Source organism: Pseudophryne corroboree, chromosome 1 (assembly GCF_028390025.1).
Source record: "Pseudophryne corroboree isolate aPseCor3 chromosome 1, aPseCor3.hap2, whole genome shotgun sequence".
Taxonomy (NCBI): Eukaryota; Metazoa; Chordata; class Amphibia; order Anura; family Myobatrachidae; genus Pseudophryne; species Pseudophryne corroboree.
The window spans coordinates 295,769,934-295,914,112 of NC_086444.1; the positions used below are offsets into that span (position 1 = coordinate 295,769,934).

General features: G+C 44.5%; 1 protein-coding gene across 1 annotated transcript; it reads right to left on the bottom strand.

The window, feature by feature from the left end:
* Positions 1–31,101: 31,101 nt before the first annotated feature.
* On the bottom strand, positions 31,102–99,697 carry ERP29 (endoplasmic reticulum protein 29). Its single transcript, XM_063963902.1, has 3 exons — positions 99,499–99,697; positions 71,439–71,577; positions 31,102–31,658 (listed from the first exon to the last, which is right to left on the bottom strand). Exons 1-3 carry the CDS (start codon positions 99,631–99,633, stop codon positions 31,159–31,161), a joined length of 774 nt encoding a protein of 257 aa, XP_063819972.1. The 5' UTR covers positions 99,634–99,697; the 3' UTR covers positions 31,102–31,158.
* Between the last annotated feature and the right edge of the window lie 44,482 nt (positions 99,698–144,179).

The window sequence follows — 144,179 nt, forward strand, 5'->3', positions numbered from 1 at the left end:
GCCATAAGAATCCTTTTGGAAATCTGCAGTTTTTTATCTGGAGATTCACAAGCCTTTTCACATAACTCATTTAGCTCGTGTGAGGGGGGAAAGGTTACCTCTGGCTTCTTTTCCCCATACATATGTACCCTCTTGTCAGGGACTGGGATTTCCTCTGTGATGTGCAACACATCCTTAATTGCTATAATCATATTACGGATGGATTTAGCCAATTTTGGCTGTAACTTTGCATCATCGTAATCGACACTGGAGTCAGAATCCATGTCGGTATCTGTGTCAACAATTTGGGATAGTGGGCGCTTCTGAGACCCTGACGGCCTCTGCGACATAGGATCAGGCACGGGTTGGGACCCTGACTGTCCTGAGGCTTCAGCTTTTTTATTTATTTATTATTTATTATCTTTAATTTATATGGCGCCACAAGGGTTCCGCAGCGCCCAATTACAGAGTACATAAACAAATAATCAAACAGGAGAACAGCAACTTACAGTTGATAACAGTATAGGACAAGTATAGGGTAAATAAACATAGTTACATCAGCAGATGACACTGGAATAAGTATCAGGTGGCAGAAGACTGATGGATTTGGTGCAGTGGAAGATTATTAAAGTAAGAAAGGATAAGCACATGAGGGAAGAGGGCCCTGCTCGTGAGAGCTTACATTCTAAAGGGGAGGGGTAGACAGACAGGGGTGACACAGATGGGGTACATAGAGAGCGTAGAACAGAGGGTTAGGATGAGATTTGTCTGGGTTTGGTGAAGAAGTGGGTCTTGAGAGCCCGTTTGAAGTTTTGTAGAGAGGTGGAGAGTCTGAGGGGGAGAGGTAGGGAATTCCAAAGAAGTGGTGCAGCACGTGAAAAATCTTGGAGGTAGGAGTGGGAGGAAGTAATCCGTAGGCAGGAGAGTCGGCGTGCATTAGTAGAGCGAAGAGGCCGGGTGGGAGTGTAAAGGGAGATAAGGTCAGAGATGTAGATGGGAGAGGAGTGGGTGAGGGCTTTGTAAGAGAGTGTGAGAAGCTTGAAATGGATTCTGAAAGGGAAGGGGAGCCAGTGAAGGTCTAGTAAGAGAGGAGAGGTGGACGTAGTGCGTTTGGTGAGGAAGATGAGCCGGGCAGCAGCATTGAGGATAGATTGGAGTGGAGAGAGGTATTTGTCAGGAATGCCAGTCAGGAGGAGATTACAGTAGTCCAGTCTGGAGATGACCAGTGAGTGGATAAGAGTCTTAGTAGCATCCTGGGTCAGAAAGGGTCTGATCCTGGAAATATTTTTTAGATGAAAATGGCAGGTTTGTGAGAGGTGCTGAATGTGTGGTTTAAAGGAGAGGGAGGAGTCAAGGATTACTCCAAGACAGCGCACTTGGGGGCTAGAGGAGATAGTAGTGCCATCAATAGATAATGAGATTGTAGGAGGTGAGGTTATACGGGAGGGAGGGAAGATGATCAGCTCGGTCTTAGACATGTTAAGTTTAAGTAAGCGTTGGGTGTCATCAGCATAGAGATGATATTGGAAACCAAAAGAACTAATGAGCTTACCTAGTGAGGACGTATAGAGAGAGAAGAGGACCAAGGACAGAACCTTGGGGTACCCCTACAGTTAGTGGAAGTGAGGGGGAGGTGGAGTCATGAGAAGAGAAACCTTTTATGCAAGGAATTAACATTATCATTTAAAACCTTCCACATATCCATCCAATCAGGTGTCGGCGCCGTCGGTGGAGACACCACATTCATTTGCTCCCGCTCTGCTTCCACATAGCCTTCCTCATCAGACATGTCGACACAAGCGTACCGACACACCACACACACAGGGAATGCCCTTTTTGAAGACAGTTCCCCCACAAGGCCCTTAGGAGAGACAGAGAGAGAGTATGCCAGCACACACCCCAGCGCTATAAACCCAGGAATAACACAGTAACTTAATGTTAACCCAGTAGCTGCTGTTTATATATTGTTTTTTGCGCCTAATTATGTGCCCCCCCCCCCCTCTTTTTACCCTCTTCTACCGTGTATCTGCAGGGGAGAGCCTGGGGAGCTTCCTCTCAGCGGAGCTGTGGAGAAAAAATGGCGCTGGTGAGTGCTGAGGAAGAAGCTCCGCCCCCTCAGCGGCGGGTTTCTGTCCCGCTTAAATATGCAATTTTCGGTGGGGTGCATACATATATATAGTGCCCAGCTGTATATATGTTTAACTTTTGCCAAAAGAGGTCCAAAATGCTGCCCAGGGCGCCCCCCCCCCCCTGCGCCCTGCACCCTTACAGTGACCGGAGTATGTGAGGTGTGTGGGAGCAATGGCGCGCAGCTGCAGTGCTGTGCGTTACCTCAGTTAAGAACGGAGTCTTCTGCCGCCTGTGAAGTCTTCTTTGCTTCTCATACTCACCCGGCTTCTGTCTTCCGGCTCTGCGAGGGGGGCGGCGGCGCGGCTCTGGGATTGGACGGCGAGGGTGAGATCCTGCGTACGATCCCTCTGGAGCTAATGGTGTCCAGTAGCCTAAGAAGCAGGACCTAGCTTCAGAGAGTAGGGCTGCTTCTCTCCCCTCAGTCTCATGATGCAGGGAGTCTGTTGCCAGCAAAGCTCCCTGAAAATAAAAAACCTAACAAAATACTTTCTCTCAGCAAACTCAGGAGAGCTCACTGAAAAGCACCCAGCTCGTCTGGGCATAGTATCAAACTGAGGTCTGGAGGAGGGGCATAGAGGGAGGAGCCAGTGCACACCAGTACCTAAATTCTTTCTTAAAGTGCCCATGTCTCCTGTGGAGCCCGTCTATCCCCATGGTCCTTACGGAGTCCCCAGCATCCACTAGGACATTAGAGAAATATATATATATATATATATATATATATATATATATATATATATAAAATACACCAACAATATCCCTGTGGAGCGCTCTACTTTAACAAATTAGGGAACTATTTGTCTAATATAAATCTTTTTCTGGATATATATAAAGAGAGGATGACCTTACACATTTAGGCACCCATATTTTAAAACACATCTTTTTATTGTTAAGACAGTATAGTTCGAATTCACATTTATAAAAAAGGATGAATCTTCCTTACAAAGTAATGTTGATCATTAGAATTACAATTTGTTTGTTCAATTGATACATTTAAAATTAATAAAAATCAATAAAAATGTTTTCAACCAACGCGTTTCGTCTCAATGCGACTTCTTCAGGGGTGTTCTTTTAGGGTGTGACCAGAGAAATAAATATGAAAATAAAAAATACGAAAAGGAACTAAGATGAGAAAAAGAAAATGCACATTGGAAACAATTATAATATCTATATTATCCCAAAAGTCTATAATTCAAGAATGCTAATTTATTTATATATGTATCTTTAATAAATTCTTGACTCATTTTATATATAACTACTTCTTAAACAGTTATTTATATTGCACTGAATTAGAACATCAATAAAGACTCGTAACATATATTTCGATAATAGTTGTCTATTGAACGACTCCGTACTAAATTAATTGATTAATATATATAGTACTTACTTTTGAACAACATTTGTTATCTTATTAAAACATACTCTTAAACATTTGAGATCTTCCTTTCTTAGGAAATTAAAAATAGTCCTTGATTAGACCAATTAATATAACTATTTGGAAAAAAAATCAATTTTAAGTTATTGTATTTAATGGAATTTTCGCATATATTATCATTCTTTTAATCATAGATATTTACTAAATATAAATCTGGATTAGATGTAAAAAGTTTGAGATTTAGACAAGGTAATTTCCATAGTTTGGCAAATTTTAAATAGATTCTCTAATTAGAACCATCCTAGAAAAAGGATATATAATTATTTTAATTTACTCTAATTAATTTAAATTTACATGGTGATTTCAAAAATATAATAATAAAATACTTACTGATTGCTAATATTAGTATAAGTATCTAAAAATGAAGGCTTATAATTGTTATCCAGCCCCTTTTAGTTCTCCTAATAAAGACAATATATTACTGCATATCCTAATTTTAACCATAATGAAGTAGGACAAATATTCCCATTGAAACTTACCAGCAGCAATCCTATATGTCTGTATGTGTAGGAATCCAAATGTAAAATGAATGCTGGACTCACAGACTCAATATTTAAGCTCCCCATCTGATTACCTCACTTCCTATCTAACTTTATTAATTGCTTAATTGATGTAATTAATATATATAGTTTTCTATATTTTAAACACATATTTAAAGTTCCTTATTATTGTAATAACTTTTTAATGACTATCAATATTGTAAAGATGATGTTAACAAACTAAAAGAAGCTTAAATCCCCATTGTTTATACTTTAAATGGTTTAATTAGTGTTTCAGGAGCGGAGGACCGCTTCCTGTATGAGTTCCAGGCCTCCTTGTGGCGGGCACGACATCATCGCGCATGTCCAGTCACTCTGTACTTCCTACATGAGTTCCAAGCCTCGATATGCCGGGCGCGACAATATCGCGCTTGTCTTGTCCCATTCACCGCTACTCTGAGTGGATGTACTTCCTGGTTGTATTCCAACCCTCGTTTTCAATGCGCTACGTAGAGCGCTCCAATTTCCTATTAATATCTTGTCGTTTGTTATGTGACCGCGATCACATGAAACTAGTCGCGTGATACCAGGCCCTCCGTGGCCAATCTGGAACAACGAGTACCGCCTGAACCCTTGTTCTTCTTATGATCCTTATCACCTTTGGAATGAGGGGAAGTGGAGGGAACACATAGACCGATCGAAACACCCACGGTGTCACCAGGGCGTCCACCGCAACTGCTTGCGGGTCCCTCGACCTGGAACAATATTTCTGAAGTTTCTTGTTGAGGTGAGACGCGATCATGTCTATTTGAGAGATTCCCCAATGACTTGTCACTTCTGCAAAGACCTCTTGATGAAGACCCCACTCCCCTGGATGGAGATCGTGTCTGCTGAGAAAGTCCGCTTCCCAGTTGTCCACGCCTGGAATGAAGACCGCCGACAGAGCGCTTGCATGTCTTTCCGCCCAGCGGAGAACTTTTGTGGCCTCCGCCATCGTCGCTCTGCTCCTTGTTCCGCCCTGGCGGTTTACGTAAGCCACTGCTGTAATGTTGTCCGACTGAATCAGGACGGGCCGGCCGCGAAGATGTTCCGCTTTTAGAAGGCCATTGTAGATGGCCCTTAATTCCAGAATGTTTATGTGCAGACAAGATTGCTGGTTTGACCATTTTCCCTGGAAATTTTCTCCTTGTGTGACCGCTCCCTAGCCTCGGAGACTTGCATCCGTGGTTACCAGGATCCAATACTGGATCCCGAACCTGTGTCCCTCTAGGAGGTGAGAACTTTGGAGCCACCACAGGAGAGAAATTCTGGTCCTGGAAGATAGGCTTATTTTCCGGTGCACGTGTAGGTGAGACCCGGACCACTTGTCTAACAGGTCCCACTGAAACACCCTGGCATGGAACCTGCCAAATGGAATGGCCTCGTAGGCCGCCACCATCTTCCCCAGCACCCGAGTGCATTGATGAATCGACACTCTTGCCGGTTTCAGAATCCCTTTGACCATGTTCTGGATTCCAGAGCTTTTTCCACTGGGAGAAAAACTCTCTGTAGTTCCGTGTCCAGAATCATGCCCAAGAATGACAGCCGTGTTGTCGGAACCAACTGTGACTTTGGCAAATTTAGGAGCCAACCATGTTGTTGCAGAATTGTCAGGGAGAGCGTAACGTTTCTTAGTAACTGCTCCTTTGATCTCGCCTTTATCAGGAGATCGTCCAAGTACGGGATAATTGTGACACCCTGCTTGCGCAGGAGCACCATCATTTCCGCCATTACTTTGGTGAAAATCCTCAGAGCCGTGAAAAGACCAAACGGCAACGTCTGAAATTGGTAATGACAATCCTGAACAGCAAACCTCAGGTAAGCCTGATGTGGAGGATATATGGGGACATGTAAGTAGGCGTCTTTTATGTCGACTGACACCATAAAATCCCCCCCTTCCAGACTGGAGATCACTGCTCGGAGAGATTCCATCTTGAATTTGAAACTTTTCAGATATAAATTTAGGGATTTTAAGTTCAGAATCGGTCTGACCGAGCCAACCGGCTTCGGGACCACGAACAGGCTTGAATAAAAGCCTTCTCCCCTTTGTGACGGGGGTACCGTGACAATGACTTTATGTTGACACAGCTTTTGTATTGCAGCGCATACTATATCCCTTTCCGTAAGAGAAGCTGGCAAGGCCGATTTGAAAAATCGGTGAGGGGGCACATCTTGAAATTCCAGTTTGTACCCTTGGGTCACTATTTCTAGTACCCAAGGATCTAGGGCCGAGCGAGCCCATACTTGACTGAAGAGTTGAAGATGTGCCCCCACCAGTGTGGACTCCAGCAGTGGAGCCCCAGCGTCATGCGGTGGTTTTGGTAGAAGCCGGGGAGGACTTCTGCTCTTGGGAGCTTGCCACAGCCGGCGACCTTTTTCCCCTTCCCCTACCTCTAGTAGCAAGGAAGGAGGACCCTCGTCCTTTTTTTAATTTATTAGACCGAAAGGACTGCATCTGATAATGGGGCATTTTCTTTTGTTGAGCAGGGACATAAGGTAGAATAGATGACTTACCCGCGGTAGCTGTAGATACCAGGTCCGCGAGGCCCTCACCAAACAAAACACCACCCTTATACGGCAGAGACTCCATAGCCTTCTTAGAGTCCGCATCACCATTCCATTGATGAGTCCATAATGCTCTCCTAGCCGAGACTGCCATGGCATTGGCCCTTGATCCCAAGAGGCCAATATCTCTCGCAGCCTTCCTGATATGACCCAGTGTCAAAAGAACGCTATCCATATCCAGGGTGTCTAATTCAGATTACAAGTTATCTGCCCACTTTTCAATCGCACTACTCACCCATGCCGATGCCACGGCAGGTCTGAGCAGCGTACCCGTAGTGATATAAATAGATTTCAAGGTAGTTTCCTGCTTACGATCCGCAGGATCCTTTAGGGCTGCCGTGTCACGGGACGGAAGCGCCACCTTCTTGGACAACCGTGCAAGAGCTTTGTCCACAGAGGGTGTTGACTCACACTTTTCCCTGTCCTCAGAGGGGAACGGATATGCCATAAGAATCCTCTTGGGAATCAGTAACTTTTTGTCAGGAATTTCCCAAGCCTTTTCAAAAAGAGTGTTCAGCTCATGAGAGGGAGGAAACGTTACCTCAGGTTTCTTTCCCTTAAACATACAGACCCTAGTATCAGGAACAGCCGGGTCTTCCGTGATATGTAACACGTCTTTAATTGCCACAATCATGTACTGAATTCTCTTAACCAGTTTAGGATTCAATCTGGCATCACTATAGTCGACACTGGAATCCGAATCTGTGTCGGTATCTGTGTCTGCTATTTGGGTAAACGACCGTTTCTGTGACCCTGAGAGAGTCTGTGTTTGGGATAAAGCATCTTCCATGAATTGTCTCCATGTTTGGTTCTGAGCCTCAGATTTATCCAATCTTTTATTTAATAAAGCCACATTTGCATTCAAAACACTCCACATATTTACCCAATCAGCAGTCGGCGGTGCCGACAGATTCACTCCCCCACTCTGTCCTGTCCCCACTCCAGCCTCTTTCTGGGAAGGGCATTCAGCCTCAGACATGTCGACACACTCGTACCGACACCCACTACCACACTGGGCTATAGGGGACAGACCCACAATAAGGCCTATTAGAGAAACACAGAGGGAGTTTGCCAGGTCACACCCAGCGCCTATCCCGGTCTGAAAGTATATATAATGCCCCAGACCTGTCAGCGCTTTTTATAAATAATAAATCAACACCAAATTTGCTGTGCCCCCCCGTTTAGCACCCTGCTACTTGTGACAGAAGTGTAGGAGGCCAGGACCAGCCTCTCTGCAGCTCACTGTGGAGAGAAAATGGCACTGATTAGAGCTGGGAGGACCACGCCCCGCCCCGCCCCCTTAATGGCACGCTTATGTCCCGCTATTTTTTTTATTTTATTTTTTATACTGGCGGGGGTCTGTATACAGTGCCTATGCACTGTATATTACTTTTGCCAGGCTGAACTTGAGGTAGTGCCATGTAGTGCCGCTTGTGTGTGGGAGCAATGGCTTGCAGCGCGACCGCTGCGCGGTACCTCTGAGACTGAAGTCTTCTGCCGTCTTTAGTGAAGTCTTCTGTACTTCGGTTACTCACCCGGCTTCTTTCTTCTGGCTCTGTGAGGGGGACGACGGCATGGCTCCGGGAACGAGCAGCTAGGCTATACCAAGTGATCAGACCCTCTGGAGCTAATGGTGTCCAGTAGCCTAAGAAGCAGAGCCTTTAACTCACAGAAGTAGGTCTGCTTCTCTCCCCTCAGTCCCACGAAGCAGGGAGCCTGTTGCCAGCAGTGCTCCCTGAAAATAATAAACCTAAATAAAGTATTTTTCAGAGAAACTCAGGAGAGCTCCCCTGTTGTGTGTCCAGTCTCTCTGGGCACAGAATCTAACTGAGGTCTGGAGGAGGGGCATAGAGGGAGGAGCCAGTTCACACCCATTTAAAGTCTTAAAGTGCCCATGTCTCCTGCGGATCTCGTCTATACCCCATGGTCCTTATGAAGTCCCCAGCATCCTCTAGGACGTATGAGAAATTATAATTGTTTCCAATGTACATATTCTTTTTCTCATCTATGTTCCTTTTCATATTTTTTATTTTTATTTCTCTGGTCACACCCTAAAAGAACACCCCTGAAGAAGTCGCATTGAGACGAAATGCGTTGGGTGAAAACATTTTTATTGATTTTTATTAATTTTAAATGTATCAATTGAACAAACAAATTGTAATTTTAATGATCAACATTACTTTGTAAGGAAGATTCATCCTTTTTTATAAATGTGAATTCAAACTATACTGTCTTAACAATAAAAAGATATGTTTTAAAATATGGGTGTCTAAATGTGTAAGGTCATCCTCTCTTTATATATCCAGAAAAAGATTTATATTAGACAAATAGTTGCCTAATTTGTTAAAGTAGAGCGCTTCACAAGGATATTGATGGTGTATTTAATTCTATGTTGATCTCTGTCGACAAGGGATCTTTTCTCTGTGTTGAAGCTTGCCTATAAAAGAAATAGACTAACAGATACAAAATAAACTAACTGGCATAGAATAAAGAAAAGAACAGTAGTTTTACAGTAAGAGCGCATTAAGGAACTTTATATATATATATATATATATATATATATATATATAATGTACAGTCAAGAGGGTAGCATTAGAAATCAAGAGTATTATATACTGTTCATCTGTGACCTGTTGTGAGGTCTATGGTTATATGTGAAGGCCTTTTCAGTAAAGCAGAATTTATATAATTATGGACGTGACATCAGCCAAGGACATAAAAATTGATACAAGCTATATTTGCACAGTAACAGGCATATAGTTGTCTGCAACAAAAAATAGCACCATGATAGTGTATTGTACATTAAATTTTAATGATCTGTAAGACTTGAGTAGACTTGTAAGATTTGAGTAAGACAGTTCTGAGTGTGTGTGTGTGTGTGTGTGTGTGTGTGTGTGTGTGTGTGTGTGTGTGTGTGTGTGTGTGTACTGGGTCTGTATGGCATGGTAATGCTCATCAATCCATATACAAAAGTGTACCTAAATTTTAGTAGCTGGCAGGATCTGATAAAATTGCTGATGTCTAATTTGGATGTCAAACATATTGTACTGTGTTTGTTGGTATGAGCACACATATCGGATGAGACATGTTGCAGTAGCTGTCCAATCAGATTCATTAGTAACCTTTCACTGTGCGCCATTTATTTGTAAACTTTCGCAAACTGTTAAAAGTGGATAAGTACTGGCAGTAGTCAGGCCTGGACTGGCACTCAGAGCAAACCAGTCCACATTTTTTTTACTTGTTTTTTTGCTCAATCGAACAATGTTGGACATGATCCACTGCTACCTACTGGGTAGTCAATGATATTATGTATTTACTGGCAAGGAGCTTGGCGGTTTTGATGTAGAGGACTGGTAGGCTGAGCAGCTCTTTTTAATAAAAGCTTGAGATGGCAAATCAGTCGTTGTATACTCTCAGACAAAACAGCCCTTTTGGTAAATGCCAGTCCTTGTTGTAGAGGACAGTGGTAACACCGGAGATTTTATATATATATATATATATATATATAAGCAAAGACAAAAAGGCGGCACTCAGAGTCTTGAAAACAGTATCAAACGTGTATTAAGTGCGATCTACGTTTCGGGGACCACCTCCCCTTCGTCAGGATAACTGCACAAGTGAACAAAACAATCTTAAATAGCAATGAACTTACCCCCTTTACAAGATTCCCCACGCCCGTTCTCCCCTGGCCACGCCACTCGGGCGTCCCGTCCGGCGTCACTGTTCACTCTGGCGGAACCGGAAGTGACGTCGCGGCTCCCTCCTGTGTGACCATGGAGACGCTAAACAACAATAAAAGCATGTGTAAAAACCATCGTGTCTAGCAATAAGACTGTAGCATGAACTGCAATACAGATAAAGTGCACCTAGATATTAGCATAACAATTCATAATCGTGCTTACCAATCTGAAAATGGCTAGTGCAAATGACCATTACAATTATTTAAAAGAATAGTGTCACAATTACCATATATACACCTTCATGTGCACAGTGATTTAAAACTCAGCAAGTGTAGGCGATGGCATCACGGTACGCCTAGATCACTGGATGTAAATGATCAGTGCCACTTTGATACATCCATGTAATTAATTAATTAACATCCTGCACTAACACCTTTATGGGCCCCTTAATAAAACTAGCCCACGAGGGGCAAGAAGTATCCTGCTACATCATAGAGGACATCTTATGATTCTGACAAATTATAAAAATTTATAAAAAATGTATAAAAAATTAATGAGGCCCAAACTCTCATTGAGCCCACCTGGTTTGAGGGTATTGAGCCTATGTATCCACATAGACTCAAGCTGCAGCAATTTTTTGCCCCTGTTGCCCCCTCGAGGGGACTCAGGGACATGGTCAATGATACGATGTTTAAACGTAGCCATGCTGTGCCTATGTTCCAAAAAATGCTTGGCTACTGGCTGCTCCCCATCCCCAGATGCCAGCGCGTTCCTAATGGCAAGCCTGTGCTGCGCCATCCTCACCTTAAATTGGCATTCAGTTTTGCCAATATAGTAACGCCCACATGGGCAAATGATGGCATAAACCACAAATTTTGAAGTACACGTGAGGGGCCATCTGATGTTAAATTTCTTACCCGAATAGGGATGTGAGATGCTGTCTCCAGGGGACATATGTGTACACGTAGTGCATCCTGAGCACTTAAAACAACCATTTTTGCGAGATAAGAAATGCCTGGGAAGAGGTGGCTTAAACCTTGTCATATCAGTTTTAACTAGCCAATCTCTGATATTTCTGCCTCGTGTATAACTAGGCATCACCCTCTTGTCTCGAAAGGCTTTTAAGTCTGGGTCTGTGGCCACCAAAGGCCACAATTGACGCAGCTTCTTGGCACTTTGCTCACTCTGTGTATTAAATTCTGTGATCCATGGAATGACTTTGGTCATATCCCGTGCCTGTGTGGGTGATAGTAACTCCTCCCTATTCTTAGCTGCAGCCTTTTGTTTGGCTGCTCGGAGGAGGTTGCGTGGGTAACCTCTTTCAGCGAACCTCTGCTCCATTTCCTCCAGTTGTACCTCTCTCACCTTAGTGTTGCTGTTAACCCTACAGACCCTAAGGAACTGGGAGTATGGCAAGCCCTGTAACGTAGGTTTAGGGTGAAAGCTGTCAAATCTCAAAAGCGTATTCCGGTCTGACGGTTTTTTATATAGGCTCGTTTCCAATCTCCCATCTCCAAGAGTCAGCTGGATGTCCAAGAAACATATCTCGGTTTTACTGTGGCTCATGGTCAATTTCACGGGGCTATCTGTGGAATTGTGCGCTGTTACAAGATCACAAAGATCCTGTACTTCACCTCTCCAAAACACTAACAGATCATCTATATATCTGTAGTAGATGAAAACTCTGTGAGCAATTGAAGAGTTGGTGAAAAATAATGCCCGCTCCACCTCCCACATATAAGCATTGGCGAACGAGGGTGCCACGGCCGACCCCATGGCACACCCCGTTCGCTGTCTGTAATAGACACCGTCAAAAATGAAAAAATTGTGTGACAAGGTGAAACGCAGTAATGAAATGAAAAAATCTATGTCAGGACCTGTGTATGCACTATTGCCTGTGATCAAATGCCTCACTGCTTGTAAGCCCTGTTCGTGCGGTATGCACGTGTACAGGCTTGTGACATCTATAGTGGCCAATGTGACATCCTCTGGAACTTGATCTATCACTAGCAACCTCTTTAATAGCATACTTGAATCTTTCAAATGGGTAAAAGTACCCTGCACACAGGGCTGTAAATATGCATCAAGATATATAGCTAGAGGCTCACACAGAGAACCCCGGGCAGAGATGATAGGTCTCCCCGGGGGTCTCTGTGCGTCCTTATGTATCTTGGGAATGGTATAGAAAAGGGGAATAACCGGCCATTCAGGGGATAATTTTTGCACAATGCTGGTGCCAATGGTACCCTCATCTTTGGCCTGCTGCAACAGTTGGGTTAATTCGGCCTGATAAGCCTTAGTGGGGTCTTTGGATAACACACAATAAGTGTCCCCGTCCGACAACAGTCGGTGACACTCCTGTGTGTAATCCGCGACCTCCTGGACCACAATTGCTCCCCCTTTGTCCGCACTGCGTATTACAATATCAGTCCTTTTGCTAAGCGTCTTAAGGGCTTCTCGTTCTTCCTTTTGCAAGTTATGCCATTTTCTGTGCTGCGGCTTGTTTTCTGGACTGTCCAACATGCGGTGAAAGGTCTTCAATGACGCGTTATTGGAAACCGGATCAAAACGGGATTTGGGGCCTAGCCTCTGGACCCTTGCCGGTAGTGGATTGTCGGAAGTTGCGGATGGCATTTTAGAATAATAATCCTTGAGCTTCAATGTGCGATGTAGCCTAAATGCATCCACCTTCATTCTAAATTCATCGCCAGAGTTGGTAGGCACATATGAAAGTCCCTTATTAAGAACCTTTACCTCAGCTGGAGCAAGGGGGGTTCTTGACAGATTGAAGATTAGCGTTTCTTCGTCTTTACTGGTTTTGTTTTTGTCTTTGGTTCTGTCCTCCCCTCCGTGTACACTTGAACTTTTTCCCCGTGCTGCTATCCCAGCACGGGTTCGAGCCCCTAAAGGGATCTCACGATGAGACGTGGCCGACGAGCTGGTGTGTATATCGTCTGAATCACTAGCGGACGTGTGTCCAGCTCTGCCACTGCCCCTGGGTCTACGCATACGGTGCGGGCCAGGCCCTGTGTTCAAGTGTGAGGTGCTGCCAAGCCAGGTATAAACCCGATGGTGGGCGTAGTCCAACTGAACTTTGTTCAATTTCTCCTTTTTGAACTTTAATAAGTTGGATTTATACTGTTCCACCTGTTCTTGTAGTTTGGACATCCACCCCTTGGCCTTTTCGTCCGAAAGTAACCAGGCGTGCTCTGTTTCAAATTTCGTGAATTTGAAACAGAGCACGCCGGGTTACTTTCGGACGAAAAGGCCAAGGGGTGGATGTCCAAACTACAAGAACAGGTGGAACAGTATAAATCCAACTTATTAAAGTTCAAAAAGGAGAAATTGAACAAAGTTCAGTTGGACTACGCCCACCATCGGGTTTATACCTGGCTTGGCAGCACCTCACACTTGAACACAGGGCCTGGCCCGCACCGTATGCGTAGACCCAGGGGCAGTGGCAGAGCTGGACACATGTCCGCTAGTGATTCAGACGATATACACACCAGCTCGTCGGCCACGTCTCATCGTGAGATCCCTTTAGGGGCTCGAACCCGTGCTGGGATAGCAGCACGGGGAAAAAGTTCAAGTGTACACGGAGGGGAGGACAGAACCAAAGACAAAAACAAAACAAAACCAGTAAAGACGAAGAAACGCTAATCTTCAATCTGTCAAGAACCCCCCTTGCTCCAGCTGAGGTAAAGGTTCTTAATAAGGGACTTTCATATGTGCCTACCAACTCTGGCGATGAATTTAGAATGAAGGTGGACGCATTTAGGCTACATCGCACATTGAAGCTCAAGGATTATTATTCTAAAATGCCATCCGCAACTTCCGACAATCCACTACCGGCAAGGGTCCAGAGGCTAGGCCCCAAATCCCGTTTTGATCCGGTTTCCAATAACGCGTCATTGAAGACCTTTCACCGCATGTTGGACAGTCCAGAAAACAAGCCGCAGCACAGAAAATGGCATAACTTGCAAAAGGAAGAACGAGAAGCCCTTAAGACGCTTAGCAAAAGGACTGATATTGTAATACGCAGTGCGGACAAAGGGGGAGCAATTGTGGTCCAGGAGGTCGCGGATTACACACAGGAGTGTCACCGACTGTTGTCGGACGGGGACACTTATTGTGTGTTATCCAAAGACCCCACTAAGGCTTATCAGGCCGAATTAACCCAACTGTTGCAGCAGGCCAAAGATGAGGGTACCATTGGCACCAGCATTGTGCAAAAATTATCCCCTGAATGGCCGGTTATTCCCCTTTTCTATACCATTCCCAAGATACATAAGGACGCACAGAGACCCCCGGGGAGACCTATCATCTCTGCCCGGGGTTCTCTGTGTGAGCCTCTAGCTATATATCTTGATGCATATTTACAGCCCTGTGTGCAGGGTACTTTTACCCATTTGAAAGATTCAAGTATGCTATTAAAGAGGTTGCTAGTGATAGATCAAGTTCCAGAGGATGTCACATTGGCCACTATAGATGTCACAAGCCTGTACACGTGCATACCGCACGAACAGGGCTTACAAGCAGTGAGGCATTTGATCACAGGCAATAGTGCATACACAGGTCCTGACATAGATTTTTTCATTTCATTACTGCGTTTCACCTTGTCACACAATTTTTTCATTTTTGACGGTGTCTATTACAGACAGCGAACGGGGTGTGCCATGGGGTCGGCCGTGGCACCCTCGTTCGCCAATGCTTATATGTGGGAGGTGGAGCGGGCATTATTTTTCACCAACTCTTCAATTGCTCACAGAGTTTTCATCTACTACAGATATATAGATGATCTGTTAGTGTTTTGGAGAGGTGAAGTACAGGATCTTTGTGATCTTGTAACAGCGCACAATTCCACAGATAGCCCCGTGAAATTGACCATGAGCCACAGTAAAACCGAGATATGTTTCTTGGACATCCAGCTGACTCTTGGAGATGGGAGATTGGAAACGAGCCTATATAAAAAACCGTCAGACCGGAATACGCTTTTGAGATTTGACAGCTTTCACCCTAAACCTACGTTACAGGGCTTGCCATACTCCCAGTTCCTTAGGGTCTGTAGGGTTAACAGCAACACTAAGGTGAGAGAGGTACAACTGGAGGAAATGGAGCAGAGGTTCGCTGAAAGAGGTTACCCACGCAACCTCCTCCGAGCAGCCAAACAAAAGGCTGCAGCTAAGAATAGGGAGGAGTTACTATCACCCACACAGGCACGGGATATGACCAAAGTCATTCCATGGATCACAGAATTTAATACACAGAGTGAGCAAAGTGCCAAGAAGCTGCGTCAATTGTGGCCTTTGGTGGCCACAGACCCAGACTTAAAAGCCTTTCGAGACAAGAGGGTGATGCCTAGTTATACACGAGGCAGAAATATCAGAGATTGGCTAGTTAAAACTGATATGACAAGGTTTAAGCCACCTCTTCCCAGGCATTTCTTATCTCGCAAAAATGGTTGTTTTAAGTGCTCAGGATGCACTACGTGTACACATATGTCCCCTGGAGACAGCATCTCACATCCCTATTCGGGTAAGAAATTTAACATCAGATGGCCCCTCACGTGTACTTCAAAATTTGTGGTTTATGCCATCATTTGCCCATGTGGGCGTTACTATATTGGCAAAACTGAATGCCAATTTAAGGTGAGGATGGCGCAGCACAGGCTTGCCATTAGGAACGCGCTGGCATCTGGGGATGGGGAGCAGCCAGTAGCCAAGCATTTTTTGGAACATAGGCACAGCATGGCTACGTTTAAACATCGTATCATTGACCATGTCCCTGAGTCCCCTCGAGGGGGCAACAGGGGCAAAAAATTGCTGCAGCTTGAGTCTATGTGGATACATAGGCTCAATACCCTCAAACTAGGTGGGCTCAATGAGAGTTTGGGCCTCATTAATTTTTTATAAATTTTTTATAAATTTTTATAATTTGTCAGAATCATAAGATGTCCTCTATGATGTAGCAGGATACTTCTTGCCCCTCGTGGGCTAGTTTTATTAAGGGGCCCATAAAGGTGTTAGTGCAGGATGTTAATTAATTAATTACATGGATGTATCAAAGTGGCACTGATCATTTACATCCAGTGATCTAGGCGTACCGTGATGCCATCGCCTACACTTGCTGAGTTTTAAATCACTGTGCACATGAAGGTGTATATATGGTAATTGTGACACTATTCTTTTAAATAATTGTAATGGTCATTTGCACTAGCCATTTTCAGATTGGTAAGCACGATTATGAATTGTTATGCTAATATCTAGGTGCACTTTATCTGTATTGCAGTTCATGCTACAGTCTTATTGCTAGACACGATGGTTTTTACACATGCTTTTATTGTTGTTTAGCGTCTCCATGGTCACACAGGAGGGAGCCGCGACGTCACTTCCGGTTCCGCCAGAGTGAACAGTGACGCCGGACGGGACGCCCGAGTGGCGTGGCCAGGGGAGAACGGGCGTGGGGAATCTTGTAAAGGGGGTAAGTTCATTGCTATTTAAGATTGTTTTGTTCACTTGTGCAGTTATCCTGACGAAGGGGAGGTGGTCCCCGAAACGTAGATCGCACTTAATACACGTTTGATACTGTTTTCAAGACTCTGAGTGCCGCCTTTTTGTCTTTGCTTGTGTCCTGGGGTGACCCCCCAAGGGAAGGCACCTGAGCAAGTCGGTCCTGCGGGATTTCTGGAGTGCCGGAGTACACTGGTTGTTATATATATATATATATATACATACACACACACACACACACTGGGGTAGTCCCGATTTTGACCGAGATGCCGTTTTTTCTTCAAAGTGTCATTTCGGTAATTTACTAAGCAAAAATCTCGGCAGTGATGAGGGCATTCGTAATATTTTGGAAGTCCTAGGAAAAAATCACGAATCAATACACCATCGGTCAAATACGCCTGCAATTTGGTAGAAATCGGTAATTTACTAAAAAGTGCAAATCACAAACACTGCCGACAATAGCCAAACACTGCCGTGCAGAAATACAATTCGTGAAAAAGTGCTAAAAAAAACCAGACCTGCTTTTTTATCCCGTGTTTGGATTGGCATGCACGGATCCATGAGATCCGTGCATGTTTATCAGTGGGAAGGGGATGGGAAAGTGTTTATTTTTTGAAAAAAAATTGCGTGGGGTCCCCCCTCCTAAGCAAAACCAGCCTTGGGCTCTTTGAGCCGGTCCTGGTTGCAAAAATATGGGGGGGGGGAAATGATAGAGGTTCCCCCATATTTAAACAACCAGCACCGGGCTCTGCGCCTGGTTCCAAAAATACGGGGCACAAAAAGCGTAGGGGTCCCCCGTATTTTTGAAACCAGCACCGGGCTCCACTAGCCAGATACATAATGCCACAGCCGGGGGACACTTTTATATAGCTCCCGGCGGCCCTGGCATTACATAACCAACTAGTCACCCCTGGCCGGGGTACCCTGGAGGAGTGGGGACCCCTTCAATCAAGGGGTCCCCCCCCTCCAGCCACCCAAGGACCAGGGGTGAAGCCCGAGGCTGTCCCCCCATCCAAGGGCTGCGGATGGGAGGCTGATAGCCGTTGTGTAAAAAAATGAATATTGTTTTTAGTAGCAGTGCTACAAGTCCCAGCAAGCCTCCCCCGCAAGCTGGTACTTGGAGAACCACAAGTACCAGCATGCGGAGGAAAACCGGGCCCGCTGGTACCTGTAGTACTACTACTAAAAAAATACCCCAATAAAAACATAAGACACACACCTTGAAAGTATAACTTTAATGCATACATACACACCTCCATATACACATACTTACCTTATGTTCACACGAGGGTCGGTCCTCTTCTCCATGTAGAATCCATGGTGTACCTGTGGAAAAAATTATACTCCCCAAATCCAGTGTAGAAGCCTCTTCTTCTTGTAATCCATTTGTAATCCAGGTACTTGTCAAAATAAAAAAACGGACACCCGACCTCGCACTGAAAGGGGCCCCATGTTTTCACATGGGACCCCTTTCCCCGAATGCCAGAAACCCCCTCTGACTTAAGTCTAAGAGGGTTCCATCAGCCAATCAGGGAGCGCCACATTGTGGCACCCTCCTGATTGGCTGTGTGCTCCTGTACTGTATGACAGGCGGCACACGGCAGTGTTACAATGTAGCGCCTATGCGCTCCATTGTAACCAATGGTAGGAACTTTGTGGTCAGCAGTGAGGTTACTTTCGGTCAACCGCTGACCACAAAGTTCCCACCATTGGTTACAATGGAGCGCATAGGCGCTACATTGTAACCAGAAAATGGAAAAAGGTGAACTCTGGCGCAATAGGATAGGTCAACCCAATCACATCCCTATACCTGCCCACAACACAGGTAAAAATACAATGAGAAAAAAGGGGTGAGGGAATGTGATCAAAGGCGCCCAAAATTTAGGAGGAAAGTTTGGAAATAATGTTAGTCATAAAAAATAAAAGAGTTTTGACATGAAATAAATGAAGAAATGGTGGATACAACAATACTTATGGGTTCTTCTAGATGTTCTCAATCAGCTGTCCGTTTGTGATTTAAATCCTCAGACAATCCTCAATTGATATGTGAAAACAAAAAAGTAAGAAAAAAAAAACCAATGTGTAGTACAATTGTTGTAAAGAATGTCTTAATAAGGGTGTCCAGAAAATGAAACCCTGGTGAATGAGGGGCTTGATAGTAGAAAGGATAGATTCTCGCCACCAATATTCTCAGGGTTCAAGACGTACCGAAACTCACATAATATATTGTAGGAATAAACATATAAAGGTATCTTTGTTTGATTTTAGGTACAGCGTACCTCACTCACATGTCCAGTAGGTGTTCTCCACATATAAAGGTATCTTTAGCGGTCTTTAATAATGGTCCAAAGCGGTAAATTTATAAAAGAAAAAGTTTTTTATTTGACATGAGTCAAAAAGAGTAAAAAAATACAGGTAATTTACAATTTGACCTTATCCGTCGGGCAAAAAAATGGGGGTAACGGGAGATAAGATTGAAAAAATCTCCAAATGCTAGAAGGTAGTCCGGAATCCCCTCTATAAGCAGAAACCCCCAAAGAGATACCTTTAAGATGGTCAAAAACCTGTTTAAAAGTGTGAATCCACGCTCAGCATGCACCAACGACGTTTCAACCGTGTCGGTCTTTTTCAAGGTGTATGAGCTGAGTGTGGATGAAAGCTATTTATCCTATTGCACAGGAAATGATCATTTTGCAATGCATGATGGTAACAAAACGTTTTTTGTCTTTGTAATAATAATAACAATGGGTATACAAATGAGGACAATGCTTATAAGGTAACCGTTTGTGTGTATATTTTGAATGTGAATAAATTAAAAAACTGGACATTGGTGAAAGAATAAACATAAAAGCAAAAGAAACGCCGGACCGGAAGTTACTTTGGTCCGCATTGCGTTCCAAATACCGGAAGTGGGAACATGCGTTCCACACGACCGGAAGTGCGTTCCACTGAATGTACGATAAACCGGAAGTGACCTGGTTAGGCGTGATACATAAAGGGAAGGACGCCATGCGTTCCACCTGACAGGAAATTGTGTTCCACAAGCATGAATATATGTGGATACATGGCAGTTTATACAATAAAACTATGCATTTAATATAATTAATAAATGGAAAAGCATATTATACTGTTCTATTCTTGAAGCAGTTTTGACCATTTCAGATACAACATAATTATCAACATATATGATAGTAAAAAACGGAAGTGCATTCCACTGCATGTGCACCAAACCGGAAGAGCCTGTGGCTTGGTGTAACAGAAAGTTGGGTTCCACAAGAATGAATTTATGTGGATAAAATTAAATGGTTAATTAGTGAAAAAGCATATTATGTTGTTAAAACAATTTTATGTTGTTAAAACAATTTGAAATGGGACCTGATTTTAAACACATATTGGTAATACGAATAAATAATAAAAAAAAATATAAAAATAAAAATAAAAAAATAAAAAAAAATAAAAAATAAAATATAAAATAAAATATAAAATAAGAAATTTATGGCCATAATTAATGCATGACTGAAAGAAAAATAGAAAATTTAAAATTAGGAAGTTTAAGATTAGGAATATATGAAGGAAAATGGATAAAAATATAATGAAAAAAGGGGCGTTTCACAAAAACCATTTTAACTCAAAATCGGAATTAAGACCGGCGGGCATAATTGTATTGAGTTTGAAAATCCATTGCATTTCTGCCCTGGCGAGATTCCCGTCCGTATCTCTGTCCTTCCAAGTTGCTTTGACGTGTTGTATGCCAATAAAAGACATGATGTGTTTTATAGATGAGTTATGTTTTTTTTAAAAATGATCAGAAAGTGTGTGGGTAGTGACGCCTTTTTTGATGTTTCTCAAATGCTCGGCAAGGCGTGTCATGAGTGATCTGCCTGTTCTTCCTATATAAACTAAGCCGCAGCTGCACTTTATGTAGTATACCACATTGGTTGTGTGGCAAGTGATAAAATCTTTTATTGTATAGTTGTTGTTATTATGAGTGAATTCAGTATATTTTGAGGTGGTTGATGGTACGGACCTGCAGACTATGCAGGTCCCACATCTATGAAATCCCTTTGTTCTAATGGGATTGAGGGAGTCAAAGGGCAGGGAACTTTTTACTAGAGTGTTTTTTAAGTTGTTGCTTCTTCTGTATATGAATTTTGGTCTATCGGGTATGATGTTCTTCAGAACCGGGTCTCTTAATAGTAAATGCCAGTGTTTTTTTATGATCTGTTCTTGTTTTCTGGAATCAGAACTGAACCCAGATATGAAGGCCAGTTCATTTACATTGGTCTTAATTTTGCGCTGTGGTTCCAAAATGTCCTTTCTTTGTATCTTTTCTACTTCACATTCTGCCTTTTCCAGTAGTTCTTTGTTATAACCTTTATCAAGGAATTTCTTTTTCATTGTATTTTTTTGAATTTGATAATCAAAGTTATCACTGCAGTTCCTTTTTAAACGGAGGAACTGTCCTTTAGGAATACCTTTCAACCAGTTTGGGTGGTGTTGACTGTTAAAGGGGATAATGCTATTACAATCCGTTGGTTTGGAATACCCTTTGGTGTGTATCTTATTGTCTTTAATAAAGATAGTGAGGTCAAGAAAATTGATGTTTTCTTGACTAATGGTGAAAATCAATTGGATATTTAAAGAATTCGAGTTTAAAGAGGAGCAGAAAGTATCTAACTCCAAACGGTCTCCATGCCAGATAAAGAGGATATCATCAATGTATCGGCACCATGACACCAGGCTCGCACCAGCTAAAGGGCTATTCCAGACTGCATCTTCTTCCCACTTTGCCATAAATAAATTAGCATAGCTTGGTGCGAACCTGGTGCCCATAGCGGTGCCGACCTTCTGAAGATAATAGTCCCCCTGGAAGAAGAAAAAATTGTTTTTCAAGATAAATGCGATACTTTCGATGATAAATTCTATTCTTTCCGTAGTCATAGCGGTTTTCTCTAAATGCCATTTCGTGGCTTCGATGCCAGCCGTGTGGTCGATGATAGTATATAACGAAGTGACATCAGCTGTTACTAGAAAGTAGTTCTCTTCCCATCGTATTTTCTCTAGCTTGTTAATAATATCGGTGGTGTCTTTTAAGTATGATCTCCCTTGAACTACTATTTCTTGTAGAAAGAAGTCGACCATCTCTGATAGGTTGGTGGTGAGGCTGCCAGTCCCCGAAATGATGGGTCGTCCTGGGGGTTTCTCCGCATTCTTATGTACTTTGGGTAAAGTATAGATTGTGGGGGTTTTGGGGTGTTGTATGTTTAAAAATTCAAACTCCCTTTTACTAAGTACCCCTTTTTCCAGATATTTGCTGATGAGTTTCCCGTAGTTGGTTTTGATTTTAGCAGTCGGATCAGTTCGTAATTTTTGATATGTCCCGTTGGAATTGAGTTGCGATAATATTTCCTCCTTGTAATCAATTTTGTTTTGGATCGTGATGCCACCTCCTTTATCACAAGGTTTTATTATAATATCCATATCCTCTTTGAGGGATTTGAGGGCCTGTTTCTCCTTGATTGAAATATTAGTTCGTGAACGATTTTTTGAGGGTGTTTTGGACAATTTCATATGATGGACGTCTTCTAAGACAGATTTGGTAAAACTGTCTATCATACACCCTTTCAGATGTACTGGATGAAAGGTGGATTTTTTCCTAAAAGGCGTTGCACCTTCATCTTCCTTTTGTGTCTCTACCCACACACTTTCTGATCATTTTTAAAAAAAACATAACTCATCTATAAAACACATCATGTCTTTTATTGGCATACAACACGTCAAAGCAACTTGGAAGGACAGAGATACGGACGGGAATCTCGCCAGGGCAGAAATGCAATGGATTTTCAAACTCAATACAATTATGCCCGCCGGTCTTAATTCCGATTTTGAGTTAAAATGGTTTTTGTGAAACGCCCCTTTTTTCATTATATTTTTATCCATTTTCCTTCATATATTCCTAATCTTAAACTTCCTAATTTTAAATTTTCTATTTTTTTTTCAGTCATGCATTAATTATGGCCATAAATTTCTTATTTTATATTTTATTTTATTTTTTATTTTATTTTATATTTTATTTTTTATTTTTTATTTTTTTTATTTTTTTATTTATTTTTTTATATTTTTTTTTTATTATTTATTCGTATTACCAATATGTGTTTAAAATCAGGTCCCATTTCAAATTGTTTTAACAACATAAAATTGTTTTAACAACATAATATGCTTTTTCACTAATTAACCATGTAATTTTATCCACATAAATTCATTCTTGTGGAACCCAACTTTCTGTTACACCAAGCCACAGGCTCTTCCGGTTTGGTGCACATGCAGTGGAATGCACTTCCGTTTTTTACTATCATATATGTTGATAATTATGTTGTATCTGAAATGGTCAAAACTGCTTCAAGAATAGAACAGTATAATATGCTTTTCCATTTATTAATTATATTAAATGCATAGTTTTATTGTATAAACTGCCATGTATCCACATATATTCATGCTTGTGGAACACAATTTCCTGTCAGGTGGAACGCATGGCGTCCTTCCCTTTATGTATCACGCCTAACCAGGTCACTTCCGGTTTATCGTACATTCAGTGGAACGCACTTCCGGTCGTGTGGAACGCATGTTCCCACTTCCGGTATTTGGAACGCAATGCGGACCAAAGTAACTTCCGGTCCGGCGTTTCTTTTGCTTTTATGTTTATTCTTTCACCAATGTCCAGTTTTTTAATTTATTCACATTCAAAATATACACACAAACGGTTACCTTATAAGCATTGTCCTCATTTGTATACCCATTGTTATTATTATTACAAAGACAAAAAACGTTTTGTTACCATCATGCATTGCAAAATGATAATTTCCTGTGCAATAGGATAAATAGCTTTCATCCACACTCCGCTCATACACCTTGAAAAAGACCGACACGGTTGAAACGTCGTTGGTGCATGCTGAGCGTGGATTCACACTTTTAAACAGGTTTTTGACCATCTTAAAGGTATCTCTTTGGGGGTTTCTGCTTATAGAGGGGATTCCGGACTACCTTCTAGCATTTGGAGATTTTTTCAATCTTATCTCCCGTTACCCCCATTTTTTTGCCCGACGGATAAGGTCAAATTGTAAATTACCTGTATTTTTTTTACTCTTTTTGACTCATGTCAAATAAAAAACTTTTTCTTTTATAAATTTACCGCTTTGGACCATTATTAAAGACCGCTAAAGATACCTTTATATGTGGAGAACACCTACTGGACATGTGAGTGAGGTACGCTGTACCTAAAATCAAACAAAGATACCTTTATATGTTTATTCCTACAATATATTATGTGAGTTTCGGTACGTCTTGAACCCTGAGAATATTGGTGGCGAGAATCTATCCTTTCTACTATCAAGCCCCTCATTCACCAGGGTTTCATTTTCTGGACACCCTTATTAAGACATTCTTTACAACAATTGTACTACACATTGGTTTTTTTTTTCTTACTTTTTTGTTTTCACATATCAATTGAGGATTGTCTGAGGATTTAAATCACAAACGGACAGCTGATTGAGAACATCTAGAAGAACCCATAAGTATTGTTGTATCCACCATTTCTTCATTTATTTCATGTCAAAACTCTTTTATTTTTTATGACTAACATTATTTCCAAACTTTCCTCCTAAATTTTGGGCGCCTTTGATCACATTCCCTCACCCCTTTTTTCTCATTGTATTTTTACCTGTGTTGTGGGCAGGTATAGGGATGTGATTGGGTTGACCTATCCTATTGCGCCAGAGTTCACCTTTTTCCATTTTCTGATTAGCTCCACCCCAACTTGTTGAACTTAGGCAGCAGCCATATTTAGACATTTAGAAGTAAGACAGAATTCCCTAAAAGAAGCCTTCCTATTAGATTGTTGTGAGGAAAGTGAAGATATCACCGATGAAGACCTTGAAACAGCTATGAACAAATTAGGAAATTTACTCGTAAAGGAAAATGCACTATGGTGGGAAGTGGCAACCTTGGATAAATATTTGAAAGATGACATCATCCCGAAAGGTTTGAGATTCAAAAAACAGCCCACCTTTAATGATTCTAGCGAGCATTTTAAAAAAGAATGGGCAAAAATAATTGATACATGCTCATTCTCTCTAATGCATCTAATAATAAAGGAAAGAAGGGACAAGTTACTCAATCTCAATGATCAAATAAAAAATCTTCAAACCCTGGTCAAGCCTTTTCAGGAACTCCCGGAATATACCATTCTCGACAAGGAACTAGAAATTAGGATCGACAAACATACCAAAATATTAGTAGAGAAAAAACAAAGGAAACTGAAAAGGGACCATGAGTTCTACAGAAATGGTGGAAAAACTCTTAAAAAGAAGAAAACCAAAGATAGAAAAGAAGATCAATTCAATTCCATTGACATTCCTTCATTCCAACTAATGAAGAAGAAAAATAAGAATAAGAAGAAAACACATTTTGAAGATCAAAAAGAATATGAGGAAGAAGACAATAAGGAGAGAATTCCAGTCTATGAAAATTACCAACATCCTCCAAGGGATAATTACGATTATTACAACAGAGGTAGGGATTTTCCACCACGTAATAATTGGATATACCCGAAAAGAACATATCGATCCAACTATCGCAACAACAGATGGGATACCAGACCCCCAGTCAACATGTACAATAGATTTGAACCACTGAATTTCAGACAAGATCAGGGACCTTTTTTAGGACAGAGAGAGAGGTACAGGAATACCAGGTTCCAATAAAGAAAAAGAGGGGTAAACGAGGGGGGAGAAATAACAGACGCAAGAAATCCGCCAAGTCCACAGACATCAATCAAGTTAACTCAGATCAAGTCAAAATTTTCAACTTGAGCTCCAGGACCCTCACCACAGAGGAAACACATATCCTCCAAAAGGGCCTAAAATTTGCCCCCACAGCAAAAACGAACCCGTTCGAGGCACACATTGATATTCATAAATTTTCAAGAAAACTCCTATTAAAGAAGTTTTTTGCCACCAATATTACAGAGACACAAAAGGAAGATGAAGGTGCAACGCCTTTTAGGAAAAAATCCACCTTTCATCCAGTACATCTGAAAGGGTGTATGATAGACAGTTTTACCAAATCTGTCTTAGAAGACGTCCATCATATGAAATCGTCCAAAACACCCTCAAAAAATCGTTCACGAACTAATATTTCAATCAAGGAGAAACAGGCCCTCAAATCCCTCAAAGAGGATATGGATATTATAATAAAACCTTGTGATAAAGGAGGTGGCATCACGATCCAAAACAAAATTGATTACAAGGAGGAAATATTATCGCAACTCAATTCCAACGGGACATATCAAAAATTACGAACTGATCCGACTGCTAAAATCAAAACCAACTACGGGAAACTCATCAGCAAATATCTGGAAAAAGGGGTACTTAGTAAAAGGGAGTTTGAATTTTTAAACATACAACACCCCAAAACCCCCACAATCTATACTTTACCCAAAGTACATAAGAATGCGGAGAAACCCCCAGGACGACCCATCATTTCGGGGACTGGCAGCCTCACCACCAACCTATCAGAGATGGTCGACTTCTTTCTACAAGAAATAGTAGTTCAAGGGAGATCATACTTAAAAGACACCACCGATATTATTAACAAGCTAGAGAAAATACGATGGGAAGAGAACTACTTTCTAGTAACAGCTGATGTCACTTCGTTATATACTATCATCGACCACACGGCTGGCATCGAAGCCACGAAATGGCATTTAGAGAAAACCGCTATGACTACGGAAAGAATAGAATTTATCATCGAAAGTATCGCATTTATCTTGGAAAACAATTTTTTCTTCTTCCAGGGGGACTATTATCTTCAGAAGGTCGGCACCGCTATGGGCACCAGGTTCGCACCAAGCTATGCTAATTTATTTATGGCAAAGTGGGAAGAAGATGCAGTCTGGAATAGCCCTTTAGCTGGTGCGAGCCTGGTGTCATGGTGCCGATACATTGATGATATCCTCTTTATCTGGCATGGAGACCGTTTGGAGTTAGATACTTTCTGCTCCTCTTTAAACTCGAATTCTTTAAATATCCAATTGATTTTCACCATTAGTCAAGAAAACATCAATTTTCTTGACCTCACTATCTTTATTAAAGACAATAAGATACACACCAAAGGGTATTCCAAACCAACGGATTGTAATAGCATTATCCCCTTTAACAGTCAACACCACCCAAACTGGTTGAAAGGTATTTCTAAAGGACAGTTCCTCCGTTTAAAAAGGAACTGCAGTGATAACTTTGATTATCAAATTCAAAAAAATACAATGAAAAAGAAATTCCTTGATAAAGGTTATAACAAAGAACTACTGGAAAAGGCAGAATGTGAAGTAGAAAAGATACAAAGAAAGGACATTTTGGAACCACAGCGCAAAATTAAGACCAATGTAAATGAACTGGCCTTCATATCTGGGTTCAGTTCTGATTCCAGAAAACAAGAACAGATCATAAAAAAACACTGGCATTTACTATTAAGAGACCCGGTTCTGAAGAACATCATACCCGATAGACCAAAATTCATATACAGAAGAAGCAACAACTTAAAAAACACTCTAGTAAAAAGTTCCCTGCCCTTTGACTCCCTCAATCCCATTAGAACAAAGGGATTTCATAGATGTGGGACCTGCATAGTCTGCAGGTCCGTACCATCAACCACCTCAAAATATACTGAATTCACTCATAATAACAACAACTATACAATAAAAGATTTTATCACTTGCCACACAACCAATGTGGTATACTACATAAAGTGCAGCTGCGGCTTAGTTTATATAGGAAGAACAGGCAGATCACTCATGACACGCCTTGCCGAGCATTTGAGAAACATCAAAAAAGGCGTCACTACCCACACACTTTCTGATCATTTTTTAAAAAAACATAACTCATCTATAAAACACATCATGTCTTTTATTGGCATACAACACGTCAAAGCAACTTGGAAGGACAGAGATACGGACGGGAATCTCGCCAGGGCAGAAATGCAATGGATTTTCAAACTCAATACAATTATGCCCGCCGGTCTTAATTCCGATTTTGAGTTAAAATGGTTTTTGTGAAACGCCCCTTTTTTCATTATATTTTTATCCATTTTCCTTCATATATTCCTAATCTTAAACTTCCTAATTTTAAATTTTCTATTTTTCTTTCAGTCATGCATTAATTATGGCCATAAATTTCTTATTTTATATTTTATTTTATTTTTTATTTTATTTTTTATATATTTTTTTTATTTTATTTATTTTTTTATATTTTTTTTTATTATTTATTCGTATTACCAATATGTGTTTAAAATCAGGTCCCATTTCAAATTGTTTTAACAACATAAAATTGTTTTAACAACATAATATGCTTTTTCACTAATTAACCATGTAATTTTATCCACATAAATTCATTCTTGTGGAACCCAACTTTCTGTTACACCAAGCCACAGGCTCTTCCGGTTTGGTGCACATGCAGTGGAATGCACTTCCGTTTTTTACTATCATATATGTTGATAATTATGTTGTATCTGAAATGGTCAAAACTGCTTCAAGAATAGAACAGTATAATATGCTTTTCCATTTATTAATTATATTAAATGCATAGTTTTATTGTATAAACTGCCATGTATCCACATATATTCATGCTTGTGGAACACAATTTCCTGTCAGGTGGAACGCATGGCGTCCTTCCCTTTATGTATCACGCCTAACCAGGTCACTTCCGGTTTATCGTACATTCAGTGGAACGCACTTCCGGTCGTGTGGAACGCATGTTCCCACTTCCGGTATTTGGAACGCAATGCGGACCAAAGTAACTTCCGGTCCGGCGTTTCTTTTGCTTTTATGTTTATTCTTTCACCAATGTCCAGTTTTTTAATTTATTCACATTCAAAATATACACACAAACGGTTACCTTATAAGCATTGTCCTCATTTGTATACCCATTGTTATTATTATTACAAAGACAAAAAACGTTTTGTTACCATCATGCATTGCAAAATGATCATTTCCTGTGCAATAGGATAAATAGCTTTCATACACCTTGAAAAAGACCGACACGGTTGAAACGTCGTTGGTGCATGCTGAGCGTGGATTCACACTTTTAAACAGGTTTTTGACCATCTTAAAGGTATCTCTTTGGGGGTTTCTGCTTATAGAGGGGATTCCGGACTACCTTCTAGCATTTGGAGATTTTTTCAATCTTATCTCCCGTTACCCCCATTTTTTTGCCCGACGGATAAGGTCAAATTGTAAATTACCTGTATTTTTTTACTCTTTTTGACTCATGTCAAATAAAAAACTTTTTCTTTTATAAATTTACCGCTTTGGACCATTATTAAAGACCGCTAAAGATACCTTTATATGTGGAGAACACCTACTGGACATGTGAGTGAGGTACGCTGTACCTAAAATCAAACAAAGATACCTTTATATGTTTATTCCTACAATATATTATGTGAGTTTCGGTACGTCTTGAACCCTGAGAATATTGGTGGCGAGAATCTATCCTTTCTACTATCAAGCCCCTCATTCACCAGGGTTTCATTTTCTGGACACCCTTATTAAGACATTCTTTACAACAATTGTACTACACATTGGTTTTTTTTTTTCTTACTTTTTTGTTTTCACATATCAATTGAGGATTGTCTGAGGATTTAAATCACAAACGGACAGCTGATTGAGAACATCTAGAAGAACCCATAAGTATTGTTGTATCCACCATTTCTTCATTTATTTCATGTCAAAACTCTTTTATTTTTTATGACTAACATTATTTCCAAACTTTCCTCCTAAATTTTGGGCGCCTTTGATCACATTCCCTCACCCCTTTTTTCTCGCTACATTGTAACACTGCCGTGTGACGCCTGTCATACAGTACAGGAGCACACAGCCAATCAGGAGGGTGCCACAATGTGGCGCTCCCTGATTGGCTGAAGGAACCCTCTTAGACATAAGTCAGAGGGGGTTTCTGGCATTCGGGGAAAGGGGTCCCATGTGAAAACATGGGGCCCCTTTCAGTGCGAGGTCGGGTGTCCGTTTTTTTATTTTGACAAGTACCTGGATTACAAATGGATTACAAGAGGAGCCTTCTACCCTGGATTTTGGGAGTATAATTTTTTCCACAGGTACACCATGGATTCTACATGGAGAAGAGGACCGACCCTCGTGTGAACATAAGGTAAGTATGTGTATATGGAGGTGTGTATGTATGCATTAAAGTTATACTTTCAAGGTGTGTGTCTTATGTTTTTATTGGGGTATTTTTTTAGTAGTAGTACTACAGGTACCAGCGGGCCCGGTCTTCCTCCGCATGCTGGTACTTGTGGTTCTCCAAGTACCAGCTTGCGGGGGAGGCTTGCTGGGACTTGTAGTACTGCTACTAAAAACAATATTCATTTTTTTACACAACGGCTATCAGCCTCCCATCCGCAGCCCTTGGATGGGGGGGACAGCCTCGGGCTTCACCCCTGGTCCTTGGGTGGCTGGAGGGGGGGACCCCTTGATTGAAGGGGTCCCCACTCCTCCAGGGTACCCCGGCCAGGGGTGACTAGTTGGTTATGTAATGCCAGGGCCGCCAGGAGCTATATAAAAGTGTCCCCCGGCTGTGGCATTATGTATCTGGCTAGTGGAGCCCGGTGCTGGTTTCAGAAATACGGGGGACCCCTACGCTTTTTGTCCCCCGTATTTTTGGAACCAGGACCAGGCGCAGAGCCCAGTGCTGGTTGTTTAAATATGGGGGAACCTCTATCATTTTTTCCCCCATATTTTTGCAACCAGGATCGGCTCAAAGAGCCCGAGGATGGTTTGGCTTAGGAGGGGGGACCCAACGCAATTTTTTTTTTTTATTTTAATGTTTTTTTTTTTTAATAAAGGTGCACAATGAAGCCCAGCACGGATCTCTCAGATCCGGCCGAGATTCATTGTATTAAAGTCGGCAGTGTTTTACAAGTCACTCACGTAAAACACTGCCTAAAAAAACGAATGACATCGACATCGGTAAAACCGAAAATGCAGAATACAGCAGCTAAGTAAATTAGTCGTACTAAATTCAAAAAGTTGCATATTTACACTTTCGATGTCATTCGTGATTGAACTTTGACCTCAAACGGGAAAATACGATTTTTAGTAAATATACCCCACTGTGTATATTTAAATCCAGGGATTCTTCATATATGTAATATGCTCATTTGATTGAATGCAATACTGTATATCTGAAATGTAAAGAAAAGACCAGCTGGGAAGCTCTCAGGGCTATATATAATACAAGTATTGTTTTATTTCAAAACATAAGTGGCAAATGAGGCTCAGGTCAGAGTTCCTCTTTGTCTTGTTTGCTCTGGAAACTGCTGAGAATATTGAGCCTCTGCTGCAGGTCCTCCTTCTTAAAGTCACTCATTTTATTCTTGTCAATCAGTTTTGTAATACGTTCAAACTCGCTGTTAGCAAAGTTCTCCCCTTGGGTCAAGATTTTGCTCATGATCTTTATATACTGCTCTGCAGACTGTTTTTCCAGCTCTCCAACATCTACCAGCATAGCCTGGCCTTTCCTCAGTAGTTCATTCCTCTCTTCTTTATTTACGGACTTTAGGAATTCTCCAGCCAATTTATCATATTCTTCCAGGCAACCTGGCATGCCCAAGTATACTCCATGAGACTTCAACCAATGTTGGATCGCACTCGTCTTCACCGCTCCAGTATAAGGAATAGGATTATCAATATCACCATCCACAAACAGGTAGAAGTATGGGAAGTTTTCATTGTCCCGCTTGTAGCGCTCTCCCAACTCCATATTAAGTTTATCTCCATAATCTGTATAAGAACAAGAACAGTAACAGTAACAAGCCTTGCGACTGTTGTCAAAATGTATTGTGTATAATGCTCTACAGCAGTGCTTCCCAAAATCAGTCCTCAAGGCCCCCTAACAGTCCAGGTTTTAAGTATATCCATGGTTGAACACATGGTTAAATTAAAATGAATGAGGTACTGATTAAGTCACCTGTGCTCAAGATGGATATCCTGAAAACATGGACTGTTAGGGTGTCTTGAGAACCGAGTTTGAGAACCACTGCTCTGCAAGAAGGATTATACCACTGATGTATCATTATGGGAAAGGGAAATTATGGGTTTTTTTTTATATCGGCAATGTGGTTTTGATCACTTGCAACAAAATGCCCACATATAGTAGCCACAACATATAATATCATACACAGATGTAGCCATTTTTTGTGAAAGTGAAGTCCATGTTTCTGTAGCTCATGGACTGGATAAAGACATCTGTTTGGAAAAAGTGTAACACTGAAAACTTTCATAGCTGTATTAGGGAGATATGTAAACCTTTGCTGTAGATTAGAACTAATTTATGAACCAGTTTTCACTCCACCTTGTTATACAGTATGTACTTAATTTGATTAGTGACAATATGGTCCATTTAGCTGTAGCTTGTGTACTGTTCATCATTCTTTTCTCATCAACGGAATCCCAATTCATCATATGAATAGCTTTTAAATTATACGTTTTTCAACTATATTGTTCCAAGTAATCATTCTGCTTTCGTTTGGATAGTCCTGATTATGGAGGACTGTCTTGTGATTAGGATAAAGTTGAGAAAGATAAACTACCAACCAATCAGCTCCTGTCATTTTTCAATCACAGCCTGTAACATGGCAGTTAGGAGCTGATTGGCTGGTACTTTATCACTCTCCAAGGTTTAGTGCATCTCCCCCCTAAATGTGCAGTGCAAATAATAAGAATTTGATACCTACCAGTAATTCCTTTTCTGGTAGTCCATAGTGGATACTGGGATGGTCTTAGTACCATGGGGTAAAGATGGGTCCTATTGGAGCCTTGGCACTTTAAATCTAGAGTGTGTGCGTGCTTCCTTCCCCTATGCCCCTCCAACGGACTCAGTTTAGGAAACTGTGCCCGAGGAGACAGACATTCATTGAGAGAAGGAAACAAGCAGAGGAAAGTGGTGAGATTTCGAACCAGCACACAAGGGCACGAAGATAGTAACATAATCATACTAGAAAAACAGACACAGCAATGGCTGATCCATCCCAAAACAAGCAACAACGTTTGCAGGAACAAAACCGAAGCACCAAGGTGGGCGCCCAGTATCCCCTACAAACTACGAGAAAAGGAATCCAATTTTCTCTAACGTCCTAGGGGATACTGGGATGGTCTTAGTACCACGGGGAAGTCCCAAAGCTCCCAGACCGGGTGGGAGAGTGCTGAGACACCTGCAAAATAGATTGCCCAAACCGAAGGTCATCATTAGCTAAGATGTCAAACTTGTAAAACTTAACAAACGTATTTGACCCTGACCAAGTGGCAGCTTGACACAACTGTAAGGCTGAGACACCCCGGGCAGCTGCCCAGGAAGAACCCACCGACCTAGTGGAATGAGCCCGAACCGACGTCGGAATCGGCAAAGCTGCCATTGAGTAAGCCTGTTGGATAGTAAGCCTGATTCAACGTGCAATAGACTGCTTTGAAGCAGGACAGCCAATCCTGTTGGCATCAAACAATACAAAAAGCGAATCGGACTTCCATGTCCGAGCAGTCCTCTTGACATAAATCTTCAAAGTCTATACAAAATCCAAGGACTTTGGAGTAGCAGCAGTGTCAACAACAACTGGAACCACTATTGGTTGGTTGATATGAAAGGCAGACACCACCTTAGGCAGGAACTGCTGACGAGTCCTGAATTTAGGTCTATCCTCATGAAACACCAGGGAAGTACTCTTACACGATAAAGCCCCTAGCTCCGACACACGTCTTGCCGATGCCACAGCCAACAGCATGACCGTCTTCCACGTGAGATATTTCACCTCAACCTTGTGTAAGACTTCAAACCAGTCAGACTGGAGGAATTTGATTACCAAATTGAGATCCCACGGTACTGTGGAGGCCACAAAGGGAGGCTGAATATGACGGACACCCTGCAGAAAGGTCTGTACTTCTGGGAGAGCAGCCACCTCTTTTTGGAAAAATATAGACAGAGCCGAAATCTGAACTTTAATAGAGCCTAAACGGAGGCCCATGTCCAGTCCTGACTGAAGGAAATGCAGGAAATGGCCCAGATTGAAATCCACAGCAGAATACTGATGACCTTCACACCAAGACATATATATCTCTTCCATATGCAATAGTAATGTTTCGATGTGACCCCCTTTCTGGCTTGGATCATAGTTGAGATAACGTTGGCCGGGATACCCTTTCTGGCTAGAATCTCCCTTTTAACAGTCATGGCGTCAAACGTAGCTGTGGTATGTCTGGATAGACGAACGGCCCTTGCTGAAGAAGATCCTCCCGAAGCGGCAGAGGCCAAGGATCATTGATTGACCTGGCCAGGAGGTCTGCATACCAGGTTCTGCGCGGCCAATCTGGGGTAATCAGAATTGCCTGAACTCTTTCCCTTCTTATCCTTTTGAGAACTCTGGGAAGTACAGGAATTGGAGGAAACAAGTACACCATGGTGTCGTCAGAGCATCCACAGCTGTCGCCTGTGGATCCCTTGTCCTGGAACAATAACACGAGCTTCTTGTTGAGTCGAGAAGCCATCATGTCAATTTGCGGACATCCCCACCTCTGTGCTATCTGCTGGAGCACCTGCGGATGAAGGCCCCATTCTCCCGAGTGCAGGTCGTGCCTGCTGAGGAAGTCTGCTTCCCAGTTGTCTATTCCCGGAATGAAGATGGCAGATATGGCTTTGGTATTTTGTTCCGCCCAGAGGAGTATCTTGGATACCTCTCTCATGGCGGCTCTGCTTTTTTCCATCCTTGTCGGTTTATGTACCATTGCGTTGTCCGACTGTACTTGAATGGCCTGATTCCAAAGAAGATATGAGGCCTGTAGAAGGGCATTGTAAATTGCCCTGAGTTCCATAATATTTATTGGAAGGACTGTTTCTTGACACGACCACTGTCCTTGGAACTGAGCCCCTAGGGTCACTGATCCCCAACCTCTGAGGCTCACATCTGTGGTTAAGAGAATCCAATCCTGAATTCCGAAGGCTGGTCCCTCCACCAGATAAGAGGTCTGCAACCACCACAGCAGGGAAATCCTGGCTCTGGGCGAGAGACATATCATCTGATGCATCTGTAGATGTGAACCTGACCACTTGTCTAGCAGATCCAGCTGGAAGGGACGTGCGTGGAATATCCCGTATTGGATTGCCTCATAGGAGGCCACCATCTTTCCCAGTAAACGTAAGCAAAGATGCACCGCGACCTTGTTCGGTTTCAGGAGGCGATGCTTTTGTACTTGAAGAGTAACTCCCATCCACCGCAGCTCCTGCGTGCTGGCAAGGAGTTACTCGTCAATGTGATGGTCGCAGTGGCTGCGTGTGATGTCACGCAGCCGCTGCTGCCCGCCCCCCACACGGTCAGGCCACGCCTGCGTTGGCCGGACTGCGCCCACAAAGTGTCGGCCAAATGCCGTCCCCTCCCGCCCAGCGCCCACCTCTGCCTGATTATCAATCAGGCAGAGGTGATCGATGGGCTACAACAGCCGTTGGCTGTCTGGTATGCTGGCGCATGTGCACTTCTGACCTGATCGCTGCACTGCGATGAACGGCAGCTTGCGATCAGGTAAAAATGACCCCCTAAGTACACAATTAGAGGACTTAGGGAGTAATTCAGAGTGGCAGCTTATAAAAGCATTCAGGTGTGTATAAGGCCAGAATTTAAAAGGTCAATAGCAAAACATCCCATAATTTGCTATTAACCACTTGGTCGCATCAGAAGCGACCACATCAGCAGGTGCTTTATCTGACCTGGTCACACAGGATGCGACCAGTCAGATATACAGCATGTGCAGCTGAAACTTCCCTTTGCTGCTGCTCTCAGAGAAACCGGAAGGTCTTCCCACTCCCTACTCCAGTGTTTTCCATGCTGCCAATCATTGCTGATCGGTCAGCATGGCAGGATCCCCCACCCAGCGGCTGCAGACAACAGCAAAGTGAGAGTTTTTTTTAGCTTTTTTAAAGTGGCAATCATTTACATGGAAAACCAATGTTGATTTTTCCATGTAAAGGATTGCCACTTTAAAAAAAAAACAGGAAACCTCTCACTTTCTGATTCTCACACTCTGTTACATTAGCCCCTATATTTGATTTCTATTGTATTCAGCGGTTATACAGCCAAGGCCAAAAGTATTGAGCATGACACAAGTATTGGTTTTCACAAAGTCTGCTGGCTCAGTTTTTATGATTGCAATTTGCACATACTCCAGAATGCCATGAAGAGTGATCAGATGAGTTGCAAAGTGCCTCTTTGCCATGACAATGAACTTAATCCCAAAAACAGCATTTCCACTGCATTTCAGACCTTCTACAAAACGACCATCTGACATCATGTCAGTGATTCTCTCGTTAACACAGGTTAGAGTGTTGACGAAGACAAGGCTGGAAATCACTCTGTCATGCTGATTGAGTTAGAATAACTGACTGGAAGCTTTAAAAGGACCATGGTTACCTGCAAAGAGGTACCTGCACAAAAAGGGCTTCACAGGCAAGGATATTGCTGCTAGCAAGATTGCACCTACTGTAAATCAAACATTTACCGGATCATCAAGAACTTCAAGGAGAGAGGTTCAATAGTTGTGAAGAAGGCTTTAGGGCACCCAAGAACGTCCAGCAAATGCCAGGACCGTCTCCTAAAGTTGCGGGATCGGGGTACCGCCAGTGCAGAGCTTGCTCAGGAATGTCAGCAGGCAGGTGTGAGTACATCTGCATACACAGTAAGTCGAAGACTTTTGGAGGATGGCCTGGTGTCTAGAAGGGCAGCAAAGAAGACACTTCTCTCCAGGAAAAACATCAGGGACAGACTGATATTCTGCAAAATGTTATTGGGATTAGGATGCTGAGGACTGAGTTAAAGTCATTTTCTCTGATGAATCCCCTTTGAGATTGTTTGGATCATCTGGAAAAACGCTTGTCCAGAAAAGGAAAGGTGAGCGCTACCATCAGTCCTGTGTTATGCCAACCGTAAAGCATCCTGAGACCATTCATGTTTGGGGATGCTTCTCAGACAAGGGAGTGGGCTCACTCACAATTATGCCTAAGAACAAAGCCATGAATAAAGAATGGTACCAAAACATCCGCCAAGAGCAAATCCTCCCAACCATTCAAAAACAGTTTGGTGACGAACAATGCCTTTTCCAGCATGATGGAGCACCTTGCCATAAAGCAAAAGTGATAACTAAGTGGCTCGGGAACAAAACATCAACATTTTGGGTCCATGCCCAGAAAAGTCTCCAGACCTTAATCCCCATTGAGAACTTGTGGTCAATGCTTGAGAGGCGGGTGAACAAACAAAAACCCACAAATTCTGACAAACTGCAAGCATTGATTAGGCAAGAATGGGCAGCCATCAGTCAGTATGTAGCCCAGAAGATGATTGACAGCATGCCAGGCCGAATTGCAGAGGTCTTGAAAAATAACTGTCAACACTGCAAATATTGGGGGTCATTCCGAGTTGTTCGCTCGCAAGCTGCTTTTAGCAGCTTTGCACACGCTAAGCCGCCGCCTACTGGGAGTGAATCTTAGCTTATCAAAATTGCGAACGAAAGATTTGCAATATTGCGATAAGACATCTCTCTGCAGTTTCTGAGTAACTCGAGACTTACTCGGCATCTGCGATCAGTTCAGTGCTTGTCGTTCCTGGTTTGACGTCACAAACACACCCAGCGTTCGCCCAGACACTCCTCCGTTTCTCCAGCCACTCCCGCGTTTTTCCCAGAAACGGTAGCGTTTTTTCGCACACACCCATAAAACGGCCAGTTTCCGCCCAGAAACACCCACTTCCTGTCAATCACATTACGATCACCAGAACGAAGAAAAAAACGTGAGTAAAATTCCTAACTGCATAGCAAATTTACTTGGAGCAGTCGCAGTGCGGACATTGCGCATGCGCACTAAGCGGAAAATCGCTGCGATGCGAATAAATTTACCGAGCGAACAACTCGGAATGACCCCCATTGACTCTTTGCATAAACTTAATGTAATTGTCAATAAAAGCCTTTGACACCTATGAAATGCTTGTAATTTTACTTCAGTATACCATAGTAACATCTGACAAAATGGTCTAAAACACTGAAGCAGCAAACTTTGTGAAAACCAATAGTTGTGTCATTCTCAAAACTTTAGAACATGGCTATATCTGCATAAATTGGCTACTGTGATGAGACAAAAAAATTGAGTTTGTTAAAAAAAAATCTTTTTTTTCTTTTTAATCTCCAATTGTTTGGTTATTTTTTCTATATTTTGTTTTCAAAGTACATCGAGACATTAAACTGTAAATTTCAATAATAGGACTGTTCTAAAACTTTGGACCACTAGTGTAAATATGCTGTAAAAACATGTGACATAAAATGTTATATATGTTCAAACAAAGGCCTGCAGTATTTACAACAGTCTCCTCTAGGAGCACATGAGGACACATGCCCCAACTCTATGTATACAATAACAAATTATAATGACAGGTGGCTGCTGCTTTTTTTTTTTTTTTTTTAAGTAACCGATCTTGCTAGAAGCTGATAATCTGTTATCTGTTCTTTCATTCAAACAGTATCCTGCAGACAACTCATTAATTCTTGTAGAGGTCGAGCTAACTCCTAGCAAAGGCTCCAGGACATTATTGTGTTTGTTAATCTCAGCAGAAAGTCTGCCCATCAGAGAAACAAACCTTTTTAAATCAATAGGCTGTCATGCTAAATAATGTCAAAACAGACATCTGCTCTTAACAAATTCCGAGCCAGTAGTAGTTCTGACACTTATTACAAGTGTAATCTAATAAAAGATTTGGGTATTTTCAGCTTACTCCATTTTGAAAGCAAATCCCCCAGTCTGGGGCATTTTTAAATATTTTAGGGTTTTCCTGGTGCTTGGGTTTTATATAGAAGGCATATATGGTGATTTTTTATTTTTTTTAATCTGGGCCCCCAGGAGAAGCTGATGGGGATGGAACAGCTGGAAGGTGCAGGGGCATGTTACCTTGCACCTCCATTCTTACTTTACAAAGCCGCAACTCGCTGCACTGTTCCATCAGACTGCCACAGGGGTGTCAGAAACTCTTTGGGTTGGGGGAGGGGCAAAAGTTCATTTTGGAGCCCCTAAATCGCTAAAAGTTGACCCCTCCAGGGCATCTGGAGTAATCTGCCACACCACCTACCTGGTGCAGGGGTTATACAGTAGCAATGCAGGTATCTCACCAGCAGGAGCTACACAGTGGCATCCTAGAGTGTATAGGGTTTCCTGGGCATTGTAGTGCATCTGGTGCAGATAGCTCACTGTGAGGGCAGTAGGGTGCTTGGCCACCTAAGCAGTGTTGGTGCAGCATAGGCACACAGCCTTTGTGGCTGTAGCAGGGTCTGGGGAACATCTATGGCAAAGAGGAGAGAGACCCGCGACATGACCGTACATGTGCAGTAGCGCATGTTGCAGGACTGACCTACTGTGAGAGTCGCAGCGGGTCATAGTGTCTGCCTGCTCTGTACTATGTGACGGATGCAGTGCAGAGCGCTGTTCTCCCAACAGCATTGACTGGCGCCTCTCAAATGTCTGGACACCTATGGACTTCCACCGTGTCAGGAGAGATGTGCAGGCCTTGGAACTACACTTTGGAGTCTCTGGACATTCTGGGAGAGCAGGTAAGTATGTTAAGGTTGAATCTCATACACACTAAACATATTCTCAGGACATGAAAGAAAAGTGTCCCAGTAAATGGTGCGATCTATGACAGTGCTATGACATGCTTTTTATTGTATCAACAAGCCCATCTGATTGCACTATGGGCTAATTCTTTCTCTAATAGGCAAAACCATTAATTACACAGGCCTAGTTTTGCAGGAGGGGCATGCAGGAACCCAGGTCCACTGCCCCCACACAGAGTATACTTATCTTAATCTGGGAAGCGGGTCCCTACTTCATCGCCGGCACCATCTTCCCAGTGATATCCTCAGGAAGGTAGAGCTGCACATTAAAAGCACAGACTCTGGCACCATGCCAGAGTCTTTGCTCTCTAGTGCACATGCACCATCTTCCCAAATATCACTGGGAAGACAGAACTGGCCAAGGAGGAGAGACCGCTTACCGGAGCAAGCACGGTAATATTTGGTGGTACTCCCCCGCACACCCCCCAGATCTGAATGGCGCCCCACTGTGGTGCTGCAAAAAAATTTGTGGGAGACATAAACATGCCCCCTTTATGCCACGCCGCCATCTTTACCCAGGCCCGCGCTGCACTCTACAGCCCTGCCAGGAATGTCGACCAACTGACTACATTCTGTGTTGGGAATGTGTTTAAATTGTTTATCACTAAGTCGGAGAGAGCAAGGTGGAGTCAACCTACAAAAAACTTTTAAGTGCACAGCTTAAAAAAAGATTGCTGGACTCCCCGCAGTGAGTACAAGGAAGTAGACAGACTTAACATGAATGTGGCTCACCCTCACAGCTTTGTCAGGCTGCCTTCCATAAATCCACACAGCTAAAATACTGTACAGCAGGATAGCTGCCAGATGCACTCTGTGCAGGTGCAAAGGTAAATTAACAGTCACAAAGGTGAACATGTTCCTGTACACAGATCATGAGACTGCTTAAAGTTTTATGTTAGCAAAATCATACTTGAACCCTTTCACTGGAAAGTGGGGTACACTGTCTGCAGCGATAGGGTCTATTGAGAAAAAGAATAGCTTACCTGCACCCCACGTTTCAGAGCACCGATGGGGAGTGTTGCCAGACAGAAGGTTCCCGGAAACTGACATTGTTGCACAAGTGCTCGATGACGACAAAATCTTAAGGAATTACATAAAATAAAATAAAACAGAAAGCACTGGAAAGGGATAGGCTCGATGTTCCCTTTTTCCACCATTTTAGGACTTATAGTTACAGATGTGTCCTCACTTCTAGCCTCAATAAGCCACGTAGCGGGAGATGCCTGTCATGAGTGAGCTGACAGGTCCCGTACTACTCCCTTAGTGTCGGACATTTCTTTATTTTTGCCAAAAATGCATCTGATTCACATCGTTATGCAAATTGGATGCACAAGCAGACTCTGCTGATTAAAATGATTTCACTATAAGAAAAATAGGGGTGGTCTTCAGTATGCCGAATGTCGGGATCCCGGCGCACAATATACCGGCGCCGGAATCCCGACATTCGGCATACCGACAGGTATTCTCCCTCGTGGGGGTCCACTACCCCCGTGGAGGGAGAATAAATAGCGTGGCGCGCGTAGCGAGCCCGCAAGGGGCTTATTTGCGCTCACCACGCTGTCGATATGCCGGCGGTCGGGCACCCGGCGAAGGTATGCTGGTCGCCGGTAGCCTGGCCGCCGGCATACCATACTACACCCGAAAAATAGTGATATTGATGTTCGCATGTGACTAACACACAAGGAGTAAAATAGGCTCATCCCGGATTAAGCAACCCTCAGCAGTGAAGGGACAGGGGCGGATTTAGACTTTTGTTATAGGTGGGCAGTTTCAAAATGAATCCTGACTCCTCCCCTCCCTACTTATGCCCATCACACCCTCCCCTTACCCTCTATATTTATTATGCCCATCTCTCCTTCCCATCATCCCCTATGTATGTTATGCCCATCACTCCTTCCCATCACACCCTATATATGTTATGCCCTATATATGTTATGCCTATCACTCCTTCCCATCACCCCCTATATATGTTATGCCCATCACTCCTTCCCATCACCCCCTATATATGTTATGCCCATCACTCCTTCCCATCACCCCCTATATATGTTATGCCCGTCACTCCTTCCCATCACCCCCTATACTGTATATGTTATGCACATCACTCCTTCCTATCACCCACTATATATATTATGCCCATAACCTCTTATATATATATGGGATGCAGTTAAAATACTAGCTGTCGGGATCCTGTTGTTCAGGAGAATGACGCTGGAATCCTGACAGCCAGTGAAATACTGATGCCCGGAATCCACGCCACTAACCAAGTGGGAATATAACCTGTAGCGAGCAGCACTCGCTGCCGGCAGACAGGATGCCACTGTCAGTATACTGACAGCCGGCATGAGAAAATAAGATTTTAGTTACCGGTAAATCTATTTCTCGTAGTCCGTAGAGGATGCTGGGACTCCGTAAGGACCATGGGGAATAGACGGGCTCCGCAGGAGATAGGGCACTTTAAGAAAGCTTTGGACTCTGGGTGTGCACTGGCTCCTCCCTCTATGCCCCTCCTCCAGGCCTCAGTTAGGGAAACTGTGCCCAGAGGAGATGGACAGTACGAGGAAGTATTTTTGTAAATCTAAGGGCGAGATCCATACCAGCCACACCAATCACACCGTATAACTTGTGATAAACTTACCCAGTTAACAGTATGAACAACAACATAGCCACGGTTCCACCGAAAAACTATAACATAACCCTTATGTAAGCAATAACTATATACAAGTCTTGCAGAAGAAGTCCGCACATGGGACGGGCGCCCAGCATCCTCTGCGGACTACGAGAAATAGATTTACCGGTAAGTAAAATCGTATTTTCTCTAACGTCCTTGAGGATGCTGGGACTCCGTAAGGACCATGGGGATTATACCAAAGCTCCCAAACGGGCGGGAGAGTGCGGATGACTCTGCAGCACCGATTGAGCAAACAGGAGGTCCTCCTCAGCCAGGGTATCAAACTTATAGAACTTTGCAAAGGTGTTTGTCCCCGACCAAGTAGCTGCTCGGCACAACTGTAATGCCGAGACCCCTCGGGCAGCCGCCCAAGAAGAGCCCACTTTCCTAGTGGAGTGGGCCTTTACCGATTTCGGTAACGGCAATCCTGCCGTAGAATGCGCCTGCTGAATCGTGTTACAGATCCAGCGAGCAATAGTCTGCTTTGAAGCAGGAGCGCCAACCTTGTTGGACGCATACAGAACGAACAAAGCTTCAGTCTTCCTGATTCTAGCCGTTCTGGTCACATAAATCTTCAAAGCCCTGACTACATCCAGGGACTCGGAATCCTCCAAGTCCCGTGTAGCCACAGGCACGACAATAGGTTGGTTCACATGAAAAGATGAGACCACTTTTGGCAGAAAGTGAGGGCGAGTCCTCAACTCTGCCCTATCCACGTGAAAAACCAAGTATGGGCTTTTATGTGATAAAGCCGCCAATTCTGAAACACGTCTTGCCGAAGCTAACGCCAACAACATGACCACTTTCCACGTGAGGTATTTCAATTCCACAGTTTTGAGTGGTTCAAACCAAGGTGACTTTAGGAAACGTAACACCACGTTAAGATCCCAAGGCGCCACCGGAGGCACAAAGGGAGGCTGAATATGCAGCACTCCCTTCACAAAGGTCTGTACTTCAGGAATAGATGCCAATTCTCTTTGAAAGAAAATGGATAAGGCCGAAATCTGGACCTTTTGGGCCTAAAATTAGGGTCCATAAGTCACTCCTGTTTGAAGGAAGTGAAGTAGACGGCCCAAATGGAACTCTTCCGTAGGAGCAGCTCTGGCCTCACACCAAGAAACATATTTCCGCCATATACGGTGATAATGTTTTAACGTCACGTCTTTCCTAGCCTTGATCAGGGTAGGAATGACTTCCTCCGGAATCCCTTTTTCCGCTAGGCTCCGGCGTTCAACCGCCATGCCGTCAAACGCAGCCGCGGTAAGTCTTGGAACAGACAGGGCCCCTGCCGCAGCAGGTCCTGCCTTAGAGGAAGAGGCCACGGATCCCCTGCGAGCAACTCTTGCAGCTCCGGATACCAAGTCCTCCGTGGCCAATCCGGAACAATGAGTATTGTTCTGACCCTGCTTCTTTGTATCATTCTCAACACCTTGGGTATGAGAGGAAGAGGAGGAAACACAGACCGATCTGAACACCCAAGGTGTCACCAGAGCGTCTACCACTACCGCCTGAGGGTCCCTTGACCTGGCGCAATACCGCTTTAGCTTTTTGTTGAGACGGGATGCCATCATGTCGATTTGAGGCAGTCCCCAACGATCCGTGATCTGTGCAAAGACTTCTTGATGAAGTCCCCACTCTCCCGGATGCAGGTCGTGCCTGCTGAGGAAGTCCACCTCCCAGGTGTCCACCCCCGGGATGAACACCGCTGACAGCGCGCTTACATGGCCTTCCGCCCAGCGTAGAATCCTGGTCGCTTCTGCCATGGCCATTCTGCTCCTTGTTCCGCCTTGGCGGTTTATATGAGCCACTGCCGTGACATTGTCGGACTGAATCAGAACCGGTTTTCGACGAAGCAATTCCTCCGCTTGACGCAGGGTGTTGTATATGGCCCTCAACTCCAGGACGTTGATGTGGAGACAAGACTCTAGGCTTGACCAGAGACCTTGGAAATTTCTTCCCAGTGTCACAGCTCCCCAGCCTCGGAGGCTTGCGTCCGTGGTCACCAGGACCCAGTCCTGAATGCCGAACCTGCGACCTTCTAGTAGGTGAGCACTGTTCAGCCACCACAGGCCACCACAGGAGAGATACCCTGGTCCTGGGAGACAGGGTGATCCTTTGATGCATTTGTAAATGGGACCCGGACCACTTGTCCAAGAGGTCACATTGAAAAGTCCTCGCATGGAACCTGCCGAAAGGGATGGCCTCGTAGGAAGCCACCATCTTCCCCAGGACCCGCGTGCAATGATGCACTGAAACCTTTTTTGGTTTTAATAGGTTCCTGACCATGGCTATGAGTTCCTGAACCTTTTCGATCGGAAGAAAAACCTTTTTCTGGTCTGTGTCTAGAATCAGCCCCAAAAAGGTCAGACGCATTGTAGGGACTAGCTGGGACTTCGGTATATTGAGAATCCAGCCGTGTATCTGCAACGTCTTCATGGACAGAGACACGCTGTCCAGCAACCTCTCCCAAGATCTCGCCTTTATGAGGAGATCGTCCAAGTATGGGATAATTGTGACCCCCTGCCTGCGCAGGAGCACCATCATTTCAGGTTTAAAATGGGTCTGACCGAACCGTCCGGTTTCGGGACCACAAACAGGGTTGAGTAATATCCCTCTCTTTGCTGGAGATGAGGAACTGTGACAATCACCTGTTGAATATACAATTTTTGGATTGCTGCCAACACTAGCTCCCTCTCTGACGGGGAAGCCGGCAGAGCCGATTTGAAAAATCGGCGAGGAGGCAAGTCTTCGAAATCCAGCCTGTATCCCTGAGAAACAATCTCTAATGCCCAGGGATCCACCTGCGAGTGAACCCAGACGTGGCTGAAAAACCGAAGACGAGCCCCCACCAGATCTGCCTCCCCTCTGAAAGCCCCAGCGTCATGCGGTGGACTTTGCAGACGCAGGGGAGGACTTCTGCTCTTGGGAACTAGCTGTGTGCAGCTTTTTTCCCCTGCTTTTCCCTCTGGCAACAAAGGATGATCCACGTACCTTCTTGTTTTTATTGGAACGAAAGGACTGCATTTGATAATGAGGTGCCTTTTTTGTATGCTGCGGGAGGACATAAGGTAAGAAATTTGACTTACCAGCCGTAGCCGTAGAGACAAGATCCGAGAGGCCGTCTCCAAACAACTCCACCCCTTTGTAAGGCAAGGACTCCATATGCCGCTTTGAATCGGCATCTTCCGTCCACTGTCGGGTCCACAAGAGCCGCCTAGCAGAAATAGACATAGCATTTATTCCGGAGCTTAATAAACAAATGTCTCTCTGAGCATCCCTCATATACAAGGCAGCATCTCTGATATGCTCTATGGTCATTTGAATGGCGTCCCTATCTAAGGTGTCAATTTCCGTAGATAAGGAATCTGCCCATGCCACAACTGCACTATAAACCCAGGCCGACGCCATAGCCGGTCGAGCAATAGTACCAGAATGATTGTAAATGTGCTTTAAGGTAATTTCAGCAGGTTCCTTGAGGGAAGCCGTATCCTGAGAAGGCAGTGCCACCTTTTTGGACAAACGTGTCAGCGCCTTGTCAACTTTTGGCGAAGATTCCCAGCGTATCCTATCAGTTTGTGGAAAAGGATACGCCATGAGAATCCTTTTGGGAACTTGTGGTCTCCTATCCGGAGATTCCTAAGCCTTTTCGCACAAGTCACTTAATTCAAATGAGGATGGAAAAGTGACTTCAGGCTTTTTCCCTTTATACATGTGTACCCTCGTGTCAGGGACAGGGGGTTCCTCAGTAATATGCAAAACCTCTTTAATGGCAATAATCATGTACCGTATACCCTTAGCCACCTTCGGCTGTAATTTTGCATCTTCATAGTCGACACTAGAGTCAGTATCTGTGTCGGTATCTGTGTCATAGATCTGGGATATGGTGCGCTTCTGAGACCCCGAAGGACCTGGCGCCCCAGGGACAGGCATGGACTGGCTACCTGACTGATCCCTAGCTTCTGCCTTGTCTAATCTTTTATGCAATAGATTGACATTTGCATTCAAGACATTCAGCATATCCACCCATTCCGGTGTCGGCGTTGCCGCCGGCGACCTGACATTCAAGCACTCCCCCTCCACATTAAGCGAGCCTTCCTCGTCAAACATGTCGACACATGCGTACCGACACACTTCACACACACACAGGGAACCCCTTTCCTGAAGACAGTATCCCTGTCAAGGCCCTTTGGAGAGACAGAGAGAGAGTATGCCAGCACACACCCCAGCGCAATAACCCTGGAGACCAACAGACCAACACAAAATGTTTTTCCCCAGCAGCGCTGTATAATATGCAAACCGCCAATTATGTGCCACCCCCCCCCCCTCTCTTTTAAGCACCCTTTCACCGTGTGTAAGCAGGGGAGAGTCCGGGGAGCTTCCTCTCAGCAGTGCTGTGGAGAGAAAATGGCGCTGGTGAGTGCTGAGGGAGAAGCCCCGCCCCCTCGGCAGCGGGCTTCTGTCCCGCTCAAACTTAGTAAAATATGGCGGGGGCTCTTTTATATACATGTACAGAGCTCACCTGTACATGTATATAGTCTTTTTGCCATGCAGAGGTTTATATTGCTGCCCAGGGCGCCCCCCCTGCGCCCTGCACCCTTACAGTGACCGGAGTATGTGAGGTGTATGGGAGCAATGACGCACAGCTACAGTGCTGTGCGTTACCTCAGTGAAGCTGAAGGCTTCTGCCGCCTGACGACTTCTGTATTCTGTACTTCTAGCTCTGTGAGGAGAACGGCGGTGCGGCTCCGGGGGTGGACGCCCAGTAAGAACCTGCGTTCACCCCCTCTGGAGCTAATGGTGTCCTGTAGCCGAGGAAGCAGAGCCTATCTTTGACAAGAAGGTCTGCTCCTCTCTCCTCAGTCCCTCGATGCAGGGAGCCTGTTGCCAGCAGTGCTCCCTGTGAAAAAGTAGTAAAAGGTAGAAAAAAAAAATCCAAACAAAAATGCTTCTAGGCAGAGAACTCTGGAGAGCTCTCTGCAGTGCACCCATCTTGCTCTGGGCACAGTGTAAAACTAAGGTCTGGAGGAGGGGCATAGAGGGAGGAACCAGTGCACACCCAGAGTCCAAAGCTTTCTTAAAGTGCCCTATCTCCTGCGGAGCCCGTCTATTCCCCATGGTCCTTACGGAGTCCCAGCATCCTCAAGGACGTTAGAGAAATACAGGCACGTACTTATCCATCAAGCAATACCACCAGGGAGACGTCTGATTGACTCCAAATTTATTCTGCAGAAGTACAATGACCCCAAAGAACATGCAGTGCTTGAAGTGATGATATGGCCTCCAGAGAACCCTGATCTCAACATCATCGAGTCTGTCTGAGATTACATGAAGAGACAGTAAAATCTGAGCAAGCCTACATCTACAGAAGATCTGTGGTTAGTTCTCCAAGATGTTTGGAAAAACCTCCCTGCCAAGTTCCTTCAAAATTTTGTGCAAGTGTACCAAGAAGAACTGATGCTGTTTTTAAGGCAAAGGGTGGTCCAGAGGAGTAACTCTGGGAGGCAACAGAGTCATCTGCCGCAGGGCTCCTGCTCTCAGGGGGGGCACCTCTCCTCCCATTCCGTGACACCATTGAATTAAGTTAATTGATTGCTGCTGCTATCTCTTCAGTGGCCAACTTCCTCACAGGTCCCTGCACCTTACAAATCACATCCTTTTTTATTATAATGTAGATACACATTTACAAGTGTCATACCCAGGATTATAAACCATGACCTATAACACTGGAAGCAGGCACCTTACTGGTGAAGCTGTTTGCTCCTGTATAGGAAATATGAGAATTCTAACTACAATGTATGAAGTTACTTCTCTGACAATTAAACGTAACTTCATATAGTTAGTATCCTCATGCTTACTGTACAGGAGCAAATAGCTCCATCAGTAAAGTGTCTGCTGTCCGTGTAACAGGTCATGGGTTCCAATCCTGGGTATGACTGCCAAGAAATGTGTGAGATAGATAGATGGGTGGGACTAATATTTATCTTGCCTCCGGGAAACTGGGACGAATTTACGCCACTGGGCTGGTCACACCAAATATTGATTTGATTTAGATTGCTCTTCTGTTCATTCACTTTGCATTTTGTTAAATTATAAAACTAAACTATTAACACTGCTATTTTTGATAGCATTCTCATTTTGCAGCATTTCACAGCGCTTCACTTTTTCCACATTTTGTTATGTTAGAGCCTTAGTCCAAAATGGAATAAATTCATTTTTTCCGTTCAAAATTCTACACAATAACCCATAATGACAACGTAGAAAAGGTTTTTTAAGATTTTTTGCAAATTTATTAAAAATAAAAAACTAAGAAATCACATGTACATAAGTATTCACAGCCTTTGCTCAATACTTTGTTGATGCATCTTTGGCAGCAATTACAGGCTCAATTCTTTTTGAATATGATGCCACAAGCTTGGCACACTTATCTTTGAGCAGTTTCGCCCATTCCTCTTTGCAGCACCTTTCAAGCTCCATCAGGTTGGATGGGAAGCGTCGGTGTACAGCCATTTTCAGATCTCTCCAGAGATGTTCAAATGGATTCAAGTCTGGGTTATGGCTGGGCCATTCAAGGACATTCTGTGTGTTTAGGGTCGTTGTCCTGCTGAAAGATGACCCATCGCCCCAGTCTGAGGTCAAGAGAACTCTGGAGCAGGTTTTCATCCAGGATGTCTCTGTACATTGCTACATTCATCTTTCCCTCTATCCTGACTAGTCTCCCAGTTCCTGCCGCTGACAAATATCCCCACAGCATGATGCTGCCACCACCATGCTTCACTGTAGGGATAATATTGACCTGATGATGAGCGGTGCCTGGTTTCCCTGTCAAAGTTGAAAAATATTGCAGTACACACATCACGTACAAACTACACACAGATGGCCTCCGTGCGCGTACATGTTCTGCCGTGCGTGCGCATATTCACAATTTGCGTATGGTCGCTCCCGCGGTCCTGCGTATTAGTGCGTGGTATGAGTATTTACGGTAGTGTTTGTAGTCGCATGGAAAAGCCATAAAAACACATTACATATTTAATCCAAATAGTGCACAATGTACACATCGTCTCCCTGCACCACACCAGCAAGTTACACTAGTTTAAATGGTATCAGAACAAAGGGATTCACCTTTACAGGATAGGAGGGGACAGAACTAGGTTATAAGGCGGTGCCTGGTATCCAGCTGTAGGGTATATTAAGGGCAATATTCCAGTGTTGGTTTGCAGAAGATCGCACGCTCCTGCGAATACTTATGTACAGGAGCAGAATATAAATATTGACTGTATTTACTGTACACTTGGTATGCGGCAAACCGACCTATGACCTCTCCTGTACTGTAAATGACCATCCCTGTGTCCAATGGACAAAGAGATTACAGTTTCCATTGTGTTAGGTTTTGGACTATTGTATAAAAAGCCAGCTGCATGCCTGGTCTCACACAGACTCTGAAGGTCAGCTCCCTTGATGACTGAGGACCGGCCGGGAAGCGCAGGCGAAACCAAAAACGTATGTACCATTGACTGTAGCCATTTTTCTATTGTATTGTATTGTTGTTTATTGTAACCCCCCTTTCAGCAATTATATGTTGGTGTGTCGGAACCCAGCATCTTAAATACAAACTGGTGTCGTGTCTCTTTTCCCTGCTAAGGTTATAAGTGTATTACAGTCACACGTGTAGCTGCTAAGTGCTCACGGAGTATCTTTGGGTGTGTACGCACTGCGTGTACTTTGTACGGCCAGCGCGGCATTTGTACGCAAAGTACGTACACGGTACGGGGCTTTGTACGTTAATGGTGTAAAAAGTACGTAGGCTAAGGATTGATTACAGCGGCCGCAGCGGCTCCATTTAAAGTGTATTGAATGTCTTTTTAAAGTGTTGCTTTTAGTCCTGTATGTAAATCAACGTTTACAATTGGGGTCTCGCTCCAGTTTTCACATGCTCACAGCCTAGCAGGTCATAGCAGACTTAATCTATCAGCAAAGGGTGGAAAGTTATCCTACGTAACCTTTTCCTGGTTGGTGGATGTTCTAAAAACCCTATTTGTGTGCTGTTAGATTGCGTCTGTTCTGTCTGGTCTGCAGAGGTGCTGATAGAACCCGTAGGTAAACAGAAAAAAAGCTATTTAAAAATCTGTGAAAGTTTTTTTTTTGGTGCCAAAAGCGTACACAAAGGGCACCGATACTTTGCATACCCTCTCATATTGTTCTGCCACAAGGTTTAGATTGCTAGATTTGTTTAGATCTGTGTGAAATCGGATACATTTGTTGCTATATAGTTAAATTTGAAATAAAAGTATTTAAGGAAGTAAGTATAAAGCACAACACGCAGGTCTGGCCCAGTCGTACAGGGTTACACAGAACAAGCGTGAGTTGTGCTCGTGAGTGATATAGTTAGGCATTGCTCACATTTATAGAGGTTGTGGGATTTGTTTTATTGCGGACGCATGGTTTTGTACACGTGGCTCGGACAAAGTACAGGACCGCGCACGCGGCGTAAAAGACACGCACGGTCGCGTGTTTACGCAAAGTGCGTAAGAGTGCAGACGCTAAGTACAAATTACACAATAGTTTAGTTCAATTGAAAGGTGGGATAGTAGCCATACTACAATAGCACATAACTATCTGGTTTCAAAAGCAGATTAGTAGAAAACTTTTGTTTAAACTGTATTGCCTCTGGGGGAAAAGCTGCCAATCAGAACGAGTGGAAATTTTCTGTACAGAAAAACAAAGTGTATCTGAGTGAAAGTAGGAGTGAACGTATTGAAGCCCGTGAATTCGGGATCTCTTCGTTCGGTACACCAAGTGAGTGGAGGCTTGGCGGCGTGAGGCGGCTGACTCACGTTAGCATAGACTGGAATACGTAAGTCATGAGGAGACTTACACAGGAGTGTGGTAGGGAATTGTGAATTGTGACCCATATAGTTTTTTGATACGCTCCGGCTGAGGTTTCGCAGCTTGTGATTAGATTCCAGTGGTCGTAGGGCGGATAGGTAACAAGTACCTATACGCTGTGCGATTGGACCGCATGTGTGTGGGTGTGATACATAGCGCAACTTGATACCCCTTTTACAAGCTTTTGCGTAAAAATTGCGGTATCATTATTGCTGTATAGAGCATAAGCAAGCGTGATTTGTGTACAAGTGCATAAAGGGAGTTTTCGCTGGTCTCTCTCAGGAAAATCTCCAACGGCAGATATTTACTGGAAAGGGTAAGTCACTCCTAAAAACATCCAGTAAATATAGGTCAATTAGAGGCCCTAAGTTGGGTACATTGCCTTCAGCTATCAACAGTGTATCGCAGAACCGGCCAACGTGGGTGGGTGTGGGTGAAAGCGCTCTTAGAACTTTCACCGTCTGCTTATATTGAGTATTTTGGTGTTTGTGGGAAAAGGCCCACAATTATGGGAGCCAGTTGTTCAACTAAGAGACGTATGGTAGCCAGGGTTCAGGCAGAAGAGTCGCGGCCAAAGGGGTCCGCAAGGTTTATAATGTGTGGGAAATATGGTCCACACGCTGTTTATTGTGACAAATGGGTACGTATGACTGACAAAGATAGGGTATCATTCCCTAGGGTGGGCAGCTTTGAACCAGAGGTATTACAGAACTTAAGGATAAGGATATGTCTGATAAAATCCAGAAAACAAAGGATTAGACATACAGATTGTTTAAATCTGTGGCAGCAAGAGGGGGATGTGCAAAGAGAACAAGCTCGCACAGCAGGTTCCAAACCTAGCGGGAAAACAATGGCGACCGCACCACCACCACCATATATTGATGGGGAGAAAGTGGCTACAAGCAATGGTGCATTAGTACAGGATAGGAAAGTGATTGATAAATGTACTAACGCTAACCCTTTCCAGCTGTATCCCGTTTTAAATTTTCCCCAGGACTGTGAGCAGGAAGGTGAACCCAGCACGATATCGGCACACTCTCTAGCAGCCACCATACAGGATACTTAGGTGGGCACGGCCTAACCACCAAGGGTTGTAGCAAGGCCCCCTAGCGGAGGGATAAGTGAGGTTGTGTCCACAGGTAAGTACGGCACCATACACTATGCAGAGACGATAGTTCCTCACATTATAGAGTCAAATCAGAATGATGTAATTGAATTAAATCCTGTCAGGGTGATTGTAGTCCCCAATGGGAAGACTGACGCTCAGAGAGTAACTCCCATCAGGAACATTGCCATGCATTGTCCTTGGTCCCGAGCAGAGTTAAGGTCAATTATGTCAGAATTTCCCGATCCCAGAAAAGATCTAGTCGGATGCCAGAAGTTCATTAAAGAGTTAGGTAACGCCCATGAGCCCACAAATAAAGATTGGTGAACAGTGCTACGGGTGTGTTTACCCTCAAATATTGACACCACGAAATTCATAACAGATTGTAAGTTAGACGCAGAGGTACCTCTCACTGATGAATACAATCAGGAGACTGTACGGCAAATCAATCTGCAATTAGGAGTGTATTTCCCTACTGTTGTCAAATGGAATAAAATCTTCTCCATAAGACAAAAGGAAGGTGAAATGGCATCCGAATATTTCCTTTGGGCACTGCAGGATATAGCTAGATACACTGGGATTGAGGACATTAAAGATAATGCACACCATAGGGAGGTAGCTGTTTCAGTATTAATGGACGGGTTAAAGGAGGCACTGAGAACAAGGGTGCAAACGTCTCTACCTAATTGGAGAGGTATCTCGGTGGCTGCGTTGAGAGAGTCTGCTGTCGAGCACGATCGGAACATCAGTAAGCACAGGTAGTCGCAAGGGGATAAGCTGATGACGGTAGGTATACAGGCTCTTACAGCAAAACCCCATCAGCCAAAATTCCAGACCCCTGCTGTTTGGAAAAGACCGAGAATATGTTACATTTGTAAAAAGGAAGGACATTTTGCCCAGGATTGTAGGAGTAGTAGGACACATAACGTATACAGACCCCCTAGACCTGAATACGAACCACACTACAATTCACATAATTGGGATCAGGTACCACATAGGAGAAATTACGAGCCACATACAGGGGAAACAAGGAGGTACCCACCAAGGAGAGACTGGCAGGCCTCCGAAAATTTACAGCTACCCCCCTCACATATCGTAGCTGCCAATGCGCTGCGGGAGGGTCCCACTACACAATAGGGGTTGGGCCACACCTGTAGTCTGCAGCCAGTGAAGTTGATTGCTAGCCTTGGTAGTGAACCTGAGGTCACGGTTGATGTAGCTGGTGTACCATTACCTTTTCTTGTAGATACAGGGGCGGCCAGGTCAGTGTTGAATTCCACATCAGGTGTGAAGACCACGGGAAAAATGATTTCGGCAATGGGAGTAACAGGAACGGTGCAACAATACCCTTTGAGTAGACCTGCAGAAATTACAATAGGGCCCTTGCAAACCAAACATTCTTTTCTGTTGGCTGCATCGGCTCCGACTAATCTACTCGGCAGAGATCTACTGTGTAAAATGCGGTGTGTCATATACTGTACTCCTGAGGGTGTCTTTTTAGATATACCTGAGAACCATGCTCAAGAAGTACAAGATATACTAGACACCCCTCAAAGGCTAATGTTGCATTCTACTGTTATAGACACGTGTCCATCAAAGGTAGAGGAAATGATCTCGCAAATACCGGGTTCCCTTTGGACCAAAGATGGACAGGACACTGGATTGATGGCGAATGTAGCTCCAGTAGCAGTACAAGTAAAAGATCGTAGGATAGCTCCAAAAATCCCTCAGTATCCTCTGAAGCCAGAGAAAGAGTTAGGAGTGTACCCTGTCATAGAGCGGCTGCTACAGCAGGGCATCCTAGTCAGGACGTACAGCACCGCCAATAGTCCCATCTTCCCTGTGAAAAAGAGTGGGTGGAGGGGTTACAGGCTAGTGCAGGATCTAAGGGGGATAAACAAGATAGTTGAGAGCCAATTCCCCATAGTGCCCAATCCAGCTGTCATCCTCATGCAAATTCCCTCTACTGCAAAATTCTTCACTGTCATTGACCTCTGTTCTGTTTTCTTTTCTGTCCCTCTTCACCCTGACAGCCAATACGGCTTCGCTTTTACATACAGGGGAGTACAGTACACCTGGACTCGTCTCCCCCAAGGTTTCATTGACAGACCAAGTATTTTCTCCCAGGCCTTGCATGACTGTTTACAATCCTTTCAACCTGAGAGTGGATCAGTACTAATACAGTATGTCGATTACTTATTGTTGTGTTCTGACTCACTCGAATCGTCCTTGAAAGATACGAAACAGCTTCTGTTTCATCTTTCCCATACAGGACACAAGGTTTTAAAGGATAAGTTGCAGTTGTGCCGAACCAGGGTCAAATATTTGGGACACTGCTTGACTCAAGGACTTAGACACCTCACCGCTGATAGAATACAGGCGATTCGCGACATGACTCTGCCACAAACTCAGCAACAAATCCGCACCTTCCTTGGAATGTGTGGGTACTGTCGAAACTGGATTCCAGGGTTCTCTATACTGGCTTTACCATTGCAAGAAATGGTCTCTTCGAACAAACCGGAACGAATCTCTCACACAGATGAGTCCGAACTGGCGTTTGAGAGACTCAAGCAATGTCTATCACAGGCACCTGCATTAGGTATGCCAGATTATGAGAAGCCCTTCGAATTATACGGTACTGAAAGTGCTGGGTGCGTGGCAGGAGTCTTAACACAGAGACATGGTGATGCCAGCAGACCGGTAGCTTACTACAGTGCACAGTTGGACACTGTAGCGCGGTCTCTCCCCACTTGCTTGCGAAGTGTTGCAGCGATAGCTTTGCTGGTAAGTAAAAGCGAGGACGTAGTGTTAGGACACGACCTGACCATCCATACACCTCATGCAGTATCAGCCTTACTAAACTCCGCCCAAACCAGACATGTCTCATCTGCTCGGTTTACAAAGTGGGAATTATCACTGATGGCCCCGGTAAACATCACCATTAAGAGATGCAGCTCACTAAATCCTGCAACCTACTTGCCAAGTGTGCCTGGACAGGCACAAAGGGTGGAGGATGAGAATGATGGTGAAGGAGGATTTAGTGCAGATACTGATACGCATGATTGTATGGAATACCTGAATCAAACTTTTACAACGAGACCTGACATCAGTGACCCACTGGAAGGAGTAGACTTTACCTTCTACACTGACAGTAGTTGCCACAGACAGACGGAATCGGGAGACTTGTGCACTGGATATACAGTTGTAGATGACGAAGGTATCATAGAAGCTGAACCCCTTGGCCCACCGCACTCAGCACAAGTTGCTGAGTTGGTCGCCCTAACCAGAGCGTGTGAATTGGCCAAGGGTAAGTCAGCTAATATATACACAGACTCTAGGTACGCCTTTGGAGTGGTGCATGATTTTGGGGCCCTATAGCGCCTCAGAAATTTCATGACGGCAGCTGGCACACCTGTAGCGCATGCGTCCCACATCAAAAGGATTTTGTCAGCAATACAAGAACCAGACAGAGTGGCTGTTATCAAGTGCAAAGCACAAACTTACAACCAAGACCCAATTTCACTTGGTAACAGCCGGGCAGACGAAGCTGCTAAATCAGCAGCAAGCACCCCCATACAAACGAACATCACATCACTGATGACATTTAACACGGTCAACACACAACAGTTAATTGAAATGCAAAATTTGTGTTCCCTACAGGAAAAGGTGGTCTGGAAGTCAAAGGGGTATGGTCAGGAGTCCTCAGGACTTTGGACAGGTGGACACGGTAAGCCAGTAGCCCCCAGAGCATATCTTCCAAGTCTAGTTGAGGCGGCACACGGTCTGACTCATCTGGGCAAAGAGGGTATGTGCAAGCTAGTAAGAGCCTACTGGTGTGCGCCAGGATTCTCTTCTCATGCAGGTAAGAGAGCAATGACATGTTTTACTTGCTTGAGGAAGAATATTGGTAAGACAATACCAACAGAGCCATCCCATATCCCTCCGATAGACGGACCTTTTCAGGTAATACAAATCGACTTCAAACAGTTACTACCCTGTAGGAATTTGAAATATGTGTTAGTATGTATTGATGTATTTTCCAACTGGGTAGAAGCGTTCCCTGCTGCCACAAATACTGCTACGTTCACTGCAAAGAAAATTGTGCAGGAATTTGTGTGTAGATATTAGGGATGTGCACTTGAAATTTTTCGGGTTTTGGGTTTTGGTTTTGGGTTCGGTTCCGCGGCCGTGTTTTGGGTTCGACCGCGTTTTGGCAAAACCTCACCGAATTTTTTTTGTCGGATTCAGGTGTGTTTTGGATTCGGGTGTTTTTTTCAAAAAACCCTAAAAAACAGCTTAAATCATAGAATTTGGGGGTCATTTTGATCCCAAAGTATTATTAACCTCAAAAACCATAATTTCCACTCATTTTCAGTCTATTCTGAATACCTCACACCTCACAATATTATTTTTAGTCCTAAAATTTGCACCGAGGTCGCTGGATGACTAAGCTAAGCGACCCTAGTGGCCGACACAAACACCTGGCCCATCTAGGAGTGGCACTGCAGTGTTACGCAGGATGGCCCTTCCAAAAAACACTCCCCAAACAGCACATGACGCAAAGAAGAAAAAAAGAGGCGCAATGAGGTAGCTGTGTGAGTAAGCTAAGCGACCCTAGTGGCCGACACAAACACCTGGCCCATCTAGGAGTGGCACTGCAGTGTCACGCAGGATGGCCCTTCCAAAAAACACTCCCCAAACAGCACATGACGCAAAGAAGAAAAAAAGAGGCGCAATGAGGTAGCTGTGTGAGTAAGATAAGCGACCCTAGTGGCCGACACAAACACCTGGCCCATCTAGGAGTGGCACTGCAGTGTCACGCAGGATGGCCCTTCCAAAAAACACTCCCCAAACAGCACATGACGCAAAGAAGAAAAAAAGAGGCGCAATGAGGTAGCTGTGTGAGTAAGATAAGCGACCCTAGTGGCCGACACAAACACCTGGCCCATCTAGGAGTGGCACTGCAGTGTCACGCAGGATGGCCCTTCCAAAAAACACTCCCCAAACAGCACATGACGCAAAGAAGAAAAAAAGAGGCGCAATGAGGTAGCTGTGTGAGTAAGCTAAGCGACCCTAGTGGCCGACACAAACACCTGGCCCATCTAGGAGTGGCACTGCAGTGTCACGCAGGATGGCCCTTCCAAAAAACACTCCCCAAACAGCACATGACGCAAAGAAGAAAAAAAGAGGCGCAATGAGGTAGCTGTGTGAGTAAGCTAAGCGACCCTAGTGGCCGACACAAACACCTGGCCCATCTAGGAGTGGCACTGCAGTGTCACGCAGGATGGCCCTTCCAAAAAACACTCCCCAAACAGCACATGACGCAAAGAAGAAAAAAAGAGGCGCAATGAGGTAGCTGTGTGAGTAAGATAAGCGACCCTAGTGGCCGACACAAACACCTGGCCCATCTAGGAGTGGCACTGCAGTGTCACGCAGGATGGCCCTTCCAAAAAACACTCCCCAAACAGCACATGACGCAAAGAAAAATGAAAAAAGAGGTGCAAGATGGAATTGTCCTTGGGCCCTCCCACCCACCCTTATGTTGTATAAACAGGACATGCACACTTTAACCAACCCATCATTTCAGTGACAGGGTCTGCCACCACACGACTGTGACTGAAATGACGGGTTGGTTTGGACCCCCACCGAAAAAGAAGCAATTAATCTCTCCTTGCACAAACTGGCTCTACAGAGGCAAGATGTCCACCTCATCATCATCCTCCGATATATCACCGTGTACATCCCGCTCCTCACAGATTATCAATTCGTCCCCACTGGAATCCACCATCTCAGCTCCCTGTGTACTTTGTGGAGGCAATTGCTGCTGGTCAATGTCTCCACGGAGGAATTGATTATAATTAATTTTAATGAACATCATCTTCTCCACATTTTCTGGAAGTAACCTCGTACGCCGATTGCTGCCAAGGTGAGCGGCGGCACTAAACACTCTTTCGGAGTACACACTTGTGGGAGGGCAACTTAGGTAGAATAAAGCCAGTTTGTGCAAGGGCCTCCAAATTGCCTCTTTTTCCTGCCAGTATAAGTACGGACTGTCTGACGTGCCTACTTGGATGCGGTCACTCATATAATCCTCCACCATTCTTTCAATGGTGAGAGAATCATATGCAGTGACAGTAGACGACATGTCCGTAATCGTTGTCAGGTCCTTCAGTCCGGACCAGATGTCAGCATCAGCAGTAGCTCCAGACTGCCCTGCATCACCGCCAGCGGGTGGGCTCGGAATTCTGAGCCTTTTCCTCGCACCCCCAGTTGCGGGAGAATGTGAAGGAGGAGATGTTGACAGGTCGCGTTCCGCTTGACTTGACAATTTTGTCACCAGCAGGTCTTTCAACCCCAGCAGACTTGTGTCTGCCGGAAAGAGAGATCCAAGGTAGGTTTTAAATCTAGGATCGAGCACGGTGGCCAAAATGTAGTGCTCTGATTTCAACAGATTGACCACCCGTGAATCCTTGTTAAGCGAATTAAGGGCTCCATCCACAAGTCCCACATGCCTAGCGGAATCGCTCCCTTTTAGCTCCTCCTTCAATGCCTCCAGCTTCTTCTGCAAAAGCCTGATGAGGGGAATGACCTGACTCAGGCTGGCAGTGTCTGAACTGACTTCACGTGTGGCAAGTTCAAAAGGTTGCAGAACCTTGCACAACGTTGAAATCATTCTCCACTGCGCTTGAGACAGGTACATTCCACCTCCTATATCGTGCTCAATTGTATAGGCTTGAATGGCCTTTTGCTGCTCCTCCAACCTCTGAAGCATATAGAGGGTTGAATTCCACCTCGTTACCACTTCTTGCTTCAGATGATGGCAGGGCAGGTTCAGGCGTTTTTGGTGGTGCTCCAGTCTTCTGTACGTGGTGCCTGTACGCCGAAAGTGTCCCGCAATTCTTCTGGCCACCGACAGCATCTCTTGCACGCCCCTGTCGTTTTTTTAAAAATTCTGCGCCACCAAATTCAAGGTATGTGCAAAACATGGGACGTGCTGGAATTTGCCCATATTTAATGCACACACAATATTGCTGGCGTTGTCCGATGCCACAAATCCACAGGAGAGTCCAATTGGGGTAAGCCATTCCGCGATGATCTTCCTCAGTTGCCGTAAGAGGTTTTCAGCTGTGTGCGTATTCTGGAAACCGGTGATACAAAGCGTAGCCTGCCTAGGAAAGAGTTGGCGTTTGCGAGATGCTGCTACTGGTGCCGCCGCTGCTGTTCTTGCGGCGGGAGTCCATACATCTACCCAGTGGGCTGTCACAGTCATATAGTCCTGACCCTGCCCTGCTCCACTTGTCCACATGTCCGTGGTTAAGTGGACATTGGGTACAACTGCATTTTTTAGGACACTGGTGAGTCTTTTTCTGATGTCCGTGTACATTCTCGGTATCGCCTGCCTAGAGAAGTGGAACCTAGATGGTATTTGGTAACGGGGGCACACTACCTCAAGAAATTGTCTAGTTCCCTGTGAACTAACGGCGGATACCGGACGCACGTCTAACACCAACATAGTTGTCAAGGCCTCAGTTATCCGCTTTGCAACAGGATGACTGCTGTGATATTTCATCTTCCTCGCAAAGGACTGTTGGACAGTCAATTGCTTGGTGGAAGTAGTAAAAGTGGGCTTACGACTTCCCCTCTGGGATGACCATCGACTCCCAGCAGCAACAACAGCAGCGCCAGCAGCAGTAGGCGTTACACGCAAGGATGCATCGGAGGAATCCCAGGCAGGAGAGGACTCGTCAGAATTGCCAGTGACATGGCCTGCAGGACTATTGGCATTCCTGGGGAAGGAGGAAATTGACACTGAGGGAGTTGGTGGGGTGGTTTGCGTGAGCTTGGTTACAAGAGGAAGGGATTTACTGGTCAGTGGACTGCTTCCGCTGTCGCCCAAAGTTTTTGAACTTGTCACTGACTTATTATGAATGCGCTGCAGGTGACGTATAAGGGAGGATGTTCCGAGGTGGTTAACGTCCTTACCCCTACTTATTACAGCTTGACAAAGGCAACACACGGCTTGACAAATGTTGTCCGCATTTCTGGTGAAATACTTCCACACCGAAGAGCTGATTTTTTTGGTATTTTCACCAGGCATGTCAACGGCCCTATTCCTCCCACGGACAACAGGTGTCTCTCCGGGTGCCTGACTTAAACAAACCACCTCACCATCAGAATCCTCCTTGTCAATTTCCTCCCCAGCGCCAGCAACACCCATATCCTCCTCATCCTGGTGTACTTCAACACTGACATCTTCAATCTGACTATCAGGAACTGGACTGCGGGTGCTCCTTCCAGCACTTGCAGGGGGCGTGCAAATGGTGGAAGGCGCATGCTCTTCACGTCCAGTGTTGGGAAGGTCAGGCATCGCAACCGACACAATTGGACTCTCCTTGTGGATTTGGGATTTCGAAGAACGCACAGTTCTTTGCGGTGCTTTTGCCAGCTTGAGTCTTTTCAGTTTTCTAGCGAGAGGCTGAGTGCTTCCATCCTCATGTGAAGCTGAACCACTAGCCATGAACATAGGCCAGGGCCTCAGCCGTTCCTTGCCACTCCGTGTGGTAAATGGCATATTGGCAAGTTTACGCTTCTCCTCCGACAATTTTATTTTAGATTTTGGAGTCCTTTTTTTACTGATATTTGGTGTTTTGGATTTTACATGCTCTGTACTATGACATTGGGCATCGGCCTTGGCAGACGACGTTGCTGGCATTTCATCGTCTCGGCCATGACTAGTGGCAGCAGCTTCAGCACGAGGTGGAAGTGGATCTTGATCTTTCCCTAATTTTGGAACCTCGACATTTTTGTTCTCCATATTTTAATAGGCACAACTAAAAGACACAGAGGTAGCTACAGCCGTGGACTACCGTACTGTGTCTGCTGCTAATATAGACTGGATGATAATGAGATGAAATCAATATATATTATATCACACTAGTACTGCAGCCGGACAGGTAGATATATTTATTATGTAATGACGGATGACGGACCTGCTGGACACTGTCAGCTCAGCAGCACCACAGACTGCTACAGTAAGCTACTATAGTAGTATGTATAAAGAAGAAAGAAAAAAAAAACCACGGGTAGGTGGTATACAATTATGGATGGACGAGCGACTGCCGACACAGAGGTAGCTACAGCCGTGGACTACCGTACTGTGTCTGCTGCTAATATAGACTGGATGATAATGAGATGAAATCAATATATATATATATATAATATCACTAGTACTGCAGCCGGACAGGTAGATATATTTATTATGTAATGACTGATGACGGACCTGCTGGACACTGTCAGCTCAGCAGCACCGCAGACTGCTACAGTAAGCTACTATAGTAGTATGTATAAAGAAGAAAGAAAAAAAAAAAACCACGGGTAGGTGGTATACAATTATGGATGGACGAGCGACTGCCGACACAGAGGTAGCTACAGCCGTGGACTACCGTACTGTGTCTGCTGCTAATATAGACTGGATGATAATGAGATGAAATCAATATATATATATATATAATATCACTAGTACTGCAGCCGGACAGGTATATATATTTGGAGACCACGGCGCTCGGGTGCAATTTATGTGGTAATTATGCACAGGGTATACAGTGAAAGTATTGTTTAAAAATATGATAAAACGTAGTGGATATAGTAAAGAAAATATGTGAGGTAAGAATCCCTATTTCATATAAAAGCACTTCTCAATAAATTATCAGAGCGGCAGCTTGTAATACATAAAAATATGCTTGGCGTGCATATAAAATTTGTTGCAAGAATTGGGAAAACAAGCGCCCAAGAGTGTGATTATTAGGGTCAGGGAAAATGAAGGTATAGAAAAACGGATGATAAGGATCGATTTAAAACACTTATCTGGTAGGTAGAGACTTGACTCAAGTGGTAGTCTTTTTGTGGATTAATAACATGCGGATAAAACAGAAGAAAACTAACATAGTGTGTACCGTTTATGTTACGTATTATGTTACTGTTTAGTTTTACAGGCCTTATTAGGGAACTAGCTTATTCCCATAGAATATGAATTTATAGCCTGAGCAGTATATATATTAAAAGTACAAAAGATTTAATAACATAATCACATAAAAACACACATAAAAATAGCTGTATAGCATGCGTACAGAATAAAAATTATATCAGGCTTATCTGTCCATAAAAATGACTGAAATGCATGCGTACAGGATTTAAAATAGTTTTAGGCTTATCTGTCCATCAAGAGGAGGTGTCTGCAGGTACTCCCAACGCGTTTCGTCCGTCAGCAACAGGACTTCATCAAGGGGATGAAGTCCTGTTGCTGACGGACGAAACGCGTTGGGAGTACCTGCAGACACCTCCTCTTGATGGACAGATAAGCCTAAAACTATTTTAAATCCTGTACGCATGCATTTCAGTCATTTTTATGGACAGATAAGCCTGATATAATTTTTATTCTGTACGCATGCTATACAGCTATTTTTATGTGTGTTTTTATGTGATTATGTTATTAAATCTTTTGTACTTTTAATATATATACTGCTCAGGCTATAAATTCATATTCTATGGGAATAAGCTAGTTCCCTAATAAGGCCTGTAAAACTAAACAGTAACATAATACGTAACATAAACGGTACACACTATGTTAGTTTTCTTCTGTTTTATCCGCATGTTATTAATCCACAAAAAGACTACCACTTGAGTCAAGTCTCTACCTACCAGATAAGTGTTTTAAATCGATCCTTATCATCCGTTTTTCTATACCTTCATTTTCCCTGACCCTAATAATCACACTCTTGGGCGCTTGTTTTCCCAATTCTTGCAACAAGGTATATATATTTATTATGTAATGACTGATGACAGACCTGCTGGACACTGTCAGCTCAGCAGCACCGCAGACTGCTACAGTAAGCTACTATAGTAGTATGCATAAAGAAGAAAAAAAAAAAAACCACGGGTAGGTGGTATACAATTATGGATGGACGAGCGACTGCCGACACAGAGGTAGCTACAGCCGTGGACTACCGTACTGTGTCTGCTGCTAATATAGACTGGATGATAATGAGATGAAATCAATATATATTATATCACACTAGTACTGCAGCCGGACAGGTAGATATATTTATTATGTAATGACTGATGACGGACCTGCTGGACACTGTCAGCTCAGCAGCACCGCAGACTGCTACAGTAAGCTACTATAGTAGTATGTATAAAGAAGAAAGAAAGAAAAAAAAACCACGGGTAGGTGGTACACAATTATGGATGGACGAGCGACTGCCGACACAGAGGTAGCTACAGCCGTGGACTACCGTACTGTGTCTGCTGCTAATATAGACTGGATGATAATGAGATGAAATCAATATATATATATATATATATAATATCACTAGTACTGCAGCCGGACAGGTATATATATTTATTATGTAATGACTGATGACGGACCTGCTGGACACTGTCAGCTCAGCAGCACCGCAGACTGCTACAGTAAGCTACTATAGTAGTATGTATAAAGAAGAAAGAAGAAAAAAAAACACGGGTAGGTGGTATACAATATTATATATATATTATATACAATATATATATATATATATATATATATATATATATATATTAAACTCACTGGTGGTGATTATTAAACTGGTGGTCAGGTCACTGGTCACACTATCAGCAACTTGCAAGTAGTACTCCTAAGCAGACAATCACAATATATATTATACTGGTGGTCAGTGTGGTCACAATGGCAGTGTGGCACTCTGGCAGCAAAAGTGTGCACTGTACGTTATATGTACTCCTGAGTCCTGATCTCAGACTCTAACTGCTCCCCACTGTCAGTGTCTCCCCCACAAGTCAGATAATACAGTCACACTATCTATCACTTCAGCAAGTAACTACTAGTACTCCTCCTAATGCTCCCCAAAATTACTACTGTGTCTCTCTCTACTGTCTCACTCTCTTCTCTATAAACGGAGAGGACGCCAGCCACGTCCTCTCCCTATGAATCTCAATGCACGTGTGAAAATGGCGGCGACGCGCGGCTCCTTATATAGAATCCGAGTCTCGCGATAGAATCCGAGCCTCGCAAGAATCCGACAGCGGGATGATGACGTTCGGGCGCGCTCGGGTTAACCGAGCAAGGCGGGAAGATCCGAGTCGCTCGGACCCGTGTAAAAAGACCTGAAGTTCGGGCGGGTTCGGATTCCGAGGAACCGAACCCGCTCATCTCTAGTAGATATGGTATCCCTAGAATGATTGAATGTGACAGGGGTACCCATTTTACAGGTGAAGTCTTTCAGGTCATGTGCAAACTGATGGGAATTAATAGCAAGCTGCATACTCCGTACCGGCCACAGGCGAGTGCAAAGGTAGAGAGAGTGAACAGCACTATTAAGAACAAGCTGAGCAAAGTGATGGCTGAAACTGGATTGCTGTGGCCAGAAGCTTTACCACTAGTGTTGTACAGCATCAGAACCACTCCCAGGTCTCCACTTAACTTATTACCCTTTGAAATTCTTTTTGGTCGACAACCTCATGTAATGATAGACCCCCAGGATGATTTGAAATGCAATAATGAAGTGACTGTGAAATATTTGGTTGGGATGAGCCAGCAGCTGAGAAATCAACAAAGAAATCTAAAGCTGGTGATTCCTGACCTACCGAACAGTAATTGTCATGACATTTAGCCTGGGGATTATGTGATGATTCGAAATTTCTTACGCTCAGCTTGCCTCATAGACAGGTGGGAAGGACCATACCAAGTCTTGTTAACCAGCACGACAGCACTAAAGGTCGCTGAAAGAGAGACTTGGGTCCACTCATCCCACTGCAAGAAGGTCGCTGACCCGGATAGGACTCGTGACAAAGAGCAAGGTGAAGAGAACCTCGTATCACTAGAGTGTTTGTTCCGGGAAAGTTGAGGGGCAGGACTGTTGAAAGGCACCTGAGCACGGAGAGCAACAAGATCTAGGACGGTTGTCGCACCATTTCTTTTTTTTCACACCCCCCCCTGCATTTTCCTTCTTTCCCCTAACGAAATGGATCTATCACAAGAGACTGCGTTTCGGGTTCTGCTAGTAATTCTGTTTTTGATCAGGACAATTTGTTTTGGTGAGGGTCCCAGAGAGGTCGAGCAGGGATCTGGAATGGGTTCTGATGGCGAGTATGAATTTGTAGGATCTCAGGAGCAGCACATCACTCGAGTAAAGGCTGGTATCAGTAAGCGCTCTGGTAGTCATGTAGCTCGGAGGCAATGTGAAGGGTTATTGTCTTATGAATATTGTATTTGTAGGAATTGTGAGAATATAGTTGAGGACGGGTGCATCCAGAGATGTCAGTCCAACATTAATATCGACATGGACCGCCATCCGTTGAGTGATTACCACTCACTAGTGGGTAAGGTCTTAAACCAGACAGAATGCTGGGTGTGCTCACAGGTACCTCAAGGTCAGAGTAAGTCAGGATTAGTACCATACCCTTTAGCAATAGATGAGGTACTCGAATTACGGGGTGGGAGACCGGTGGACAAGAAATTCAATATCTCCAGGCCCCCTAGCTTGAAGCTCCACCAGTATCATGTAGACAGGTCCTTATTGTGTTTTAATATTTCCAATTACCGAAAACCAAGAAATTGGGAAGTGACGTGGAATAACCAGACAATGACCTTTTCACACAGAGCTGATAAGATACCTATCGACTCTGAACTTGTACGCCAGATAGCCAACAGTGGGAGGCATTTTCGGTATAGGTATACACGTGGAAGCAAGACCATGTGGGTTGGAAAAGTATCATCAGGGTATTGTGCCCATATCATCCAGCCCGATACTTGTACTGAGCAAATGAGAGAACTAGGGATCGGTTTCTTTACATGGAAAGTTTGCAATATGGTGATGTTACATTTTGTCCCCTATGTTCTCCCAAATGATGCCTATTTCATATGTGGGAGAAAAGCGTACAAGTGGCTTGCCCCGAGCTCTGAGGGATTGTGTTATATTGGGAGAGTACTGCCGAAGGTCATGACCATAACCCGCGATAAAATGAAAGACGTTCACCGCAGTGCTCAGGCTCCTTATACTCATACCCACTATGAACACATCATCAAGAGACACCTCATAGATAGGGCAGAGCACGCAGCCTCTGATTTGAGCCACGAATCCACCGGGATTCAGTTCCTTCTCGCATTAGACATCACTCGTACTGCCAGAGGAACTATAAATTATAGGTATATCCATGCGCTAGCGAACTTGATAGATAATATCACTGAGATGTATGATGACACCTTCAGGTATACGGGAAGGGAGTTACAAGCCTACAAGAAGGAACTGATCCAGCACAGGATGGTCCTTAATTACGTCACAGCTGTGACAGGTGGGTACTGTATTACTCTGGCAACTCAATATGGTGTGAAGTGCTGTACATATATTACGAACAGCACTGACGACCCCACGGAGATCATTGATCAGAAGATGGATGAGATCTTGCAGTTGAAGTGGGAGTTCAGGAGGAAGCACAACCTTACCTTAGCGACTGTGGGTAATGAACTGACCGGCTGGGTCTCATGGTTGAATCCACGCAAATGGTTCTCAGGGTTAGGATAGTGAGCACAGAACGTCATTATGAGTGTGGGGAAGTTTCTCCTTTGTATCCTGGGAGTCATCATAATTATTGGTTTGATATTTAGGTGTGTTCAAATTCTAACGCGGCGCAAGCGCAGCACAAATTTGATGAGTCTAAGGAGCGAGGGCGCTGTTATAGCAGATTTAATTTATGATCCATCCATAGAGACAGTGTTATGATAAGGATTGCAAATTAATTTCATGGCCTGTTTCTTTCACCCGTTTTTCTATGTTTCCCCTCTGCCCAGATACATCCAACCAGAAAAGACGTCAGCCCTACCCAAAATGTTTATGTGAATGTATTTTTATATATGTGCCTTATCTTCATCTCTGCAACCTCCAGTTAATGGCACACATAGTCGACAGGTGATATCCACATATACTAGCACTCACATATGTTCCCCCTCCGTGTATCATCAACTAAATGTGCACCCCATTTGTTGGAACAAGAAGCCGAAAAGAGCTCGGTAGTGTTTGTTGGCCCATTTACAGACCCTTAATACGGGATGAGAAGGATTTAATGTATACTTCGCAATACCTCGAAGCTTATTTAGAACATATACGGCACGATGATACATGCCCCTCAGACATTGATTCATACATACCTGCTTTTTACTATCCCACTAGGTCATACATTTCCCACCTACAACTCTTCCCCGATCATCAAAGCTTCTGTATATATTGTATAGATATTTTTCTGTTTATTGATTAGTTAGTGGCAGTTATTGGTGACTGCCAAAGGGTGGACTGTCGAAGTAGAAAAATATTGCAGTACACACATCACGTACAAACTACACACAGATGGCCTCCGTGCGCGTACATGTTCTGCCGCGCGTGTGCATATTCGCAATTTGCGTATAGTCGCTCCCGCGGTCCTGCGTATTAGCGCGTGGTAGGAGTATTTACGGTAGTGTTTGTAGTCGCATGGAAAAGCCATAAAAACACATTACATATTTAATCCAAATAGTGCACAATGTACACATAGTCTCCCTGCACCATACCAGCAAGTTACACTAGTTTAAATGGTATCAGAACAAAGGGATTCACCTTTACAGGATAGGAGGGGACAGAACTAGGTTATAAGGTGGTGTCTGGTATCCAGCTGTAGGGTATATTAAGGGCAATATTCTGGTGTTGGTTTGCAGAAGATCGCACGCTCCTGCGAATAGTTATGTACAGGAGCAGAATATAAATATTGACTGTATTTACTGTACACTTGGTATGCGGCGGGAACCCAGAGGAGACCATCTGCAAGTGCACCTGGAACAGACATCGCCCACCTATTCAAATCGACCTATGACCTCTCCTGTACTGTAAATGACCATCCCTGTGTCCAATGGACAAAGAGATTAGAGTTTCCATTGTGTTAGGTTTTGGACTATTGTATAAAAAGCCAGCTGCATGCCTGGTCTCACACAGACTCTGAAGGTCAGCTCCCTTGATGACTGAGGACCGGCCGGGAAGCGCAGGCGAAACCAAAAACGTATGTACCATTGACTGTAGCCATTTTTCTATTGTATTGTTGTTTATTGTAACCCCCCTTTCAGCAATTATATGTTGGTGTGTCGGAACTCAGCATCTTAAATACAAACTGGTGTTGTGTCTCTTTTCCCTGCTAAGGTTATAAGTGTATTACAGTCACACGTGTAGCTGCTAAGTGCTCACAGAGTATTTTTGGGTGTGTACGCACTGCGTGTACTTTGTACGGCCAGCGCGGCACTTGTACGCAAAGTACGTACATGGTACGGGGCTTTGTACGCTAATGGTGTAAAAAGTACGTAGGCTAAGGATTGATTACAGCGGCCGCAGCGGCTCCATTTAAAGTGTATTGAATGTCTTTTTAAAGTGTTGCTTTTAGTCCTGTATGTAAATCAACATTTATATCTCCCAAACATGACGCCTGGCATTCACGCCAAAGAGTTCAATCTTTGTCTCATCAGACCAGAGAATTTTGTTTCTCATGGTCTGAGAGTACTTTAGGTGCATTTTTCCATGTGCTTTTTACTAAGGAGTGGCTTCTGTCTGGCCACTCTACCATACAGGCCTGATTGGTGGATTGCTGCAGAGATGGTAGTCCTTCTGGAAAGTTCTCCTCTCTCCACAGAGGAATGCTGTAGATCTGACAGAGTGGCCATCGGGTTCTACCGGGTCACCTCCCTGACTAGGGCCCTTCTACCCCGATCTCTCAGTTTAGACGGACGGCTAGCTCTAGGAAGAGTCCTGGTGGTTCCAAACTACTTCCATTTACGGATGATGGAGGCCACTGTACTCATTGGGACCTTCAAAGCAGCAGATCTTTTTCTGTACCCTTCCCCAGATTTGTGCCTCGAGACAATCCTGTCTCGGAGGTCTACAGACAATTCCTTTGACTTAATGCTTGGTTTGTGCTCAGACATGCACTGTCATGTGTGGGACCTTATATAGACAGGTGTGTGCCTTTCCAAATCATGTCCAATCAACTGAATTTACCACAGGTGCATTCCAATTAAGCTGTAGGAACATCTCAAGGATGATCAGTGGAAACAATTTTGAGCTTCATGGCAAAGGCTGTGAATACTTATGTACGTGTGATTTCTTAGTTTTTATTTGTAATAAATTTGCAAAAATCTAAAAAAAATAATTTTTCACGTTGTCATTATGGGGTATTGTGTGTAGAATTTTGAGGGAAAAAATGAATTTATTCCATTTTGGAATAAGGCTGTAACGTAACAAAATGTGGAAAAAGCGCTGTGAATACTTTCCGAATGCAATATATATATATATATATATATATATATATATATACACACACACACACACATATACACACGCACAAATGTAGCCATGTTCATCTTTGAATCAATGCGGCATGCAGCATGGTGGCTTGCTGCATGGTGCACCAGGCTGCAACCATTCGCATCTGGCAACTGCTCCATTAACTCCAATGGATAAGTGCGTGCGCATGCACGCGTTTGTCCTAGTCACAGGGCACACTAGTTGCGCCAGCTATGCCACGATGCCTGTGTGTTTATACATTTATGTAATCTGACTTAAAAGGTGCGACTGTCAGATTGCCTGGGGCACAGTGCCGCTGATATCTCCTTCTGATGGCAACTCCTGAACTCTCTGCTGTTCTCGCACAAAGATGTCACAGCATGCGGAACCAGGAGCCGAGCCAGGGACACAGCTGGGAAAGAGATTAAGGAAGCCAGGTTGCGGGAGCCAGGCGCACCTCTAGCACGTCATGCATTGCAGCAGAAGCCCGGCAAACGGGCTTACGGGAATGCTGACCAGACAACGTTCGGGCCGCCGGCTGCAGACCCTTTCAACGCGGCCGGCTCTGGTGTGTTACGGAGGGCGATCGCCCTATTTGCCTCCCCAGGATCCACCACTGTGAAGGGATAAAGGACAGGCTGTATCAATGTAAAAATTCAGTACAACCTCTGAAAACTACCATTTTCTGACATTTACCACAATATATATGGATATATGGATTCCCATCTGTATTAAAAAGGATCTGCAGCAGATGTCAGAGATATCCACTGTGGACCTGCATCACAGCTATGTGCCGGTATGCAGCAAGCAAGCGTACCTTTCCGGACCTTCTGTACAATAAGCAATGTCATATATATACAGATCCCTCTCTGTCCCCATGCAGCTTGCGTTTGCGTAGGCCGATGGCCTCCCGAGAAGTCTTTTATCTGCCGGTAAAGCTCTTATCAGAAGAGCTGCTACATATTTCAGCAAAGCTCATGTTACTTTTAGTCAGTGCTAGAAAGCAACAAGTGGACACCTGTTAGCAGATAAGTCTAAAAATGGTATTTGGTACAAGGATAAGAGAATATAATTTAACTGTGAGTACAAAGTCTTCATTATGTGCTGTGGCAATGAGCTGATACACTGTAGGCTGTGCCTGCACAGGAAGAGGCAGAAACAAGCGGAGCAATGCTGAATAGTACAAGTTTGAGGAGGATATTACTGCCACAGTTTATCCAGGACATATACAATAGCTAGCACACCAGACAATGGGGGTCATTCCGAGTTGTTCGCTCGTTGCCGATTTTCGCTATGCTGCGATTTGTTGCTAAATGCGCATGCGCAAGACATGCAGGGCGCATGCGCTTAGTTATTTTACTAAAAACGTAGTAGATTTGCTGTGGATTCTGCAGCGCTTTTCAGTCGCACTGTTGATCGGTGAATGACTGACAGGAAAGGGGCGTTTCTGGGTGGTTATTGAGCGTTTTCCGGGAGTGTGCTAAAAAAACGCAGGAGTGTCAGGGAAAAACGCGGGAGTATCTGGAGAAACGGGGGAGTGGCTGGCCGAACGCAGGGCGTTTGTGACGTCAAACCAGGAACTAAACGGACCGAGCTGATCGCAATCTGTGAGTAGGTCTGGAGCTACTCAGAATCTGCAAGAATTATTTAGTAGCAGTTCTGCTAATCTTTCGTTCGCATTTCTGCTAAGCTAACCAGAGGGGGGCGGCCTAGCGTGTGCAATGCTGCTAAAAGCAGCTAGCGAGCGAACTCGGAATGAGGGCCAATATTGGTGATATAGCAAGCGCTTCTCTGTTAGCTCTGGTACTTATAGTCTGATTACTTGGTTGCTACAGTCAATACCAGCTTTTTCCTGTGCATCAATTTAGGCTTACCTGAAATCCCCACATCAGCCACTAGAAGCTCTCTGCTGGTAGACGAGCTCTCTGCCAACTGTTTGAACTCATCCTGCTTTTCTCCGTACGGATATTGAGTGTCAAACTTCACCAACACAAACTTACTCTTTGGGATAACCTGTGATGAAGAAAAAGATGGAAAATGCTCTTCTGAGACGGAAATAGCCCCATTTATCATCTCTTACGTGAAAAAAATAAAAACATTTATATTTACACTACGGGCAGGATGTAATGAAGTCCGTATTCGGCGCTGATGTTTTTTAAAGGGACAATCATGTACAAGGCATGGTTTAACCTTGTACATGATTGCTCCTTTAAAAAAAATTCAGAGTTTGTCCGGCATCCCTCACTGCCGCTGAACTCGGACTTCATTACATCCAAGCCTATATCTTCTAAATCCCCATTCAAGGATGATGTATATTAACATTTTATGAGGAAAAGAAGCAAGGGCTGCCATTATATTAAACTCTGAAATGTTATTTCATGTTCCTGGTCACCTTTTTATATAAATACAAGTGAAGAGTCGAGAAATAGTGACATTTCTAGGGCACTCTGAACTTAAGTGATGCCCTCGGTCCTGGTGAATACTAGGGATGGACATTGAAAGCTCACCATCAAAACATTCGAGGCAATGGTAACTAACCATTGTATCAAAGGAATTCAATATAAATAAAAAAACATTCTGATGGTTCAAGCATGCACAAAAAGACATGTTTGCACATGCACAATAGGAACCCATGGCCATTCTCAATGTTAAACAGCTGAATATTGGATGGCCATTGCTTTGATACCATTCAATGGTGGCTACCATCATAAAGCCACCAAACAGTAAAAATATTACCATCAAAAGTAAAAAAATTATGGCGTTAAGCTATCGGATGCCTATGTCCATCCCTAGTGAAAATCGTTTTAGGTTACAAAATGGCAGCAATGACTGTGTGCTGGGGGTACAGCTTTACACACAGATTACATTTAGACTCTTCTCAGGATAGGGCACCATATTCTACTCCAGCTACACATGTGACTAATGAGGGTAATGAGTACTAAAGTGCAATGAAATATGATTAGATATATGAGGTCTATTTATGTCCTAACTGAACAGCAGCTTTTTGCAGATTTTCTGGAAGTACTTATAACATTTAACAAGTAGAGCATTAGTTTTATTTGTGCTTATGTCCAGTCCACCCTGTTCTAATTATGTTTATGATTAGTGTTATTAAACATGAAAAAGAAGGAACACACCACGGGTTTAACTTGTAACCTCACTATCCTGTATGGATTTACAGCAATTATTAAACCAGTCTGTTGCCATCAAACCCTACCTATGGGAACAGCTCTATAAATCATCCTGTGCCTGGGGCTAGCATCCAGTGTCCGATTTATTTCATTCAAAATAAATAGCTAAAATACCTTATATTTTGTTGTTATTACGGAGTTCCTGGAAATCTATTACATTAGTCATAGAAACAAGAATATAACTCAAGAGCTACACAATGATTTAGAGGCCGGCGTGCCAGTGGCCAGAGCTGGCCCTAACCAATATGATGCCCTAAGTAAGATTTTGGCTGGGGCCTCTAGCACCGCCGCTAGTCCCGCCTCTGACACTGCACCCCTTTCCCAGCACCATCACCCCTTACCCATAGCAGTCCTCATTTTGGTGCTCCTACCCCCTATATTTTAAATAGGAACAGTGCGCACATTCGGTGCGCAGAACAAAAAGGGCCGTGTTCTTGCTGGGAAGAGGCATGGCCACACAATAGTACCCCCAAATCAAATTACGCCACACAGAAGTGCAACTTTATTGACATTACATCATGCAATAGTGTCCCTTATTCACATTACATCACACAGTAGTATCACTTTACCTTATATACGTCACTCCTCACAGTAGTGTCCCTTATTCACATTACATCACACTGAATTGCTTCTTATTCACATTACACCACACCATATTGCTCTTCATTCACATTAGACTACACAGTAGTGCCCTATACAGCCTGTACACTATACATCTTATACACATAATGCCACTTTACTAATGGCTTTATACACATAATACCACACAGTAATGCCCCTTACACATATGACACACATTAATAATGTCCTTATAAACTTAACGTGCCTTACACAGTATGCCAACCTTTATTAATGCCCCATACACATGTCTCTTACACATATGCCACATATTATTAATGCTCTTATACACATGACACACAAAATGCCCCTTACACATATGCCACACATTATTAATGCCCTTAAACACATAGACACACACAATGCCCCTTACACATATGCCGCACATTATTAATGTGTTTATACGCATGACACACATAATGCCACTTATACATAAGCCAAACACTATTGCACAACCTACCTACCCACATACAGCAGTCACTACGTCGCTAACACTGACCTCTTCCTCAGCTTGCATACAGATGTGTCCTCATACATCTTGCCTCAATATGCCAAGCAGCAGAAGATGCCTGGCTTGAGTCAGCTGGCAGCTCCCGGCCACCTCTGCTAACGTCGGGTGCCTTGTTTGCCGAAAATGCATTGCTATGTGACTAGGATGCACAAGCAGCTTCTGCTGATTCAAATGATATGCAACATGCCTATATTCTGTGTGTGACTGTGTCTGTATCTGCATACGAAATGCTGCATAAAACGATTTCCATGAATACCCTGTAATGTAGCATTTCGTATGCACATACAGCCACAGTCACACACAGAATATAGGCAAGCTGCATATCATTTTTATCAGCATAAGCTGCTTGTGTCCCTAGGCATTCCAAATTCCCTAGGCATTTGATTAGTTTTCCTATGCCTTGGGCCAGCTCTGCCAGTGGCTGTCTTTTGGTAGTCATCCCATCAGCAACTTTATGCAAATGCCACTAGAAATTCCTTCCCTGGTGTACATCCTTGTGTATGAATGTGCCAGGACTGAGACGCCAACTTTCAGTGTAGACACCACCATCAAACTCACATCAGCCCTATGTCAGGTGTAGTTTTTCTGTCTGTGTTTGGCCTGCAATGTGAACGATGAAGTGTTTGTGTAGGCAAACACTTCTGCGACAAGTCTGCAACACTTCCATTGCATGCCCATAGGACGGACCATTTCGGTGTGTCTTCTTAGCTATCACCCAATCACGCTCATGTTTCTGATACCATACGTCTAAATCACAACTGCGACACTCTGTAACGTATGTGCTGCACAAGTTTTTAGGTATTTTCACGCACACGCAGTAGCAAAAAGTCACCCAAGTTTGTGAACATCAGCTTTGTGTGCTACTCTGAATCAGGCCCTGAGAGTTAAAAATAAGATTTTAAACCTACCGGTAAATCTTTTTCTCCTAGTCCGTAGAGGATGCTGGGGACTCTATAAGGACCATGGGGAATAGACGGGCTCCACTGGAGACATGGGCACTAAAAAGAACTTTAGGTATGGGTGTGCACTGGCTCCTCCCTCTGTGCCCCTCCTCCAGACCTCAGTTAGAGAAACTGTGCCCAGAGGAGACGGACAGTACGAGGAAAGGATTTTGTAAATTCAAGGGCAAGATTCATACCAGCCACACCATTCACACCGGATAACATGGAATATACGAACCAGTTAACAGTATGAAACCAAACCGTATCAGTCAGAGACTGATCAAAACTGTAACATAACCCTTATGGAAGCAATAACTATATACAAGTCTTGCAGAATGCAGTCCGCACTGGGACGGGCGCCCAGCATCCTCTACGGACTAGGAGAAAAAGATTTACCGGTAGGTTTAAAATCTTATTTTCTCTTACGTCCTAGAGGATGCTGGGGACTCCGTAAGGACCATGGGGATTATACCAAAGCTCCAAAACGGGCGGGAGAGTGCGGATGACTCTGCAGCACCGAATGAGCAAACATGAGGTCCTCCTCAGCCAGGGTATCAAACTTGTAGAATTTTGCAAAAGTGTTTGAACCCGACCAAGTCGCTGCTCGGCAAAGTTGTAACGCCAAGACGCCTCGGGCAGCTGCCCAAGAAGAGCCCACCTTCCTAGTGGAATGGGCCTTTACCGAAGTCGGTAACAGCAATCCAGCCGTAGAATAGGCCTGCTGAATCGTGTTACAGATCCAGCGATCAATAGTCTGTTTAGACGCAGGAGCGCCAACCTTGTTGGCTGCATATAGGATAAACAGGGCCTCTGTTTTCCTAACCCGAGCCGTTCTGGCCACATAAATTTTCAATGCCCTGACCACATCCAGGGACTCGGAATCCTCCACGTCCCTTGTAGCCACAGGCACCACAATAGGTTGGTTCATATGAAAAGAAGAAACCACCTTAGGCAAAAATTGAGGACGAGTCCGCAACTCAGCTCTATCCACATGGAAAATCAGATAAGGGCTTTTGTGAGACAAAGCCGCCAACTCCGACACACGCCGTGCCGAAGCCAACGCCAATAACATGACCACTTTCCAAGTGAGATACTTTAATTCAACTGTCTGAAGAGGCTCAAACCAGTGAGACTTAAGGAACCGTAACACCACGTTAAGGTCCCATGGTGCCACCGGAGGCACAAAAGGAGGCTGGATATGCAGCACCCCTTTCACGAAAGTCTGGACTTCTGGAAGAGAAGCCAATTCCTTTTGAAAGAAAATGGATAGGGCCGAAATCTGAACCTTAATGGAGCCTAATTTTAGGCCCAAATTCACTCCAGTTTGTAGGAAGTGGAGAAAACGTCCCAGATGGAATTCTGCCGGAGGAGCAGTCTTGGCTTCGCACCAAGATACATACTTCCTCCAGATACGGTGATAATGTTTCGATGTCACCTCCTTCCTAGCCTTTATCATAGTAGGAATGACCTCATCCGGAATGCCCTTCTCCGCTAGGATCCTGCGTTCAACCGCCATGCCATCAAACGCAGTCGCGGTAAAGTCCTGGAACAGACAGGGCCCTTGTCGTAACAGGTCCTCCGTGAGATGAAGAGGCCACGGATCTTCGGTGAGCATTTCCTGCAGATCCGGATACCAGGCCCTTCGAGGCCAATCTGGAACAATGAGAATTGCCCGAATTCCTCTTCGTCTTATGATTCTCAGTATCTTTGAGATGAGAGGAAGAGGAGGGAACACATAGACCGACTGAAACACCCACGGTGTCACCAGTTCGTCCACTGCAAACGCCTGAGGGTCCCTTGACCTGGCGCAATATCTCGGAAGTTTTTTGTTGAGACGTGAAGCCATCATGTCTATTTGAGGCAGTCCCCACTGACTTGCAATCTCTGCGAAGACTTCTTGATGAAATTCCCACTCTCCTGGATGCAGATCGTGTCTGCTTAGGAAGTCTGCTTCCCAGTTGTCCACTCCCGGAATGAAGACTGCTGTCAGAGCGCTTACATGACTCTCCGCCCAACGAAGAATCCTTGAGACTTCTGCCATTGCCATTCTGCTCCTCGTGCCGCCTTGGCAGTTTACATGAGCCACTGCTGTGATGTTGTCTGACTGAATCAGAACCGGTAGACCTTGAAGCAAGGTCTGCGCCTGACGAAGGCCGTTATATATGGCCCTTAATTCCAGAATGTTGATATGAAGACAAGCCTCCTGGCTTGACCACAGACCTTGGAAATTTCTTCCCTGTGTGACTGCTCCCCATCCTCGGAGGCTCACGTCCGTGGTCACCAGCACCCAGTCCTGGATGCCGAACCTGCGACCCTCTAGAAGGTGAGCACTCTGCAGCCACCACAGGAGAGACACCCTGGCTCTGGGGGACAGGCGGATTATCTGATGAATCTGTAGATGTGACCCGGACCACTTGTCCAGAAGGTCCCACTGAAAGGTCCTGGCATGGAACCTGCCGAATGGAATGGCCTCGTAAGACGTCACCATTTTTCCCAGCACTCGAGTGCAGTGATGTACCGACACCCTGTCTGGCTTCATCAGGTCCCTGACCAAGCTCTAAAGTTCCTGGCCCTTTTCCGTCGGGAGAAAGACCCTCTCTTGTTCCGTGTCCAGAATCATGCCTAAGAAAGGCAATCTGGTCGTTGGAATTAACTGTGATTTCGGTAGATTGAGAATCCAACCGTGTTGTTGCAACACCCTCAGGGAGAGTGATACGCTGTCCAGCAACTGTTCTCTCGATCTCGCTTTTATCAGGAGATCGTCCAAGTATGGGATAATTGTGACACCCTGCTTGCGCAGGAGCACCATCATCTCTGCCATTAATTTGGTAAAAATCCTCGGGGCCGTGGAAAGCCCAAACGGCAACATCTGAAATTGGTAGTGACAATCCTGCACCACAAATCTCAGGAACGCCTGATGAGGTTGATAAATGGGGACATGAAGGTATGCATCCTTTATGTCTAGGGACACCATATAATCTCACTCTTCCAGACTTGCAATGACCGCCCTGAGCGATTCCATCTTGAACTTGAATCTCCTTAAGTATAGGTTTAAGGATTTTAAATTCAGAATGGGTCTGACCGCACCGTCCGGTTTTGGAACTACAAACAGGGTTGAGTAATAGCCCATCCACTGCTGCTGCAGGGGAACTTTGACCACCACTTGTTGAAGGTACAACTTTTGAATTGCTGCCAAAACCACCTCCCTCTCTGGGGAAGAAGTCGGCAGTGCCGATTTGAAAAACCGGCAAGGAGGCACCTCTTCGAATTCCTGCTTGTACCCCTGGGAAACAATGTCTATTGCCCAGGGGTCCACCTGAGAATGAACCCAGACCTGGCTGAAATGACGAAGACGTGCCCCCACAGGAGCGGACTCTACCCGCGGAGCCCCAGCGTCATGCGGTGGATTTAGTAGAGGCCGGGGGGGGGGGAACTTTTGTTCATGGGAACTGGCTGTAGTTGGCAGCTTTTTCCCCTTGCCCTTACCTCTGGCAAGAAAGGAAGATTCCCGAGCTCTCTTGGATTTATGCGGCCGAAAGGACTGCATCTGATAATGTGGCGCTTTCTTAGGCTGTGAGGAGACATAAGGTAAAAAAGTTGATTTACCTGCAGTAGCTGTGGAAACTAGGTCCGCGAGACCTTCCCCAAACAACTCCTCACCCTTATAAGGCAACACCTCCATATGCCGTTTTGAGTCGGCATCACACGACCACTGTCGGGTCCACAGTGCTCGCCTGGCCAAAATCACCATAGCGTTCGCTCTGGACCCCAGTAAGCCTATATCCCTCTGAGCCTCTCTCATATAAAGGACCGCATCCTTAATATGGCCCAGGGTCAATAAAATAGTTTCCTTATCCATGGCATCCATATCAGCAGATAAGGTATCAGTCCACGCTATTACAGCGCTACAAACCCAAGCCGACGCTATTGCCAGTCTGAGTAACGTACCGGTATGTGTGTAAATCGACTTTAAGGTAGTTTCCTGCTTGCGGTCAGCAGGATCCCTGAGGGCAGCGGTATCCTGAGACGGTAGCGCCACCTTTTTGGAAAGGCGTGTCAACGCCTTGTCCACCCTTGGGGAGGATTCCCACCGTATCCTGTCCTTGATCGGGAAAGGATACGCCATAAGAATCCTCTTGGGAATCTGCAGTTTCTTGTCTGGAGTTTCCCAAGCACTTTCAAGTAACTCATTTAATTCAAAAGAAGGCGGAAAAGTAACCTCAGGCTTCTTTTCTTTAAACATGTGGATTTTTGGATTGGGCACCGCGGGGTCATCTATAATATGCAGCACATCCTTTATAGCAATAATCATATAATGAATACTCTTTGCCAATTTTGGCTGCAACCTCACATCATCATAATCGACACTGGAATCAGAATCTGTGTCGGTAACTGTGTCAACTACCGGAGACAGTGGGCGTTTTTGAGACCCAGAAGGCCCCTGTGACATAGGGAAAGGCAGGGTATGACCCTCTGTACTGTCCCTGGACTCTGCATTGTCCAAACGTTTTTGCATTTAAAATATTCCACATATCCATCCAGTCATGTGTCGGCGTTGCCGCCGGAGACACCACACTCATGCGCTCCACCTCATCCCTAGGAGAGCCTTCCGCTTCAGACATGCCGACACGCACGTACTGACACACCACACACTCAGGGAAAACTCTATCTGGAGACAGGTTCCCCACCAGGCCCTTTGGAGAGACAGAGAGAGAGTATGCCAGCACACACCCAGCGCCAATAACCCTGGGAAACAGAAAAAAATTACCCAGATACAGCGCTATTCACTGCGCCAAATTATGTGCACCCCCCTTCTTTAAAACCATCTGTCACCGGAGATCAGCAGGGGAGAGTCCGGGGAGCCAGCTTCTCAGCGTGTGCTTGTGAAGAAAATGGCGCTGGTGAGTGCTGAGGGAGAAGCCCCACCCCCTCAGTGGCGGGCTTCGGTCCCGCTCTTTGAACAAACTGGCGGGGAGACTCAAAAACACACAAATAAATGTATATTTCCTTACAGCCAGTCCTAGAGGTATACATTGCTGCCCAGGGCGCCCCCCACGCTCTGCACCCAACAGTGTGCGCTGTGTGTGTTCAGTGTGGGAGCAATGGCGCGCAGCGTTACCTCAGTGAAGCTCTGAAGTCTTCTGCCGCCTTTGAAGTCTTCTGCCTTCCTATACTCACCCGGCTTCTATCTTCCGGCTCTGCGAGGAGGACGGCGGCGAGGCTCCGGGACGAACCGCTAGGGGAGACCTGCGTTCTGACTCCCTCTGGAGCTAATGGTGTCCAGTAGCCTAAGAAGCAGAGCCTAGCAGTTAAGTAGGTCTGCTTCTCTCTCCTCGGTCCCACGATACATGGAGCCTGTTGCCAGCAGGTCTCCCTGAAAATAAAAAACCTGACAAAATACTTTCTTATAAGGAAGCTCAGGAGAGCTCCCTGTAGTGCACCCAGTCTCCTCTGGGCACAGTATTAAACTGAGGTCTGGAGGAGGGGAATAGAGGGAGGAGCCAGTGCACACCCATACCTAAAGTTCTTTTTAGTGCCCATGTCTCAAGTGGAGCCCGTCTATTCCCCATGGTCCTTACGGAGTCCCCAGCATCCTCTAGGACGTAAGAGAAAATATATTCCAGTTACCATTTTAGCTGCACTGAGAGAACCCAAAACTAGTTGTAATGTATATAATTTCAACTAGGGGTTAAAGTGGTCCAAAACGGGGCAGATCTACTTTCCATCACCTACATGGGTAGACAGAACTAGTTATCTTATCCACCACAGCTCTGTACAGTGACCGCCCACAAAATGCCAGGGACTCCTCTCAGAAGAGTTTCACAGAGAGACCATAATTCTGTGTGCCCAGCACAATAGATGATGTGGGCAGCACTGTGTCTTTCGGGCTGCCTCCCCCTCTTCAGATCCTGGCACTTCCTTTTTGCAGCGCGGCGTACATGACACGCTACTGCAGTGAAGAGGAACGACAGTGCAGCAGCACGGGACTTAAGCCTGGGAGTGGGGCACCTTGTTTAAACCTCAATTTCCGGGCCCCCTTTCGACAGTAATTTGCAGTCCAAGGGATCCCTGAAACTAGACAGTCTGGCCTTTCAGGGGGTACCAGGATTAACCCTCTCAAAATTCGGGGGGCGGCGTTACCCCTGATTGATTGCTATAAAACAGCCACAGTGAAAGTTAAAAGTCAGGTCGTGGATTTTCTTTGGCAGCTGAGGTGATACAGGAGGAGGTCACTTTTGACTCCGCTTAACTCCGGCTCTTGGGGACTAGAGACCCCCAATTTGGTATGCAGGTGCACAAGAGACCCCTCTATTGGATTAACCCATCCCTGAAATTTTAGGTACCAGTTGAGATAAGTATGCCTAATGTCATGGGGGGGAGGGAGGACTTTTTGTAGAACGCCTCTAGGTCCACTTTAAGCCTTGATTTCAACCTTTGTCTAGGACAATCTTTGTGCAGCGACTGTATGAAAATTGTTATGCAGAATATTATGCATCAACACACTATTGGGGTGTTCTATAAATATAAATAAATTGAAACTGCTTTAACCTGAGTTTAAGACTATATTTCTTTGTTTTCTGTATTGAATATAGGAGGAATTCAACTGAATGCGATGGTGACTAGCACTGGGAATAAGTGCACGGAGCTATTCAATTGTCTGCATCATGTCCGGCACGTCAGGAGATGCAGTTTACAGTGCCTAATGCCCAGCATTTGGTCACAGTATTTAGCTTTTTATCATATTAAGTGCCGGGCGTGATGCTGTTAGCACATGTTGTAAGCCTTAAACTAGCATTGTGGCACAAGTATAGTCAAATTTCTGCTCGCACCTCAAAAGGGTGCGCGCAAAAATCGTCTCCGCAGGTTTACAGTGCAGGCAATTGAAAAGCTCTGGGTACTCATTCCTGGCACTACTCAACATCGCATTCAATTAAATTGCCCCCTAAACAATATGCAGTGGCACAATAGGAGGTAGATAACACAGCATGGACACTGGTGGGTGGGAGGCTATGTCACTGGGGAACTATTACTACAAAGGTGTGGGGGCAGGGTCGGACTGGCCCATAGGGGTACAGGGGAAACACTGCCTGGGGCTCCATACCTTCCTCTGGAATCCTCCAGATTGTACACTTGAATTATACATTATGCACATGTTACATTCTACTGCACAGGACAATGGTGTATTTTTTACAGTGTATTGCTTTTGTTAATCTTGTACATTAGCATGCATGCACTAGCAGTGTTTACTATATATATTATTTATCAAGGGGCCCAGACCATGCACTAATGGTTAGCCAAACTGAGAAAAATGGGCCCCTACCACTGCTTTTCCCTGGTGGGCCCTTCATGCCCCAGTCCATCACTGGGTGGGGGCAATGACACTAGGGTTCTATTGAACTGGGGGATGAGAGGCACTGTTACAATGGGTGCCTATGGACACCCTGTAGAGATATAGATAGATATATATGGGCAGTACAGATGGGCAGAACAGATGGTGTAATGAAAATTAATCCTAGCGCGAATGTCTGTGTGTGTACATGTGGTAGGAAAAATAAGATTTTACTCACCGGTAAATCTATTTCTCGTAGTCCGTAGTGGATGCTGGGAACTCCGAAAGGACCATGGGGAATAGCGGCTCCGCAGGAGTCTGGGCACAACTAAAAGAAAGCTTTTAGACTACCTGGTGTGCACTGGCTCCTCCCACTATGACCCTCCTCCAAGCCTCAGTTAGGATACTGTGCCCGGAAGAGCTGACACAATAAGGAAGGATTTTGAATCCCGGGTAAGACTCATACCAGCCACACCAATCACACCGTACAACACGTGATACCATATCCAGTTAACAGTATGAAACATAACTGAGCCTCTCAACAGATGGCTCAAAACAATAACCCGTTAGTGAACAATAACTATGTACAATTATTGCAGACAATCCGCACTTGGGACGGGCGCCCAGCATCCACTACGGACTACGAGAAATAGATTTACCGGTGAGTAAAATCTTATTTTCTCTAACGTCCTAGTGGATGCTGGGAACTTCGAAAGGACCATGGGGATTATACCAAAGCTCCCAAACGGGCGGGAGAGTGCGGATGACTCTGCAGCACCGAATGAGAGAACTCAAGGTCCTCCTCAGCCAGGGTATCAAATTTGTAGAATTTTGCAAACATGTTTGCTGCCCCTGACCAAGTAGCAGCTCGGCAAAGTTGTAAAGCCGAGACCCCTCGGGCAGCCGCCCAAGATGAGCCCACCTTCCTTGTAGAATGGGCTTTAACTGATTTAGGACGCGACAGTCCAACCGCAGAATGCGCCAGCTGAATTGTGCTACAAATCCAGCGAGCAATAGTCTGCTTAGAAGCAGGAGCACCCAGTTTGTTGGGTGCATACAGGATAAATAGCGAGTCAGTTTTCCTGACTCCAGCCGTCCTGGAAACATAAATTTTCAAGACCCTGACTACGTCCAGCAACTTGGAATCCTCCAAGTCACTAGTAGCCGCAGGCACTACAATAGGTTGGTTCAAGTGAAAAGCTGATACCACCTTAGGGAGAAACTGGGGACGAGTCCTCAATTCTGCCCTATCCATATGAAAAATCAGATAAGGGCTTTTAAGTGACAAAGCCGCCAATTCTGATACACGCCTGGCCGAAGCCAAGGCCAATAACATGACCACTTTCCACGTGAGATATTTAAGATCCACGGTCTTCAGTGGCTCAAACCAATGTGATTTTAGGAAATTCAACACCACGTTGAGATCCCAGGGTGCCACTGGAGGCACAAAAGGGGGATGAATATGCAGCACTCCTTTTACAAATGTCTGAACTTCAGGTAGTGAAGCTAGTTCTTTTTGGAAGAAAATCGACAGAGCCGATATCTGCACCTTAATGGAGCCTAATTTTAGGCCCATAGACACTCCTGCCTGTAGGAAATGCAGAAATCGACCCAGCTGAAACTCCTCTGTTGGGGCCTTATTGGCCTCACACCAAGCAACATATTTCCGCCATATGCGGTGATATTGTTTTACAGTTACATCTTTCCTGGCTTTAATCAGCGTAGGAATGACATCCTCCGGAATGCCCTTTTCCTTTAGGATCCGGTGTTCAACCGCCATGCCGTCAAACGCAGCCGCGGTAAGTCTTGGAACAGACAGGGCCCCTGCTGCAGCAGGTCCTGTCTGAGCGGCAGAGGCCATGGGTCCTCTGAGATCATCTCTTGAAGTTCCGGGTACCACGCTCTTCTTGGCCAATCCGGAACCACGAGTATTGTCCTTACTCCTCGTTTTCTTATTATTCTCAGTACCTTTGGTATGAGAGGCAGAGGAGGGAACACATAAACCGACTGGTACACCCACGGTGTCACTAGAGCGTCCACCGCTATCGCCTGAGGGTCCCTTGACCTGGCGCAATATCTCTCTAGTTTTTTGTTTAGGCGGGACGCCGTCATGTCCACCTGTGGCCGTTCCCAACGATTTACAATCAGTGTGAAGACTTCTGGATGAAGTCCCCACTCTCCCGGGTGGAGGTCGTGTCTGCTGGGGAAGTCTGCTTCCCAGTTGTCCACTCCCGGAATGAACACTGCTGACAGTGCTAACACGTGATTTTCCGCCCATCGGAGAATCCTTGTGGCTTCTGCCATCGCCGTCCTGCTTCTGGTGTCGCCCTGTCGGTTTACATGGGCGACTGCCGTGATGTTGTCTGACTGGATCAGTACCGGCTGGTTTTGAAGCAGGGGTTTTGCCTGACTTAGGGCATTGTAAATGGCCCTCAGTTCTAGAATATTTATGTGTAGGGAAGTCTCCTGACTCGACCATAGTCCTTGGAAGTTTCTTCCCTGTGTGACTGCCCCCCAGCCTCGAAGGCTGGCGTCCGTGGTCACCAGGACCCAGTCCTGTATGCCGAATCTGCGGCCCTCTAGAAGATGAGCACTCTGCAGCCACCACAGCAGAGACACCCTGGTTCTTGGAGACAGGGTTATTAGCCGATGCATCTGAAGATGCGATCCGGACCATTGGTCCAACAGGTCCCACTGAAAGATTCTGGCATGGAACCTGCCGAAAGGAATTGCTTCGTAAGAAGCCACCATCTTTCACAGGACTCGCGTGCAGTGATGCACCGACACCTGTTCTGGTTTCAGGAGGTTTCTGACTAGAGACGACAGCTCCATGGCTTTTTCCTCTGGGAGAAACACTTTTTTCTGGACTGTGTCCAGAATCATTCCCAGGAACAGTAGACGTGTCGTCGGAACCAGCTGTGACTTTGGAATATTCAGAATCCAACCGTGCTGGTGTAGCACCTCCTGAGATAGTGCTACTCCTACCAACAACTGCTCCTTGGATCTCGCCTTTATTAGGAGATCGTCCAAGTATGGGATAATTAAAACTCCCTTTTTTCGAAGGAGTATCATCATTTCCGCCATCACCTTGGTAAACACCCTCGGTGCCGTGGACAGACCAAACGGCAGCGTCTGGAATTGGTAATGGCAATTCTGTACCGCAAATCTGAGGTACTCCTGGTGAGGATGGTAAATGGGGACATGCAGGTAAGCATCCTTGATGTCCAGGGATACCATGTAATCCCCCTCGTCTAGACTTGCAATAACCGCCCTGAGCGATTCCATCTTGAACTTGAATTTTTTTATGTATGTGTTCAAGGATTTCAAATTTAAAATGGGTCTCACCGAACCGTCCGGTTTCGGTACCACAAACAGTGTGGAATAGTAACCCCGTCCTTGTTGAAGTAGGGGCACCTTGACTATCACCCGCTGGGAATACAGCTTGTGAATTGCCTCTAGCACAGCCTCCCTGTCCGAGGGAGTTGTTGGCAAGGCAGATTTGAGGAAACGGCGGGGGGGAGACGCCTCGAATTCCAGCTTGTACCCCTGAGATACTACTTGAAGGATCCAGGGATCCACCTGTGAGCGAGCCCACTGATCGCTGAAATTTTTAAGGCGGCCCCCCACCGTACCTGGCTCCACCTGTGGAGCCCCGTCATGCGGCGGACTTGGAAGAAGCGGGGGAGGACTTTTGCTCCTGGGAACTAGCTGTTTGTTGCAGCCTTTTTCCCCTACCTCTGCCACTGGACAGAGAGGACCCGCCTTTTCCTCGCCTGTTTTTCTGGGACCGAAAGGACTGTACCTGATAAAACGGCGCTTTTTTAGGCTGTGAGGAAACATGGGGTAAAAATGCTGACTTCCCAGCTGTTGCTGTGGAAACGAGGTCCGAGAGACCATCCCCGAATAACTCCTCACCCTTATAAGGCAAAACTTCCATGTGCCTTTTGGAATCTGCATCCCCTGTCCACTGCCGAGTCCATAAGCCTCTCCTAGCAGAAATGGACAATGCACTTATTTTAGATGCCAGCCGGCAGATCTCCCTCTGTGCATCTCTCATGTATAAGACTGATTCTTTTATATGCTCTATGGTTAGCAGAATAGTGTCCCTGTCTAGGGTGTCAATATTTTCTGACAGGGAATCTGACCACGCAGCGGCAGCACTGCACATCCATGCTGACGCAATAGCTGGTCTAAGTATAATGCCTGTGTGTGTATATATAGACTTCAGGATCGCCTCCTGCTTTCTATCCGCAGGCTCCTTCAGGGCGGCCGTATCCGGAGACGGAAGTGCCACCTTTTTAGACAAACGTGTGAGCGCTTTATCCACCCTAGGAGGTGTTTCCCAACGTGCCCTATCCTCTGGCGGGAAAGGGAACGCCATTAGTAATTTTTTTGAGATTATCAATCTTTTATCAGGGAAAGCCCACGCTTCTTCACACACTTCATTTAATTCTTCAGATGGGGGAAAAACTACGGGTAGTTTTTTCTCCCCAAATATAATACCCTTTTTAGTGGTACCTGGGTTTATATCTGAAATGTGTAACACCTCTTTCATTGCCTCAATCATGCAGCGAATGGCCTTAGTGGACATTAGATTAGACTCACCGTCGTCGACACTGGTATCAGTATCCGTGTCGACATCTGGGTCTGCCATCTGAGGTAGCGGGCGTTTTAGAGCCCCTGATGGCCTTTGAGACACCTGGGCAGGCACGAGCTGAGAAGCTGGCTGTCCCGCATTTGGCATGTCGTCAAATTTTTTGTGTAAGGAGTCGACACTTGCACGTAATTCCTTCCATAAAACCATCCACTCAGGTGTCTGCCCCGCAGGGGGTGACATCACTTCTACAGGCATCTGCTCCGCCTCCACATAATTTTCCTCCTCAAACATGTCGACACAGCCGTACCGACACACCGCACACACACCGGGAATGCTCTAACAGAGGACAGGACCCCACAGAAGCCCTTTGGGGAGACAGAGAGAGAGTATGCCAGCACACACCAGAGCGCTATATACTGCAGGGACTAACTGAATTATGTCCCCTATAGCTGCTATAATATTTACTGCGCCTAAATTTAGTGCCCCCCCTCTCTTTTTTACCCTTTTCTGTAGTGTAGACTGCAGGGGAGAGCCAGGGAGCTTCCTTCCAGCGGAACTGTGAGGGAAAAATGGCGCCCAGTGTGCTGAGGGAGATAGCTCCGCCCCTTTTTCGCGGACTATTCTCCCGCTTTTTTAAGGATTCTGGCAGGGGTAATTATCACACATATAGCCTCTGGGGCTATATATTGTGATTGTTTTGCCAGCCAAGGTGTTTTTATTGCTGCTCAGGGCGCCCCCCCCCCAGCGCCCTGCACCCTCAGTGACCGGAGTGTGAAGTGTGTATGAGAAGCAATGGCGCACAGCTGCAGTGCTGTGCGCTACCTTGGTGAAGACAGAAGTCTTCATGCCGCCGATTTTCCGGACTTCTTCTGGCTCTGTAAGGGAGACGGCGGCGCGGCTCCGGGACCGAACACCAAGGCCAGTTCCATGCGGTCGGTCCCTCTGGAGCTAATGGTGTCCAGTAGCCTAAGAAGCCCAAGCTAGCTGCAAGCAGGTAGGTTTGCTTCTTCTCCCCTTAGTCCCTCGTTGCAGTGAGCCTGTTGCCAGCAGGTCTCACTGTAAAATAAAAAAACTAAAATATACTTTCTTTCTAAGAGCTCAGGAGAGCCCCTAGTGTGCATCCAGATCGGCCGGGCACAAAAATCTAACTGAGGCTTGGAGGAGGGTCATAGTGGGAGGAGCCAGTGCACACCAGGTAGTCTAAAAGCTTTCTTTTAGTTGTGCCCAGACTCCTGCGGAGCAGCTATTCCCCATGGTCCTTTCGGAGTTCCCAGCATCCACTAGGACGTTAGAGAAATAGGATTTTAATACCTGCCGGTAAATCCTTTTCTCTTAGTCCGTAGAGGATGCTGGGGATACTTCAAGAACCATGGGGTATAGACGGGATCCACAGGAGACATGGGCACTTTAAGACTTTCAAAGGGGTGTGAACTGGCTCCTCCCTCTAAGCCCCTCCTCCAGACTCCAGTTATAGGAACTGTGCCCAGGGAGACGGACATTTCGAGGAAAAGGATTTATTGTTAAACTAAGGTGAGATACATACCAGCTCACACCTCAAGCACGCCGTACAACATGGCATTTAATACAACGCAAGTCAACGGCATGAACAACATCAGCAACAGGCTGACTATAACGTAACACAACATGTGTGTAACCATAAATAAAACTGCAGATACAGTACGCACTGGGACGGGCGCCCAGCATCCTCTACGGACTAAGAGAAAATAAGATTTTAAACCTACCGGTAAATCTTTTTCTCGTAGTCCGTAGAGGATGCTGGGGACTCCGTAAGGACCATGGGGATAGACGGGCTCCGCAGGAGACATGGGCACTTTAAGAAAGACTTTAGGTCTGGGTGTGCACTGGCTCCTCCCTCTATGCCCCTCCTCTAGACCTCAGTTAGAGAAACTGTGCCCAGAGGAGATGGACAGTACGAGGAAAGGATTTTTGTTAATCCAAGGGCAAGATTCATACCAGCCACACCAATCACACCGTATAACTTGTGTATCTATTAAACAGTTAACAGTATGAAAAAACAATGTAGCATCAGTCCAACCTGATGAAACTATAACATAACCCTTATGGAAGCAAAACTATATACAAGTCTCGCAGAAGTAGTCCGCACTTGGGACGGGCGCCCAGCATCCTCTACGGACTACGAAAAAAAGATTTACCGGTAGGTTTAAAATCTTATTTTCTCTAACGTCCTAGAGGATGCTGGGGACTCCGTAAGGACCATGGGGATTATACCAAAGCTCCCAAACGGGCGGGAGAGTGCGGATGACTCTGCAGCACTGAATGAGCAAACATGAGGTCCTCCTCAGCCAGGGTATCAGACTTATAGAACTTTGCAAAGGTGTTTGAACCCGACCAAGTAGGAGCTCGGCACAGTTGTAGTGCCGAGACCCCTCGGGCAGCCGCCCAAGACGAGCCCACCTTCCTAGTGGAATGGGCCTTGACCGATTTTGGTAATGGCAATACAGCCGTAGAATGCGCCTGCTGAATCGTATTACAGATCCAGCGAGCAATAGTCTGCTTCGAAGCAGGGGCGCCAACCTTGTTGGCTGCATATAGGGCAAACAGTGATTCTGTTTTCCTGACTCTAGCCGTTCTGGCCACATAAATTTTCAAAGCCCTGACTACATCAAGGGACTCGGAATCCTCCAAATCTCGTGTAGCCACAGGCACCACAATAGGTTGGTTCATATGAAAAGATGACACCACCTTAGGAAAGAATTGAGGACGGGTCCGCAATTCTGCCCTATCCATATGGAAACCAGATAGGGGCTTTTATGAGACAAAGCCGCCAATTCCGACACTCGCCTAGCTGAAGCCAAGGCTAATAACATGACCACCTTCCAAGTGAGATATTTTAACTTCACCGTTTGAAGTGGTTCAAACCAGTGCGACTTAAGGAAACTCAACACCACGTTAAGGTCCCAAGGCGCCACCGGAGGTATAAAAGGAGGCTGAATATGCAGCACTCCCTTCACAAAAGTCTGTACTTCTGGGGGAGAAGCCAATTCTCTTTGAAAGAAAATGGATAAGGCCGAAATCTGAACCTTAATGGAGCCTAATTTTAGGCCCAAATTCACTCCAGTCTGTAGGAAGTGAAGGAAACGGCCCAGATGGAATTCTTCCGTAGGAGCATTCCTGGCCTCACACCAAGAAACATATTTTCGCCATATACGGTGATAATGTTTAGCTGTCACGTCCTTCCTAGCCTTTATCAGCGTAGGAATGACCTCATCCGGAATTCCCTTTTCCGCTAGGATCCGGCGTTCAACCGCCATGCCGTCAAACGCAGCCGCGGTAAGTCTTGAAACAGACATGGTCCCTGTTGTAACAGGTCCTGTCGTAGAGGAAGAGGCCACGGATCTTCTGTGAGTATTTCCAGCAGATCCGGATACCAGGTCCTTCGTGGCCAATCTGGAACAATGAGAATTGTTCTCACTCCTCTTTTTCTTATTATTCTCAACACCTTGGGTATGAGAGGAAGAGGAGGAAACACATAGACCAACTGGAACACCCACGGTGTCACTAGGGCGTCTACAGCTACCGCCTGAGGGTCTTTTGATCTGGCGCAATACCTCTGTAGCTTTTTGTTGAGGCGGGATGCCATCATGTCTATCTGGGGCAGTCCCCACTGACTTGCAATCTGTGCGAAAACTTCCCGATGAAGTCCCCACTCCCCTGGATGCAGGTCGTGTCTGCTGAGGAAGTCTGCTTCCCAGCTGTCCACTCCCGGAATGAACACTGCTGACAGTGCGCTTACATGATTTTCCGCCCAGCGAAGAATCTTGGTGGCTTCCGCCATTGCCACTCTGCTCCTTGTGCCGCCTTGGTGGTTTACATGAGCCACTGCGGTGATGTTGTCTGACTGGATCAGAACTGGTTGGTCGCGAAGCAAGTTCTCCGCTTGACGTAGGGCGTTGTATATGGCCCTCAGTTCCAGGATGTTGATGTGAAGACAAGTCTCTTGACTTGTCCAAAGTCCTTGGAAGTTTCTTCCCTGTGTGACTGCTCCCCACCCTCTGAGGCTCGCGTCCGTGGTCACCAGGATCCAATCCTGAATGCCGAACCTGCGTCCTTCCAAAAGGTGAGCACTCTGCAGCCACCACAGGAGAGATACCCTGGCCCTGGGGGACAGGGTGATCAGCTGATGAATTTGTAGATGTGATCCGGACCACTTGTCCAATAGGTCCCATTGGAAAGTCCTTGCATGGAACCTGCCGAAGGGAATGGCTTCGTATGTTGCCACCATTTTTCCCAGGACTTGAGTGCAATGATGCACAGACACTTGTTTTGGCTTCAATAGGTTCTTGACTAGAGTCATGAGTTCCTGAGCTTTTTCTATCGGGAGAAAAACCCTTTTCTGGTCTGTGTCCAGAATCATGCCCAAGAAGGTCAGACGAGTCGTAGGAACCAGCTGTGACTTCGGGATATTGAGAATCCAGCCGTGTTGCTGTAACACCTTCAATGAAAGTGACACCCTGTTCAGTAACTTCTCTCGTGATCTCGCTTTTATGAGGAGATCGTCCAAGTATGGGATAATTGTGACACCCTGCTTGCGCAGGAGCACCAACATTTCCGCCATTACCTTGGTGAAAATCCTCAGGGCCGTGGAAAGCCCAAACGGCAACGTCTGAAATTGGTAATGACAATCCTGTACCGCAAATCTCAGGTACGCCTGGTGAGGTGGATAAATGGGGACATGAAGGTAAGCATCCTTTATGTCCAGAGATACCATAAAATCCCCCCCTTCCAGGCTGGCGATGACCGCTCTGAGCGATTCCATCTTGAACTTGAACCGTTTTAAGAATAGGTTCAGGGATTTTAAATTCAATATGGGTCTGACCGAACAGTCCGGTTTCGGAACTACAAACAGGGTTGAGTAGTATCCCCTCCCTCTCTGAAGCAGGGGAACTTCGACCACCACTTATTGAAGACACAATTTGTGAATAGCATTTAACACTATCTCCCTTTCTAGGGGAGAAGTCGGTAGAGCCAATTTGAAAAACCGGCGAGGAGGCACCTCTTCGAATTCCAGCTTGTATCCCTGAGAAACAATTTCTATTGCCCAGGGATCCACCTGTGAGTGAACCCAGATGTGGCTGAAAAGTCGAAGACGTGCCCCCACTGGGGCGGACTCCCTCAGCGGAGCCCCAGCGTCATGCGGTGGATTTTGCAGAGGCCGGGGAGGACTTCTGTTCCTGGGAACTACCTGTGCTGTGCAGCTTTTTACCTCTGCCTTTACCTCTGGCAAGAAAGGACGATCCACGTACTCTTTTGCTTTTATTTGAACGAAAGGACTGCATTTGATAATGTGGCGCTTTCTTAGGTTGTGAGGGAACATAAGGCAAAAAATTCGATTTACCTGCCGTAGCTGTGGAGACCAGGTCCGAGAGACCTTCTCCAAACAATTCCTCACCCTTGTAAGGTAAAACCTCCATATGTCTTTTTGAGTCGGCATCACCTGTCTACTGTCGAGTCCAGAGGACTCGTCTAGCAGAGATTGACATAGCGTTTATTCTGGAACCCAGTAAACTAATGTCTCTTTGAGCATCTCTCATATATAAGACAGCATCCTTTATATGGCCTAGGGTCAATAAAATGGTATCCTTATCTAAGGTCTCAATCTCCGCCAATAAGGAATCTGTGTAAATGGATTTCAAGGTAACCTCCTGCTTGCGGTCAGCAGGATTCTTGAGGGTAGCCGTCTCTTGGGATGGCAGCACTATCTTTTTTGACAAGCGTGTCAACGCTTTGTCCACCTTAGGGGAGGATTCCCACCGTATCCTGTCCGTTGGCGGGAAAGGATACGCCATAAGAATCCTTTTGGGAATCTGCAGTTTTTTGTCTGGAGATTCCCAAGCTTTTTCACATAATTCGTTCAACTCATGTGAGGAGGAAAAAGTTACCTCAGGCTTCTTTCCCTTATACATGTGTACCCTCGTGATATGCAACACTTCTTTTATTGCAATAATCATATATCGAATACATTTAGCCACTTTTGGCTGTAACTTTGCATCATCGTAGTCGACACTGGAGTCCGAATCCGTGTCGGTATCAGTGTCTGCTATTTGGGATAGTGGGCGCTTCTGAGAACCTGAAGGTCCCGGCGACATAGGGACAGGCATGGGTTCACTCCCTGACTGTTCCTTAGCTTCAACTTTGTCTAATCTTTTGTGCAATAAGTTCACATTAGCACTTAAAACATTCCACATATCCATCCAGTCAGGTGTCGGCACCGCCGATGGAGACCTCACATTCATACGCTCCCCCTCCTCCCTAGGTGAGCCTTCTACCTCAGACATGTCGACACACGCGTACCGACACCACACACACAGGGAACCTCTTATCTGAAGACAGTTTCCCCACCAGGCCCTTTGGAGAGACAGAGAGAGAGTATGCCAGCACACACCCCAGCGCTATACGACCCTGGGAAAAAAAAACACTAAATGTTTATCCAGTAGCGCTGTTTATACTTTTTATCCGCCAAATTTGTGCCCCCCCCTCTTAAAACCCCTCTATCACCGTGTATAAGCAGGGGAGAGTCCGGGGAGCTTCCTCTCAGCGCTGTGCTGTGGAGAAAAATGGCGCTGGTGAGTGCTGAGGGAGAAGCCCCGCCCCCTCGGCGGCGGGCTTCTGTCCCGCTCAAAATTCCTGAAAACTGGCGGGGGAGCCCATCTGTACATGTATATACTTATTTTGCCAATGGAGAGGTTTTATTGCTGCCCAGGGCGCCCCCCATGCGCCCTGCACCCTTACAGTGACTGCGTTGTGTGAGGTGTATGGGAGCAATGGCGCACAGCTTTACTGCTGTGCGTTACCTCAGTGAAGATCATGAAGTCTTCTGCCGCCTCTGAAGTCTTCTTTTCTTCTCATACTCACTCGGCTTCTATCTTCCGGCTCTGCGAGGAGGACGGCGGCGCGGCTCTGGGACGGACGGCAAGGGTGAGACCTGCGTACCAATCCCTCTGGAGCTAATGGTGTCCAGTAGCCTAAGAAACAGAGCCTTGAAACTCACAGAAATAGGTCTGTTTCTCTCTCTTTAGTCCCTCGATGCAGGGAGTCTGTTGCCAGCAGGCTCCCTGAAAATAATAAACCTAACAAATATACTTTCTGACAGGAAGCTCAGGAGAGCTCCCTGTAGTGCACCCATCTCCTCTGGGCACAGTATCAAACTGAGGTCTAGAGGAGGGGCATAGAGGGAGGAGCCAGTGCACACCCAGACCTAAAGTCTTTCTTAAAGTGCCCATGTCTCCTGCGGAGCCCGTCTATCCCCATGGTCCTTACGGAGTACCCAGCATCCTCTAGGACGTTAGAGAACAGGATTTACCGGTAGGTATTAAAATCCTATTTTCTCATACGTCCTAGAGGATACTGGGGACACTTCAAGAACCATGGGGTTTATACCAAAGCTCTAGAACGGGCAGGAGAGTGCGGATGACTCTGCAGCACCGATTGACCAAACATGAGGTCCTTATCAGCCAGGGTATCAAACTTGTAGAACTTCGCAAAGGTGTTTGAACCCGACCAAGTATCTGCTCTGCAAAGTTGTAAACCCGAGACCACTCGGGCAGCTGCCCAGGATGAGCCCACCTTTCTGGTAGAATGGGCCTTCACCGATTTCGGTAACGGCAATCCAGCCGTAGAATGAGCCTGCTGAATCGTATGACAGATCCAGCGCGCAACAGTCTGCTTGGAAGCAGGAGCCCCAATTTTATTGTGAGCATACAGGATAAACAGAGCCTCTGTTTTCCTAAACTGAGCCGTTCTGGCGACACACATTTTCAAAGCTCTTACTACATCAAGAAGCTTCGAATCCAGCAAGGCGTCAGTAGCCACTGGCACCACAATAGGCTGGTTCAAGTGGAACGACGAAACCACTTTCGTCAGAAACTGCTGACGAATCCTCAATTCTGCTCTATCTTCATGGAAGATCAAATCAGGGCTCTTGTGAGACAAGGCCGCCAATTCAGACACCCGCCTTGCGGATGCCAAGGCCAACAGCATGACCACTTTCCAAGTAAGGAATTTCAACTCTACCTCCTGTAAAGGCTCAAACCAATGAGATTGAAGGAACTGCAACACCACGTTAAGATCCCATGGTGCCACAGGGGGCACAAAGGGAGGTTGGATGTGCAATACGCCTTTTACGAAGGTCTGAACTTCTGGAAAGGAGGCCAATTGTTTTTGGAAGAAAACGATAAAGCCGAAATTTGCACTTTAATTGAGCCCAACTTTAGGCCCGCATCCACACCAGCTTGTAGAAAATGGAGAAAACGTCCTAACTGAAATTCTTCCGTAGGAGCTTTCTGGGATTCACACCAAGACACGTATTTTCTCCAAATACGGTGGTAATGTTTAGACGTTACTCCTTTTCTGGCCTGAATAAGAGTGGGGATGACTTCCTTGGGAATACCCTTTCGGGCTAGGATACGGCGTTCAACCTCCAAGCCGTCAAACGAAGTTGCAGTAAGTCTTGGAACACGCACGGCCCCTGCCGTAATAGATCCTCCCTCAGAGGAAGAGGCCAGGGATCTCCTATGAGTAATTCCTGAAGATCTGGATACCAAGCCTTCCTTGGCCAATCTGGAACAATGAGGATCGCTTGAACCTTTGTTTTTCTTATGATCTTTATCACTTTTGGAATGAGTGGAAGCGGAGGAAACACGTACACCGACCGAAACACCCACGGTGTCACTAGGGCGTCCACTGCTATTGCTTGAGGTTCTCTCGACCTGGAACAATATCTCTGAAGTTTCTTGTTGAGGCGAGACACCATCATGTCTATTAGAGGAATTCCCCAACGACTTGTCACTTCTGCAAAGACCTCTTGATGAAGACCCCACTCTCCTGGATGGAGATCATGTCTGCTGAGGAAGTCTGCTTCCCAGTTGTCCTGGAATGAAGATCGCTGATAGAGCGCTTGCATGCCTTTCCGCCCAACGGAGCACCTTTGTGGCCTCTGCCATTGCCGCTCTGCTCTTTGTCCGCCCTGGCGGTTTATGTACGCTACTGCTGTTATGTTGTCCGACTGAATCAAGACGGGCCGATTGCGAAGAAGATGTTCCGCTTGCAGAAGGCCGTTGTGAATGGCCCTTAACTCCAGAACGTTTATGTGTAGACACATTTCCTGGCTTGACCATTTTCCCTGGAAGCTTTCCCCCTGCGTGACTGCTCCCAGCCTTGGGAGTCTCGCATCCGTGGTCACTACGATCCAGGCCTGGACCCCGAACCTGCGTCCCTCTAGGAGGTGAGAGCTGCGCAGCCACCACAGGAGTGAGATTCTGGTCTTGGAGGACAGGGTTATCCATCGGTGCATGTGCAGATGGGACCCGGACCACTTGTCCAATAGGTCCCACTGAAACACTCTGGCATGGAACCTGCCAAACTGAATGACCTCGTAGGCCGCCACCATCTTCCCCAGCAACTGAGTGCTTTGATGGATCGATACTCTGGCTGGTTTCAGAATTTGTTTGACCAGGTTCTGAATTTCCAGAGCCTTTTCCACTGAAGAAAAACTCTCTGTAATTCTGTGTCCAGAATCATTCCCAAAAACGACAGCCGTGTCGTCGGAACCAACTGCGATTTTGGCAAGTTTAGGAGCCAACCTTGTTGCTGCAGAATTGTCAGGGAGAGCGTAATGTTCTGCAGTAATTGGTCCCTGGATCTCGCATTTATCAGGAGATCGTCCAAGTACGGGATAATTGTGACTCCTTGTTTGCGCAGGAGAACCATCATTTCGGCCATTACTTTGGTGAAAACCCTCAGAGCCGTGGACAGACCAAACGACAACGTCTGAAATTGGTAATGGCAATCCGGAACTGCAAACCTCAGGTAAGCCTGATGTGGAGGATAAATGGGAACATGTAAGTAGGCATCCTTTATGTCTACCGACACCATAAAATCCCCCACCTCCAGACTGGAGATCACAGCCCGGAGAGATTCCATCTTGAATTTGAATTTTCTCAGGTAGAAATTGAGGGATTTAAGGTTCAGGATTGGTCTGACTGAGCCGTCCGGCTTCGGGACCACGAACAGGCTCGAATAAAAGCCTTCTCCCTGTTGCGACAGGGGAACCCTGACAATGACGTGATTTTGACACAATTTTTGTATTGCGGCGCATACCACTTCCCTGTCTGGAAGAGAAGCTGGTAAGGCTGATTTGAAAAATCGGTGAGGGGGGATGTCTTGAAACTCCAGTTTGTACCCTTGGGACACTATTTCTAAAACCCATGGGTCCAGGCCCGAACGAGCCCAGAACTGACTGAAGGGCCTGAGACGTGCCCCCACCAGTGCGGACTCCCGCAGAGGAGCCACAGCGTCATGCGGTGGACTTGGCAGAAGCCGGGGAGGACTTCTGCTCTTGGGAACCGGCCACGGACGGTGATCGCTTACCCTTTCCCTTTCCTCTAGTAGCAAGGAAGGAAGACCCCCGGCCTTTTCTGTATTTATAGGGCCGAAAGGACTGCATCTGATATTGGTGTGCTTTCTTTTGTGGTGCAGGCACATAAGGTAAAAATGATGACTTACCCGCGGTAGCCGTAGATACCAACTCAGCGAGGCCGTCACCAAACAATACACCACCTTTATACGGTAGAGACTCCATAGCTTTCTTGAGTTAACATCAGCATTCCATTGATGAATCCACAATGCTCTCCTAGCTGAGAACGCCATGGCATTGGCCAGTGAGCCCAAGAGGCCAATATCTCTCGCAGCTTCCTTTAGGTAGACTGCAGCGTCCCTGATATGATCTAGTGTCAGAAGAATGCTATCCCTATCCAGGGTATCCAATTCAGATGACAGGTTATCTGCCCATTTTTCGATAGCACTACTCACCCACGCAGATGCAATGGCTGGTCTGAGTAGCGTACCCGTGGAGATATAAATGGATTTCAATGTATTTTCCTGCCTACGATCTGCAGGATCCTTTAGGGCTGCCGTGTCAGGAGACAGAAGAGCCACCTTTTTGGACAGCTGTGATAAAGCTTTGTCCACAATGGGGGGTGACTCCCATTTGTCCCTATCCCCAGAGGGAAACGGATACGCCACTACATTCCTTTTGGGAATCTGAAACTTTTTGTCAAGATTTTCCCAAACCTTTTCACAAAGCGCGTTCACTTCATGAGAGGGAGGAAATGTTACCTCAGGTTTCTTCCCTTTATACATACAGACCCTAGTATCAGGAACAGTAGGGTCCTCAGTGATATGTAATCCATCTTTTATAGCCACAATCATGTACTGAATGCTCTTTGCCAGTTTTGGATCTAATCTGGCATCACTATAGTCGACACTTGAGTCAGTGTCCGTGTTGGTATCCGTGTCTGCCAGCTGGGCAAATGAACGTTTTTGTGACCCCGAAGGGGGTCTGGACTTGAAACAACACATCCTCTACGGATTTCTTCCAAGCCTGGTTCTGAGACTCAGATTTATCCAATCTTTTATTAATCAGAGCCACATTTGCATTCAAAGCACTCAAAACATTCACCCAATCAGGTGTCGGCGGTGCCGACAGGGTCACTCCCACAGCCTTTTGTGTCCCTAACATAGTCTCCTCCTGGGAAGAGCACTCCGCCTCAGACATGCCGACACACGTGCACCCACCACACGTAGATACACTGGGCCTACAGGGGACAGACCTACAGTAAAGGCTGTCAGAGAGACACAGAGGGAGATATAGCCAGCTCACACCCCAGTGCCCAAACCCGGTCTGAACACTACAGACAATGTCCCAGACCTGCGGCGCTTTTATAAACTAATATAATGCCACCCCCCGCCAGTTTTTCACCCTGTTAGTTGTACAGCAGTGTGAGGAAGTACCAGCGTCTCTGCAGCTTGTGAAGAGAAAATGGCGCCGGACTGTGTGCTGTGAGGGCTAAGCCCCGCCCCCGTACTGGCACGCTTCAGACCCGCTCATTTTTAAACTGTTTTACACTGGCGGGGGTCCGAACAGTGCCCAGGCACTTAGTCCGCTGTTGCCAAATAAACATATGAGGTTTATATGCTGCCTGGGCACAGATTCTAAACTGGAGTCTGGAGGAGGGGCATAGAGGGAGGAGCCAGTTCACACCCCTTTGAAAGTCTTAAAGTGCCCATGTCTCCTGTGGATCCCATCTATACCCCATGGTTCTTGAAGTGTCCCCAGCATCCTCTAGGACGTATGAGAAATATAGATTGTAAGCTCCACTGGGGTTGTAAAGCGATGCGGAATATGTGTACGCTATATAAATGACTAGTAATAGATTATATATGTATATATATATTTTACATTACAGTTTTGAAAAATACATAGGAGGGCTTTTTTTTCTCTATCTACCAATAATGTTAAAGCACTTGATACTTGGGCTTATCTGATTGGTTAGACAGTGAATGTTGTGTTGTTCTCCCTTGTTTGCTACTTAGCTATAGGAAAACTATATATCATGCAAACAATCCCGCATTCTGATTAAACACAAAACACATTAATTACATAGAGGTAACACTGATTAGCATCTATCAGACAGCCATAAAACACTGACATACACTGTAGCCTATTTGGAATATAAAGTATGAAGTTCAAGTTTTAAATGTACACTGATATTCAGCTAAATAATAGTACGCACTTCATCTGAATAAGGGTGCTCTCCTATCACACATGTCCCTTTCACCACCATATTATGTATTACAATGAAACATGCAGTGTGTGCTTATGGCAATGGACGTGAAAGGGCAGGAGTGTTCCTGTATGCCCCCATTACCTTATAAAACGTGATCTGGTCCAGTGACAAGGAGCCCTTGGTGTGCAGTGCACTGCAGTGTTGCAGCAGTATGCTGCACACTAGCAGCACCACAAGCACTGCACACGGAGCCGTCACACTGCATCCTCCCGACATGATTGTTGAGCAAGATCAAAGGCTGGTGCTGAGCAGAGATGGGATCATGTGACGTACCACGTGACACACTGACATGGACATGGAGGGGTATCTGAGATCTGCTTATTGCGATAGAAATGAAAGTATTTTAGATGCTACAATAACTCATTTTGGTTTGTCAGTGGAAACTTCTCTACCTGCTTTAATACTAACTAGCTACACGATGGAATTCCTGATTATGTCCAGATTAGGTGCAATGTCTCAGCCACAAAATATCCATCCTGGTAACTTTGAAAATATTGTACAATATATAAACTGTATTATTATTATTTTGTTGTTCTACCATGCTAGCTTACCTTAGCATGAAAGGCGCAACAGAGCACTATAAGGTAGTTTAGCAGTTTGCTAGATGCATTTTATGTAATAAGTTATTTAAATTAAAAAAAAAAGAATATTTGCTGGAATATATAGAAGTATTTGCAGGACACATTGCTGAATTTGGATTTTTTTTACGGGTGTAGAACTGTAGATAAAAGCCAGGTTTATACTAGGTATATTGAAAAGCCAGTTCACAGGTACACTGCTCAAAAAAATAAAGGGAACACTTAAACAACACAATGTAACTCCAAGTCAATCACACTTCTGTGAAATCAAACTGTCCACTTAGGAAGCAACACTGATTGGCAATCAATTTCACATGCTGTTGTGCAAATGGAATAGACAACAGGTGGGAATTATAGGCAATTAGCAAGACACCCCCAATAAAGGAGTTGTTCTGCAGGTGGTGACCACAGACCACTTCTCAGCTTCTATGCTTTCTGGCTGATGTTTTGGTCACTTTTGAAAGCTGGCGGTGCTTTCACTCTAGTGGTAGCATGAGACGTAGTCTACAACCCACACAAGTGGCTCAGGTAGTGCAGTTCATCCAGGATGGCACATCAATGCGAGCTGCGGCAAGAAGGTTTGCTGTGTCTGTCAGCGTAGTGTCCAGAGCATGGAGGCGCTACCAGGAGACAGGCCAGTACATCAGGAGATGTGGAGGAGGCCGTAGGAGGGCAACAACCCAGCAGCAGGACCGCTACCTCCGCCTTTGTGCAAGGAGGAACAGGAGGAGCACTGCCAGAGCCCTGCAAAATGACCTCCAGCAAGCCACAAATGTACATGTGTCTACTCAAACGATCAGAAACAGACTCCATGAGGGTGGTATGAGGGCCCGACGTCCACAGGTGGGGGTTGTGCTTACAGCCCAACACCGTGCAGGATGTTTGGCATTTGCCAGCGAACACCAAGATTGGGAAATTCGCCACTGGCGCCCTGTGCTCTTCACCTGAAAGCAGGTTCTCACTGAGCACATACGACAAGCGTGAAAGAGTCTGGAGACACCAAGGAGAACGTTCTGCTGCCTGCAACATCCTCCAGCATGACCGGTTTGGCAGTGGGTCAGTAATGGTGTGGGGTGGCATTTCTTTGGGGGGCTGCACAGCCCTCCATGTGCTTGCCAGAGGTAGCATGACTGCCATTAGGTACTGAGATGAAATCCTCAGACCCCTTGTGAGACCATATGCTGGTGCGGTTGGCCCTGGGTTCCTCCTACTGCAAGACAATGCTAGACCTCATGTGGCTGGAGTGTGTCAGCAGTTCCTGCAAGAAGAAGGCATTGATGCTATGGACTGGCCTGCCCATTCCCCAGACCGGAATCCAATTAAGCACATCTGGGACATCATGTCTCGCTCCATCCACCAACGCCAAGTTGCACCACAGACTGTCCAGGAGTTGGCGGATGCTTTAGTCCAGGTCTGGAAGGAGATCACTCAGGGGACCATCCGCCACCTCATCAGGAGCATGCCCAGGCATTGTAGTGAGGTCATACAGACACATGGAGGCCACACACACTACTGAGCCTCATTTTGACTTGTTTTAAGGACATTACATCAAAGTTGGATCAGTCTGTAGTGTGTTTTTCCACTTTAATTTTGAGTGTGACTCCAAATCCAGACCTCCATGGGTTAATAAATTTGATTTCCATTGATAATTTTTGTGTGATTTTGTTGTCAGCACATTCAACTATGTAAAGAACAAAGTATTTAATAAGAATATTTCATTCATTCAGATCTAGGATGTGTTATTTTAGTGTTCCCCTTATTTTTTTGAGCAGTGTACATACCTCTCAGCATGACCTATTCCAGGAGGTACAAAATGTTCTGCTCCTGGACTTCCCTCCTAATTTATGATTGGTGTCACCTTATTGAACTGGTAGTTTGGGAAGAAAGGTGTTTCACCACAGTAATGGCAATCATATATCAAGAGGAAAGTCCAGGAACAGAGTATGTTGTCCCTCCTGGAATGAGCTGTGTTGGGAGGTATGTATGAGCCATGTTGGGAGGTATGTATATTGTATATACTATGTATATGTATATAGAAAAAGCTGGATTTACACCAGGGGCAGAACTCCCAGAGGCAATGGAGACTCCTGCCTCTGGGCTCGAAGCCCAAAAGGGAAGCCTCAGAGGTGTCACTAGGGTTGGTGTCACCCCCCATGGACCTCCTCCCGTATCACACCACATGGAATCCTTATTAATGTCATAATTCGGGAGGCAGTCAATTGACCGTCGGACGGGATCCCAGCGGTCAGTATACCGACGCCAGAATCCCATCACCCACTGTAATAGCGGCTGGTTTCCCCACTTGGATGGTGATCCATGTAACCACTTGAGGGGGAACAGAACCCTGTGGCGACCGGAGGTTGCCACCAGACCCGAAGCGCGGTGAGCACAGCGAGCCCGCAAGGGGACATGCTGCGCTCGATGCCGGGATCCCAGCTGTTGAGCTCCCGGCATCGGTCTCCTGACCGCGGGGATCTCATACTGCTCCCCATAATTCCTGTATATCACTGAATGCAATGGCAATAGCAGTGACATAAAACAGCTAACAAAATTAACATTATACCTTTAGTTCCTTGGTTTCCCAAGGAAGGGGCATGACTCCACAATAGTACCCCCAATTCAAATTACAGTACATGGTAGCACAATCTTATTCACATTACACTGCACATGGTGTCCCTTATATACATTACATCACACAGCAGTACTCCTTATACATGTTATGTATGCACAATAGTACCCTTTATACACGTTACACAGTAGTACCCCTTATACATGTTTCGCTACACAGTAATACTCTTATACACGTTATGTTACACAGTAGTAATCCTTTTGCAGATTACGCTAAACAGTAGTACCCCTTATACATGTTATGCTACACAGTAGTACTCCTTATACACGTTATGCTACACAGTACTAGTAGCCCTTATACAGGTTACACTACACAGTAGTACCCCTTATACAGGTTACACTACACAGTAGTACCGCTTATGCAAGTTACATCACGTGGTAGTGCCTCTTATTCACTTTACGCTACACTGTAGTGCCCCCTATACACGATGTCCACAGTAGTGCCAAATATACACATGGGGGGGTCATTCCGAGTTGATCGCTCGCTAGCTACTTTTAGTAGCCGTGCAAACGCATAGTTGCCGCCCACGGGGGAGTGTATTTTCGCTTTGCAAGTGTGAGAACGCGTGTGCAGCCGAGCGGGACGAAAACGTTTTTTGCAGTTTCTGAGTAGCTCTGGACCTACTCAGCCCTTGCGATCACTTCAGTCTTTTTGGTCCCGGAATTGACGTCAGACACCCGCCCGGCAAATGCTTAGACACGCCTGCGTTTTTCCAAACACTCCCTGAAAAAGGTCAGTTGACACCCACAAACGCAGAGTTCATTTAAAACATAGAAGGGTTGATATGGTGCGTTTCCATGTTGTTTTTAATAGGTGGTGGTAATATCTATTAGAACTGTATAGGTATTCATTTGATTAGATTACCGATCACGGAGCTAGGTTGCTCCATTGTATATTCACTGTGCTGTAATAGCTTCTGTTTTCCTATCTCCATAGCAACGGTGCCCCTGGCAACGGAGAGCTGGTGCGTGCGGGCCAACCAGAGAGGACGCAGCGGTGAACGTCATCACGCCCACTGCGTCCAACTGGAAGTGACGCAGGACACGGCTCCCGGCCCCAGGTGGACGCCGACATGAAGGGGAGGCAGTCTTATTCACATACCCTTTAAAAGGTAAGGAAAGACAACTGTAATGTTTGTTGGTTTTTGTTTTACACTACACAGCGTAGCACCTTGACAAAAACGCCCAGGAGGCGTTGAAACGTTGGTGTCCACTATGCTTGTTATTGCTTGATTCATTTTCAATACACTTCTTATTTACCTAAATCCGTGGAGTGCCGCCTGGTTCTTGATGTATGTATATATATATATAAATATATATATATATATATATAGCAATGGATACATCCGGCACTCAGAATATATGAGTAAATGCCCGGGTGCCCTCCTAAAGATAATACAGCTGTGGTATCCTTCCCCACCTATGGCTCAGGTGTTAGCGGCGAAGGAATGGAGGCGGCACTCCAAGGACTTGTGGAAAAAGTTGTATTCAAATCATGGTGATAATAAAACAAAAGTGCTCAAAAGAACAACAAATTGCAGACATCTTATGACGTTTCAAGGCATGGCAGCCTTTTCATCAGGTAAGGTAATCCAGTGCTGTGTGTAAAAACGAAAAACCAAACCAAATAGTGAACACTTATTTGTTAAATAGCGTGGTGTGCAGAGCAGAAGGTGTTCCCGGCGTCTGTAACCAGAACTTCCGGGTGGGTCACGTGAGCGGCTCACCAGTGACGTATTCGTTGCCTAGCAACGCGTGCATTGAGTTGCAGGCGCCGGGAAAGCCTGTCAGTGAGAGAAAGCAGATTGAATGAGTGGTATTAAGGCATGCATAAGCATGCAAGACCCAGCATCTGCAAACCAAACTGTTCTCAAAACCTACGGACCGCAATACGCTACTTCACCATAGCAGTTGTCATCCTCCCGCATTGATTCGGGGTCTGCCAAGGTCACAAATGCTTAGGGCAGCCCGCATTTCTAGTGACAAATCCACTTTAGCCACCGCGCTGGAACAGATGATTCATAAATTTGCGCATAGGGGATATAAATTACGGGAACTAATCAAGGCTAGAGATGAAGTAATGCAGATGTCAAGAGAACAGTTGTTACATAGCGTGCCACAAAAACACCTTGGATCGCGAATTCCTTTCGTGACTCAGTTCACTACGGCCAGCAAAGTTATCCCACGGGCCACCAAGGGGCTGTGGCCCATAGTTTCAGGTGATGAGGAACTTCCTTGCTTTAAAAATACTACGTTGATGCCTAGCTACAAAAGGGGACCGAACATCAGGGACATCTTGGTAAAAACCAACATTGTCCCAACAATTCATCCCAAAGCTTCTTGCATTCAAGTGAAGAAACCAGGGTGTTACAGGTGCGCTTCTTGCACTACATGCAAATACTTGGAAATTGGCCATGACTTTCATAATCCACACACAGGCCACACATATAAAATTCGTCATGTACTCACATGCACTACAACTTTTATAGTGTATGTCATCACATGCCCATGCGGCTTGCTGTATGTGGGACAGACCATTAGAAATCTACGAGATAGAATGGCGTTACATCGATCGGCTATAAAAGCATCGTTGGAAGGCAAGCTGGTCGATCAACCGGTAGCACGTCACTTCAAACAGAATGGTCACCCACTGTCAAGCCTCCATTATAAAATCATCGACCACATTCCGGTACTGCTGAGAGGTGGAGACAGACAGAGAGCCCTATCAAAGTGTGAATCCAAATGGATTTTTCTATTAGATGCACTGTCACCTAAGGGACTCAATGAAAAATTTACCTGGAACGTTTTCTTGTAATGTAATCAGTACAGATGTCATAATTTCCCAATACGAGTTCCGGTATTTTCCTGCCTTCTCCCAACTCATCCCGATCCCTCTTTCCTCTTTCCCCCCTCCCCCCCCCTTACCTCACCTCCCCTTCCCTTCCTTCCCCCCCCCCTCCCTTTCCACCATTTCCCCTTCTTCTTGATTGATGTCAGATAGTCTGTGGCGTCAGAGACTAGATGCCTTAATATTTTCATATTGTTTCCTATTGTTTTTAGTATTGATATGAAATATGTCTTAAGTATCAGTCATTCATGGTTTTGCTTTCTACTTTATGTATATTCTTGGTTCTACTCAGCTACTTTTTAAGCAATTTTTATAATCCTTTTAATCCACTGTCCATGCTGCACCTTACTCACACAGCACACAAACTGCTGGGTCTTGCATGCTTATGTATGCCTTAATACCACTCATTCAATCTGCTTTCTCTCACTGACAGACTTTCCCGGCGCCTGCAACTCAATGCACGCGTTGCTAGGCAACGAATACGTCACTGGTGAGCTGCTCACGTGACCCACCCGGAAGTTCTGGTTACAGACGCCGGGAACACCTTCTGCTCTGCACACCACGCTATTTAACAGGTGAGTGTTCACTATTTGGTTTGGTTTTTCGTTTTCACACACAGCACTGGGTTACCTTACCTGATGAAAAGGCTGCCATGCCTTGAAACGTCGTAAGATGCCTGCAATTTGTTGTTCTTTTGAGCACTTTTGTTTTATTATCACCATGATTTGAATACAACTTTTTCCACAAGTCCTTGGAGTGCCGCCTCCATTCCTTCGCCGCTAACACCTGAGCCATAGGTGGGGAAGGATACCACAGCTATATATATATATATATATATATATATATATATATATATGTGAAAAGGAGGAAGCTGAGCAGCGCCAATTAGCGATAACAATTTGTACTAGTATATGGACCAGAATTACTATAAACACTCCTAAAAAGGACACTCCCTTCAATATATTTAGGGCGTCAGCTCACGTCTTAAGTAAAAAACACTGGTAAGGTGTTTTACAAGTAATCTCAGAAATGGTGGATAAGATACTTTAGAGCGACCAATGGTGTCAATAAATATTATAATAGGAGGATAAAATTTTTAAAAAATTTTTTTTAATCACAATAAAATTTACACCAATAAAAGATATAAAGAAAAACCACAGTAAAAAATATATTAAAAATTAGATGATCAGAGATAAAAAAGTCAATACAAAAATATCACCAACATGTATAGAAATTTGTTAAAAAAATGGTATATATATGGTAAAACATATGAGGACTCAATTTAAAAAATATATAAAAATATAATATCAACTATAGGTAAAAAATCAATATCTTAACTTAAGAGAAGGTAGGTATCCCCAACGCGTTTCGTCCTATCTGGACTTCCTCAGGGGGCAATGAGCAAGTGGGACAGCACAGGTATATATACACATGTTAATGAGGAAGTGATCTCTACATCACTTCCTGTCAATTAGGAGCACCAAAAATTAGCATACTGAAATACTTTTTAAAAAACGGGCTAAGACATGTTCAATCCACTACTTGGATTGGGCTGAGCAGAACCGCTATTATATGTGTCTAGTTTGAGCTCAGGGAAGCCTTAAAAAGCTACCTGAGCGTTGTTTACCCGGACTTCCTGTCCGGACAGTGGGTGACATCACGTCTGCCCCACTTCCGGCGTCATGATTCCTGCACTGCGCATGCTTCCCCGAGAGGGGCTTCTGGTGTCTTGGGTGATATGTAAATCAGCTTTGAACACATGCAGTCTCTTGTACTGCCATAAAGAAACTCAGTTCCTGACATTTTTAGTAAAATTTTGTTATAACCTTATTGCCACCATTCTCCAGCCCCTCCCCCCTTTTTCCCCCCCTTGTTTTCTCTTATTTGTGTCGGTCTTCATTTTTGTCCTTGCAAAAAATGTTTTTGTATAAAAAAATATCTTTATTTATTTGTGTATATATACCTGTGCTGTCCCACTTGCTCATTGCCCCCTGAGGAAGTCCAGATAGGACGAAACGCGTTGGGGATACCTACCTTCTCTTAAGTTAAGATATTGATTTTTTACCTATAGTTGATATTATATTTTTATAGATTTTTTAAATTGAGTCCTCATATGTTTTACCATATATATACCCTTTTTTTAACAAATTTCTATACATGTTGGTGATATTTTTGTATTGACTTTTATCTCTGATCGTCTAATTTTTAATATATTTTTTACTGTGGTTTTTCTTTATATCTTTTATTGGTGCAAATTTTATTGTGATTAAAAAAATGTTTTTTTAAATTTTAACCTCCTATTATATTTATTGACACCATTGGTCGCTCTAAAGTATCTTATCCACCATTTCTGATATATATATATATATATATATGAGGGACAGTTTGAAAACTGCTTTGTGTAGAAAAGGTGGGCCATAGCAACAAGACATACTGTATGAAGGTTTGACGCACTGGCTTGCTATTAATAAAAATGCAGCAGCTGAACTGGGACACAAACGCTCCTAAGCTTCTTACCAGACAACCACACTGTCATTCTACTTCCAACCTAATGTTTAAAAATAAAACCGGTTACTTATTATAAAACGTTATGCAGTCAAAGACATTGCCCTTTATACATAACGTCCACAGGAGGGGAGGGGTGCAGTGCTGAACACTTAATTGACAGGTGGGGGGAGAGGGGAGGGAAACTGTGACCTCACCTGACTCTGGAGAAGAGCGCTGTGTGGGCAGGTGAAGAAGAGCTGCTTCTCCTTGCCATCGCCACAACGAGAAGAGGGAGTGAGGTGGCCTACGCCGGGAAGAGCTGCGCTTCTCACGCTACCAGTGCCTCTACAGTGTGATAGGCGACATATGTACAGCAGCATGGATGAAGAGCAGGGAGAGCACCTCTCCAGCCCGGCGTCTCTGCTTTGCATTCCTTCGCTGAGTGGGTTCCTCCGGGCTTGAAGGCAGGACAGGTCCTCCTCTGGTAATGCAACACAGCACTCCTCCCTCCCAGAATGGCATGTTGTGCCAGTGTGCGTGATGACGTCACTGTACAGCACTCCACCCGGTATCCTGAGAGAATACGGCAGTACGGACCCGGTGGCAGTGTACAGGCAGGCGGGTGTGTGAAGTTGGCAGGGTGCGGGCGTGACTGCAGTTGTTGGTGCCGGGGAGGAGTGGGTGTGGACGCCACTGCTGACGTGTCTCTTTCAAGTCAGTGGATGAAATGGGGGTGCGCAGTGGCTGAACTTGCGAGTGGTTGGCCCAGATGCAAATATATGCTCTGCCCCCCCCTCCCCCACCATAAGGGCAGAGGAAGTGGGTGACTGGGAAGAAGTAGTGGGTGACAGCAGGAGAGGCCAGTGGTGACTGGGGAGTCAGTGGGTGTCAGGTAGAGGTGGCGTGGAGAGACAGAGGGTGACAGAGAGAGGCAGTGGGTGGCAGGGAGCGGTAGATGGGTGAGGAGACAATGAGTGATGGGAGAGGCCGGAGGTGGCAGGGGGGAGGCAGTGGATGGCAGGTGGTGACTGAGGTGTCAATAGGTGACAGAGTGGTAGAAGGTGACAGGGAGAAGGTGACAGAGTCAGTGGATGATGGGAGAGGCAGAGTCAGTTGCAGTCAAGCAGAGGCAGTGGGTGACTGGGTAGTCATTGGGTGAGAGGAAGATGGGAGACAGATGGTAACAGCGAGAGAGTCTGTGTGTGATGAAGAGGCAGGTAGTGACAGGTAGGGATGAAAGGAATAGGCAGTGGATGACAAGGGAAAAGCAGTGAGTGACAATGGGATGCAGAGGGTGACAGGGAGTGGCATAGGGTGACAGTGGAAGACAACGAGAGGCATAGGGTGTTAGGGGAGGGCAGACGGTGACAGCTGAAGGGTGACAGTGAGAGGCAAAGGATGATAGGGAGAGGCAGCGGGCAACTGGGGAAAGGTAGTGGGTGACTGGGGAGAGACTGTGTGTAACAATGACAGTGTTCTCACCAGAATATGTTTGAATCCAGGCAGCATTAAGAAGTACAGTAGGTGGGAATGGGAGCAGGGTGGGGAGGGGTGGAACTGATGTCTGTGGTGGCATGAGGTCTCAGGGGCCCCTGGGGCCATGTTTGCCTTCAGAAATATTATTGGGCTCTCAGGGGGCAGCAGCATGCCTGCTGAGTGTGAGTGTGAGCAGGAACACAACCTGCTGCTGTGGCTGGGGACAGAGCGGGACTCCCTCCAGCGGCTGCACTGGTAGAGCAGATGCAGGAGCGGAGATGAATTACAATAGTACTGATACTTACTAATGCGGCCAGGTCCTCATCACGTCAGTGTGGCTAAGCTTTCACAGTGCTGGGTAGCCACGATATTTGTATAGCGGCGACAGAGCGTCTCAGTGTGCTGGATTAATTTGTGCAGACAGGCAGGGCTGTTCGTCACTTAGCCGCGATCGTACCACCACCTCCCCTCAGCGCACATCCAGTCCCCGGCCAGCACTCAGGAGGCAGAGAGGAGGAGCCGGGGAGTGATAACAGCGGAGGTCCCCATTGCCTCTCATCCTGACCTTCGTGACTCCGTCCTCCTGACCCAGGGTCCACTTCTCTCACAGGTGGCTGACAGAGTGGTGCATCAGTGTAATGAGTCTGATTGACTCATTATAATAGCTGGTGGCTGAGGGTCCCTTAATAACGGTGGGCCCTGTTGCAATGCACCAGCACAAGTTCCGCCACTGGGGGTGCGGGGGTGCGGCTCATTTTTGTGTCACCCCATTGAAGGTTACACCCGGGTGCGGGATGCACCACCCGCACCCCCCTCTTGATGCCACTGGGGCGCCTGCATGTCCAGCAGCACCTATGTAATTCACAGCAAGAGCCAAGTGTGACTGCTGCTTTTCCAATGAAGCACTACGAACAATGATTCTGAATGCTGCAGATGGCTGAATCTCGTGAGTCTGACCCTGACCCACCGGCCGTTGTCACACAGTGTAATTAGAGCCCTGCCAATTCACCGTTACCTTATGGCTTTTAAAGGTACATTAGTCACCTGACACTGGCTGATAGATTACTAAGGTTGCTATGGTGAGTGCTGAATTTTCTGTTTGTATATATTTAAGTAGGTGGCCATGGGCTACATGCACCCCACCCTATGAGTGGTGAGTGCAGACATTGCACCCCGCTTCTGGGGTGGCGAGTGCTGTGGTTTTATATTTGTTTATATATATATTTATTTATTTGTGTTGGGCCGCACTCTCATCTTCTATGTAATAGCACTAAAACAAGCCAATCAAAGAGAGCGCTGTATTTAAGCATTTAATAAAAAATATTCAAATTACGTAAAAAATATGTTCATCAGAATAGCAGCATAATCTATCAAATTGCTTATTCTCTTTGGCTTGTGTTAGCTTAATTTTGTATATATGTATATCTTATTTTGGTACACCAGAGTATCGATTGGGAGCAGCTGTGAGCAATATTATAAGTGACCTTATATTATAGTCAATAATTTTGATTTCAATATTTCTTGTGCGCTTGAATTTTTTTGTATCTTTATGTTATAGCAGCAGCTGGGGTGTCACCCACGATACACAACCTGGTATCATAGATAAACACAGAGGGGCACTCTCCAGACTTTAAAATGAACAAAGGGATGCATTTATTATTGTTTAAAATAGCATACTCATCTCAAACGTTTTAAGTCCCATTAGGACCTTTATCAGGAGGCACTACAGTACGACTTTGTACAAATGCATATCCCATCCAAATCTACACTAAATTCACATATGTCCTGAAAACTTGATTCACACAAATTTTACACTCCTAGTGTCAAAGTCGAAAAATATCGTTATTCTCATGCCTTGTACTAACCCCATGCGCTTGCCCGCCGCACATGCACATTCTTTCCCGTGCGTGCGCATATTCGCAGTTGCGTGACGGCGCCTCCACGGACATGCGCTCAAGCGCGTGGTATGTGCATTTACGGTAGAGTTTGTGTGCGTCTGGCGGGCGACTCGATTGTCACATAGTTAATCCAAATAGTGTATTTTGTAGGTTATGGTCTCCTTAATAATATCAGTAAGTTTGTTTAGTGTAACTGGTTCGTGAACAAAGGAATTACTCTTTGCATGATACGAAGGGTCAGATAGGGTCTGAGCGATGGTGTTTGGTACCTAACCGAAGAGTATTTTATTAGAAACAATCCGGTGCTGGTTAGGTAAAGATTAATTGCTCCTGCGTATAGTTATGTCTATAAATAGTTTCTGGACATTTACTGTATTTGCGGTTCATTGTCCATGTGGTGGGAATCCTGAGATTCCCTCCCACCTGAGCAGTCTGGAATAGTCACAGCCCACCTGTTCAAACAAACCTATGACCTTTTGTTGTAATGTGAAGACAGATTCCTGTGTCCAATGAACAATGAGATATAGGTCCCTTTGTAGTGTACTGTATGCAGTGTATATAAGGAACAGCCAGTTTGGGCCAGCTCAGTCTACTCTCCACAAAAGGTTTTCATGACTGACTAACTATGGAGCTGGTGACCAGGACTGCGCAGTGATCATTCCCCAGTGTGTAAGTTTTTCTCTGTAACCAACTTGTTCTCTGTTTGTATTTGCCATACTCTCTCTCTCTGTTATTGTTAAACTGTTGTATATTGTATATGTGTAGTTATCATGTTTAGGTATTGATGTTAGTCTGTAGTGTATAAGATGTTAACTGTATTTTTCCCTTTTTACATAACTAAATCTCGTTAGTAAAGGTTTTGGAACCTCAGCAGGGTGTCTGTGTTTCTCTAGCTAGTACAAAGGGTTTCAATGTATCTCAATCACTCAAACAGCTTGCTTAAATATCCAGGTTAACCAGTGGTATATCATTGCAGTATCTCAATACTAAGACTTACAGTATAATCAGGCTCTGTGTTTAAAGTTTATAAAAGTACTGTCTGTGTGTACGCTCGCTGTGTGTATTCCATACACCCAGCGTAGCGTGTGTACGTAATTTGCGTACCACGTGCGAGGCCTTCATACGCAAATAGCGTACGGAGGGTGTAGCACGTGCACGTGGTTTAGCGGCCATTACGGCTACACGGTATTAGTATATAGCTAATGTTAAAAGGTAGATAACTGACTATCAATTGGGGGCTCATCCTTCCTCCACATATCCGCACTAGCGAACACAAGCAGACTTTATCTGTCAGCAAAGGGGGAAGGTAGTATCCCTTGGTATCCGTGTTGGTGGTTGGGGATACAGTAGTGCTGACTAGATAAGCATCTGCATCGCTACGTTGTAGGAGTGCTGGTGGAATCCGGGAACCGAAGAAGGTAAGAACATTAAGCTATTGTCTTTTTAAATCTGGTTTTTATTTTTATTTGGTGCCAACTGCACACGCAGATTGGATTGCTTGTCTGTTTAAATAGGTTTAAAAGTATTTTTAATCGCTCTGCATGGCTTGATAGTTTTATTTTTAGCTCAGGCCTAGAATAACTTAAGGGGCTGGAATGATGATTTTCTTTGTGACAAAAGAAGCCGCATGGTCTGTCCTCCATTTTGTGTAGCCCTCATGGAAATGATTATTTTTTTTCTGATCAGAAAACTATAGAATGATAGTGGGTTGAAAACGGTATGAGTGTATTGAACTCCTCTTGGTGAAGTCTTGGTGAAATCTTGGTGAAGTAAGTCTTGGTGAATCACGGTCTAGGTGAATACGTGATGAGCACGGTCTAGGTGAAAACGTGCGTGCACGGTCTTGGTGAACAAGTGCGACGAAGTGTGATAAAGTTTTCGTGGCATTACGCTCCGGCTGTTTTGGAGCACAGTAGGGAGACTCCAATGATCCTACCATTTATAGGCAACAAGTGTCTATAAGTGGTACGATTGGATCGCACGGTTGTATGTGTGACCAATAACGCAACGTGATATGAGGTCGTATATTTAAATTGCCCTCATGCGTGTTGTAGGGAGCACATGCAAGCGTGATTTGTGTAAAATATAAAGGTAAGGAATTTTCGCTGGTAGGGCCTGCAACGATTACGTGGGTCTGCTAAAAGGGGCGGATTCGTTGTACTCGGAGCAGAAGAAGCTGGTGGAAGAGCTTGGAAAACTTCCACCGTAGACTTCTGTGTTTGGTGCATTTTAGGAAGTTTTTCTGTGTTAAAAAGGTCCACAATGGAAGCCAAGTGCACAACACAGGGACGTTTAGCAGTCAGGGTTCAGACTGAAGAGGCTTGCAGACCCCGAGGGTCTGCTCGGTTAGTAATGTGGGGGAAGTATGGTCCCCACACTGAGACCTTTTGTGATGAATGGACACGAATGACTGTGGGGGATAAAGCACCATTTCCTGGGATAGGTAGTTTTGACTCAGAGGTATTGCATAATTTAAGGAGAAGGATCTGTCTCATAAAATCCGGGAAGCAACGGATTAGACATTATGATTGTTTACAGATATGGCAACAAGAAGGTGAGATACAAAGGGAATTAGCTTACACAGCTGACTCTCACTTTGGTAAGAAAAATATGGCAACAAGAGAGAAAGTGGTTACAGAGAATGGCACACTGGGGTATGATAAACATGCACTTAGTAACTGTATAGATGATAAGAATAATTGTAACGAATGTAACAATGATAAAAGTAAAACTGTTAAATGTACAACTGTTAACCCGTGCAAGTTGCACTCCATGTTAAACTTCCCTCAGGATTACAAGCAAGAAAGTGAGCCCAGCACGAGGTCGGCACCATTTCCAGCAGCCATCATACAAGACATCCAGGTGGACGCGACCAAATCGGTAAAGGTAGTAGTCAAACCCCCTTGCGGAGGGTCAGGTGAGGTCGTGTCCACAGGTACGTACAGTGTTATATATCACGCACAAACAAATGTATCTCATATTGTAGAACCAACACAAGATGATGTTATAATTGAATGGAACATCAAAAGACACCTGGAGTCACAGGGCAGTAAGCAAATGACAATCAGTAGACAAGCCCTGACAACGAAGCCACACCAGCTTAAGCCCCAAACCCCTGTGAGAAATTCAAATGTGATAGTTTGTTATCATTGTCACAAAGAGGGACATTTTGCAAGAGATTGTAGATCAAGAAATATACAAAAGTCATATCAACCCCCTAGACAACGACATGACCATGATATCCAAAGAAACAGGGAAGCACAGGGAGGTAAGAAGCCTCAGATCCCTGTGGGTAAGTCAAAGGTGATAAGGTGTTATAATTGCCAGAAGGAAGGTCATTTTGCACGTAGTTGTAGGTTTAAAGATCCACAGAAGGTATATCAACCCCCTAGACAAAAACATGAGCAAAGTCATGATACACGAAATTGTAATCAGGGATCACATAAGAAGAATTTTGGGCCGCACCTGTAATTTGCAGCCAGTAAGCCTGAGGTTACAGTTAATGATATTGGGAGGTCAGTTCCGTGTAGACTCAGGAACGGCCGGGTAAACTTTGTAATTTATCTGTAAATGTTTCTTTTTCCCCATCTCTGACGTTCATCGGCAGAACTCAAACATCACATAGCTACTTGGTCTTTGCAGAAGGCTATCTAACCCCAGTGTGACCTACCGACATCGGTGTGTCCTGGCCAGGCACAAAAGGGTGGAGTGTGGAAATACTAGTGGGGGGAGACTGCGCAAAGATACCAATGGATGTGATGGTGTGACAGCCTGATGGTGAACGGAAGATCTGACAATGTTTTTTGTTTGTTTGTTGTTTTAGGTAACATATATATGAATTGTTCTCTCTCTCGTTTGTTTTTTTTCCCTCTTCTCTCTCATGTTCTCATGCTTTACAGATGGTATGTCACACATCAGTTAGACAAATGGTAATGCAAGATTTTTGCTCCTTACAGAAAGATCGCAGATTTGGAAGGAATATTGTATCACCAGAATGTTCGTTTGGAAGATTGAGAGACAGCACCTTTAAGATGACAACAGAGCAAGAGGAACAACAAGACTAGAAGACATCGTAACATTTTTCTTTCCCCTCAATTATTTTTTTGTACCCCCATAACAAATTTCTCCTTTTCCTCCTATAAGATGGACTTGTCCCAAGAGACTGTGATCCGGATTTTCCTGTTGACCATGATGTTGACCAGAGCAGTCTGTTTCGGTGAGAGTACCATGGAGGTCGAGAAAGGATCTGGAATGGGTTCAGATGACCAGGATGGAGGCGTAGTTTTCCAAGAGCAACATAATCACCGAGTAAAGGCGAGTATCAGAAAACGATCTGGTAGCATTGACAATAGAAGGAATTGTGAAGGATTGTTAGCTGAAGAGAACTGCATCTGTAGGCACTGTGACAATATAGTTGAGGATGGGTGCATCAAGAAATGTCAGTCCAGTTTTAATGTCCACATGGACCGGCACCCATTGAGTGACTATCACTCCTTAGTGGGTAAAGTGTTAAACCAGACAAACTGTTGGGTATGCTCTCAAGTACCTCAAGGTCATAGCAAATCAGGACTAGTACCATTCCCTTTAACTGTAGGAGAGGTACATGAGTTAAGTGGTTGGAGGCCGGTGGACAAGAGGTTTAATATCTCTAGTCCTCCTAGTTTGAAGCTCCACCAGTATCATGTGGATAAGTCCTTAGTATGCTTTAACATTTCCAATCCCCGAAAGCCGGGAAATTGGGAAGTGTCATGGAGTAATCAAACCATGACATTTTCATATAGAGCCGACAGAATGCCCATAGACACAGAGCTTATACGCCAGATCGCCAACAGTGGAAAATATTTCCGGTATAGGTATACTCTAGGAAGTAGGACCATGCGAGTTGGAGAAGTATCACCAGGATACTGTGCACATATCGTACAACCTGATACGTGTACTAGACAGATGGGAGAGTTAGGGTTAGGAGATTTCACATGGAAAGTTTGTAACATGGTTATGTCATACTCAGTCCCATATGTTCTCCCCGATGATGCAGTTTTCATATGCGGGAGGAAGGCGTATAGGTTCCTTGCCCCAAACTCAGAGGGATTGTGTTACATTGGAAAAGTACTGCCTGAAGTAATGACTGTATCCCATATCAAAATGAAAGACATACACCGTGGTGCCCAAGCTCCTTATACTCACATTCATTACGAGCACGTCGTTAAACGGCACCTGATAGAGAGGACAGAGCATCCGGCCTCTGATCTGATCCATGAATCCACCGGGATTCAATTCTTACTCGCGTTAGATATCACTCGTACCGCCAGAGGAGTGATAAACTATAGATATATATCTGCGCTAGCAAATTTGTTAGACAATATCACCGAAATGTATGACGACACATTCAGGTATACTGGGAGAGAGTTACAAGCCTACAAAACAGAACTGGTCCAGCATAGGATGATTCTCAATTACCTCACAGCTGTGACAGGCGGGTATTGTGTTACCCTAGCAACTCAATATGGAATAAAGTGCTGCACGTACATTACAAACAGCACGGAGGACCCAGCCGAGGTCATAGACCAAAAGATGGATGACATTTTACAATTAAAGTGGGAGTTCCGAAGGAGACATAATCTCACACTCGCTGCTGTGGGTAATGGGCTGACCAGTTGGGTGTCATGGTTGAACCCACGAAATTGGTTCTCTGGTTTAGGAGAATGGGCCCAAGGTATTATAATGGATGTAGGGGAAATTTCTCTTGTGTATTCTGGGAGTCGTCATATTGGTTGGACTGATATTTAGATGCATTCGGACTTTAACGAAGTGTAAAGGTAGTACCAGAGTGATGAGTCTGAGGAGCGAGGACACTGTAATAACAACAACTAATTTGATTTATGACCCAACGATAGAGACAATGTTGTGATGAAAATGTGATTCCACGGTCCGTTTCTTTCACCCGTTTCTCCTTTGTTTTCCTCCAAGGTACAAAGACATCCGCTTGGAAGAAGAATTTGACAACCTCTTTTATACAGACCATTGATGAACTATGCCACAAGCCCCCCAATATCCCTAGTGACTTTAACTTTTACGATAGCCCAATACTTTAGAGACTGTAAATTTATGGACAATGGAACAGCTTTTGCTCGCTATTTATAGCAAAAGCACCGAGAGACATCAGACAACATGTACATCAGACAAGACATCAGACAAGACCTCAATCGGCGACTGTTTATTTAAACTCACATAGTTTACGACTGCATTTATAACGATTGTCTCTTATCTTCATCTCTACAACCTCCAGGTAGTATCTCACATAGTCGACAGGTGATTCTCACATATTAGCATTCACATGTTCCCCCCTCCATGTATCATCAACTAAATGTGCTCCCCCATTTGTTGCAACCAAAAGCCGAAAAGAGCTCGGTAGAGTTTGACAGCCCATCCACAGACCTGTGATACGGGATAAGAAGGATTCAAATGTATACTTCGCAATACCTCGAAGCTTGATTTAAAACACGTACGGCACGATGATACATGACCCCTCAAACATGGATTTCATACACACATGCTTTTACTATCTCACTAGGTCATATTTTTCCCACCTTCTCCTCTCCTCCCCTTACCCAATCATAAAAAGGTGTTTACATGATGACATATATTTTTCTGTTTTGTTTAGGAAGTGGCAGTTATTGGTGACTGCCAAAGGGTGGACTGTCAAAGTCGAAAAATATCGTTATTCTCATGCCTTGTACTAACCCCATGCGCTTGCCCGCCGCACATGCACATTATTTCCCGTGCGTGCGCATATTCGCAGTTGCGTGACGGCGCCTCCACGGACATGCGCTCAAGCGCGTGGTATGTGCATTTACGGTAGAGTTTGTGTGCGTCTGGCGGGCGACTCGATTGTCACATAGTTAATCCAAATAGTGTATTTTGTAGGTTATGGTCTCCTTAATAATATCAGTAAGTTTGTTTAGTGTAACTGGTTCGTGAACAAAGGAATTCCTTTTTGCATGATACGAAGGGTCAGATAGGGTCTGAGCGATGGTGTTTGGTACCTAACCGAAGAGTATTTTATTAGAAACAATCCGGTGCTGGTTAGGTAAAGATTAATTGCTCCTGCGTATAGTTATGTCTATAAATAGTTTCTGGACATTTACTGTATTTGCGGTTCATTGTCCATGTGGTGGGAATCCTGAGATTCCCTCCCACCTGAGCAGTCTGGAATAGTCACAGCCCACCTGTTCAAACAAACCTATGACCTTTTGTTGTAATGTGAAGACAGATTCCTGTGTCCAATGAACAATGAGATATAGGTCCCTTTGTAGTGTACTGTATGCAGTGTATATAAGGAACAGCCAGTTTGGGCCAGCTCAGTCTACTCTCCACAAAAGGTTTTCATGACTGACTAACTATGGAGCTGGTGACCAGGACTGCGCAGCGATCATTCCCCAGTGTGTAAGTTTTTCTCTGTAACCAACTTGTTCTCTGTTTGTATTTGCTATACTCTCTCTCTCTGTTATTGTTAAACTGTTGTATATTGTATATGTGTAGTTATCATGTTTAGGTATTGATGTTAGTCTGTAGTGTATAAGATGTTAACTGTATTTTTCCCTTTTTACATAACTAAATCTCGTTAGTAAAGGTTTTGGAACCTCAGCAGGGTGTCTGTGTTTCTCTAGCTAGTACAAAAGGTTTCAATGTATCTCAATCACTCAAACAGCTTGCTTAAATATCCAGGTTAACCAGTGGTATATCATTGCAGTATCTCAATACTAAGACTTACAGTATAATCAGGCTCTGTGTTTAAAGTTTATAAAAGTACTGTCTGTGTGTACGCTCGCTGTGTGTATTCCATACACCCAGCGTAGCGTGTGTACGTAATTTGCGTACCACGTGCGAGGCCTTCATACGCAAATAGCGTACGGAGGGTGTAGCACGTGCACGTGGTTTAGCGGCCATTACGGCTACACGGTATTAGTATATAGCTAATGTTAAAAGGTAGATAACTGACTCTATCAATTGGGGGCTCATCCTTCCTCCACATATCCGCACTAGCGAACACAAGCAGACTTTATCTGTCAGCAAAGGGGGAAGGTAGTATCCCTTGGTATCCGTGTTGGTGGTTGGGGATACAGTAGTGCTGACTAGATAAGCATCTGCATCGCTACGTTGTAGGAGTGCTGGTGGAATCCGGGAACCGAAGAAGGTAAGAACATTAAGCTATTGTCTTTTTAAATCTGGTTTTTATTTTTATTTGGTGCCAACTGCACACGCAGATTGGATTGCTTGTCTGTTTAAATAGGTTTAAAAGTATTTTTAATCGCTCTGCATGGCTTGATAGTTTTATTTTTAGCTCAGGCCTAGAATAACTTAAGGGGCTGGAATGATGATTTTCTTTGTGACAAAAGAAGCCGCATGGTCTGTCCTCCATTTTGTGTAGCCCTCATGGAAATGATTATTTTTTTTCTGATCAGAAAACTATAGAATGATAGTGGGTTGAAAACGGTATGAGTGTATTGAACTCCTCTTGGTGAAGTCTTGGTGAAATCTTGGTGAAGTAAGTCTTGGTGAATCACGGTCTAGGTGAATACGTGATGAGCACGGTCTAGGTGAAAACGTGCGTGCACGGTCTTGGTGAACAAGTGCGACGAAGTGTGATAAAGTTTTCGTGGCATTACGCTCCGGCTGTTTTGGAGCACAGTAGGAAGACTCCAATGATCCTACCATTTATAGGCAACAAGTGTCTATAAGTGGTACGATTGGACCGCACGGTTGTATGTGTGACCAATAACGCAACGTGATATGAGGTCGTATATTTAAATTGCCCTCATGCGTGTTGTAGGGAGCACATGCAAGCGTGATTTGTGTAAAATATAAAGGTAAGGAATTTTCGCTGGTAGGGCCTGCAACGATTACGTGGGTCTGCTAAAAGGGGCGGATTCGTTGTACTCGGAGCAGAAGAAGCTGGTGGAAGAGCTTGGAAAACTTCCACCGTAGACTTCTGTGTTTGGTGCATTTTAGGAAGTTTTTCTGTGTTAAAAAGGTCCACAATGGAAGCCAAGTGCACAACACAGGGACGTTTAGCAGTCAGGGTTCAGACTGAAGAGGCTTGCAGACCCCGAGGGTCTGCTCGGTTAGTAATGTGGGGGAAGTATGGTCCCCACACTGAGACCTTTTGTGATGAATGGACACAAATGACTGTGGGGGATAAAGCACCATTTCCTGGGATAGGTAGTTTTGACTCAGAGGTATTGCATAATTTAAGGAGAAGGATCTGTCTCATAAAATCCGGGAAGCAACGGATTAGACATTATGATTGTTTACAGATATGGCAACAAGAAGGTGAGATACAAAGGGAATTAGCTTACACAGCTGACTCTCACTTTGGTAAGAAAAATATGGCAACAAGAGAGAAAGTGGTTACAGAGAATGGCACACTGGGGTATGATAAACATGCACTTAGTAACTGTATAGATGATAAGAATAATTGTAACGAATGTAACAATGATAAAAGTAAAACTGTTAAATGTACAACTGTTAACCCGTGCAAGTTGCACTCCATGTTAAACTTCCCTCAGGATTACAAGCAAGAAAGTGAGCCCAGCACGAGGTCGGCACCATTTCCAGCAGCCATCATACAAGACATCCAGGTGGACGCGACCAAATCGGTAAAGGCAGTAGTCAAACCCCCTTGCGGAGGGTCAGGTGAGGTCGTGTCCACAGGTACGTACAGTGTTATATATCACGCACAAACAAATGTATCTCATATTGTAGAACCAACACAAGATGATGTTATAATTGAATGGAACATCAAAAGACACCTGGAGTCACAGGGCAGTAAGCAAATGACAATCAGTAGACAAGCCCTGACAACGAAGCCACACCAGCTTAAGCCCCAAACCCCTGTGAGAAATTCAAATGTGATAGTTTGTTATCATTGTCACAAAGAGGGACGTTTTGCAAGAGATTGTAGATCAAGAAATATACAAAAGTCATATCAACCCCCTAGACAACGACATGACCATGATATCCAAAGAAACAGGGAAGCACAGGGAGGTAAGAAGCCTCAGATCCCTGTGGGTAAGTCAAAGGTGATAAGGTGTTATAATTGCCAGAAGGAAGGTCATTTTGCACGTAGTTGTAGGTTTAAAGATCCACAGAAGGTATATCAACCCCTAGACAAAAACATGAGCAAAGTCATGATACACGAAATTGTAATCAGGGATCACATAAGAAGAATTTTGGGCCGCACCTGTAATTTGCAGCCAGTAAGCCTGAGGTTACAGTTAATGATATTGGGAGGTCAGTTCCGTGTAGACTCAGGAACGGCCGGGTAAACTTTGTAACTTATCTGTAAATGTTTCTTTTTCCCCATCTCTGACGTTCATCGGCAGAACTCAAACATCACATAGCTACTTGGTCTTTGCAGAAGGCTATCTAACCCCAGTGTGACCTACCGACATCGGTGTGTCCTGGCCAGGCACAAAAGGGTGGAGTGTGGAAATACTGGTGGGGGGAGACTGCGCAAAGATACCAATGGATGTGATGGTGTGACAGCCTGATGGTGAACGGAAGATCTGACAATGTTTTTTGTTTGTTTGTTGTTTTAGGTAACATATATATGAATTGTTCTCTCTCTCGTTTGTTTTTTTTCCCTCTTCTCTCTCATGTTCTCATGCTTTACAGATGGTATGTCACACATCAGTTAGACAAATGGTAATGCAAGATTTTTGCTCCTTACAGAAAGATTGCAGATTTGGAAGGAATATTGTATCACCAGAATGTTCGTTTGGAAGATTGAGAGACAGCACCTTTAAGATGACAACAGAGCAAGAGGAACAACAAGACTAGAAGACATCGTAACATTTTTCTTTCCCCTCAATTATTTTTTTGTACCCCCATAACAAATTTCTCCTTTTCCTCCTATAAGATGGACTTGTCCCAAGAGACTGTGATCCGGATTTTCCTGTTGACCATGATGTTGACCAGAGCAGTCTGTTTCGGTGAGAGTACCATGGAGGTCGAGAAAGGATCTGGAATGGGTTCTGATGACCAGGATGGAGGCGTAGTTTTCCAAGAGCAACATAATCACCGAGTAAAGGCGAGTATCAGAAAACGATCTGGTAGCATTGACAATAGAAGGAATTGTGAAGGATTGTTAGCTGAAGAGAACTGCATCTGTAGGCACTGTGACAATATAGTTGAGGATGGGTGCATCAAGAAATGTCAGTCCAGTTTTAATGTCCACATGGACCGGCACCCATTGAGTGACTATCACTCCTTAGTGGGTAAAGTGTTAAACCAGACAGACTGTTGGGTATGCTCTCAAGTACCTCAAGGTCATAGCAAATCAGGACTAGTACCATTCCCTTTAACTGTAGGAGAGGTACATGAGTTAAGTGGTGGGAGGCCGGTGGACAAGAGGTTTAATATCTCTAGTCCTCCTAGTTTGAAGCTCCACCAGTATCATGTGGATAAGTCCTTAGTATGCTTTAACATTTCCAATCCCCGAAAGCCGGGAAATTGGGAAGTGTCATGGAGTAATCAAACCATGACATTTTCATATAGAGCCGACAGAATGCCCATAGACACAGAGCTTATACGCCAGATCGCCAACAGTGGAAAATATTTCCGGTATAGGTATACTCTAGGAAGTAGGACCATGCGAGTTGGAGAAGTATCACCAGGATACTGTGCACATATCGTACAACCTGATACGTGTACTAGACAGATGGGAGAGTTAGGGTTAGGAGATTTCACATGGAAAGTTTGTAACATGGTTATGTCATACTCAGTCCCATATGTTCTCCCCGATGATGCAGTTTTCATATGCGGGAGGAAGGCATATAGGTTCCTTGCCCCAAACTCAGAGGGATTGTGTTACATTGGAAAAGTACTGCCTGAAGTAATGACTGTATCCCATATCAAAATGAAAGACATACACCGTGGAGCCCAAGCTCCTTATACTCACATTCATTGAGTACTTTCCTGCAGGAAAGTACTGGTGTCAGAACTGTTATGCACTCCAGTGTCTGCAGGAATGTACTGGTGTTTGAACTGTTATGCAAAACAAATGGACTCACAGACAAACTGGGGAATATGACATAACGTACACAGAAGGTGATAGGGTAACAAAATACACACAAAGTGAACAGAGAAGCCCAGAGGCTAAGGAACTGGGTATCTCCCTTGTATTAGAACTGCTCAGATGTAAAAAGCAAGATGTTGTGTTTTAATACGTAGAGAACCCGAAATGCTGTTGCTAAGGGCAACAGCAAAACCCTAAAGGGTTACCAACGGGTGTGGCAGTAAACTCCTTGGTCAGAGATGGAATGATAGACACAAGGAGTCTCTCCACAATCCTGATTCTCACTTGCAGTGCACAGGTTTTAGCTTACTGCCACTAAACTGACCCCTGACACCTAGCACAGTGAGACAGGATTAGACAGGCAAGTCTTAGAATACAGCCGCAAACTTGCTAAGTTCACAGAGTAGTAACAGAACCCCAGCAAGCTAAACGACTGACTCCAGTCTTACTGCTAGGTCTGGATTGGCAGAGTGTAATACCAAATCCCCAGGCCTATTTGCAGTAAGCAACAAACAAATACAAAGCTACACAGTACTGGCTAACTTTCATGAACTGACTAACCAACAAAGATTCAGCAGCATCTGCTTACCCTGAAAAGAGGCCTTATAAAGCAGGTGCTGTCCACGCCCCACTCAGACCTCACAGACTGTGAGCACAAAAACCAGCACCGGATCCCCTGCCGTGCACAGAGCCTATAACCACTGCACAGCAAAAGACCCGAACCGGAGTATCAGCTGCGCTCAGGTTACTCCACTAGCACTTGTCTCCCGGTTGCCATGACGACGTGGCAGCACAGGGCAGGAGACCCTAACAGTACCCCCCCTCTGACGAGGGGTCAAAGAACCCCTACCACCGGGTTTATCGGGGAACTGCGAGAAGAAAGAGCGTATCAGTCTGGGGGCATGAAGATCACAACTGCGCACCCACGACCGCTCCTCCGGGCCATACCCCTTCCAGTGCACCAAAAATGACAGCCGACCCCGAACCACCTTGGAGTCAAGAATCCTTTCAACAACAAACTCCCTCTGGCCACGTATCAGAAGAGGGGAAGGTCTTCCACTGGAAGAAGGATTACTAATCGCCCGTTTTAAAAGGGAACAATTAAATGTTTTATTGATACCCAAAGAACGGGGCAGATCTAACTGAAATGCCACCGGATTGATAACCCTGGTGATCTTATAAGGGCCGATGAACCGGGGGCCTAACTTATGAGATGGCTGTCTCAACTTCAAATTCTTGGTAGACAACCAGACGAAGTCTCCTAATTTGAAGCTGCAGGGTCTTTTCCGCTTATCAAGAACCCTTTTGGTCACTAATGACACAGACACAAGGGCTTTCTTCACTTTCCGCCAAATACCTCTAAGGACCGAAACCACAGAGGAACCACCAGGCGTGGAGTCCAGGGGGTCAAAAGAATTGGCCTTAGGATGATGCCCATACACACAAAGGAAGGGAGAGATCCCTGTAGCAGAGTGAGCCGCGTTGTTATAGGCAAACTCCGCCATGGACAGATGAGCAACCCAGTCAGTCTGACACTTGGAGACATAACACCTGAGGAACTGCTCCAAGGACTGGTTCACCCTTTCAGTCTGCCCATTAGACTGCGGATGGTAGCCTGACGACAAGCTGACAGAAATCTGGAGATCGGAACAAAATGCCCTCCAGAATTTGGCCACAAACTGGGATCCACGGTCAGAGACCACATCAAGTGGCAACCCGTGGAGACGCACAACATGCAGCATAAATAATTCAGACAGGCGTCTGGCGGATGGCAGCCCAACCAGTGGAACGAAGTGCGCCATCTTCGAAAACCTGTCAACGACAACCCAGATGGCTGTCATCCCCGAGGATTTGGGCAAGTCCACCACAAAATCCATTGAAATGTGGGTCCATGGCTTAGATGGGATAGAGAGTGGATGTAATGGGCCAACAGGAACCCCTTTAGGAGTCTTATTTCGGGCACAGATGTCACATGCCCGAACCCACTGATCCACATCCTTAGCCACCGAGGGCCACCACACCGCCCTAGATAGCAACTCCCGAGTTCTGGCAATACCCGGGTGACCTGCCGACTTCTTGGCATGGAATTCCAGGAACACTCGCTGTCTTAACCTAGGAGGCACAAACAAAAGACCTACCGGAAGGTCTGGAGGAGCCTGCTCCTGTGCTCTAAGGACTAATGATAAGAGGTCCTGGGTAATGCCCACTTTAATACATGATGGGGAAACAATGGGCAACGGCTCCTCGGTGGTCTCCTGGATTGGAGCAAAACTCCGCGAGAGCGCATCAGCCTTGATGTTTTTTGACCCAGGGCGATATGTTATCAAAAAATTAAAGCGAGCAAAAAACAAAGCCCATCGTGCCTGCCTGGCATTGAGACGCTTCGCTGACTCTAAATATGCCAGATTCTTATGGTCAGTGAGAATTGAGACCACAAACTTAGCCCCCTCAAGCCAGTGTCTCCACTCCTCGAGTGCATCCTTAATAGCCAACAATTCCCGGTTACCCACGTCATAATTCATCTCGGCAGGCGAAAATTTACGGGAAAAGTAAGCACAGGGATGAAGGCGATTATCAGACACTCCCATCTGAGAAAGCACTGCCCCAATACCCATCTCAGAGGCATCCACCTCCACCACAAAAGGACGCTCTGGATCTGGGTGTCGCAGCACCTTGGCCGAAACAAATGCCCTTTTGAGACGGGCAAAAGCCGCTTTAGCCTCACAAGACCAGTGAGCAACATCCGCCCCTTTCTTAGTGAGTGCCACCAAGGGCGCCACTATAGACGAAAATCCAGCGATAAATCGTCTATAAAAATTCGCAAAGCCCAGGAAACGCTGAAGCGCCTTCAAACTAGTGGGCTGTACCCAATCCAGGACTGCCTGTACCTTGGAACCCTCCATTTGGAAACCTTCTGGGGAGATAATATATCCTAGAAATGCGATTTGCTGAACTTCAAATTCGCACTTCTCCAGCTTCGCCCCAAGCCGGTGGTCTCTGAGTTTCTGGAGGACTAAGCGTACATGCTTCCGATGTTCCTCCAGGGAATGGGAGAAGATTAGGATGTCATCTAAGTATACAACTAAGAATCTATCCAAATATTCCCTGAGCACATCATTCATGAAATCCTGGAAGACTGCCGGGGCATTACAGAGCCCAAAAGGCATCACCAAATATTCATAATGCCCTGAGTGGGTATTAAAGGCAGTCTTCCATTCATCCCCCTCTCTTATTCGGATTAGATTGTACGCACCGCGTAGGTCAATCTTAGAAAAAATGGTGGCAGTACGAAGCTGGTCAAACAAGACCGAAATGAGAGGCAGTGGGTATGAGTTTTTAATCGTGATACGGTTCAATTCCCTGAAGTCGATGCAGGGTCGCAACGAACCGTCCTTTTTACCCACGAAGAAGAACCCCGACCCAACTGGAGACTGTGAAGGTCTGATAAATCCCTTAGCCAAGTTCTCCTGAATGTACTCTGCCATAGCCTGAGTCTCAGGACGTGACAGGGAGTACAACCTGCTCTTGGGAAGCTTAGCATTTGGCAACAAATCAATGGCACAGTCATAGGGGCGATGGGGAGGTAGTACCTCTGCAACTTTTTTGGAGAACACGTCCGCAAAATCTGCATAACACCCTGGCAATCCTGGCAAACTTAGCTGCGAGAGCCTGACTGGAAGGCTCAAGCAACTCCTGAAACAATCAGTACCCCAACTAAGAATCTCCCCAGAGACCCAGTCAAATTGAGGATTGTGGGCCCTTAACCAGGGTAACCCCAACACCAATGGGGCAAAAGTACAGACAGTCACATAAAAGGACAATTTTTCAGAGTGTGTGGCTCCAATAAACAAAGAAATCTGGCTAGTGCAAGAGGTAATTTTACCTTGGGATAATGGTTCCCCATTTAACCCACAAATCTCAATTTCCGATGCCAAGGGTACTAAGGGAACAGAGTGTTTCAGGGCGAATTGGCGGTCCATAAAAACCCCGTCGGCCCCACTGTCCACAAAGGCCTCAGTCTTGACAGTTTGACCGAGGATCTTCAAGGTCACCGGAATGATAAAAGTCTTCTTGGGAAATTCTGACTTCTGGCCTGACAGGATATTTCCCATCACCCTCAGGCCCTGAAGTTTTCCGGCTTTTCTGGGCATGATACTACCACATGACCTTTATTCCCACAGTACAAACACAACCCCTGCTGTCTCCTCCGCATCTTCTCACGCGAGGAGAGGCGGGTAGCCCCAATCTGCATAGGCTCCTCAGAAAATTCCTCAGAGTCTGAGGTTCCCTTGGGAAGGAAGGAAATCTCAGTCTCCCTTTCAAGCCTACGCTCTCTCAGCCGTCTATCCACCCGGATGGATAACTGCATGAGCTGATCCAAGCTATCAGGCAAGGGATATTGTACCAGTTGGTCCTTTATCTGGTTAGAAAGACCTCTTCGGTACTGGTGTCTCAGGGCTGGGTCATTCCACTGGGTATCATGGGCCAACCTCCGAAACTCCGTACAGTAAACCTCAACTGGCCTTCGCCCTTGCTTAAGGATCGAAATCTGAGCCTCGGCTGAGGCCGTCTTGTCAGGGTCATCATACAACATGCCCAGTGCCGTAAAAAAAGCATCAACACTTTTAAGCGACGGACAGTCAGGCTGCAACCCATATGCCCAGACCTGTGGGTCTCCTTGTAGCAAGGAAATCACTATGCCCACCGGCTGAATCTCCGACCCAGAAGACTGAGGCCTAAGCCGGAAGTATAGCTTGCAGCTCTCCTTGAAACAAAAGAACTGCGAGCGATCTCCAGAAAAACGATCCGGGAGATTTACTTTCGGCTCCTTAACCCCTGCAGGTGCTGCTGCTGCGGGAGCTCCGCCAGCAGCCTGGGAGGTGTGCATTTTAATGGACAAATCATTAAATTGTCGAGTCAGGACCTGCACCTGATCGACCACCTGTTGCAACGTATTTTGAGGGGTATGCTCCATATTCCCACAAAATTTCAACAGGAGTATTAGGCTGCTGAATATGTTATGCACACCAGTGCCTGCAGGAAAGTACTGGTGTCAGAACTGTTATGCACTCCAGTGTCTGCAGGAATGTACTGGTGTTTGAACTGTTATGCAAAACAAATGGACTCACAGACAAACTGGGGAATATGACATAACGTACACAGAAGGTGATAGGGTAACAAAATACACACAAAGTGAACAGAGAAGCCCAGAGGCTAAGGAACTGGGTATCTCCCTTGTATTAGAACTGCTCAGATGTAAAAAGCAAGATGTTGTGTTTTAATACGTAGAGAACCCAAAATGCTGTTGCTAAGGGCAACAGCAAAACCCTAAAGGGTTACCAACGGGTGTGGCAGTAAACTCCTTGGTCAGAGATGGAATGATAGACACAAGGAGTCTCTCCACAATCCTGATTCTCACTTGCAGTGCACAGGTTTTAGCTTACTGCCACTAAACTGACCCCTGACACCTAGCACAGTGAGACAGGATTAGACAGGCAAGTCTTAGAATGCAGCCGCAAACTTGCTAAGTTCACAGAGTAGTAACAGAACCCCAGCAAGCTAAACGACTGACTCCAGTCTTACTGCTAGGTCTGGATTGGCAGAGTGTAATACCAAATCCCCAGGCCTATTTGCAGTAAGCAACAAACAAATACAAAGCTACACAGTACTGGCTAACTTTCATGAACTGACTAACCAACAAAGATTCAGCAGCATCTGCTTACCCTGAAAAGAGGCCTTATAAAGCAGGTGCTGTCCACGCCCCACTCAGACCTCACAGACTGTGAGCACAAAAACCAGCACCGGATCCCCTGCCGTGCACAGAGCCTATAACCACTGCACAGCAAAAGACCCGAACCGGAGTATCAGCTGCGCTCAGGTTACTCCACTAGCACTTGTCTCCCGGTTGCCATGACGACGTGGCAGCACAGGGCAGGAGACCCTAACAATTACGAGCACGTCGTTAAACGGCACCTGATAGAGAGGACAGAGCATCCGGCCTCTGATCTGATCCATGAATCCACCGGGATTCAATTCTTACTCGCGTTAGATATCACTCGTACCGCCAGAGGAGTGATAAACTATAGATATATATCTGCGCTAGCAAATTTGTTAGACAATATCACCGAAATGTATGACGACACATTCAGGTATACTGGGAGAGAGTTACAAGCCTACAAAACAGAACTGGTCCAGCATAGGATAATTCTCAATTACCTCACAGCTGTGACAGGCGGGTATTGTGTTACCCTAGCAACTCAATATGGAATAAAGTGCTGCACGTACATTACAAACAGCACGGAGGACCCAGCCGAGGTCATAGACCAAAAGATGGATGACATTTTACAATTAAAGTGGGAGTTCCGAAGGAGACATCATCTCACACTCGCTGCTGTGGGTAATGGGCTGACCAGTTGGGTGTCATGGTTGAACCCACGAAATTGGTTCTCTGGTTTAGGAGAATGGGCCCAAGGTATTATAATGGATGTAGGGGAAATTTCTCTTGTGTATTCTGGGAGTCGTCATATTGGTTGGACTGATATTTAGATGCATTCGGACTTTAACGAAGTGTAAAGGTAGTACCAGAGTGATGAGTCTGAGGAGCGAGGACACTGTAATAACAACAACTAATTTGATTTATGACCCAACGATAGAGACAATGTTGTGATGAAAATGTGATTCCACGGTCCGTTTCTTTCACCCGTTTCTCCTTTGTTTTCCTCCAAGGTACAAAGACATCCGCTTGGAAGAAGAATTTGACAACCTCTTTTATACAGACCATTGATGAACTATGCCACAAGCCCCCCAATATCCCTAGTGACTAACTTTTACGATAGCCCAATACTTTAGAGACTGTAAAGTTATGGACAATGGAACAGCTTTTGCTCGCTATTTATAGCAAAAGCACCGAGAGACATCAGACAACATGTACATCAGACAAGACATCAGACAAGACCTCAATCGGCGACTGTTTATTTAAACTCACATAGTTTACGACTGCATTTATAACGATTGTCTCTTATCTTCATCTCTACAACCTCCAGGTAGTATCTCACATAGTCGACAGGTGATTCTCACATATTAGCATTCACATGTTCCCCCCTCCATGTATCATCAACTAAATGTGCTCCCCCATTTGTTGCAACCAAAAGCCGAAAATAGCTCGGTAGAGTTTGACAGCCCATCCACAGACCCGTGATACGGGATAAGAAGGATTCAAATGTATACTTCGCAATACCTCGAAGCTTGATTTTAAACACGTACGGCACGATGATACATGACCCCTCAAACATGGATTTCATACACACATGCTTTTACTATCTCACTAGGTCATATTTTTCCCACCTTCTCCTCTCCTCCCCTTACCCAATCATAAAAAGGTGTTTACATGATGACATATATTTTTCTGTTTTGTTTAGGAAGTGGCAGTTATTGGTGACTGCCAAAGGGTGGACTGTCAAAGTCGAAAAATATCGTTATTCTCATGCCTTGTACTAACCCCATGCGCTTGCCCGCCGCACATGCACATTCTTTCCCATGCGTGCGCATATTCGCAGTTGCGTGACGGCGCCTCCACGGACATGCGCTCAAGCGCGTGGTATGTGCATTTACGGTAGAGTTTGTGTGCGTCTGGCGGGCGACTCGATTGTCACATAGTTAATCCAAATAGTGTATTTTGTAGGTTATGGTCTCCTTAATAATATCAGTAAGTTTGTTTAGTGTAACTGGTTCGTGAACAAAGGAATTCCTCTTTGCATGATACGAAGGGTCAGATAGGGTCTGAGCGATGGTGTTTGGTACCTAACCGAAGAGTATTTTATTAGAAACAATCCGGTGCTGGTTAGGTAGAGATTAATTGCTCCTGCGTATAGTTATGTCTATAAATAGTTTCTGGACATTTACTGTATTTGCGGTTCATTGTCCATGTGGTGGGAATCCTGAGATTCCCTCCCACCTGAGCAGTCTGGAATAGTCACAGCCCACCTGTTCAAACAAACCTATGCCCTTTTGTTGTAATGTGAAGACAGATTCCTGTGTCCAATGAACAATGAGATATAGGTCCCTTTGTAGTGTACTGTATGCAGTGTATATAAGGAACAGCCAGTTTGGGCCAGCTCAGTCTACTCTCCACAAAAGGTTTTCATGACTGACTAACTATGGAGCTGGTGACCAGGACTGCGCAGCGATCATTCCCCAGTGTGTAAGTTTTTCTCTGTAACCAACTTGTTCTCTGTTTGTATTTGCCATACTCTCTCTCTCTGTTATTGTTAAACTGTTGTATATTGTATATGTGTAGTTATCATGTTTAGGTATTGATGTTAGTCTGTAGTGTATAAGATGTTAACTGTATTTTTCCCTTTTTACATAACTAAATCTCGTTAGTAAAGGTTTTGGAACCTCAGCAGGGTGTCTGTGTTTCTCTAGCTAGTACAAAGGGTTTCAATGTATCTCAATCACTCAAACAGCTTGCTTAAATATCCAGGTTAGCCAGTGGTATATCATTGCAGTATCTCAATACTAAGACTTACAGTATAATCAGGCTCTGTGTTTAAAGTTTATAAAAGTACTGTCTGTGTGTACGCTCGCTGTGTGTATTCCATACACCCAGCGTAGCGTGTGTATGTAATTTGCGTACCACGTGCGAGGCCTTCATACGCAAATAGCGTACGGAGGGCGTAGCACGTGCACGTGGTTTAGCGGCCATTACGGCTACACGGTATTAGTATATAGCTAATGTTAAAAGCTAGATAACTGACTCTATCAATTGGGGACTCATCCTTCCTCCACATATCCGCACTAGCGAACACAAGCAGACTTTATCTGTCAGCAAAGGGGGAAGGTAGTATCCCTTGGTATCCGTGTTGGTGGTTGGGGATACAGTAGTGCTGACTAGATAAGCATCTGCATCGCTACGTTGTAGGAGTGCTGGTGGAATCCGGGAACCGAAGAAGGTAAGAACATTAAGCTATTGTCTTTTTAAATCTGGTTTTTATTTTTATTTGGTGCCAACTGCACACGCAGATTGGATTGCTTGTCTGTTTAAATAGGTTTAAAAGTATTTTTAATCGCTCTGCATGGCTTGATAGTTTTATTTTTAGCTCAGGCCTAGAATAACTTAAGGGGCTGGAATAATGATTTTCTTTGTGACAAAAGAAGCCGCATGGTCTGTCCTCCAATTTTGTGTAGCCCTCATGGATGTGGAAGGGGGAGGAGCAGCGGCCATTTTGGGAAGGTCAAATTATTATTTTTTTCTGAATGGCTGATTTTCAGTTGACTCGGGAAATAATCAGCCATCCATTGTCAAAAATAAATAATCATTTAATGAGTTTTTAATGCATTTATTTAATCCATATCATAGTCAATCATAAGTGGTTCAGATAGAGTTTAATATAAGTTAATAGTAAAATGAATATTTGATTTAGGAAATACACAAATAAAACAAAGTTGTGTTTTTTTTTTCCCCTTCCTCCCTTCAAGAGCCTGTTTAACTCTGCTACTTGTGAGATGGGCCATTGAAATGCAAATGAACCTGTGTAACTGGGTTTTGTTTTTTTCCCCCTCTCCCAGCAGTGAAAGAAATCGCCTTCACAGATAGTTAAAAAGCACATTCATATGCAAATTAGAAGCACTGAATAGGGTCTCATAGATGTAATATCTATATGTGCGTGCTTACATCAATGTATGTTATTAGATTAATTTAGAATTGCATTTTCATCTGTGTATTTTCACATATCTCACTTTCCTGTTTGCCATTTATCATTGATAATGTGCTGAGAAAGATTTGTTGCTATTGGTAGTTAAAAGTAAAAATAATACGTAAGGGAGTAATTTGTAAAACACGCACACGGCTTTGTCTAAGATACAAGGGAGGGCTGTGTGGTGCTCGGTAGATGATTACAGTTAAAAATCATTTGCATTGATATAAACGTGTTACTTGTGTTACTGTGGACGTGTCTGGCCTGTGTACACGTGTCCCTAACAAGGGGCGGGACAAGCGTACGCGACACAAGGGCTTACACACGTAGCATATATTACGCAACGGAGCGTATGGGTACGCCCACATAATACAAATCACACGATAGTATTGTTTTAGTAGGCGATACGGAAGCAACACGATAATAGCACAAATTGATTTCAGTTTCCAAAATTTTGTTTAAATACCTTACTTTACTGTAATACCTCTGGGGAGAGCTATCAGATTACGGGAAATTATTATTTTTTTTCTGATCAGAAAACTATAGAATGATAGTGGGTTGAAAACGGTATGAGTGTATTGAACTCCTCTTGGTGAAGTCTTGGTGAAATCTTGGTGAAGTAAATCTTGGTGAAGTAAGTCTTGGTGAATCACGGTCTAGGTGAATACGTGATGAGCACGGTCTAGGTGAAAACGTGCGTGCACGGTCTTGGTGAACAAGTGCGACGAAGTGTGATATAGTTTTCGTGGCATTACGCTCCGGCTGTTTTGGGGCACAGTAGGGAGACTCCAATTATCCTACCATTTATAGGCAACAAGTGTCTATAAGTGGTACGATTGGACCGCACGGTTGTATGTGTGACCAATAACGCAACGTGATATGAGGCCGTATATTTAAATTGCCCTCATGCGTGTTGTAGGGAGCACATGCAAGCGTGATTTGTGTAAAATATAAAGGTAAGGAATTTTCGCTGGTAGGGCCTGCAACGATTACGTGGGTCTGCTAAAAGGGGCGGATTCATTGTACTCGGAGCAGAAGAAGCTGGTGGAAGAGCTTGGAAAACTTCCACCGTAGACTTCTGTGTTTGGTGCATTTTAGGAAGTTTTTCTGTGTTAAAAAGGTCCACAATGGAAGCCAAGTGCACAACACAGGGACGTTTAGCAGTCAGGGTTCAGACTAAAGAGGCTTGCAGACCCCGAGGGTCTGCTCGGTTAGTAATGTGGGGGAAGTATGGTCCCCACACTGAGACTTTTTGTGATGAATGGACACGAATGACTGTGGGGGATAAAGCACCATTTCCTGGGATAGGTAGTTTTGACTCAGAGGTATTGCATAATTTAAGGAGAAGGATCTGTCTCATAAAATCCGGGAAGCAACGGATTAGACATTATGATTGTTTACAGATATGGCAACAAGAAGGTGAGATACAAAGGGAATTAGTTTACACAGCTGACTCTCACTTTGGTAAGAAAAATATGGCAACAAGAGAGAAAGTGGTTACAGAGAATGGCACACTGGGGTATGATAAACATGCACTTAGTAACTGTATAGATGATAAGAATAATTGTAACGAATGTAACAATGATAAATGTAAAACTGTTAAATGTACAACTGTTAACCCGTGCAAGTTGCACTCCATGTTAAACTTCCCTCAGGATTACAAGCAAGAAAGTGAGCCCAGCATGAGGTCGGCACCATTTCCAGCAGCCATCATACAAGACATCCAGGTGGACGCGACCAAATCGGTAAAGGCAGTAGTCAAACCCCCTTGCGGAGGGTCAGGTGAGGTCGTGTCCACAGGTACGTACAGTGTTATATATCACGCACAAACAAATGTATCTCATATTGTAGAACCAACACAAGATGATGTTATAATTGAATGGAACATCAAAAGACACCTGGAGTCACAGGGCAGTAAGCAAATGACAATCAGTAGACAAGCCCTGACAACGAAGCCACACCAGCTTAAGCCCCAAACCCCTGTGAGAAATTCAAATGTGATAGTTTGTTATCATTGTCACAAAGAGGGACATTTTGCAAGAGATTGTAGATCAAGAAATATACAAAAGTCATATCAACCCCCTAGACAACGACATGACCATGATATCCAAAGAAACGGAAGCCACAGGGAGGTAAGAAGCCTCAGATCCCTGTGGGTAAGTCAAAGGTGATAAGGTGTTATAATTGCCAGAAGGAAGGTCATTTTGCACGTAGTTGTAGGTTTAAAGATCCACAGAAGGTATATCAACCCCCTAGACAAAAACATGAGCAAAGTCATGATACACGAAATTGTAATCAGGGATCACATAAGAAGAATTTTGGGCCGCACCTGTAATTTGCAGCCAGTAAATCAGTAGCCTTGATAGTAAGCCTGAGGTTACAGTTAATGATATTGGGAGGTCAGTTCCGTGTAGACTCAGGAACGGCCGGGTAAACTTTGTAATTTATCTGTAAATGTTTCTTTTTCCCCATCTCTGACGTTCATCGGCAGAACTCAAACATCACATAGCTACTTGGTCTTTGCAGAAGTCTATCTAACCCCAGTGTGACCTACCGACATCGGTGTGTCCTGGCCAGGCACAAAAGGGTGGAGTGTGGAAATACTGGTGGGGGGAGACTGCGCAAAGATACCAATGGATGTGATGGTGTGACAGCCTGATGGTGAACGGAAGATCTGACAATGTTTTTTGTTTGTTTGTTGTTTTAGGTAACATATATGAATTGTTCTCTCTCTCGTTTGTTTTTTTTTTCCTCTTCTCTCTCATGTTCTCATGCTTTACAGATGGTATGTCACACATCAGTTAGACAAATGGTAATGCAAGATTTTTGCTCCTTACAGAAAGATCGCACATTTGGAAGGAATATTGTATCACCAGAATGTTCGTTTGGAAGATTGAGAGACAGCACCTTTAAGATGACAACAGAGCAAGAGGAACAACAAGACTAGAAGACATCGTAACATTTTTCTTTCCCCTCAATTATTTTTTTGTACCCCCATTACAAATTTCTCCTTTTCCTCCTATAAGATGGACTTGCCCCAAGAGACTGTGATCCGGATTTTCCTGTTGACCATGATGTTGACCAGAGCAGTCTGTTTCGGTGAGAGTACCATGGAGGTCGAGAAAGGATCTGGAATGGGTTCTGATGACCAGGATGGAGGCGTAGTTTTCCAAGAGCAACATAATCACAGAGTAAAGGCGAGTATCAGTAAACGATCTGGTAGCATTGACAATAAATGGAATTGTGAAGGATTGTTAGCTGAAGAGAACTGCATCTGTAGGCACTGTGACAATATAGTTGAGGATGGGTGCATCAAGAAATGTTAGTCCAGTTTTAATGTCCACATGGACCGGCACCCATTGAGTGACTATCACTCCTTAGTGGGTAAAGTGTTAAACCAGACAGACTGTTGGGTATGCTCTCAAGTACCTCAAGGTCATAGCAAATCAGGACTAGTACCATTCCCTTTAACTGTAGGAGAGGTACATGAGTTAAGTGGTGGGAGGCCGGTGGACAAGAGGTTTAATATCTCTAGTCCTCCTAGTTTGAAGCTCCACCAGTATCATGTGGATAAGTCCTTAGTATGCTTTAACATTTCCAATCCCCAAAAGCTGGGAAATTGGGAAGTGTCATGGAGTAATCAAACCATGACATTTTCATATAGAGCCGACAGAATGCCCATAGACACAGAGCTTATACGCCAGATCGCCAACAGTGGAAAATATTTCCGGTATAGGTATACTCTAGGAAGTAGGACCATGCGAGTTGGAGAATTATCACCAGGATACTGTGCACATATCGTACACACACAGATATAGTATCTGCACACTCAGTTTAGTACTAATATATTGTGGGTATATGTTTTTCATCACCATAAACCCACTTGGCGAAAAACCCCTTCTTCTTAATAACAAAAAGTATTCTATATAGGAGGGGGTGCAGTCAACTACAGTAATTGTAAGCTAGAATTGGGGTGGGAAAAAAGACAAGGAGAAGTCTGTACTGTTGACGCACTTGAGACAGATGATTATATACTAAAAAGTAACCTTTATTAGATATGTATTAAAATGAGATGAACATATGTATGTTTTATCCCGAACTCGCAGTGAAACATAAGGTTTAAAATCACAAAACAGACATATAAGTGAATAAAGAAAATAAAGAAATGTGAATGAAAGATTAAAAGGCGTGTCCACGTGTGATTCCTTATTATGCCACCTTCACGAAATTATCCTGTATGTGACCAGGTTATTGATGTAAATAATTCTGCGATGTGGTATTGTTAGTGACACAGTTATGAAACTGACCAATTACTGATCTAAATAATTCTATAATATGGTGTTATTAGTGACACGGTTGTGAAACTGACCAATCATCAGGGATCACTATATCTCTATGTCCCTTAAAGCTATATTCCCGATTATATTTCCACAGACAGATAGATTCAATATATGTAGTATAAGGAATAGATCTCCAAAATTGGGATATTATATATTTATTGTTATCCCGAAAGGAAAAAGTTCCTCCAATTCAATTATAGGGTCTATTTATTTGATAGGGTACTTGCAAGTAAGATTGCTATAGAAAATGTGCCAATTCCAGTGGCCAAATATAGCCCTCTTCCTTTGTAATACTAATCAGACCCTTTTCGGTCTGATTTTAATAGGATCGATGTTGCTTTCCCTAGAGATATAGCAATCTCAGATCTACTGGGAAGCACATATAATTACTGAGACAGCTTGCTTCGTCTAATTTCGTGTCAGCTATTATTGACAGGTAGAGTTGCTTAGAGGAATGTAGCAATTCCAGTTGTCTTATATAGCATTCTTCCTTTATAATAGCGATCATGATTTACATGATTTTAATTTTAGTATAAGCGGTACTGCTTTCTTAAGAGGTATAGCAATCTCTAATATCCTAGAAAGCAGACGGTATAATTCGTCCTACCTCATGTCAGTTACTGACAACCACTGTATTACATATATTTGAGGTTTTATGAACTTCTCACTGCACTGTTAAAGGAATATTCCTTATTATTTTACAGTGCGATTCTATCGGTGTGAGCTATATTAGTTCCGTTTGTTATATATATGAGATGGTCCTAGTAGGTCCTGGGAATAGATATTGACCTGTTATATAACAAGGAAACAAGAGAGGGGGGGGGGGGGGGGGGGGGCAAAAGGGGCTCGTGTCTTAATATATAATGAATAGACCCTGGCTGAATGGGAGCAAATTAAACTATCTTTAATCAATTCATAGAATAAATTTTACCATCTATGGAAAAAGTCTATCATCTATTCCTCCAGTATTAGCATTTATTAATATAAATTATATGCTTAAATATAGTGTGTGTTTGGGAATATAGCAGTGATCAATTTCATATAATTGTACCTTAATTATTTCCTAAATAAAATTGATTTATTTCAACACTGTGTCAGAGAAAATAGATCAATAAGGTTTACTGTTGCTGCTTGATTCATTATCTATTGCTTTTGAATTGTTACAAAGTATAGACTATTATGTGCTGCTGAGACATCCAACTGCTTGATTCACTTAGAGAGATGTGTCTGTTTTTAACAGTCTTAAGTAAGAATACTGTTGCAAATGCAGCAGCTGGTAAAGATACTGTTGCAAATGCTATTACTAGTGAAATATGCAGCTGCTTCTCATCCTTTCAATGTTACCAGAAAGGATTTTGTTACACTGTGTTTTTTATTTATTATTTATATATGCATATCCTGCTGAGACATAGAGCTGCCTTGCTAACTCTCAAGGTGTATTGGTATGCCACAAATACTTCCTAAATATATTGTGGTTAGCACAGTGATACAACCAGTAGTGCATAAAAGTAATGCAGTCCATATAATGTTTAGTGAATCTTTATAGCAGTTCAATTAGGCATTTATTTCTATTATATTCTGAACTAGATCAGATTAACTTGCCACTAATCTATTCCTATCAAACTCAATGTCAGTTTTCTATTGGTGGAAATTACTAAATAGCATATTGCAATCATATGTAATCATTTTCAACATTTCATAAAATAAGGCACACGTGGACACGCCGTGCCCTACACGCGTGTTTCACTGCGTCTATGGCAGCTTCGTCAGGGAGCAACACGAGCGGCTCCATTAGGCATGAATATATCCTATTTGCATAGCCCAATCAGCGTCTGGTATCTCTTCACATGGGGACGTCCGCCAATCACTGATCGGCGGCGTCTCGATACGTCACCCGCAGCCGCCAACCAATAGGAACCGCTTATTGGTCCCATGTGCCGCCACTATCCAATCACGCTGTTTGTTTACCATTGCGGCTAGGTTGTATGCTGAACTAGCGGGGATGTATAGGACGGGACCCTCGTACCCCGGCCTCTGTATATATCAGTTGGATAATTCTAATGGACATTATAATCATATCACCAAATCTTCTTATAAGTTTGTATTAACATAAGTATCTTTCATGATGTTAAATCGTAACTTAGGTTGGCTGGCATACATCGGGTTTCCCAATAACCATGCCTCTGAATTAAATCCTATATTAAATAAACATACTTCCGGATCTTCCTTTTCATGTGAAACCCTGCCATGTGTATGTTATAAGATCTATTTCTACGTGTTGTTATTATAATTATGTCTTATAATTGTTTATACTAATTAAAATTTATGTTGGGTTGTATGATCAATTCTACATTTCAGTTCTTATAAAGTTATTAGAGATAGTTATTAGTAAGGATAGGTGGAAGATATTATAATACTGATATAGGGTCACTTTTACAAGAGATATGGAATATTCCTTTTAACTTTAAATTATTGTCATCCTTCATGTAAAGCATATCTATGTATGATTCAATGATATATGTTCCATTGCACAAGTAAGTATTCTCATGGGTAAGTATCAGACATGATTTTTATAAGATTTTTTTATATATAAAATTGTTTCTTATTTATTCAAGGGAATTACACAGAATACACTGTATATGATAGTTTTATTAGATGACAAATTTTGGGGGATTTGTTTCCATCCATCAGTCATATATGTTCCTACGTCAGTCACCTTTGAGATACCAACCTACTGGGTATCTCTATTGTTCATCTATTATAACTTCTATTAAAACTCTATACGATGGAGGAACAGTGTTGAGGTACCAAAGAGAGGAAGTATATTGCTCCCTCATCCTACATACTTTATATTGATGTTGTCCTATACTGATAAAACAAAATCAGCAATACCCTACTATAATTTCTAAGGACCTCAATAGATAGTATGTATGAATATAATATGGTAACATCTAAGTAAAATATATATCCCATTATGTATACTCTACATGTCAAAAATTAAAAGATTAAGAAGAAGTGAACCATTGTGATTATATAAAGAGAAAAAAGAAGAAAGAAGTGAAGTGACATTATAAATATGAGACTCTAATGGAGAGTGATAGAGTATCTAGTCATCAATTGGGTCTATGGAATCATCAAACGTGAGGAATGTGCAAGTGCAAGCATGCTTGATACTAAATTCAAATAAATTAAGTGAAAATCTCAAGTGCTGTGAAGACAAAAAGTATCCTAAATCCAAGTGATACCTACTGTTTCCTGTTACTTTAATGAGAGATATGTGTGATTAATGTGACTGAAAAACAAATTGTGAGTAATAAAAGAGTGCTATATCATCTTGCATAGATACTCGGATATAAATATATGTGAATCATATAAGTAAGGTGACATGTATATTTGTATACATGAGAATATACCCATGTGGATTAAATAATCCTGGTGGGATATTTGGGTCTTCACTATTCCTTGTTATCATAGGTTATGGTTTTATATGAGTGACTTGTTGTAAGAACAGAGTATGGCTGTTGGATTCATTCATGCCAAATAGATATGAGCTATATTAGGTGAAGTGACATGTATCATTAAATGCATGAGAATATACTCATGTGGATTATATAATCCTAATGGGATATTCAGGCCTACACTATTCCTTGTTGTCATAAGTTATGGCTTTATATAGGTGATTTATTGTAAAAACGGAGTATAGCTGTTAGATTCGTTCATGCCCAATGGATGAATGCAGTTTAATAAGAAGATCATTTTAGTTTCGAATTTCAGTAGGGCTTGATCTAAATCTCCCCCCCCTAATGCCAAGTTGTATGTGTTTGATGCCGAAGGCTTTGAGACCCTTTGGGTCCCCATTATGATGATTCAAAAAATGTCTGGCTACCGGAGGTAAAGGTTTGAATCTGGCCTGTTCTTTCTTGGCATTTCGGATACTCCCATTGTGTTCTAGAATTCTGACCTTTAACGGTCTAGATGTTTTCCCAACATAGATTTTATGGCAAGGACATTCAAGATGATATACGGTTCCTATGGTGGTACATGTAATCTTAGAAAATATCACCCACTTTTTGCCAAATCTGTCAAAAAAATGATTGGTGGGGATCATAAATTTACATGCCCTGCATTTTCCACAAGGGTAGGAACCTTTCTTTTCTAATTCATTCACCATGGGTTGAGATAGGTGACTGTGTACTACCTTGTCTCTTATGTTCGGTGACCTTCTCCAACTCGTTTGTGGTTTACATGGGAGTATTTTGGCCAAGTCATCATCTGTGTGGAGTATGGACCAGTGTTTGGCTAAGATGTTATTAATTTCCTTCCAATACACATTGAAGGTGCCAACATATCTAATGGGTTCCTCTTGTTTGGATTTGATCTTAGGGATTAGCAGGGAGTCTCGTGGATATGTTTCCACTTGTTTGATTGATTTATTTATTAGACGATTACTATACCCTCTTTTCTTGAAACGTGTAGTGAGTTCGTTCTGTCTTATATGAAAGGCATCTTCAGTTGAGCAATTTCTTTTAATTCTTAGTAGTTCACCTTTGGGGATTCCTCTGATGGTTGCTGGGAGGTGAGAGCTGGTTGAGTGTAACAGACTGTTGGTGGCCTTAGAAGCCAGTCAGAAATCCATCAATTTCTTGGATATAACCATCCACATTGACACCGATGGAAATATATCGACAGACTTGTATAGGAAACCAACAGCCACCAACAGTCTGTTACACTCAACCAGCAACCATCAGAGGAATCCCCAAAGGTGAACTACTCTCTTGTAAAAGTGACCCTATATCAGTATTATAATATCTTCCACCTATCCTTACTAATAACTATCTCTAATAACTTTATAAGAACTGAAATGTAGAATTGATCATACAACCCAACATAAATTTTAATTAGTATAAACAATTATAAGACATAATTATAATAACAACACGTAGAAATAGATCTTATAACATACACATGGCAGGGTTTCACATGAAAAGGAAGATCCGGAAGTATGTTTATTTAATATAGGATTTAATTCAGAGGCATGGTTATTGGGAAACCCGATGTATGCCAGCCAACCTAAGTTACGATTTAACATCATGAAAGATACTTATATTAATACAAACTTATAAGAAGATTTGGTGATATGATTATAATGTCCATTAGAATTATCCAACTGATATATACAGAGGCCGGGGTACGAGGGTCCAATCCTATACATCCCCGCTAGTTCAGCATACAACCTAGCCGCAATGGTAAACAAACAGCGTGATTGGATAGTGGCGGCACATGGGACCAATAAGCGGTTCCTATTGGTTGGCGGCTGCGGGTGACGTATCGGGACGCCGCCGATCAGTGATTGGCGGACGTCCCCATGTGAAGAGATACCAGATGCTGATTGGGCTATGCAAATAGGATATATTCATGCCTAATGGAGCCGCTCGTGTTGCTCCCTGACGAAGCTGCCATAGACGCAGTGAAACACGCGTGTAGGGCACGGCGTGCCCACGTGTGCCTTATTTTATGAAATGTTGAAAATGATTACATATGATTGCAATATGCTATTTAGTAATTTCCACCAATAGAAAACTGACATTGAGTTTGATAGGAATAGATTAGTGGCAAGTTAATCTGATCTAGTTCAGAATATAATAGAAAGAAATGCCTAATTGAACTGCTATAAAGATTCACTAAACATTATATGGACTGCATTACTTTTATGCACTACTGGTTGTATCACTGTGCTAACCACAATATATTTAGGAAGTATTTGTGGCATACCAATACACCTTGAGAGTTAGCAAGGCAGCTCTATGTCTCAGCAGGATATGCATATATAAATAATAAATAAAAAACACAGTGTAACAAAATCCTTTCTGGTAACATTGAAAGGCTGAGAAGCAGCTGCATATTTCACTAGTAATAGCATTTGCAACAGTATCTTTACCAGCTGCTGCATTTGCAACAGTATTCTTACTTAAGACTGTTAAAAACAGACACATCTCTCTAAGTGAATCAAGCAGTTGGATGTCTCAGCAGCACATAATAGTCTATACTTTGTAACAATTCAAAAGCAATAGATAATGAATCAAGCAGCAACAGTAAACCTTATTGATCTATTTTCTCTGACACAGTGTTGAAATAAATCAATTTTATTTAGGAAATAATTAAGGTACAATTATATGAAGTTGATCACTGCTATATTCCCAAACACACACTATATTTAAGCATATAATTTATATTAATAAATGCTAATACTGGAGGAATAGATGATAGACTTTTTCCATAGATGGTAAAATTTATTATATGAATTGATTAAAGATAGTTTAATTTGCTCCCATTCAGCCAGGGTCTATTCATTATATATTAAGACACGAGCCCCTTTTGCCCCCCCCCCCCCCCCCTCTCTTGTTTCCTTGTTATATAACAGGTCAATATCTATTCCCAGGACCTACTAGGACCATCTCATATATATGTAACAAACGGAACTAATATAGCTCACACCGATAGAATCGCACTGTAAAATAATAAGGAATATTCCTTTAACAGTGCAGTGAGAAGTTCATAAAACCTCAAATATATGTAATACAATGGTTGTCAGTAACTGACATGAGGTAGGACGAATTATACCGTCTGCTTTCTAGGATATTAGAGATTGCTATACCTCTTACGAAAGCAGTACCGCTTATACTAAAATTAAAATCATGTAACTCATGATCGCTATTATAAAGGAAGAATGCTATAT

What these genes read in the sequence shown, in the direction of transcription:
- ERP29 (XM_063963902.1), bottom strand. Translation starts at nt 99,633, where the DNA reads ATGTCGGGAGGATGCAGTGTGACGGCTCCGTGTGCAGTGCTTGTGGTG. An exon ending in ACCAGATCACGTTTTATAAG is followed by an intron (nt 71,578 to 99,498) that starts GTAATGGGGGCA and finishes TCTTCATCACAG; the next exon opens with GTTATCCCAAAGAGTAAGTT. An exon ending in GGCTGATGTGGGGATTTCAG is followed by an intron (nt 31,659 to 71,438) that starts GTAAGCCTAAAT and finishes GTTCTTATACAG; the next exon opens with ATTATGGAGATAAACTTAAT.